The 144,179-nt window shown below is 41.9% G+C and overlaps 1 protein-coding gene across 1 annotated transcript; it reads left to right on the forward strand.

The window, feature by feature from the left end:
• The first annotated feature begins 9,874 nt into the window (after window positions 1–9,874).
• Window positions 9,875–94,335, forward strand: LOC132869643 (uncharacterized). Its single transcript, XM_060902935.1, has 48 exons — window positions 9,875–10,130; window positions 29,281–29,589; window positions 31,275–31,583; window positions 31,777–32,085; window positions 32,315–32,623; window positions 32,799–32,861; window positions 33,362–33,610; window positions 33,725–34,039; window positions 34,124–34,444; window positions 34,633–34,962; window positions 35,183–35,488; window positions 35,688–35,753; window positions 36,214–36,516; window positions 36,732–36,819; window positions 36,890–37,023; window positions 37,186–37,284; window positions 41,240–41,302; window positions 41,605–41,670; window positions 41,771–41,848; window positions 42,053–42,115; window positions 42,215–42,277; window positions 42,648–42,710; window positions 50,197–50,276; window positions 62,110–62,172; window positions 64,042–64,578; window positions 65,521–65,662; window positions 69,841–69,885; window positions 70,017–70,325; window positions 74,295–74,357; window positions 74,645–74,947; window positions 75,189–75,494; window positions 77,343–77,648; window positions 77,887–78,195; window positions 81,638–81,700; window positions 82,471–82,773; window positions 82,936–83,253; window positions 83,368–83,682; window positions 85,627–85,952; window positions 86,096–86,420; window positions 86,643–86,954; window positions 87,678–87,980; window positions 88,200–88,259; window positions 88,366–88,503; window positions 88,655–88,753; window positions 92,867–92,929; window positions 93,688–93,750; window positions 93,850–93,912; window positions 94,086–94,335. The coding sequence occupies exons 1-48, from the start codon at window positions 9,875–9,877 to the stop codon at window positions 94,121–94,123; spliced, it is 9,414 nt and encodes a 3,137-aa protein (XP_060758918.1). The 3' UTR covers window positions 94,124–94,335.
• Window positions 94,336–144,179: the final 49,844 nt, after the last annotated feature.

Raw genomic sequence — 144,179 nt, forward strand, 5'->3', positions numbered from 1 at the left:
AAATGAATAAAATCTACATCAAAGAAACGTGTCCCCCCCCCCCACACACACACACCACCTTTCCGATCTCTCCATCTTCTCCCAAACATTTTGCTACGACCCGGCGATTCCCACATGTGCTGCTGACTCTAACACCTGTGGATTAAATCCTGGGAGGAGCCAAGACACTGCAGGTAAGACTGATGATGAAACTCAAAACTCAGGTAACAATTTTATGCAGTAACTACGTACTTACAATGTAGTGGTTCGGTAGATGTTACGTCATGTTTTTACATAGTTACTACATAAAATTCTGGACTACCAACAACGTTTTACTATGTCGTAAAGTTTTTACGTAAAGAAATTACATACCCACCACCTTCCCACCACCCTATGGGCACCTTCCCACTACCCTATGGGGACTTTCCCACTACCCTGTGGGGACCTTCCCACTACACTATGGATACTTTCACACTCAAATGGGCACATTCTCACCACCTTACATTTTCACATCCTTTCACATTTTCACTACCTTACAAAACCCGAGCAATATTATGCAGAAAACTTGGAAGAAGCAACAATATTTTGCATAGTCGGTGCATTTATTTCAACAAAAAAATAGCATAAAATTGCATAAAAACCTACAGAGACTGACTGCAATATTTACACACATGCCAACCATTATTTTTGTTCTGGCTGATATAATGGTGAACCAGTATTCAATCATAGAAATTCTAGCAGTGAAAGAGCTAACAGCTGTCCCTGGTCTGCGAATCAGATGAACGGTGGGTTGGTACAGTAGTTGTCTCCTTAGTTGTTGCAGCCACAGCAGCGCGAGCCTGCAAATATAATTATAATCAATGATAAATTGGGAAATCCTTGTTTACCATTATATGGTCAGATTAAGTGATGTATGTACACATGAAATATTTGCAAGAGGTACAGATAATTTTCTACACTGAACATGAGAGAATATTTTCTTATCCAATCAAAATTGAAGATCTTGAAGACTTATTACCCCATTTGCATTTTGCAATATCACTGAAAAATAGTAATGTTGAACTCGGAAGGGATTTCCATGATAATATCACAAAACTAAAGAAGAACCATGAGCATGTCATGTATTTTCTTGCATAATAATATACCAGTCAAGCATCATGTCATTGGAATCGAGACCCCAACCAAGTACTAACCTGAAAGAGGTATCCACCCCTCTTGCTTGGGGCATGCTTCAGTGTCTCCACCACTTGCAGCTCAGTGTTGTGGTCTTTACAGGTTGGGTGGATCTTTCTGCATGCTTCTGTTAGTATATATAACACACCTTGATTACAACCAGCCCCAATTAATTAAAGTACTCAAAGTGTTTAAATTGTCTCTATAATTATTTGTGTAATGTTTAATGAATTTATTTCTGAATTTATATATGCAGAATTCAGGTTTATTCTGCAGGTAAACTTAGTCAAGAATTTCTTAAATGTCTGCAATTTTGATTCATGTTGTCATTTTTAAACTGTTGCTAATCTTATCATCAGCATCGGACCTCGGACCATGCAGGGTCAAGTGGCCACTGGCCAGAGTTAGAGAACAGCTTCCCTTACAATGAAAAGTGTATATCAACCAATGCTTACCATCATCCTCATCTTTGTTATCCATCATTTCACCAAATTCTTCAAACTTTCAATCTTTTAAACCAGCTTATCAAATAACTTTATTCATTGAAACTCCTACCAACCATACATTTGTACATACAGTATAAGTTAGAGCATAATATAAGTGAGCCTCCATGACAGAGTGGTAGATTCACACCCGAGTCTGGGGATCGTTTCATCCTTCGTCTCATTATCCCAAGAAGTCTCCTGGGCCGCATGAGCCTTAGTTGCTAAAAGGTGGGAAAAAATCCCAATTCACCACCACTTAGAGTGCAAAAACTAACCGATATTGCTTGAGTGTTGTTCACCAGTTTAATTTCATACTTTTGGGTCTTTAGGCCTGAATTAATGTAATGTAAATATTATTTCCTGAGAATAAATGACTTCTGTGCATATACATACTATATATAACTCTGTTGAGTGGCAGGGCCTCAAATGACCGCTTCTTCTTCCTTCCTTTCATGTTGAACTGAGACCGCAGTTGGGAAGTTCCCAATTTTTTCATCATCCTTCGGATGGTGTCTCCCACATCATGCCCACCGATAGCACGCAATAAAGTCACCTACAAACAAAAACAAAATTCTTTCAGGACATTTTGTTAAGAAAATATATGCAGACTGAATGTTTTTATTTCATTAAAATCATATGAAAATTTGTTGATATAATAATATTGGTTATGTTTCACACTAATAGTTCCCTATCATATTTACTGCATTTGCTTTCATACAGTATAGTTAGAAGAACAGAGTTGAGGGTTATAATCACATATGGTGGATAGGCCAATACAGCAGTGATTTTTACTGATGTAACAAAGTGGCCTGTACTCTGTCATTGGCATCTCATCAATATAAATATATAATTACCAATTTCTTCCTTCGAGCTGGATCTGCCAGCTTTTCACAGAACCTGTCTAACTCTTCAGCTGATGTTAGAGGATCCTCCAACACGTCTTCAATAACATCAACATCAGGCCCTGCTGCTGAACCTTTTGCCAGGATTTGTTTCAAAAGATTCATCTGAACCTTCTGATTCTGCACAATTTCATCTAGGCGCATCAGAACCTTTCTCTGATAATCTATAAAAACACATAAAAAGGAAACCGTTAGTGTCATGGGTCACATAAAAATGAGTGAGCATTATGCATTTATGAATTAAAGACATAAATAAAAAAAATGGTTGGATTTTATGATAAAATTCCACACATCAATAAGTAATATTATTAGTACTGGATGTCACTACACAGAAATTCAGACTGACAGATCACAAATGTAAGTCATTTATTCAAGTAGTGTTTCTATCTTTTCATAAAATGTGTAGCCAGCATGTCTCTTTTGTAAGTAAGAATAGAACTCCCTGTCTGATCTGGTATTTTGCCGTGGATCTGCACTCCTCGGCCTGAACAGCTCTTCAAGGTCCTCTGTCTCGGAGACAAATTTGCAAACCAGTTAATATCTTGCAGAACGAATAGAATTAATTAAGCTAATGGTAAGATTTTACTGTTTGTTTTTAATGAATGTAATATGCAAACCTTGGAGATGAATGATATTCCCAAGAGATAAAAAGAAATTCCACCTAAGTGAATTTTTCTATAGATTGCATAATAAATGCATGTAACAGCAAAACAAACTGAAATAGTGTGGAACAGCGTTATGAAACATTCCAAATACCCCAATAAGTAGTCTACATATGTTGTTACAGAATACATTTTGTGAAACAATTTAGTTTTTAAATTTCACCAAACATTCATATTAGGATGCATGTTTATCAGTTTATATTGTAACAATATGAAATAACTGACCAAAGTCATCTTTTGATTGAAATCAGGAGGTAGTTAAACCTTCACAGCTTTAAACCATGGTTTAAAAAAGTGAATGAAATTCCCCATAAAGGATCCACACTAACATTCAGTAACAGGGTTGCCACTCAAGTAAGATTTCAAAATGGTGCCGCGGCGCGCTTTCCTGCGGTGGATACTCATACACTAAAATTAGTTAAAATAAACATTTAACGATAACATTTGCATCTAATATATCGTCAGACTTAATCACCTTACATACACATCTCCTATTCTTACCTTGAAAGATTCTGTCGATCAAAGCTCTCCGATTATAACGAAACACCTTCCCTTCACACGAATAAAAAAAACTGGGACGGAAGTCGATCCAACGGGTTTTGAAAGACCGACGCAATCCGGAGCCGCAAAGCATGATGGGATAGAGGTCAGCCCAAAGTTCGGGACATTCAGCATGCCCTTTTCCTGCCAAGTTAACAGGGTGAAGTGGGGTGGTGGAGGGGGTCACGGGATAGGGGCAGGTATTGGATTTGGAAAAAAAGTGGGGGGATATTGATAATTTCTATGAAAAGCATCGACGAATGGCCCAAAGGCAGCGCCCTGGAAAATGAAAATGTACATGTTCATTCAGTGAATTTGAGCATATTTTGAATATTTTTGCTTGCTTCAAGCTTTCTGTTGTGTTTACTCTTTTATCCCCCCCCCCCCCCCCCCCCCCCCCCCCCCCCGGTCACTGAAGGGGGGTGGGGGGTTACAGATCCGCCACTGGGGGATCACAAAAATTAAAATTCTCAATCACACATCACAGGAATAGAAACAGGCTCAAATCACGGGTCATGGAAATTGGCAATCATGGATCATGTGAAAGTCCTCCCCTTCAGTTAAAGTTTTGCGTGTACCGAACATGATTTTGGATTAAAAAAAATACCACTAATAGTTATATTCAAGGGTTACAATGCAGATAAACTGATAAGACAAACTGCAAAATCATGAATCTACTGTACAAACTTTTATTTCATTGAAATGGCCTCATTCAGCGCTATTTTAAACTTAAATAAACCACGATCAATTCATCAATAGACCAAGATCACATTGTTAATGTTATTCATAGAGACATACAACAAAATGTACGAAAGCAAATTATAAATATATCGACCATCAAATAGAAAATACACACAACATGTAGACTAGGACATACGTTACTGGATGGCCACTGGATAGTGTGTCCATTACATATTACCACTACGTTGTTGTTACGTATTACCACTATGTTGTCGTTACTACATTGTCGTTACATATTACCACTACATTGTCATTACTATGGTGTCGTTATGTATTACCACTACGTTGTCGTTACTGTGGTGTCGTTACGTATTACCATGACTGTTAGTTGTCGTTATGTATTACCACTACGTTGTCGTTACTATGGTGTCGTTATGTATTACCACTACTGTACGTTGTCGTTATGTATTACCACTACATTCTCGTTACTACGGTGTCATTATATATTTCCACTATGTTGTCATTACATATTGGCACGACATTTTATTAGGACGTGCCTACTACAAAACTACAACGTATTTCCCTGACATTACCAGACCACTACGTAACCACAACATTGTATATACGTATGAGTTTGCTGGGATGTAAAGAACCTGTTCACACTCTGGAAGAAGATTGCCACTGAAAACAAGATGCTGATAGTCACTGGCACTTTTCAAGTCAAGTGAACTTGATTGTAAATTCTGCCATATGTACAGGACAGACAGGATTGAAAGATCGTTTCTCCCACACCCTCGGTGTAAACTCAAATAAAGCAAGTATGCAAGTATGTCTGTGTATATATATATATATATATATATATATATATATATATATATATATATATATATATATGAGAGAGAGAGAGAGAGAGAGAGAGAGAGAGAGAGAGTTCTGTACAAAACTTTTAAGCATCCTATTTTTTAATGAAATCTTTGTGATAGATTTTTATTTTATGACTTCTGCATGGGGGCGGCACAGTGGTGTAGTGGTTAGTGCTGTCGCCTCACAGCAAGAAGGTCCGGGTTCAAGCCCCGTGGCCGGCGAGGGCCTTTCTGTGCGGAGTTTGCATGTTCTCCCCGTATCCGCGTGGGTTTCCTCTGGGTGCTCCGGTTTCCCCCACAGTCCAAAGACATGCAGGTTAGGTTAACTGGTGACTCTAAATTCACCGTAGGTGTGAATGTGAGTGTGAATGGTTGTCTGTGTCTATGTGTCAGCCCTGTGATGACCTGGCGACTTGTCCAGGGTGTACCCCGCCTTTCACCCGTAGTCAGCTGGGATAGGCTCCAATTGCCTGCGACCCTGTAGAACAGGATAAAGTGGCTACAGATAATGAGATGAGATGGGATAAGACTTCTGCATGATCCAGTCAGTACAACAACATTTTAGATTTCAAACATTAGTTTTCTGCCACAAAATTAAATGATTAAATGTTACAGAAGGGCGGCACGGTGGTGCCTCACAGCACACCTCACAGCAAGAAGGTTCTGGGTTCGAGCCCAGTGGCTGATGGGGGTCGTTCTGTGTGAAGTTTGCATGTTCTCCCCGTGTCTGTGTGGGTTTCCTCCGGGTGCTCCGGTTTCCCCCACAGTCCAAAGACATGCGGTTTGATTCACATGGAGCAGCCTTGGGCTGAAGAGCCCCTGAGCGAGGCCCCGGACCCCCAACTGCTCCCCGGGCGCTGTAGCATAGCTGACCACTGCTCTGTGTGTGTGTGTGTGTGTGTGTGTGTGTGTGTGTGTGTGTGTGTGTGTGTGTGTGTGTGTGTGTGTAGACTTCTGGTGACATCTAGAGCTGATTGTTACCAGTTGAACATGTTGGGGAAAAGGCATTATTTTACTTGTAATTTTACTGATTTCCCACCAGAAAAACAGAAAAAACAAACAAAAACAAAAAAACAAAACAAAAACCCAATAGTAGTCGCCCTGATGTGGGTGGAGTCCTGAAGCACGACAGGCAGAAGATGATGTTCACACACACTTTATTTTTAGGACTATCACTTTTCTGCTTCATTCATTCACTCACTCACAATTCACACACACACACACACACACACACACACACACACACACACACACACACACACACACACACACAAAAAAGACAATTTTTCCATCCACTAGATGGCAGAAAAGCAGTTTCAACCTGAGAATACTCATCTCATCTCATTATCTCTAGCCACTTTATCCTGTCCTACAGGGTCATGGGCTGGAGCCTATCCCAGCTGACTATGTACGAGAGGTGGGGTTCACCCTGGACGAGTCACCAGATCATCACAGGGCTGACACACAGAGACACACAACCATTCACACTCACATTCACACCTACGGTCAATTTAGAGTCACCAGTTAACCTAACCTGCATGTCTTTGGACTGTGGGGGAAACCGGAGCACCCGGAGTAAACCCACGCGGACACGGGGAGAACATGCAAACTCCGCACAGAAAGGCCCTCGCCGGCCACGGGGCTCAAACCCAGAACCTTCTTGCTGTGACGTGACAGTGATAACCACTATGCCACCGTTACGCCCAGGTAGGGAGATGGTACATGGTAATCTACATGAATGTGAGGACCCAAGGTTTCCAGGCAGAACATTGCCCAGAGCATCACACTGCCTCCTCCGGCTTGCCTTCTTCCCATCATGCATCCTGGTGCTATACTGTATCTTACCCAGGTAAGTGACACACACAGACACACACCTGGCCATCCACATGATATAAAAGAAAATGTGATTGATCAGACCAGGCCACCTTCTTCCTTTCCTCTTTGGTCCAGTTCTGATGCTCATGTCCCCGTTGGAGGTCTTTTGGCAGTGGACAGGGGTCAGCATGGGCACTCTGACTGGTCTGCAGCTACACAGCCCCAAACACAGCAAGCTGCAATGCACTGTGTGTTCTGACTCCTTTCTATCACAGCCAGCAGGAACTTTTTCAGCAGGTTGTGTTACAGGAGCTCTTCTGTGTGGTGGGACAAGATGGTCTAGCCTTCACTCCCCTCATGCATCAGCGAGCCTTGGGTGCCCATGACCCTCACACCAGTTCACCAGTTTCCTTCTTTGGACCCCTTTTGGGAGAGACTCACCACTGCATACTGGGAACACCCCACAAGACCTGCCATTGTGGAGATGATCTGACCCAGTCATCCAGTAATCATAATTTTTGTGGCAAAAAAAGAAAGAAAACAAACAAAAAAATGTTTTTTCTTCAAATTTTTTTCAAATAATTTTTGTTTTAGAAAACAAACAAACAAAAAATTAGTGGGTGGGGATTGATGGGGGGAGGGGTGTGTGTTTGCCCAGGGTGCAATATATAGCTCGCACTGCCACTGCCTAATATACCCCGCCCCTTTACAGTTGCCATTGTTACAAGATAATCAATGTTCTTCATTTCAGCTCTCATCATCATCATCATCATCCAGCAACATTCTAACAGCGCCCTCAGCAGGTCAGTTCAGAGAAAAATACATTTCATGAAACACAAGGTCATTTTGTAAGTGTTTTACTGCCATCTAGTGGATGGAAAATTATAATAAATAATCAAACTAAAATTTATTTTTATTATTCATAATATTAGTGTGTGTGTGTGTGTGTGTGTGTGTGTGTGTGTGTGCACTGTAAAAATAATATCTCATTGAAAATGAATGGATTTTTTTAATATGCAAATCTGTCGAATATGTGTAATAATGCTGATGGAAAAAAAATGTTAAACTTCAGTTTAAAGTCAAGAAATTGTTATAATCATGGAATAATAATGTTATAATAGTATAATACTTAAAATATTAAATATTCAAAGTTTAACATAATACCAGATTAAATTTTAGATGAGTGTGTGTGTGTGTGTGTGTGTGTGTGTGTGTGTGTGTGTGTGTGTGTGTGGCGGGGGGGTGTCATGGTCAGTTCCCACCCCCAGACAGGTCTCCTCTGTCACATGACAGCTACCAATCAGGGACAGCAAAGACTCTCATGCGTGTCTTCCAAGGAACGTGACACCAGCCGACTGCATCTTTTTGATGTGGCTGCTGATGTAACATTAGGGGGCGGAGTAACACACTCAGAGGAAAACAGTCTCTGCCCATGAGCACGAGCTCACAGATGCCCATGATTGGCTATCGTCACTGTAATAGACAGGGGTCAGAGAGTACACCACCCCTCCCTCCCTGAGAGCATGGAGCTCTTGGGCTTCCGGCCACGGATGGCTATGACAGCATCAGGATCTGAACTAGTGACCTCCAGATGATGGGGCAAATACTTTTCTGTTGTGGCCCTCAGGAGCCCAGTTAATTATAATTATTTGGAATGTCACCAAAAAGAGTCTTCCGCTGAAAGAGAAAAAAAGACCAAAATGTGGCCCTAAAAGATGAAATGGGCCAACAGTGACGTGTCAACTCTAATGAATAATGTTAATGGTGATGTGAATTAGAAAGGATTTATTTTTGCTGTTTTTGTGCCTGTGTTGTGCTGAATTCTGACTCCCTGCAGAATCTGACTCCCCTTCATGTGCACCTGCAGATGGACCTGATTTCTGCTATTTCTCTTCTCTTGGTAGATTGCAGTTCATTTTTAATTGTCCTCCACAGTAACCACCAGAATAATGCAAAACATCCCAACAAAGAGCCTCACAGTGAAACTAAATGCATCTAATGACCTGAAGACTTTGTGAGTGCGCTGTTCAGAATCCAACTTCCCTTCACATGCATGCAGGCCTCATAGTGTCCTTTTCCTCACATCGCATGTTCTCAACAGAAACTGGAGGAAATATGCAGCTTCACTATACAGATTTTGTAACACACATGAAGAGCAGTCTGATTCTGCTGGGAGTCTGAATTGGACACAACACTGGCAAGCGATTCCCAAGCTCATGAATCGGCCATTAGTTCAGGATGATTATATCGTTTATCTCCAGATTTTAAAATCTCAATCAAGGACAAGGAATAAATCAATATCGCACAAGCTGATACTGCACTATTGCCCTTTCACCTGCCCCTGACTACCTCTATAAGCTGCTGTACCATTCTACAGCCCACATTCTCATCATTATATACATCCATATTTTTATTTCTAATTCTGGAAATTTCAGGATTTTTTTTTTTACTGCAACCCAAATGTGACTGTACCTCTACGATAACAATAAAGATTCTATTCTCAGGAACACAAACATCATCAATCACTAGTTTATAAATGTGCATCATCAAATCTAGGCATGCCAACATAGTTTTATTTGTTATATATATATATATATATATATATATATATATATATATATATATATATATATATATATATATATAAAATAAATTAAAAAAACATATTATGTGTGTGTGTGTGTGTGTGTGTGTAGCTGATGTAGTTGCAGTGTGCTGCAGTGGTTTATCAGTGTGTGTATCTGCTCTGTGCAGCTGTCGGGAATTAATGTTGTATGAGAGCCGAGTGGTTCCTCTCTCTGAAATCAGTGTGTGATGTGGTCGACTTTCATCAGTCGCACAGCTCAGAGCCGGGAGGAGGAGCTCTGTTCATCAGTCACACAGCTCAGAGCCGGGAGGAGGAGCTCTGTTCATCAGTCACACACCTCAGAGCCGGGAGGAGGAGCTCTGTTCATCAGTCACATACCTCAGAGCCAGGAGGAGGAGCTCTGTTCATCAGTCACACTCCTCAGAGCCGGGAGGAGGAGCTCTGTTCATCAGCGCTGATGTTATTTTGATATATATGGAGAAAATGAAAGATGCCTCGTCTGATTTGTTCTTGAGGCTGTGTGATGATTTCCTCTCGTCTTTCTAATAAGGTAACAGTGAGTGTGATTGGTCTCTCTCTCTCTCTCTCTCTCTCTCTCTGTAGGGGCTGAGTGAGGGGACACATTTCTCTTCGTCTCTCTGGGTGAGTGGAGGTGAACACATCGTGTACAGCCAGGAGGGAGATGGAAATCTGTCTTAGTTTTATGATTCTCTCTTCCACAATCAGTCTTTCCACTGCAGGTAAGAACACACTGATTATTCACACTAAAACATCACACACTTCTCACTTTAACAGGAGGGATGATTTTTAATCATGAAATCTGAGAAAGTTTCCTGGAGCCATTGTAACTTTATAAACAGTGAAACTTTCATTGTTATAGAATTTAAAAAGCTGTAGATGAGCAAACACACATCATCCTCAGGGTTTTTTTCTGAGGCATCAGTTATAAAATCAGCTCCAGATTAATGTTTAGAGTTTACACATGATTTATTGTGAATAAAAACACCTGAACTAACACAAGGTTGTGTTCATGTGTGTGTGTGTGTGTGTGTGTGTGTGTGTGTGAGAGAGAGAGAGAGAGAGAGAGAGAGAGAGAGAGAGAGAGAGAGAGAATTTTGAATTTCCAAATTCCTTTATTCCCAAAAGTTTAAACATGACAGACATAAAAGAATCTCACTTTGTCATTTTGTTAAAAAAAGATGTTTTTTAATAAACAAATAAATCAGCAAGTAAGTAAATAAAGAAATAACAGAGGAAATGAAACATGAATCAGTCGGTACAGAAAACTCTAATAAGTTCTGAAATTGCACCTCATCTTCTATGACGATACACACAGCTCTTTCCTGACACCAGATATTCTTGAAGGTTTCAAGATCTTTCATTTCTTTATAGAAATGAAAATCTTTGAAAATCCTTGATTTTATCCGGGTTGTAAACACCATTACTCTGCTGTACCCTGAACTGTGCTCCACTTTGTTCCTCCTGCTAACATATACAGCCATCTTAGCCTGCCCAATGATGGAATTCATCAGCTGACACTTATACCGTCGTTTCTCTCAATATTTACAACCAAAGATCAAAGTTTCCATTGAGACATTTTCATTAAAAAGACCAATCAGTTTCCGTAAAATGGAAAATAAACGCTTCAGTCGTACACACCGCATGAAAGCATGAAACACAGTTTCCCTTAGTGTGCAAAAAGGGCCTTCCTGCCTCACATCACAATTTACAACATGAATAAAAGAATTAACAGCAACTGCACCATGTAAAATCCTCCACTGTAAATCCCCAACCTTTTTAATGAATGGTGACTTGTAGAAACTCCCCACTGGGGTTTGACCACAGCACGCCAAGGTGTGTCAGCTCTGTTGTCAAGACACTTCTTATTTAGAGATTTCACACAATTTGTAAAGAGCCTTTCCAGAGGCTAAATTGGGACCCACAAAAGCTAAATGCTCTTTCTTCAAAAACCACCAGAAACTTCTGAAGACACACTAACATTAGGTCCTGGATCTCACTCATTTGGATGGATTAGACCCCTTGAATAATGAACCAACATTCTTAAACCCCCTTCTGTCAAGCATGAACGCAATTCCAAAATGAACTTTGTGACCCCACAGATGGATCTCATCTTCAGGTGCTCAGCTACTACCTTAGTGTTCCCAAAGCCTGGTCCTGCTAACTTCAGGAGGTCCCCCAGAGTGATGAGTCCAGCCTAGGAAAACACTTCTGTAAGTGCAGGAAAATGCTTCTCTTGTATGAGATCCAAGATTGAACCATAGATCAGTGGCTCCCACAGGAGCCAATAGAGAGAACTTGTGTTCTGAGCTCTCGATCCTGTTAAAAGACTCCATACTTTAAAAACATTCTGATAAAACACATGGAGCTTGTTAAGGTTCATTAGAGTTGGATTCATCCAGAAAAGGGTCCTATCCTGACCCAAGCCCTCGAAAGTCCTTAGACTAGCACATGCCCCAGCTTTCCAGCTGGAGTCTACAGGTCCGTTCAAAAGACGAAAAGCTGCTGTCCTACTCTGCAGGTGAACCAGCCCCTGTCCACTTTCATCTTTGGGGAGGGAAAGGAGACTCTGTGGGACCCAGTGCAGACTGTCCCAAAAGAAGTTAACTCATGCTTCTTGTATTTTGAACAATGCATGTGCAGGAGGGTCCATACAGGCAATTCTGTGCCAAAGGGATGATGCCACCAGGTTATTGATTATAAGAACACGCCCCTTGTTGGATGCATTTTTAACAAAAAAAAACTCCATTTACCAAGATGGCCCTTAGCCTTCTAAACGATCTCTCAAAATTTTTCTGTATAAAATTCTCATCCCCAAGACAAACCCCCAAATATTTAAAACCCTCCCTGGACCAAATTAAACCACCTGGGAGGCTTGGTGTTCCATCGGACCAGTTTCCAACTAACAAAGCCACACTTTTTCCCCAGTTAAACTTAGCAGAGGATAAAAAATTAAAATCATTAAACACTTCCAACATGATGTCCACATTCCTTTGGCTTCCAATGAGTATGGCCACGTCATCCACGTAAGCTGATAACTTGAAAGAGGATTTACATTCTGGAAGAGTTACACCTTGCAATTTAGGTCTCAATCGCACTAAAAGAGGCTCAGTCACTAAGGAGTATAACATACCAGACAAGGGGCATCATTATCAAATCCCCCTAATAACCTTAAAGGGAGCACACAAATCACCATTCATTTTCAGAATACTCTCATTGTCATGGTACAGAGCTCTTATTTTATTTATAAAATCAGGATTAAAACCAAAAGCAGTCAAGACGCTCCAAAGATAACTCCACCCTGCAAATTTTTAAAAAGTTTCTGCTGTTTCATTTAAAACTAGCTCTCAAACCAAATTTGAGGGAGCTGATTTCAAAAATGCTTTCCAAAAATGTCCTGGACCTCAAGTTTTTAAGATAAAGGCATATTTAATATACCTGCTGTAATTCTAAATGTTAGCTTTCTACAATATGCAGAAAATTACAGATATTCCCTTATAAAGTAATATTTATTCAAATATTCATACAGAATATGAAATATTGATTAAAATAAGGCAGAACTTGGGTATAATAGCACAGTAAATAGTTAAATGGGAAATTACCTCCAAAAATATATGCAATATGAAAGACAAATCTGATACATGTCCTGTACATATATTTCATTAAATATTACGGCGCCCTGATCTTCACATCAGTGACATTAAACAATTAAGGGGTGAATTTCCTCTTCTTGGCCTTGCGTGAGTGGGTTGCACTGGGACAGTCTCTCTGCAGGTCTTGAGCTTCAGTAGATGATTATAATCAGGGTTCGGGTTAACCCTAACCCTACCCTTATATGCACAAGGCTTGGCTACACTATGACAGGTTAAGACTTTCTCATAGATCTCTCTTTATTGTGACTGTCACCTCGCTCGCTAAAAACGCCTTTAAATCACTCACATAGAGAACACATTTTGTCACTAAATGTGACGTGCTAGAAACAAACTGACATTTTTCCTGAAATCAGCACCAAAAACGAGTGTAAAACACCCTTCTCCTTTTAGTTAGCAAAACTGATGCAGGGCAGAGTTATTATACTCAACCCTATCAAATGCCAGGTCTCCATGATCTAATGACCTTTAAATCTCCTTCTGAGGTAGCAAAGTCAAAACTGCTCTGTGAGACCTGAGTAGCAGCCGCCCCTTGGCTAAGCTGTCCCTCAACACAGCCAGTAGGTCTGCACCTGCTTCTGGCCAGAAAGACTCATAAAGTTAACCGGTAGACCATCTATCCCCGGTGCTTTGCCCCACTCCATGCTCTGGAGGGCCTTGTCCAACTCACCTAGGGTCAGCACCCTTCTGAGGTCTTTATTAGCTTTGCTAGAAACCTTGGGGAGATTCTCCAGAAAAGGAGTGTCAAGAACTGCTCATAGGAGATTTCACTCCTGTACAGTTCCTCACAGAAACCAACTGCTCTCTTATGAATTTCCCGATGATCAGTCAAGAGAGTTCCATCAAGACAACTGCTTGATTCATCCGGGCTTCAGAGAGAATTTTGTCAGCCAACAATCTCACCTACGGCCAAAGTCCACTCTTCAACACTGGTGGCAGATGTTACTTTAATAGCGTGACACTGTGTAAGAGAATCAAACTTCCCCATACCTGAGGCAGACAAACTCCCAGCTCAGGAGCAGATGCCCAGGTGAGTGAGAGAGAGAGAGAGAGAGAGAGAGAGAGAGAGAGAGAGAGAGAGAGCACACGACACATTCCACTAAACAAAACACAAGACCCTCGAAAATCAAAGCATACAAACGAAAAACAGTGAAAAAAGAGGTAGAAGAAGAAAACAAGCAAATTTTACACAGCGGCCGCATTCAAACAACGCTCACTCACAAACACTCTGGCTCCACCCACTCACTCAGTCCATACAGAGAGAGAGTGTGTGTGTGTGTGTGTGTGTGTGTGAGAGAGAGAGAGAGAGAGAGAGAGTGTGTGTGTGTGTGTGTGTGTGTGTGAGAGAGAGAGAGAGAGAGTGTGAGTGTGTGTGTGTGAGAGCGAGAGAGAGAGAATTTTGAATTTTAAAGTGACTTTATTGTACAACAACTGAGATAAAAAAAACATGCATTCACAAAAACAAAAACGGAACAGTTAGTTATTCAAAAAAGAAGCAAAAGAAAGTTCATCATCTGTGACAGAGCAAAAAGTACCAACACAATACCATTTCTCTTTGAACTCCTCCATTGCTCTCATTAGTTTGCAAAAATAAAAATCAATGGTTATTCTTGACGTGACTAAATTCTTAAAAACAGCGACAACATCGTCTCCAGCCTTTTGCTGCACCTGTTTTTTTCTGCTGAGGGAAATTGCAAGTTTGGCCTGACCAACAACGAAATTCATCAGTTCACACTTTGATTTTTGCTTTTGATTATAAAAAAAAAACAAAGAATAAAACCATGTTTGGTGAAAACAACTCCAAAAGAAGAAAACAAAAGACTTAACAAACAAAATAAAAAAGAAAGCCTGCAACAGTCCATAAAACAGTGAAAAAGTGTCTCCCTTTCGGCACAGAAGGGACACGCATCACTCATCGCAGGATTCAACACAGACAGCATGGCATTTACAGCAATAGCACCATGCAAGATCCTCCACTGAAGATCACCAGTTCTCTTAGTTAGTGGAGGCTTTTATAAAACTCTCCTCACAGGCTTAATCTGATCATCAATGCCGAGCTCATCCCTCCACACAGTGTCCATTCTCCCTTTCAGAACATCCTTATTCAACACCTTTACCAGGTTTTTGTACAGAACCTTCCCAGGAACTGAGTATAAAAGCATTCGGTCAGATTTCCTGAAAATTAACAGGGGACTAGCATGACCACATTCTTTCAAAGCAGGTGAGAGACAGATATTTGGCAGAGCACTTTTGTCACTGCGTTGAGTGCTGTTCTCGCCACACTCTTCCAGAAGTCTTTTCTCCTGGCAGCTTAAGACCCCAGTAAGCTTGTCAAGAAATTTCTCTACATATCTCTCAGACCTTACACCCAAGAAAGAGGCTACTGCCTGGGCATTTTGTAAATCGCAGCCAGCCTTAACAACAATTTGCCATAATTGCAATGCTCTTTTTGCACACAGCAAAGCTGTGAGGCCAGGCATGTCATTACCGGACACATCAAAACGTAAACCAAACACAATAGGCTCTTCAAGCATCCAGTAGGCAGAGGATAATTCTCCTGCCCACTGATGATTAAACAGTCCCCAGGCCCTAAAAAGGCTTTTGTAAAAGGGTGTCAGTCCATCATAAGCAAGTTTCTTTGCATCCATGTGGGCACACTCTGGGCAGGTGATTAAGAAAAGCACTGGACAGTGAGTCGTCAAGCAACAACTCACTGTCATACAACTTTGCATAAAACAATCATGTGTAACTGCGTATCTGTGCAGGCTCAGACAGCTCTTGACCTGTTTCAGACCTCAGAGTATGCATTATCCTGCTCTGGCCACTTCTCCTTTCCAAGTTAAAAAAAAAAAAAAAAACTTAGATGGAGGGTCCATTAAACTGACATTTTTGAAACAGGAGTGCACAAGTGCCCCCTGTGCCCTAACACCCAGCAAATCTTTCAATCTGTCCTTCTTCTCCTCAAAAAGTTGAACACGTTCCTTATTTCCTGCCAGTGTTATTGAATTGTGAAGATCTGCAATCTCGTTTTCCAAAACTTGTAATGAAGAAATAACATTTCAACACTTGGTAGCATTGCAAGTATACTGTTGACAGAATAACTTAATTTGAACCTTCCCATAGTCCCAAAAGCTGCGCAAGCAGACGCACAGCTTGTGAACAGGCAAGGCAGGCAACTGCTTGGGGCCCCCTGGCCCAGGGGCCCTCCGAGAGTCGGGGCCTGAGGGCTTATTTATTTTGTTTTTTATTGTTTTTATTGTTCTTTACCATTGTATTTTCACATTTGGAATTTAAAAAACTTTGGTTTCATACATTTTTCGTTGTCTCGTCTCGTCTTCTTCCGCTTTGTCCGGGGCTGGGTCACGGAGGCAGCAGTCTAAGCATGGAAGCCCAAACTTCCCTTTCCCCAGAAACCTCGGCCAGTTCCACGGGAAGAACACCAAGGCATTCCCAGGCCAGGTGAGAGACATAGCCCCTCCAGCGTGTCCTGGGTCTTCCCCGGGGCCTCCTCCCGGGGGGACATGCCTGGAACACCTCCCCAGGAAGGCATCCAGGAGACATCTGAAAAAGATGCCCGAGCCACCTCAGCTGATTCCTCTCAATGTGGAGGAGCAGCGGCTCTACTCCGAGCTCCTCCCGAGTGACTGTGCTTCTCACCCTATCTCTAAGGGAGCGCCCAGCCACCCTGCAAAGGAAACTCATTTCGGCCGCTTGTATCTGCGATCTTGTTCTTTCGGTCATTACCCAAAGCTCATGACCATAGGTGAGAGTTGGAACGTAGATCGACTGGTAAATTGAGAGCTTCGCCTTTTGGCTCAGCTCCTTCTTCACCACGACGGACCGGTAAAGCGACCGCATCACTGCGGAGGCTGCACCGATCCGCCTGTCGATCTCACACTCCATCCTTCCCTCACTCGTGAACAAGATCCCGAGATACTTAAACTCCTCCACTTGAGGCAGGACTTCTCCACCAACCTGGAGAGGGCAAGCCACCCTTTTCCGGTCGAGAACCATGGCCTCGGACTTGGAGGTGCTGATTCTCATTCCAGCCACTTCACACTCGACTGCAAACTGCCCCAGTGCATGCTGAAGGTCCTGGTTTGAAGAAGCCAACAGGACATCATCCGCAAAAAGCAGAGATGAAATCCTGTGGTTCCCAAACAGGATTCCTTACGGCCCCTGGCTGAGCCGAGAAATTCTGTCCATAAAAATTATGAACAGAACCGGTGAAAAGGGCAGCCCTGCCGGAGTCTAACATGCACTGGGAACAGGTCTGACTTACTGCTGGCAATGCGAACCAGACTCCTGCTCCGTTCGTACAGGGACCGGACAGCCCTTAGCAAAGAGCCCCGAACTCCATACTCCCGAAGCACCCCCCACAGAATACCACGTGGGACACGGTCGAATGCCTTCTCCAGATCCACAAAGCACATGTGGACTGGTTGGGCAAACTCCCATGAACCCTCGAGCACCCTATGAAAGGTATAGAGCTGGTCCAGTGTTCCGCGACCAGGACGAAAATCGCATTGTTCCTCCTGGATCTGAGGTTCAACTATTGGTCAAATTCTCCTCTCCAGTACCCTGGAGTAAACCTTCCCTGGGAGGCTGAGAAGTGTGATTCCCCTATAATTGGAGCACACTCTCCGGTCCCCTTTCTTAAAAAGAGGGACCACCACCCCAGTCTGCCACTCCAGAGGCACTGTCCCCGACGGCCACGTGATGTTGCAGAGGCATGTCAACCAAGACAGCCCCACAACATCCAGAGACTTGAGATACTCAGGGTGGATCTCATCCACCCCCAGTGCCTTGCCACTGAGGAGCTTGCAAACCACCTCAGTGACTTCGGCTTGGGTAATGGACGAGTCCACCTCTGAGTCATCAGCCTCAGTCTCCTCAATGGAAGACATGACTGTGGGATTGAGGAAATCCTCAAAGCATTCCTTCCACCACCCGACAATGTCCCCAGTCGAGGTCAATAGCTCCCCACCTGCACTGTAAACAGTGTTGGCAGAGTACTGCTTCCCCCTCCTGAGGCGCCGGATGGTTTGCCAGAATTTCTTCGAGGCCGACCGATAGTCCTTCTCCATGGCCTCCCTGAACTCCTCCCAGTTCCGAGTTTTTGCCTCCGCAACTGCCAGAGCTGTGGCACGCCTGGCCTGCCGATACCCATCAGCTGCCTCAGGAGTCCTGGAGGTCAACATGGCCTGATAGGACTCCTTCTTCAGCTTGACGGCATCCCTTACTTCTGGTGTCCACCACCAGGTTTGGGGATTGCCACCACGACAGGCACCAGAGACCTTGCGGCCACAGCTCCGAACAGCTGCATCCACAATGGAGGTAGAGAACATGGTCCACTCAGACTCAATGTCCATCGCCTCCCTCAGAAGCTGGGAAAAGCTCTCCCAGAGGTGGGAGTTAAAGACCCCCCTGACAGAATGCTCAGCCAGACGTTCCCAGCAGACCCTCACCATACGTTTGGACCTGCCAGATCTGTCCAGCTTCCTCCTCTGCCAGCGGATCCAACTCACCACCAGGTGGTGATCAGTTGACAGCTCAGCCCCTCTCTTCACCCAAGTGTCCAAGACATAGGGCCAGAGATCAGATGAAACAACAACAAAGTCTATCATCGACCTCCGACCTAAGGTGTCCTGGTGCCACGTGCACTTATGGACACCCCTATGCTCGAACATGGTGTTTGTTATGGACAAACCGTGACTAGCACAGAAGTCCAATAACAAAACACCACTCGGGTTCAGATCAGGGAGGCCGTTCCTCCCAACCACGCCCCTCCAGCTGTCACTGTCGTCGCCCACGTGAGCATTGAAGTCCCCCAGTAGCACAATGGAGTCCCCAGTCTGAGCACCCCTCAGTACCTCTCCCAGGGACTCCAAGAAGGCCAGATACTCTATACTGCTATTCGGCCCGTAGGCACACACAACAGCAAGAGCCCTCTCCCCAATCCAAAGGCGCAGAGAGGCGACCCTCTCGTTCACTGGGGTAAACTCCAACACATGGCGGCTGAGCTGGGGAGCTATAAGCAAGCCCACACCAGCCTGCTGCCACTCACCATGGGCGACTCCAGAGAAGTGGAGAGTCCAGCCCCGCTCAAGGAGCTGGGTTCCAGAGCCCAAGCTGTGCGTGGAGGTGAGCCCGACTATCTCTAGCCAGTACCTCTCAACCTCCCGCACAAGCTCAGGCTCTTTCCCCCCCAGCGAAGTGATATTCCATGTCCCAACAGCTAGCCGCTGTGTCCATGGATCAGGTCGTCGAGGCCCCTGCCTTCGACTGCCACCCAGTCCACACTGCACCAGTCCCCTACTGCTACCTCTGTGGGTGGTGAACCCACAGGAGTTCGGGCCCACGTCACCTCTTCGGGCTGAGCCTGGCCGGGCCCCATGGGCAAAGGCCCGGCCACCAAGCGCTCGCATATGAGCCCCAACCCCAGGCCTGGCTCCAGGGTGGGGCCCCGGCTGCACCATACTGGGCACCGTCATGGTCCTCGATTGTTTCTCCATAAGGGTTTTGGTGAACTGCTCTTGGTCTGGCCTGTCACCTAGGACCTGTCTGTCTTGGGAAACCCTGACAGGGGCATAATGCCCCTGACATCATAGCTCCTAGGATCATTCAAGCACACAAACCCCTCCACCACAATAAGGTGGCAGTTCTAGGAGGGGACATTTTTCGTTGGTGTCAGATTATTTATAACAGATTGGTGATGAACACTGGTCAGAAGGGCCCCATGGAAATTTTTGCTTGGGGCCACAACAGACTCTAGAATTGCCTCTGTGCACAAGAAGAAAAAAAAAACCCTTTTTTTGTCTAAAGGTCTCCCAAAAGAAAATAAAGGTGTCTTTGAAAAAAATATCCTCTAAGAGGGACATATTAAAACACCAATAAGCACTTCTAGACTTAAAGGGCTTAACACATACACTACAAGTAAGTGCGCAATGATCAGAGAAACCAGTTGGAATGATGTTCCACGACTTTAAGATGTTGAGATGATCCTTATGAATATAAAATCTATCCAATCTGGCAAGGGAAATATAATTCCCTCAACTGTGTGACCAGGTGTATTGTCTGACACCTTGATGCATGGTTCTCCATGAGTCTTGCAGATCATGGGTATTAATCAACTGGATAAGAGCATGCTGGGAGGGAGCATGTGGCTCTAGGTGATTCCTGTCCATCCTAGCATCCACAGTGCAATTGAAGTCACCCCCATGAACAAAAGAGGCTCAGAATTCAAATCTTTTAACACCTCAGTAACTTTGCTGAAAAACACCACTCTCTCAGCCCCACTCGTTGGTGCATAAACATTAACAAAAAACATGGTGCTTTTTCAAAACATGCCTTTACCATCAAAAGTCTACCCTTCACAAATTCCTGCACATGACAGGAGGGCGGAAGAGAGTCCTTAGAGAACAAAACTGCCACACTCCCACTTACGGAGGACCCATGACTGAAGAAGATTTGACCATTCCACTCTTTCCTCCAGTCTACTTCATTGGTTTGGTCACTGTGTGTTTCCTGTATCATAACATTTATTCGTTTTAAATTGATAAAATCGATCAATGTCAACCTTTTCATTGCGTCTCTGGCACTGTTTAAATTCAGAATACCAACATTAAGTGTATTCGCCATCAAAACATTATATGGGTGGGGGTGGGGACTCCTCTCGAACCTTTTTCCGAAGCCTAGTCAGAAATTTTCGAAGGTGAGCAGCCTCCTTCATGGTGAAAGCATGCTCTCTCAACAAGCAGGCGACATCATTGATAAACTGACACCGATCAGGAAAATAATGCTCCACCTCAACATGACACTGTCCTTTAGTCTCACATAGAAAGCGGCTTATTTCCTCAGCTTTATACTGGACTGGTGCTTCACCGCCAGGCGCACTGAGGTCTCCCAGCGAACTGTCTGACATGTTAGAGCACAGTGAGTCATCATCACTCTCATAGTCAACACAAACCTCACCAACTTTCTTCATTTTACTGGGGTTGCAATCAACACGCTCAACTTCTTTTCTTTTGAACAGAACCTTAAATCTATGCACCGTTTCTACTGTTTGTACATCAGAAGGATCTGTAATGTCATGCTCATTAACTGTTGTAGTGCGATTTAGAGCATCCAACTCTTTAGTGATCATGTCACTCACTGTTGTATTGATAATGTTGGGCTCTGCTAGATGAGAGCCGCCATCTGCAGCTACAGGACTCTCTGTGGAGAGATCCATCAGTTTGGCCTCAGACCAGCCAGTGCCACACTCAGACTCCTCTCCCCCGGCTCTGTGCGCCAACACATTCTCATCCACGGCCGGGGAGTCCGGTGGGGGCGCTGGTGGGGAAGCAGTTGCGGAGGGACCAGCTGTGGAGGTACCAGTTGCGGAGGGACCAGCTGTGGAGGTATTGGGCACATTTTCCTCAGCTGAGCCTTTAGGTGGCTGATCGGTGCTGTCTCATTGTTTTCGCAGGCAATCGCGAAAGACGTGACCCGACACACCACAGTGAAAGCACCGCAATACGGTGTCAGACATAGCAAAAACCACATAATCAAACCCCCCTACCTTAAACTTCATGGTCAAATTTAAGTCCTCCTCATCATTTTCCAGCACCATATTGTTAGGGTCACCCAGTTGGAAACTGTCAATCGGTCAACTTAACGGTCAGCTCAATTTCTCGGGACCCCCGCCCTCGTACCACCTGCAGAATTCTGGGACGGAACACCGCAAAAAAAACAGAGATCGGTTTCACTGCTGTTTAATTCACAGTATTCTCGCCAAAGATGAAAGATTACAAACACCTTTTATAACAAATCATGTGTGTGTGTGTGTGTGTGTGTGTGTGTGTGTGTGTGTGTGTCTATGGGAGGGTGTGAGTGAGTGACATCATTTTGATATCTGTGTCTATGTGTGTGTGTGAGCAGGTCACATTTTAATTACATCACTGTTCTGATGGAATGTTCAGATGTATGTGTGTGTGCTTGACTTGCGAGCAAGTGAGCAGCTTGATCTTGGGGCAGGTCAAATAATCATAACAAGGTCATTGCTTACGTACATACGGAATCTTTCAACAAAGATATGTTATAAGAAACCTAAACAAAGACAATTATCAGGGATTCTTGAGACAAGGGATAAAATGGGTTTTTAATTTCTAAAAATAAAATGTTGATTTTTTCCAAAATATATTTATATATTATAGTTGCCCCAGATGTTGGCCTTTTAATGCTGTCAAAATACAATCTCCCAGGTTTAACATTTTTAACATTTTTGTCATGATTGCTGGACAAGCATGGAATTTTGTCAACACCATAAGACACACAGAAACCTAGAAAATATGTATTTTGAATAAAATTATTGCAGTTCTTTTGAATATTGGAGATAATTTTAATCTGTGCTGATCTATCCACATTTTCAAACTACTATGATTACTTAAAATAAATAAATTATGGAGCTATCGCTTATTATTAGTGGGGAAATATACATTTTGACATTTAGTTTTTAATCTAAAAAACAGACAATGGTATTCAGCTATATAAAAATTACAAATTCATTTAGGAAATGCAGTGTTTTTATTGAGATAATCTGAGACAATATAATAAAATCTCCTTTTAAAAACCAAAATGAAAAGAAAACTCATCTTATGGAGTTGACGAGCTGTTGATGGAGTTGACACACATCTTACGGTGTTGACGGATTAGAAGAGAACAGGGTATAACTTCATTTACCATGACCATTGAACTTCAAAAACTCATTTTTTTTGCACTCACACCCACTTTAAAAACAGTAACTGGGCAGTAGACTTTTCTAATCTCTTGAACAGTCCATCTCATCAAATATGTGGATCATGGACAAAGAACATTCAGAACATTCAGTAATTCAGCCTTTGAATGTTGTATTTAGTGAAGAACACACACACACACACACACACACACACACACACACACACACACACACATATATATATGGAAAGTAAGTCAAGTACACACATGTATACATGTTTTGAGACTCTCTCTCTATATATACTATATATAGAGAGAGGGGGGAGAGAGAGAGAGAGAGACTCAAAACATGTACATGTATACATGTGTGTACTTGACTTACTTTCCTTATAATAGGCAGATTGAAATCAGCATAATAATAATTATACCATATTCAACAAATGACGCGGTACGCGGTGGTCCGGATCACCGTATTTTCCATACAAAACGAGGGCATTAATTAATTATTTTTCCTGGATTGTGGTCCGGTTCACCGTATGCTGTATTATATTACGATATAAATAAAAACTTACCAAAATCATACTGTGTTTGTCATTTAATACGAGTTTTTTTACAAAGTCGTACATCATTTGTTATTTTTTCTCAAACCGGAAGAGAAATGCATGCGTAAAACACACGCGCAATAAAAGATACCAGTTCTAACGCATGTAAAAAAGCGGGAGCTGCCACGAGGGAAGTGAAAAATAATTTTACCAACTTTCGTCATTACGTCTCAGGGTGGTTATGAAACCATGCAACATCACAGTAAGACTTTTTATTTGTCTTCTGAACTTGGTGGTCCGGACCACACCTGAAAACGGCGTGGTCCGGACCACAACGGTAGTCCGGACCACCGCGTACCGCGTCAAATATGATTGTTCAAATAATACAAAAGCTCTTCGTTATTTAAGCACCTTAAATGGAAAACATAACGTGTATTGTATTGTAACTTACTTATTTCTCACATAATGAACACACACACGCACGCACGTGCGCGCACACACACAGTACATACAGACTGAATTCAGTATTACAAAAGAAATAATTATCTTCTGTGTATTTCATATTGAATGAATGTATGTTATTAAAATATAAAATAATAAAACTACAATGTCAATGTATAAAATGTAATTAAATAGGTAAATAATACATTCAAGTCCCATTTGTCAACACCATAAGTTAAGTGGTCAACTCCATAAGACAAATTTTCTTATGGAGTTGACGTCTGATGGAGTCTTACGGAGTTGACGAAATCTTCAACTTTTCATCATAACATGTGTTTTCTTTGCAGGAGCCATCTTGTTTTTCACCAGCTGCTTAGGCCTCCAAAATAAAGTTAGATTAAACTTTTATTTCTGAATAAAATCACATAAACCTTGAATTTTATCGACCATGGTGTTGACACTCTATGGTTGTGACATAGGTGGTTTTGTAAAAGAAGATAATTTAAGACAAATATGTGAAATATTAACTTACCAGAGCAGAGCCCTCATGGCATGTCCACCACACAGGGAGCAGAAAAGGGATCCTTAGAATGTGAGTTGGCCACTATAATGCCTGATTTTTTGCGTTTTTAGAAAAATCTTATGGTGTTGACAGAAAGTCCGGACACGATTTCAATCCCGTAAAAAGTACATAAATATATATTTTTTAAATGGTTGGTTCCTACGCAGGTTGAATATTCATTTAAAATACATGATCACAGTAGCAATTTTGTTTGTTTTAATGTACTTTAAACAATTATTTAAGTATTGTGAAGTCATGAAACGTGCTTTCGGACATGGATATTTTTAGGTTCAGGCAGCACACTAGGCTATTTAAAATACAATATATGTGTAAAAAAACATTAATTAACATTTTGTAGTATATATATGTTGTTGTTTCATTGTTTAATCAAGTTATTTGACATTTTCTAAACACATTTTAATCATTACAATGAGTTTTATCTCCCGGACAGGTTTTGTCCCTTATCTCAAGAATCCCTGTTATACGAAAAACATCTCATATCAAAATAAACAAAATGTTCCCAAACAATGTCCAGCCGAGACAGAAGGTCATTTCAACTGAACCGAAATTAATCATTAATTTTGTCACCATTTTAATAACTTACTGCCTTCTTGGTCAAGAATAATACTTATATAAACCTAACACATATCCACCTGCCTCCTAAAGGAGACCACATGCCTCAGGAGCGGTGATTTACACCCCAGCGAGATCTTCCTTATAGAAGAGACCAGCCTGCCATACCGCTGTAGATTACTCTCTATCAGTTTATCACTAATAAAAGGGGGACGTTGGAGATGATAATTTTTCTGGAGGGAGAACTAAGTGGAAGAACAGGTGTGAGCATGTCATTAAGGACTACACCTGCTGCAATCACCTCTCTAGCTTTCTCAACCGCACCGAGAAAAACCACAACTGCGTTGTTCATGCGCGAGGTCGATTTAATAAACTCATGACCAAAAACTCTACCGATGGCCAAAACACACTCTTCAACACTCGCAGAACACTGAACTTTTACACCATATTGTCTTGTGAGACTCGAACTCCATTGCTCACATGGCAGCCACGCCTCCAGCCACGCCCCCAGCCCAGGCTGGTTACTGACTCCGCGGGAGAGCAATCTACACAAATAACATCAACAAAAAACAATCTACCGTGGCCCTGTACTACGAAGCGGGTTTTCTGGCTTACCAAGGTAACTTCGAGAGTAACTTGATCACGTGCAGCGTAACTTCCCGATTAACCCATACTACGAAAGTTGGCTATGTTCAAACCGAGGTATGCTGCCATGGCAACTTACGCTGCATCTCAAACCTGCCCGTCTCAGGTTATGTTCTTGGTTAACCCGAGGTTTCCGATTAACCACACCCTTTTTAAACACCACCTCTCCACCGACGTTTCCTCTAGAGACAATGCCAGCGTACCTGGATGACCCGTGCGATATCGGAGCGCAGATTAGAGATGGGATTTATGGCTCTTTATGGGATCCGCATCTTTGATCCGTTCTTTGAAAAGAGCCGTTCAAAAGACTGGCTCATTTGGCTCTTTTTAAATATTTATTCAGTTTTAAGAAGACAGCGTCTAAAGAAGCCAGATCCCTCTGCTTAGACAGTGACATCAATATTTCTGGACATACCTTTTATATAAACCAACCTAGACTTACATTATTGTAACCCCTAAACACTCATAAATAACCATTAAAAAACAATGAGGGCTTCAATGAATGTCCATGCAGAACGGCTTTTCTGTTAAAAAAAAACACCCACTCAAGAACATAGTTATCAAGAACGCAAGAATATTTTATAGAAAAACACTTGTTTTACAAAAATATTTAAGTCTGAGATACAAAATAGATACAACTACAATAAATATAACACAAGAACATTTTAATAGAAAAAAACAAACTATTAATGCAAAAAATATATTATTAGAAAAATAGATACAACTAGACAAACAGATAAATAAATAAAATACACAAAAATAGAACAAACAAAATGACGATAGAATAAATTAAATGAACGTCCGTGCAAAGTAGTTTTCCCAAAATATTATCATTAATATCACACAACAACATTATAAACTATATACAAAACAATTTGAACTATTAGGCAAACAGATAAAACTTGAAAAAATAAAAGGCAAATGAATGCTTGCTTGCTTGCATGCGCACACACACACCATTATGAATGATGTTTTTATATTTCATTTTCACCTGTTGCCAGGTGCGTTTGGTGCTGCTGTTGCCTCTGAAATGTTCACAGGACCGACACCAACTTAGTCAAAGGGACTGAACAGTCAGTCATCCTAATTCATGTGACTCTGTGCACATATCAGCTTAAGTAGGCTACTCCATGAATTTACCATACCAAATTTTATTCAGGATTTTTCGGACATTAAACAAGCTATATATGACTGGGGCCATGTCGAAGGACCATTTTCTGTGACTTGTGATTGATCATGAAGCTTTCTCTCATCCTATACTTCTGTTCTGGAACATGTAGAGGGGAGAATGTACTTGCGCATTTACCCGATCGGCAATTCGTTGCCAACATGCTTGCCGCTCCTTATTGGCAGCCGCTGTGTTAGATTTTGCTCTTAATGTTGTTTTGAACTCCTCGTAGCTTTGCATTATGACAGCGCATTCTTCCTCCGTGAAGTACGGCGACCGTGCCATTGTGAACAGTGGGGATTTGCGCTGATAACCTCCCCTTTAACGTGAACGCGCATTAACCCTGATTAGGTTAAACCAGGTTCAACAAATCAACTTCATAACTGGCGTCGTAGTACCCAGGCCCGGCGCCATGGGGGGGCGAAAGGGGGCGTCGCCACCTCGTGGCTACAGCCCCGCCCCCTCAACGGAGACTCAGATCACTTAATTGTTTTCTTATGAAAATATAATGTATTATAGACGTATTAATAATTTGCATTTTCAAATACGAAATATTAAGTGGTTGCACATTGCATAAAAATACATTTCACATAAATCACTACTAAAACTGGCACGGTAGAACAAATCTGACTGGTTGTTATGATTCTTACGTTGCAATCGTAGAATTGCACTGTATTAAGGTAGGATTATTTCAAAAAGCCTGAATTTAATATTAACCCTGTTTTAGACATATGTATCTATCCTAACTACTGGGGACTAGTTATTGTGGGTGTATGTGTGAAATGCTGACACAGCCGTGCACACCTGTGATAAGGACAGGGGGAGGGGTCGTGCGGGAGGGGGTTTTACATGCACACTTACAAGTGCACTGTCTCTGCAATATCCTGTAATATGCAGTCAAGTTTATGGGAGTAGTCTTTCCTCCTCCGAATTAAACGAATTCAATCACAATATTGTGAATCCATTTTCTTTCTTTGTCGGCTAAGTTTATCTCCGTTTATGTTGGTGTTTGTGTTCATATATGGTCCGCTTTGTGCGCAAATAGCGTAAGAATATGTGTCATTGACGTCACCCCCCATGCAGCGGGGGTGAAAATTCATCACTTCAGAGTGTTTAGTCCCCTACACGCCTAAACTGGGATCGCGGATTAAGTGGTTAGCGTTGACTCGGTGCGAGTCAGGAAGGCTATTACTGGTGCAGCCGCGGGGTCTGTTGATTTTTTTTAAATTATGATTTTGGCCGCCGAGCCAAGTACCTTAGACTTGCATTGATGGTTTGTTTTCATGCCGCGGAGCTATTTGTATGTATTTTAAATGTAAAGGACTTGCCTGTAGGTTTGTGTGTGTTGCTTTATGTTTGGCATCTTTCTAGTTGTAACGCGTGTCTGTGAGAAAATCGGAGGGGAGGGTTAACAGATGGGCACGGGGGCTGATAAAGCGCAACTGCCCTGGTAATATGTCACATGATTTTCCCGGACTAAAGCAACCTTCGGGGCTGTGGTTTTGTGGTTGGCGCAGTTAATTGTTTGAAACACGTTGTCAGACCGCCATCACTACTACACACTATATGAAAAATATTTGCCCCCTTGCGATTTCTAATTGCCCCCTTAGTTAACTGTTCCTGGCGCTGGGCCTGGTAGTACCGTTTAACCCCAAACAAGATAACCAGGTTTTGTCAACCCCGGTTTAGCGGGGGAACCCTGGGTTACTTCTGGGTAGGTTAACCTCCGTTCGTAGTACAGGGCCCGTGTCTGTAGAGTTTAACAACAAACAAACAAAAAAAAAAACAAGCCACCAAAACACATAAAAAGGACGTACAAAAGATAGAGAATTAAGAATATGCCAAAGAGGCTTCCTCTCACAACTCACAGGTCGCTCCAACACTCACTCCGCATATGCGCAAACGAGAGAGAGAGAGAGAGAGAGAGAGAGAGTGTGTGTGTGTGTGTGTGTGTGTGTGTGTGTGTGTGTGTGAGAGAGAGAGAGAATGACAGAGAGAAAGTGTGTGTTTGTGTGTGAGAAAGACAAAGTGTGTGTGCATGAGAGAGAGAGAGGTTTTATTTGATGGTATGGTTTATGAGGACTCTCACACACACACTCTCTCACACACACTCTCTCTCTCTCACACACACACACACACTCTCTCACACTCTCTCTCTCTCACACACACACACTCTCTCTCTCACACACTCTCTCTCTCACACACACTCTCTCTCTCACACACTCTCTCTCACACACACACACACTCTCTCTCTCTCTGTCTCTCTCTCTCTCTCAGGCAGTGTGAGGTTGGTGAATGGTGGAAGTCGCTGTGCTGGGAGAGTGGAGGTTCTTCATGATGGTCAGTGGGGAACAGTGTGTGGTGATGACTGGGATCTGGACGATGCTGCAGTGGTGTGTAGAGAGCTGCGCTGCGGAGAGCCTGTAAATGCACCACAATACGGTCACTTTGGCCCGGGATCAGGACCAATCTGGATGAGTGATGTGGTGTGTGGTGGATCAGAGTCGACACTGAAGAACTGTAGATCACGAGGGTGGGGTGTAAAAGACTGTGGTCATCATGAAGATGCTGGAGTCACCTGCTCAGGTAAATTCATTTATTTAGAAAATAGATTGCAACTAATTAAATAATGAACATGCTTAATTTCACCAATTTAATTGCATTATTACTTTAAGTTTAATTAAAGGACAAGGCAACTTTTGTACAAAATCACCACAAATAGATAGATAAATATATAAAGTAATCGATCATGGAATTTATAGAGAAAGAACAGACCGCATAACAGTATCTTTTAACTTTTAATAATATGGGCTTGCACTGAGCTCAGCTTAGATGCGTTCCGCCATATTGATCTACTGCGTGACGTCACGCAGCCCACCACTGACCACCTTTCATAAAAGATGGTGAGTGATAGCAATAGCGCGAGTTCGTGTGCAAGCGATACTGACACCGATTTTTTGGAGTTGGGTGGCTATATGTTCGAGCCTCGATGAAAACCTGGAGAGGAAGAGACGACAGTCAATGAAGAAAGCGATTTGGATGACGAAGTCGTATGGGTTCAGAAGATAGATGAAGACATTTCTTTCCGGCTGACAAGCACGGACTGGTGTGAGTGTGGCTTGTGTTCCACCACGACTTTGCAGCGACCAGAGGAATGTTTATGCTGCCATGAGAGACCTAGCACAAAATCCTCTGCAGCACCATCGGAAAATGCATCAGGTGAAAGACAGATCTCTTAAAAGTAGTATATGTGAACGTTGATTCAGATGGTTTCTTACAATAACGATTATTATTTGTACATGTAGCATTTTCAGTATGTTAGATTATGTTTCTAATACAGTTTCATGTATTCGGCCGTGTATCGTGTATCTAAGTCAACGATACCCGGCCGAATACATAGGGCTAGTGCTACATTCACTAGTAGATATAGTGTTAACAATTCGATGTTGTAATAATCCCCCATCATAACATCAGTATCTACATATAATAACAATAGATCGCTTAGATATATAATCAGTTATGGTAGCTCTAGTCATGCAGTTATAAGCCTACTGTTGGTGTGAGTAAACAAAGTGTCTTACTGACCATAAATGCTAGTGAGGCGAGATGTTCCGCGTACAGATTACGTTCATAACAACTCGGGAGAAAGTGTTTAGAACACACTCTAGAACTAGATGTTGGCTTGAAATTCTTCCTTCCGAGATTGTGCACTCACTGCTTCAATAATGGCGGTCGCTTGAGTGGAAAACCATGTAAAGAAACTCCATCCTCTTTCTGCCCGGAATTAACGTGGCAATCAAAAGCTGAGCACTGTGGCATCCTTCTCTTTCACGTGGTATTGTCCAAAGTCGAAAAATGTTTCTAGTACGCGCAAAAAGTTTAGATTTTAGAGATTGAATACAAGCCACCCGCCGGGACTCCTACAGTGATCTGTTTGTAAACACTGTTTTCATGGGCCCAGTGATGTCACATCAGAGGGAGGCACATTAACGAAAGATTCTGGTTGGTTTATAGTTGCCCACAATCTCAAAATGGCTGCCTCCTCCAACTTCGACTCCTCTTAAGCCCATATTATTAAAAGTTCAAAGATACTGTTATGCGGTCTGTTCTTTCTCTATAAATTCCATGATCGATTACTTTATATATTTATCTATCTATTTGTGGTGATTTTGTACAAAAGTTGCCTTATCCTTTAAATGTTGAGAGAGAGTCCTCATAAAACAAAATAAAAGATCTCTCTCTCTCTCTCTCTCTCTCTCTCTCTCTCTCAGACAGTGTGAGGTTGGTGAATGGTGGAAGTCGCTGTGCTGGGAGAGTGGAGGTTCTTCAGGAGGGTCAGTGGGGAACAGTGTGTGGTCGTGGCTGGGATCTGGATGATGCTGCAGTGGTGTGTGGAGAGCTGCGCTGTGGGGAGCCTGGAAGTGTGTGGGATGAGGCTCACTTTGGAGCGGGATCAGGACCAATCTGGATGAGTGATCTGGTGTGTAATGGATCAGAGTCGACACTGAAGAACTGTAGATCACAAGGGTGGGGTGTAAATGACTGTGGTCATCATGAAGATGCTGGAGTCACCTGCTCAGGTAAACTCATTTATTTAGAAAATAGAATGCAACTAATTACATTTTTAGCCTTATTAATTTCAATAATTTAATTACATAATTATTTTAAGTTTAATTAAATGTTGAGAGAGAGAGAGAGAGAGTCTTCATAAAACATAAAATAAAACCTCTCTCTCTCTCTCTCTCTCTCTCTCTCTCTCTCTATCTCTCTCAGGCAGTGTGAGGTTGGTGAATGGTGGAAGTCACTGTGTTGGGAGAGTGGAGGTTCTCCATAATGGTCAGTGGGGAAAAGTGTGTAGTGATGGCTGGGATCTGAATGATGCTGCAGTAGTGTGTAGAGAGCTGAGCTGTGGGGACGCTGTAGCTGTGTGGTCTGAGGGTCACTTTGGAGAAGGATCAGGACCAATCTGGATGGATGAAGTGGTGTGTAATGGATCAGAGTCGACACTGAAGAACTGTAGATCAGGAAGGTGGGGTGTAAATTACTGTGATCATAGTGAAGATGCTGGAGTCACCTGCTCAGGTAAACTCATTTATTTAGAAAATAGATTGCAACTAATTAAATTATTAACATGATTGATTTTATGAATTTAATTACATCATTACTGTAAGTTTAATTAAATGCTGAAAATGAGAGCGAGAGAGAGAGAGAGAGAGAGAGAGAGAGAAAGTCCTCATAAAACAAAATAAAACCTCTCTCTCACACACACTCTCTCTCTCACTCTCTCTCTCTCTCTCACTCTCTCTCTCAGACGGTGTGAGGTTGGTGAATGGTGGAAGTCGCTGTGCTGGGAGAGTGGAGGTTCTTCAGGATGGTCAGTGGGGAACAGTGTGTGGTGTTGGCTGGGATCTGGACGATGCTGCAGTGATGTGTAGAGAGCTGCGCTGTGGGGAGCCTGTAAATGCACCAACTGCTGCTCACTTTGGAGCGGGATCAGGACCAATCTGGATGAGTGATGTGGTGTGTAATGGATCAGAGTCGACACTGAAGAACTGTAGATCACGAGAAAGGGGGGAACATAACTGTAGTCATGGTGAAGACGCTGGAGTCACGTGCTCAGGTAAACTCATTGATTTAGAAAATAGATTGCAACTAATTAAATTATTAACATGATTAATTTCAATAATTTAATTACATCATTACAGTAAGTTTAATTAAATGCTGAGAGAGAGAGAGAGAGAGAGAGAGAGTCTTCATAAAACATAAAATAAAACCTCTCTCTCTCTCTCTCTCAGATGGTGTGAGGTTGGTGAATGGTGGAAGTCGCTGTGCTGGGAGAGTGGAGGTTCTTCATAATGGTCAGTGGGGAACAGTGTGTAGTGATGGCTAGGATCTGGACGATGCTACAGTGGTGTGTAGAGAGCTGGGCTGTGGGGAGCCTGTAAATGCACCACAATACAGTCACTTTGGCCCGGGATCAGGGCCAATCTGGATGGAGAATGTGGCTTGTAATGGATCAGAGTCGACACTGAAGAACTGTAGATCAGGAGGGTGGGGGAAACATAACTGTTATCATTTTCTTGATGCTGGAGTCACCTGCTCAGGTAAACTCACTGATTAAAAAAATAGATCACAACATGATTAATGGCACAAAACTTAATTACTTAATTATATTTTAATAAAATATATATTTAAATATAAAGCATTTTGTGACTATATGGGAATGATATATTTTTATTTTGTTTTGTTGAAAATGTGCACAATATTTACAAAATGAAATCAAACCCAGGTCACAGAATGCTGAGACTCTCTGCTGGTCCTCACCGGTGCGCTGGGAGAGTGGAGGTGTTTCATGGAGGTTCCTGGTCCACAGTGTGTGATGCTGACTTTGACCAGCAGGATGCAGAGGTTGTGTGCAGAGAGCTGGGCTGTGGGATTCCTGTGGAGGTGCTGGGATCAGCTGCTTTTGGCCGAGGGGAGGGTCAGGTGTGGACAGAGGAGCTTCAGTGTAGAGGAACCGAATCTGAGATGACCTTCTGTCCAACATCATCTTCACTCAAAAACTCAACCTGCTCCCATGACAACGATGTGGGATTAAAATGTTCTGGTTAAGTACCATGATTTAACTACTGTTTAAATAGAGACCACAAACCTGTCAATCAAACTTTAAGGTGCCTTTGTTAATTTTCCTCTTTCACTGAGCTCTCGGCTGTTTGTTCAGCTCACACAGGGGCACGGCTGGTGAACAGATCGGACTCCTGTTCCGGTCGAGTGGAGCTCCAGTACCTCAGTGAGTGGGGCACAGTTTGTGCTGTAAGCTGGGATATGAGAGCTGCAGATGTTCTCTGTGCACAGCTGGATTGTGGGAGTGCTGTGGCTGTGGTGGAGGTCGACTGGTTTGGGGAGGGGCGTGACCCCATCTGGGCTGATGTGTTTGATTGTCAGGGGAATGAGACACACCTCTCACAATGTGGCGTCTCATCATGGAGTCGAGCTGCATGCTCTCATCAACACGATGCTGGAGTCATCTGTAATGGTGAGATATTAACATCATGTACACCACGTTAGTGAATAAAGTCAGTGTTCATTAGAATATTTAAACTGTGTTCTTCTGCTTCAGGATCATCTGTGGCGTTTCATGAGGGGCGAGTGCGGTTGTCTGGAGGGAGCGAGTGTCAGGGGGAGGTGGATATTTATTTCAGGCAGGACTGGAGGAGAGTTCTCCTGGACTCGTGGAGTCTGTCTGAGGCGTCTGTGCTCTGCAGACAGCTGGGCTGTGGCTCCGTGCTGAACTACCGCTCCTCTCCATCCACCACTGAACACAAACACATGTGTGTAACGGGTTTCCGCTGCTCTGGGACTGAAGCTCATCTGGGGAACTGCAGCAGAGCACAAAATGTCAGCTGCAGCTCCGGGGAACAGCTGCACATCACCTGCTCAGGTAAGCAGCACATCACCGACCAATGAGCAGCAATTAACAACAGGAATAAATGTTTTATCATTCTAAAGTGTTCTATTAAATATACAGAATAATCACATAGTCTACAAAGGGATATTAGTATTAAGTAATTTATGAAATAAAGAAAAGTTAAATCTCTTGGTCTTTCCATATTTTGGGCCAAACTGCAGGTATCTTTGGCCCCGCCCACAGCTCCATCAGGCTGGTTGGTTCTGGTGGAGACTGTGCAGGAAGGCTGGAGGTTTTCCACAGCGGCTCGTGGGGGACAGTGTGTGATGACTCGTGGGATATTGAGGATGCGCAGGTGGTGTGCAGACAGCTGCAGTGTGGAGAGGCCCTCAGTACCTACATACCAGCCTGGTTTGGTCCTGGAACTGGGTCCATATGGCTGAATGAGGTGGAGTGTGAGGGGAACGAGACGTCCCTGTGGAACTGCAGATTTCAGCGGTGTGAAGAGGGTGAATGTGGACACCAGGAGGACGTAGGAGTCGTGTGCTCAGGTATAGTGTGATGAGTGAGATTAAACCTGTTAAATATGAACGTCTGTGTTGCAAAACTCAGCTCCAAAGTTCCTGAAATTCAACATGAGAGTAAGGAGCTGTTTATAAATGTCATCCATGTTGAATATCTTTTTACAGAAAGATAATATTACACATCTTTAACTGAGTCAATAAAACAGGGTTTTTACAAATGAAGTAGAAGTCGTTCTTCTTCCAGCAGAGTTTAAAGAGATCCGACTCACGGAGGGCTGTGAGGGGAATCTGGAAGTGTTCTACAATGGAACCTGGGGTAATGTGTGTCACAATCAGATGGATGATGAGACAGTAAACATGGTGTGTCGAGAGCTGAACTGTGGAAGACGTGGCAGTCTGTCAAACACTGCAGCGAGAGTAAAATCTGCTCCGAACTGGCTGGATTATCTGAAGTGTAGGAAACACGACTCTAATCTGTGGCAGTGTCCATCTTCACCCTGGGGACAGAACCGCTGTGATAATGATAATGAGGTGGTTCATATTGCCTGTACAGGTGGGTGGATTCAGACTTTTCTGCTTCTGTCCGTTGCCATAAACTGCAGTGTTTCATTGTGAATAGTGTATAACTAATGTTGCTGAAATATAAAGTGTATTTGGTAAAAAATCCTGTGAAAAGTCTGAGGAAAGTCTGCTCTGAGAGATAAACCTGCATGTGAAACCTTTTCATTAATGCATGGATTTTATTCCTGCAGATGATGGAAAGTCTCTCCATCCACGAGAAAAGTGCTCTTCATTTCCCTCTCAGAAACATTGCTCAAGTAAGGATGGATAAGGAAAAGCTTTTTGCACTGTTCTTCATTTGCATTTGTTCGTGACAGAAGATATTTCCTCATGTGTTTATAAAATTATTTTCTGAGGACTTGAATGGATTTCCTCATAGAACCATCCTGAGGGCATCAGTCTTCCCCACACATCATGAAAATTCAACCAACAGAGATCAAATCAGGAAACAGAACCCAAAGCTGATCTTACTGCTTTACATGATTTCATTCAGCAGCAATTCATTCCTTTATTTATGAATAACACATCAAAGTAAACACCTGGATATAGAGTTGGTATGAGATTCTTTTTCAGAAGACCTCAGAAAGTGTTTTTGGTAAACGAGCCCATGTTGAGTGTAATATAAGGTTGTATTATCATTGTGTTGTAGTGAGCTGTGTGACTGGAGCTGTTCTTCAGCGTGGGTGTGTTTCCTCATGTGTGATGTGTGTGATGTAGAGCGCTGGTCTCTCAGGCTGAGGGGAGATAAGGGAAGCTGCTTTGGGAGGTTGGAGGTGTATCATAACGCTACGTGGGGCTCCGTTTGTGATGATCAGTGGAACATCAGCGACGCTCAGGTGGTGTGCAGACAGCTGGGCTGTGGGTCGGCGCTGAGAGCTGAGAGGAATGTTCCTGGTTCTGGTGAAGGGACGATCTGGCTGAACAGAGTGAAGTGTCGAGGGGATGAGATTCACCTGTGGGACTGTCATCATTCCCTGAAGAAACACACTGACTGCTCTCATGCTGGAGTCACCTGTGCAGGTCAGAGGGGTGCACTAACTTTTCAGCATTCTGTCTCTGCTCATTACACTTTTCTCCCACTGTTAAAACTTGCTGACTTTTATTTATAATCTTCGATGGAATCTTGAAAGCTCAGATCTGAAACAGTAATTCACTCATCAGCATCTCATAAACCTTATTGAGTGAGAGTTTATTTTTATTGGAGGATAGAAATGTTTTTTTTTTTGTAAATACAGACATATCCACTGTGTCCACGGCGATACCCACCACCACCACCACATCAGGTCTGTATATTTGTTCCAGTACAATAATTGCTAGTGTTCAGTATTTTTCTAAATATTTATGATTGCAGTGTCGTATCGAGATCCTCTTCTGTGTTTCTGACTTCAGTAAGAGCCACTCAAACTCCTCCATCAGCTGGAGCTCCATCCAGCCCTCCACTGGTTCTCTTTGTGTTGGGAACGCTGCTCTTCCTGGCCTTAGTGCTTCTGCTGCTCCTGTTTTACCAGAACAGAGCGCTCAGGAGAGGTACGACACATTCACACATTTTCTTTTCTCTTCAACACCAACTCTATTATTGGATTATATTATTTACAATCGCACACTTTATTCAAAATTGGTATTCAGAATTATTCCCAAATACAAACTCATTATTATTGTTATTATTATTATTATTATTCTCCACTCCAGATGTCTCTAAGACGAGGCGTAAGACTCAGCCTGAGGCAGTCTATGAGGAGATCAACCACAGATCCATCACTAGAAGAAGCAGGAGCTCCACTCAAAGAGGTGAGTGAGATGTGAACTGATCTCCATCACACTGAGAGCCCGGTCCCACAACACCCATAACTATAACTCTACCTATAACTCCAACTCTGACTCTCCCTCTGCCTGAGTTTAGTTCCAGTCTGGAGCAGAAACACCACAACTATAATCCCCACTATAATATCGCTTGGTCCTGACCCTCAGGGAAATAAATATTCATGATTGTTGGTTTAAACAATGAGCTGATTGGTCAGATGTTTGATGGGATCAGGTCCAGGCCTGGAAACATCGCTCCAGAAGCAGCGATACGGATAAACCCAGGCCTGGGCTATAGGGATCCATATCGCTCTGGTGTGAGCACCGACCACATACACTGCAGGGGACCCAGTTATTTATAGTTAGAGTTAGAGTTATTGTGGGAGCGGCCCTTCAAACAATATTTTCCCCCAAATCCAGTGAGATTTATTTCTTTACAACAAATCAATAAAAATGAATAAAAATAAGTGTGTGTGAGAGGAAGTGTGCAGTTGGAGTCCATGTGGTGTCGAGACAGAATTCTGCTGATAAACATCTATTAAAGCTTCTGATTTGCTGCATTTGAACGTCAAGTCGAGTCAAATTTATTTATAAAGCAAATTTAAAAACAACAGTTGAGCAAAGTGCTGTACAATCATCACAACCCACACCATAAAACACCACAATAACACACAAACACCAAGTTAAGAGACAAATCACACCATCAAATAATAATAATAATAATAATAATAATAATCTGAAAATGTCACTGATAATGTCGAATCTTCATCTGTTTCAAACGTAAACTGACAATGTTAATGTTAACAGTCTCGCACCATTTGCTTCACACCGAGCGACATTCACCTCGCGGCTCACTCCAGACAGTTCCCCTTACACACACACACACACACACACACACACACACACAGACAGAGTTGTGTAATGTGACTCTTCTTACGATGCATTTACACTCCATCCAATCTACACTTTCACTGCACTGTTCACCAGTTACACTTTTTAAAAGCCTGACGATGATTTCTCTTCTTACACACTGACACACAAATCTCATCCACTTCTCTTTTTAAACACAACTTTCCTCTTCTGGATCATTTTATAGAAACTCCATCTGTTTGTGTTTTATTTCCATTACAATCTGCACTGAAGATTGTGTTTACTCCCTAAAGTATCTGTCCATGGAAACAGCTGACGCAATTAGTGCATTAAAAACTGAAAATCATCGACCCGACCTCGCAAAGGAGCTCAAAGGCCAAATCTGACAGTTGATTCAGGGAGAATGGGTGTATATTTGGGGTCGTTTACTGTCACATGTTCTCAGCCAAAAACTTTATTTCATGGTGAAAATGACATTTTTGTCTCTTTTGATAGTTTTTCAGACTTTAGAGCTGAAAATATCAGAGAAACCTGTGATTTGACAGAACGAACAGAAAGAGCAGATGTAAATTATACACAGTGAATAATACATTTCATTTATGTCGAGGTCAGAGTTTCGGGTAAAAGTGGAGAAAACGCCGACGCAAAGTTTTCAGTGATAACCATCACACTGGGGAATTTCTGTCATTTTTATCTCCAGCTTTTGATAAAATATATCAGTTTGTCAATAATCTACAAAAGAATCTGCACTAAAGAAAAAATACAAGGTCATTGTCTGTAAATATGAAACTATTTTTATGATATTTTGAAAATAGTACAGTCAGAAACAGAAAATGACCTTTTTGACCTCTCACAGTAGGTCAAAGGTCAGATTTGACACTTGATTCTGGTAGAACGGGTCGGTGTTTGGGGTCGTTTACTGGAACATATTAGAAGCCAAAATCAATATTTCATGGTGAAATGGCGATAGTGACCATTTTTGTGAGCGCCAAAATACATTAAATTCAATTTTTCAAAAACTGATAAAGAATTCTTGACCAAAGAAGAACCTGCACTGGTCCAGAGCAAATCATAACTTTTGGCACCATTGGTGTTGATGAACATGTTGTGGTTTTGGCTGTTGAGGAAACAAACCGTTTTCGACCGCAGTCCAGAACACGTCACTTTCCACTTGACTGGAGTCGAAGCTTTTTGCGCAGGAAATGAGCTCATCATTTATTTCCATAAAATCCAGGGGGAAATCCTGATATCTTTAGGAGATAGTGGAATAAATGAAATGACATTTTCAACAAAAAACACATAAAATGTGCTCAGTGACCTTGAAAAATAGGTCAAGGTCACTCATCTTGGGTCAGTGAGTTTCTGTTGTCTGTGGCTTCCAGCAGTTAAAATTTCATCCAAAACCAAAAACTTCTCATCTCATCTCATTATCTCTAGCCGCTTTATCCTGTTCTACAGGGTCGCAGGCAAGCCGGAGCCTATCCCAGCTGACTACGGGTGAAAGGCGGGGTACACCCTGGACAAGTCGCCAGGTCATCACAGGGCTGACACATAGACACAGACAACCATTCACACTCACATTCACACCTACGGTCAATTTAGAGTCACCAGTTAACCTAACCTGCATGTCTTTGGACTGTGGGGGAAACCGGAGCACCCGGAGGAAACCCACGCGGACACGGGGAGAACATGCAAACTCCGCACAGAAAGGCCCTCGCCGGCCACGGGGCTCGAACCCGGACCTTCTTGCTGTGAGGCGACAGCGCTAACCACTACACCACCGTGCCACCCACCAAAAACTTTTGGAAGAAAAAAATAAACATCACCAAAAATACCAATCCAACAGTAACAGTTTGGGGGCGACAACTGCAAAGGCACCATCTCCCCTGGGCTTCAACCTCGATTTTGGGACGCGACACCCAAAGCAACCGGTCAGTGACCTGAGTGACCTTGATGGGACGTGTGGTTGTAAAAGGTCAGAGAGAGAGGGCGGAGCTCGCCAATTTAATGAGTTGTTTTTGGAAAATAAAAATGGATCCTAAACCCTACAGGGAGTCGGTGAAGGAAGGCCAGTACAGGACAAGTAAGAGCTGAAGCCCTCCAGAGCAGGAGCTTTAATGCCCACACAATGCTCCAAGCAGGAGATGAGGATGCTGTGGTCTACTGTGTCGAATGCAGCTGTGAAATGGAAAAGCATCAGAACGGCAGAATCCCTGGAATCAGTAGCCAATAAAAGATGGTTCAAACTTTTAAAAGTGCAGATTCAGTGCTGTGAAGGACTTTAAAACCAGACTGGAACACCTCAAGAACGTCGTGTGTGTCTAAAAAAGAATGCAATTGTAAGAGCACAACTTTCTCCAGAATTTTTGAAAGCGAGTTTAGAAATTGGTGTAAAATCGGAGAGGACTGCGGAGTCCAGATGAGGTTTTGTGATCAGTGGTTGCACTATTGCATGCTTCAAATGTACTGGAACAACACCTGAGGAGAGACTGCTGTTCATAACCATTTGGATGTTTGGGCCAATAGTTTCCAAAATCTCTTGAAAAAGGTGAGGGGGGACAACATCTGTGGGACAAGCTGAAGATTTCATCTGACCAATAATTTCCTTTCAGAGAGAAAGAGACACAGGCTCAAAGTGGGTAAAAGCAGCAGAGCGAGTGACAGTGATAGACGGCTCATAAGAAGGGGGTGAGATGATGCTCTAAGGCTCGCAATCTTGTCCACAAAGAAGTGGAGGAATTTTTCACAGGTTTCTGGGGAAACATCAGGACGAGCAGATTGGGGGGAATTAAGAACAGTGTTAATGGCACTAAAAAGAACGTGAGCTTTATGGCAGTTATTTCAAATAATATCAGAAAAATATTTTGTCTTTTCAGCTTTGACAATTTTCTGGTATCTGCACCAGCTGTCCTTTAAAATCTCAAAACACACCTGCAACTCGTCTTTTTTCCACCTGTGTTCAGCTCTCCTGTGAATGTTTTCCTGTACAGGTGCATCTCTCTCTCTCTCTCTCTCTCTCTCTGTGTGTGTGTGTGTGTGTGTCTCTCATGACCGTGCTGCTCTCCTCTAACAGGAAGTCTCCTCTCTGAAGAACAGCATTCTGGGTATGAGCATGTGGATGATGAGCTTCTCTCAGGTAAAAAAGCCCAGAGTGTGAGTTTGTCGAACTCCATGAACTGAAGGAGATTAGAATTGCAATTAAAAATCAGAAATGACTAAACGTGTCCTTTCTGAGACGTGATTATGATGTATTGTATCGAAGAATTACAGTAACTCCAGTGTTTTAATGCTGACACATGACATCTCACAATCAACCTGATCTTACTTTAAGCTTCTGAAATCCCTCTTATCAAATTGATCAAAGCTTCTTTGGATGAGGATTTTATTGAGTATAAATGTGTTTAAAAACCACAAACAAACAAATGGTTCTTTTCACAGTCAAGTCTGGGATTGGAGAAAAGGCGGAGTATTATGATGATGTCATCGACACCAGTGACTTCATAAGTGGGTGCAGTTGTTATAAATTTAGTGACTTGACATGAAACCATGAGGTCAGAATGTGATGGAGCTGTTTGTACAGACCCTCTGCTTTTATTTCATTTAGGTGATACAGGAAGAGTCGAGCCACCAGAGGACTACGATGATGCCGTCACTGCTGGACCGATCCCTGATAACGTGGAGGGTGTGGTTCTGTTTGGGGATTTGTTTTAGAAAGCAGTAGAAATTAAACACACACACTGCACATCAGTTTGTTTCTTGCTTTGTGTGTCGTGACATTTTTGACATGTATACGATGTCATTTTGCATTGTGTCATCAAATACACAGTGTACAAACTGCCACTTCAGTTAACTTTAACTCTCTTTAAATATCTGTGTTTTGGTGTAGAGGATGAAGCGGAGAATTATGATGACGCCATTCCAGCTGATCAGAAGTCAGTTATACTGACAGGTATGATAATAATGTGACAGTGTCGCATCCACAAGCATCCAAACCATCATTAATGACATTCATGTGGATTTAATAGCTTTTATCTCCACATTCTGACAGAGGACGTGTCCGAGAACTACGATGATGCGGTTACCACGGAAACAAACCCAAACGTCATCACAGGTCAGATTTAATCAAATAAACAAAATAAACAAAAAAAGAAAAGCTGCTGAGGGAACCACTGTTTATAGCTGCTGTGACATCAGTGAGCAAAGGAACAAACTTATTTTTCCAAAGATATACAACATTATCTGTAACTATAAATGGATGAAAAGTACAAGATCTAATTCTTTACTCAGTGAAAAACTGCAATTATTGGCAAATTCCCATGGTCTAAGAGGAATAAACCACTTGGGGACATGCTGTTGTAGGTAAATAATCAACGTTAGGGTGGTAGCAGTAACTCAGCTTCATCACACCACCCTGTAACTCAGTATTTTACTAGAACAGCAACACACACAGTGGTTTATTACTGATTCATTGATTTCTTCAGGAGACGGTCCAGAAGATTATGATGATGTCATCACTGAGGAACAGGATGGAGGAGAGACAGAAAGTGAGTGAGTTGTTTATTCTGGTAATGTACGTGAGTGCAAAGGCAGCAAAGTTAATGCGTGACTCTATTCTATACCATATATAATATAAATATCAGCTTTCTGTTCTGTAATCTCCATTCTGTCATTGAACAAGTGCCGTCATATTTATTCCACAGTTTAGATAAGACCTATATTTATGTCTCATTTACTTCCACATCTTATACACATGGCCTGTGTTCATATTAAGAAAGCTGAACTGATAAATCTCCTTTTTTCTCTTTTTTATTGATAGAATATTAAAGACATTCCCACATCGTGCATCACTGACTGTATTTTTAAGGTTTTACATCCCGATTAATACAATACACAGGATCTATTAAAGAGGTCGATGTATTTATTTTACAGAATATGATGACGTGGAGGAGAAATCTCAGAAAGACAGGGACCATGTGACTGAGACACGCCACCAAAGGCTTTTTCTCAGGAAATTACATTTCAACTTTTATAAACACAAAAAATGATTTTATTATCCTTCCAATAATGTCATGTTTCCTGAACTGTGTTCATTTTCCCCGAGTTATTAGCAAATAGAGGAGGAGAGTTAAATCACCTTTCATATTCCCTAATGCAATGTCTCCAGCTTTTCTTTTACAACACTTTTAATGCTATAAGTCAAATTCAATATCACTGACACACCACACCTCATTTATCTCACCAATTATTTCAGCTCAACTCATATAATATTCATCTTCATCTTTTACATTTATCAACCTGTTATTCACTCTTTTACAAATGTCTTAGTAACTATAAGCCACTTGGCAAAAGAACACAAATCTTTGGATTCCTTAAAACAATGTGTGTTTTTACATTTTTAAAGACACATTTACCTTTATGTTCAATGCTGTGCTTTTAACTGTAAAACATCTCATTGAGACGGATTCGAGAATTCCTTTATGAAATATTCAGACCATGATGTGCTCATTAGATCGCTTGCTATATTGCGTTTTTGCTGTCATTTTTATTCGGTAGCTGGCGATGTTACACGCCAGATATAGTCTATGCAAGTATCGTAAATATATATACAGGTTTCATTACGTATTCTCAGATTTTCATTTTTAATTCTCAGGTTTGTTTCCTTATTCTCAGGATTTTGTTTTATATTCTCAGTTTTCATTGAATATTCTCAGATGCTTGTTTTATAATCTCAGCTTTAATTCAATATTCTCACTTTTTAAATGAGTGATGGCCAGTTCATTTTAATATTACATCATCAACAATATACAAGTTAATGTGACTTTTTATCTTTCCACAATGAGAACAAGTCAATATTTTACATTCTGCAGAGTTTTATTGGCTCTTTTTCATATTGTGTAACAATCATCTATTTTTATCCATTCAATGAAATAAAAGTGCTTTGATTATCTCATTCTCATCTCATTATCTCTAGCCGCTTTATCCTTCTACAGGGTCGCAGGCAAGCTGGAGCCTATCCCAGCTGACTACGGGCAAAAGGCGGGGTACACCCTGGACAAGTCACCAGGTCATCACAGGGCTGACACATAGACACAGACAACCATTCACACTCACATTCACACCTACGGTCAATTTAGAGTCACCAGTTAACCTAACCTGCATATCTTTGGACTGTGGGGGAAACCGGAGCACCTGGAGGAAACCCACGCGGACATGGGGAGAACATGCAAACTCCGCACAGAAAGGCCCTCGCCGGCCACGGGGCTCGAACCCAGGACCTTCTTGCTGTGAGGCGACAGCGCTAACCACTACACCACCGTGCCGCCCTTATAGAACATCTCAGGCAGTAAAAAATAAAACAGTATTTATCGATTGATCAGAAGGTTGTGAGTTCAAATCCCAGCACCACCTTGAGCTCGACCCTTAACCCTCGGCATCTCCACTGTATCATAAAAGCTTCAGCTAAATGAATAAATGTAAACACACACACACGTTAGTCTTCCTGTCCTTCTGAGGACCTTCCACTGACATCATTATTAATGCACTTAATTAATGCTGTGACTGCAGCTGAACCGAACCACAACCTCAGGAATGAAAAGGACACGTTTTGCCTCTTTGATTTATTTATTGTTCAAACAACAACACTTTCCTTATGGGGACCATCGAGTTCTGATTTGACAGAAGTTGATGAAGTGCTGCTGTGGTTTGATTTGGACTGAAACCCGGCTGAAGCCCGTGATCCCCGATTTTATTTTTATTATGATCTTTTGTTTTCTATAATGTTTAGGGTTTGCCAATAATAATAATAATAATAATAATAATAATAATAATAATCCAGCAGCATCCTAACAGCGCCCTCAGCAGTTCAGTTCAGAGAAAAACACATTTCACTCCACAGTAATCTCAGGTTGGAAGCGCTTTACTGCCATCTAGTGGAGGGAAAAATTGTCCTTTGATTAATAATAACACAATTTATTTTTAGTTATTAATGTGTATGAATCTGAAACATGTATCGAGTCTCTGTGTGTGCTGTAAAAATATCTAATTTATTTCAAAGCATTTCAGAGTCTCAATTCTCTAATAGTAAAAATCATGATGTGAGCAAATAATAAATTAACAAGAAAAGCAAATGTAAATTAGTGTTTACTTGTAAGAAATATTATGAAAACAATTTAAACGAAATGAAGATTAGTATTCAAATCATAAATAATAATAATAATAATGATGTTGTAAAACTGTGATGACCTGGCCACTTGTCCAGGGTGTACCCTACCTTTCGCCCGTAGTCAGCTGGGATAGGCTCCAGCTTGCCTGTGACCCTGTAGAACAGGATAAAGCGGCTAGAGATAATGAGATGAGATCATCATCATGCATTAAACCTAAAAATATGACAGTATGCAAGGTGGCAGTATGTGGATAAATAACTGTACAGTATGTATAAATATGATCATTTAAAAAACAGTATATACAAAAATATTGTGTGGTGCAATTTGCTTCTGAGGGAGAAGGATCAAACGCAGCAGAGACGATATTTAAAGTGGTGTGTGTACAGAGGGGGTGGCTAATGCACCAGACAGGTTCGAGTGCATGTGAAGAAGGGGGAAGGGGCTGGAGGGGTGAGGAGAGGGACAAGGATGGCAGAGAGTTGAGGAGCTAAACCTCTCTGGGGACAAAGTTCGCTCGTCTCCTCTGTGTTCATCAGCTCAGACAAGGCAGCCGGCATCCTGAGGGGACGCACTCAAATGCAGGGAACTGGACATGTGAAGGGTCCTGAAGAATCCTGCTCACTGAGTTTACTGTCTGCTGCTCGCAGAGTGTTGAGAGTGACCTGGGGGGGGGCAATAATTTTAGAGCACACCTTGACTGTGCTGCAGGCAGTTTTTGTACTGAAGGCTAAGGGAGTGGAACCAACAGGTTATGGAAAACAACATTCTACTCTCAGTGAAGGAGTAGTAGAAAGTAGTCAGAATGTCCTTGCTGACCCCAAAGGACTTAAGCTTCCTCAGGAGGTACTGTCGCTGTTAGCACTTTCTGAGGATCTCCTCTGTGTTGGAGGCAAATCTGAGTTTATCATCAAAGATTGTGCCCAAGTACTTGTACTCCTCAATCATGTCCACCGCCTTCCCATGAATGCTGGTGATGACGGCAGCATTATACTCGATGCAGGCATTAATTGGCAGCTAGAGTCGCCTCTTCAAGACATTGGTGACGTCTTCACCATGTTGAGGTCATGCTACACCTCTGGCGGCTGAATTTAGGACACGTTGGAGTTTCTTGAGCTTGTACTCCAGCAGACTGTAAAGCAGGCTGTTACAGTAATCCAGCCTTGATGGAACAAAGGCATGGACCAACCTCTCAGCAGGTGGCTGATCCAGGCCCTTTTGAATCTTGCTAATTTGACTCAGAGCCAGAAAGGAGGACTTGCAGCAATTGTTGATCTGTTGAGTGAAGGACAAGTTGTGGTCAAACAATAAACAAAGATTATGAGCTTCAGGCATTGGTGAGATTTCTGAGCCTCCAAATCGTACTTTCGAGACTGCAGAAACAGACGGCAAGAACTTGGACTGGATCAGTCGCAGTTCGGTTTTGCCATTGTTTAGAACTAGTTTATTGTTTAGGCACCAGGTCTTTATATCATTCAAACAGTTCTGTAGCACATGAACAGTGTTATCGTGGCCACCCTTCTCAATGATGTACAATTGTGCATCATCCACATACGTCATGGCAGATAACCCATGAGTAGCCAGTACATCTTAAGTGGAGCAACATAAAGGCAAAAGAAGATAGGACCAAGGACAGAGCCTTGGTGGATGCCACAATCAAGTTTGTATGTAGATGAGGTCAAGTTCATAACATTGACAAACTGGTGTCGATCCTCAAAGTAAGATTGGATCCAAGCCAGTACGAGGCCAGAGAAGCCAAACCTTTCTTCAAGTCTTCACAGCAAAATGCCATGATCACTGGTGTCAAAGGCTGACAAAAAATCTAAAAGTACAAGCAAAGCCTCAAAACCCTTGTCTACAGCTCTGAGCAGATCATCATGGACACGATGCAGTGCAGTCTCGGGTCTGTGGTGTTGACAATATGGTTGATGGCATTTTAGGAAACAAGTTGTTTCCAGCAAAGTGGTGATATAACTGAGGTGCAACAGCACGTTTCAGAACTTTTGATAGGAAGCTGAGATTAGAGTCTGGTCTATAATGGTTCAGAACATCCAGATCTAAAGATGGATATTAAATGGTCCTATAAGGTTAACAGTTTTCAAATAAACACTCAGGAGGTCATCTGTACAGATGCGCTGTAACCACTTTTCTCGCCATTGTTTATCCTGTCTCTCAGCAGGAACAGAAGGGAAGCAGGAAACACTTTCTTTGTTCCGATTCAATCAATCTGAACGCCGTAAAGCACACACAAACGGACCATACTGCCAACTTAAACGCTTCTGATTAAACCGCAACTGTTTGTCCTCTTGACAACGGTTGTTAAGGAGCTGAAACCTCTCTGTATGCATTCAGCTATTTATTTAATATTAAGAACCAACTTTAGTTTACGTTAAGGTGAATAAATAAAACTAACTGTGTAAAACTCCCTGAAATCACCTCTACACACAAAATATATGAACTGAATTCACTCTTTATATTACACCTGTGTACACTAAAACCACATGAACTAAAATCCATAAGCTGATGCTGGGGCTGTTTTTATTAACCGCGGCTTTAATAAATCGCGTTTCTTTGACCCGGACAGGCGCCGTTTGGCCCCTCGCGGCTCCCGTCACTCTGTTTCCTTGGCAACACGTCAACTTTCCATAAAACTCTAAAGCGGATCCAGACGAATTAGAACCGACCAGGAAAATTCTCTCTCTTAAACAGCCTCTAGTGTAGATTTATTATTGTTAAAAGGGTTATAAATATGTATAATATGTGTTTTAATAATCTTGAGAGCTTTTATTTCGGCCAGCTGGGATTTCCGGCTTTAACGGAAGTGACGAAAAGAAAGATGGCGGCGCCTCAGAAGCGCTAAACACACGATTCGTTTTTTAATTAACCCTCATGATAAAACTCATCCCGTGTACCGACACAACCACAGAGTCAGGGAACTGATTTAATTATAAATTACAGAAACACCACACACTGGGCTAACCGCGAAGCTAACTGAGCCGCACGAGCTGTTGAGCTGAAGCTATTGTTAGCATTGTGTCCGCTGTGCTAAGCTAACGGCTTCTCCTCAGACCTTCACACGGCCTCCAGAATCCGGACCGAATTCAGCCATCCTCTTAAACACAGTCCCCACAGAGGGAACCCGTCCTCTTAAACATAGTCCCCACAGAGGGAACCCGGAACCCATCCTCTTAAACATAGTCCCCACAGAGGGAACCCGTCCTCTTAAACACAGTCCCCACAGAGGGAACCCATCCTCTTAAACACAGTCCCCACAGAGGGAACCCATCCTCTTAAACACAGTCCCCACAGAGGGAACCCATCCTCTTAAACACAGTCCCCACAGAGGGAACCCATCCTCTTAAACATAGTCCCCACAGAGGGAACCCGGATCAGTTTCCAGAGAAACAAGCCTGGGTTTAATAACTAATCCGGATTACAGTGTGAAGCTGCCATGAAGCGCAGCCGGAGAGTCGCATCAGCGGGAGGAGTGTGAAGTGTGCGATGATAAGAGTCCACACACACACACAGAGAGAGAGAATTAAAGTCTCAGTGTTCCTGACGCGATTTCGGAGTCAGAATCTTTATTCCATGAAATTTTAACAAAATAAAAAAGTTTCTAAATCTGCTGACACTGTAACTGAAAATAACATCACATGCCATTTGGTTGAAATTTATATTTATGGAATTTGGCAGAAGTGTTTATCCATCTGACAGTGAGTGTGGCCTGACTGGAGAAACATTTCCACAGGAATAACTTCATATTTTTATTGTATTTATCCTTTATTTAGTATCCGTAATCATACGGGGCCGAGTACAATCAAGAATTCATTTCATTAGTATCATTTTCCATAAAATAATCTGAAAACGTAGGACAAGTTTTGCTATTTCTAATAATTGAATTTAATCATTCCATGCACCTCGAATGTTCTCCTTATTCTTTTCTAATACGTTATTGGAGAAATCTTTCTTATATTTCTGAATAATATCAGTTAATTTATTTTATATCTTTTATATTTTATTTCTCTTTCTATTGTTCTATGCTTTACAAATTGTTTGTACAATATATTCTTTTTTTTTTTTTTTTTTTTTACAGGCATTCAACAAGCCCTTTGTAATCCAGGGTTTATCATAACTGATTATTTTCCTCCTGCTCTGTTTTATTGGACATGTTCTGTCAGATAAGGAAAGGAAAGTATCGAGAAAACAGCCATAAGCAGAGTCTACATCCACTGCTTTGCATACATTTCTCCAGTTCTGACATAACAGTTCACTTCTCAATGTTTTTATCGTACCTTCTGCTCTTCCTCTCCTCTGTCTTATTTCATTTTCAACTTTCAACATTTTATATTCACAATCATAATTAACAAACACGGGCAGGTGGTCGCTGATATCATTTATTAGTAATCCTCCAATTATGTTGTCTTCCAAGTTGTTAGTAAATCTATTATCTATAATTGTTGCTGATTGAGATGTTATTCTACTGGATATAGTGATGATCGGATAAAAGCTCATACTATACATTGCAGCACTAAATTCATCAATCAAGGCTTATTTATTAGGATTTAAGAGATCTATATTGAAATCACCACAAATGAAAGTGACCTTCTGCTCAGTGTTTATGAACATACAGTACATTCCATTACTTCTTTGAATTGTTCTATCCTGGAGCTGGGAGCTCTGCAAACACAGCTGGCAATAATATTTTTGTTGTTCTTCATGAAAATCTCTATAGAAATGCATTCATGTATATCATCAATAGCAGCAGTCATACTGTTAATAATCTTATATTTCAATCTTCTGTCTACATACAGAGCTGCCCCCCCCCCATTTTGTTAGCTCTATTTGTGTAATTTAATTCATACCCTTCTAGTTCAATATCACCCTTTTTCCCACTCTGAGCCAGGTTTCAGAGATGGCTATCGCACTAAAGGCTGTAGTGAACTGACCCAGGTAATCTTTTATATTTTGAAAGTTTGTGTATAAACTAATGCTATTAAAGTGAAGAATCGATACTCCATGTTTTATATTGAATTTGTTATTAAACTGATCTTCAGTATCGTAACAGCAATTTCTAATCACATTATTTAACAGATTGCTTTCTGGGTCTATATCTGATTCTATGTCCTGCATATTGACTAAAGAGTTTCTGACGACTATATATAAACACACAACTTCTATATATTTTACACTCCAAAAACAAAAATGGGCGTCTTCTGTCAAAAATAGTGCAAAACTGGGGCGGGAAACAACATGATCCCTGATATCCAAACCATACAGAGTAACTATTCATTTTGGAAAAGCAAAATTCCACAGTCCAACAGAAACATATAAGGAGAGAAGAGTGATTAAAACTCTCCATACGAAAAAAAGGACAAAAAATGCCTTTTATCATTTCAAAAAAGAAAAAAAAAAGGTTAATCCTACTACAGATAAACGGTGTCATTAATACTTGTTAGTTTTTTCTTTTTTATCAGACATCTAATTTTTTAGGTTTGTTTACTTGACATGTTTCGATGTACGACTGTCGTCTTCCTCAGAGTGTCACCGGATGTTATTGGTGACGCATCTTTTATCAGCTGATGTTTCCGAAGGCGTGGCCTTCCTGTCTGGATTGACAGGTCGGTCACGCCTTCTACTGTCAGTTCGTCCCCTGCAAGATGGCACTCCAGGTATGGGAGAGCATGTATGCTCCCTCATCCTGGTTGATGGTCCTCGGGCTTCGCTTACGGATCTCTATGGCCTCCCTGATCCAGCGCTGATGTTTATTATCTTCTGTGCGGATGACTCTGGCATTCCCCCAAGCCATAATATGATTTTCCCTTTTGCAATGATCTGTTATGGCTGACTTATAATTTTCCTGTTGTGCCTTTTGTTTTATTGTTCGGGTTTGTCTTGTAGCTGTCTCCTTTTCGCACTCTTTCTTATGTTCATTTTTTCTTGTGTTGAAACTCCTTCCTGTCTCCCCAATGTAAGTTTTATTGCATAATTGGCATGGAATCTCATATATGGTGTTGCATCTGTTTTCCGGATGTATTCTGTCTTTGGCATGAACCAGGATCTGACGGAGTGTTGTGTATGGTTTGACAGGTGTGTTAATGTTGTATTTCCTCATTGCTCTTTGAATGAGTTCCGTTATTCCTCTGATGTATGGTAATGTCACTACTCCCCTGTGTTCTTGTTTGTTGGTTTGTTTTTTCTCTTTCTTCTGTGTTTTATTGTTTTTGACCTGTTCTGCCCCTTTGGATATTGCCCATTGTGGATATTGACATGCCTTCAGTGCGTGTTGTATATGTTGTTCCTCCTGTTCTTTGTCCTGTGCATCTGTAATTATTGCTGCGCGTTCATGCAATGTTCTAACTACGGATATTTTGTGCATTATGGGGTGTTCGGAAGTCCAGTTTAAATATTGGTCGGTGTGTGTGGGTTTCCTGTGTACTTTTATTTTGATATCCCCCTCTTCTGTGTGATGTATTTTTAAGTCCAAAAATGCTATTGACTGCTCCGTTTCCTTTTCATGTGTAAATTTTATATTGCCGGTATTGTCTATAGTATTGAGATGGTCGGTAAGTTGTTGAATGTGTCCCCTCTTTACTTTTTCCAATATGTCGTCCACATACCGTTTCCAGAGTGTTGGTCTGTATTCCGCTGGTATTGTAGTGAGTGCTTTCTGCTCCAGGTCTTCCATGAAAAAGCCGCACATGATGGCTGATAGTGGGTCTCCCATGGCAAAACCTTCCTTTTGTCTGTAAATTGTGTTCCTGAACTGAAAGTATCTGGATGTGGCGATGAATTGAAGGAGCTGAGTGATGTCTTGTACCGTGAGGTTTGTGCGTTTCTTGAGCGTTCTATCTGTTTTTAATTTGTCTTGTACTATCTGTATGGTGGCTTCTGTGGGTGTTCTGGTGAAAAGGGATATGACATCGTGTGAAATGAAAACTTCGTCTTGTTGCATTTTTATGTTTTTTAGTTCTTCTGCCAGTTGTTTTGAGTTTTTGCAGTGTTGGTCTGTGAGTCCAATGCGTCACCAATAACATCCGGTGACACTCTGAGGAAGACGACAGTCGTACGTCGAAACATGTCAGGTAAACAAACCTAAAAAATTAGATGTCTGATAAAAAAGAAAAAACTAACAATATTCAATATAAGACATAATGAACGTAATCGAAAGATTAAGAATAAGTTATGGAGAGGAAAGCATCAAGGAGTTTCGCCGCCTTGAAAGATTGACACGGAAATGGGCACGCTACAGGAATCACCTGAGATTCAATCTGCGCTGCCGGGATGAAGAAGTCGTACCGGCCAGTCTGAACATCAAGAACCCGATTCCAACCAGAAACGCGGAAAAGATGATCAGGAAAGTGCAGATGACTCTGGTAAAAGAACAGATACGGTGCACAACTGACAAACTCAATAATATCAACAGCGAACTACATAGGGAGATGGAAACTTTCAAACGCCGGTTTCCCCAGAACAAGGAAATGGAAATAGCAATACACGGACACTTGGCAGACATACACGAGCAGGAATTCACAGAGACAAAAACCCGACAAATCCGAAAACTGGACAGACTCATTGCACAGAAAAAGAAGGCAGAACTGGAGCACGCACACATCAACGAAGAATGGATCCACAACATATCAAGGTACAAACTCTCACAAGCAGAATGCAGTATATTAGCAAAAGGACTCAACTACGCTGTCACACCGAACAACATACCGTACCACACGATGAATTCATTCTGGCAACTGAATTAGCATGTGAGAAAATACAGGATCAGGGACAAAAAGCAGCACTAAGAAACGCAATAGCTGGTATATTGAAAACGGCCAAACCACCACCCAGTAACATCACCAAACAGGAAGCCAAAGCCATGAGAACATTAGCAAAAAATAAAGACATCACAATCCTCCCAGCAGATAAAGGCAGAACAGTAGTTATCATGGACACCGAAGAATATGAACACAAAATGATGGACTTACTCAGTGACAATGCCTTCGAGATATTAAGAAAAGACCCAACAGAAGACAAGAAAAAGAAACTTAAAGCATTACTTAAACCACTACTCGATGAAAATAAAATAGATAAACAGGCATATAATCATTTAGTACCCACAGCCAATGTCATCCCCAGGATTTACGGCACACCAAAAATACACAAGCCAGGAACACCATTACGCCCCATAGTAGACAGCATTGGTTCAGTGACATACAACTTATCAAAAGCACTCACCGAAATAATTAAACCATTACTAGGACTCACAGACCAACACTGCAAAAACTCAAAACAACTGGCAGAAGAACTAAAAAACATAAAAATGCAACAAGACGAAGTTTTCATTTCACACGATGTCATATCCCTTTTCACCAGAACACCCACGGAAGCCACCATACAGATAGTACAAGACAGATTAAAAACAGATAGGACGCTCAAGAAACGCACAAACCTCACTGTACAAGACATTACGCAACTCCTTCAATTCATCGCCACATCCACATACTTTCAGTTCAGGAACACAATTTACAGACAAAAGGAAGGTTTTGCCATGGGAGACCCACTATCAGCCATCATGTGCGGCTTTTTCATGGAAGACCTGGAGCAGAAAGCACTCACTACAATACCAGCGGAATACAGACCAACACTCTGGAAACGGTATGTGGACGACATATTGGAAAAAGTAAAGAGGGGACACACTCAACAACTTACCGACCATCTCAATACTATAGACAATACCAGCAATATAAAATTTACACATGAAGAGGAAACGGAGCAGTCAATAGCATTTTTGGACTTAAAAATACATCACACAGAAGAGGGGGATATCAAAATTAAAGTACACAGGAAACCCACACACACCGACCAATATTTAAACTGGACTTCCGAACACCCCATCATGCACAAAATATCCGTAGTTAGAACATTGCATGAACGCGCAGCAATAATTACAGATGCACAGGACAAAGAACAGGAAGAATAACATATACAACACGCACTGAAGGCATGTCAATATCCACAATGGGCAATATCCAAAGGGGCGGAACAGGTCAAAAACAATAAAACACAGAAGAAAGAGAAAAAACAAACCAACAAACAAGAACACAAAGGAGTAGTGACATTACCATACATCAGAGGAATAACGGAACGCATTCAAAGAGCAATGAGGAAACACAACATTAACACACCTGTCAAACCACACACAACACTCCGTCAGATCCTGGTTCATCCCAAAGACAGAATACATCCGGACAACAGATGCAACACCATATATGAGATTCCATGCCAATTATGCAATAAAACTTACATTGGGGAGACAGGAAGGAGTTTCAACACAAGAAAAAATGAACATAAGAAAGAGTGCGAAAAGGAGACAGCTACAAGACAAACCCGAACAATAAAACAAAAGGCACAACAGGAAAATTATAAGTCAGCCATAACAGATCATTGCAAAAGGGAAAATCATATTATGGACTGGGGGAATGCCAGAGTCATCCGCACAGAAGATAATAAACATCAGCGCTGGATCAGGGAGGCCATAGAGATCCGTAAGCGAAGCCCGAGGACCATCAACCGAGATGAGGGAGCATACATGCTCTCCCATACCTGGAGTGCCATCTTGCAGGGGACAAACTGACAGTAGAAGGCGTGACCGACCTGTCAATCCAGACAGGAAGGCCACGCCTTCGGAAACATCAGCTGATAAAAGATGCATCACCAATAACATCCGGTGACACTCTGAGGAAGACGACAGTCGTACGTCGAAACATGTCAGGTAAACAAACCTAAAAAATTAGATGTCTGATAAAAAAGAAAAACTAACAATATTCAATATACAGTAAGACATAATGAACGTAATCGAAAGTCATTAATACTTGTCCAGTTCCTCCAAGCTTCTAACAACCAAAACTTTAGCTTGCTCTGGGGAACCCTTTAGTTTAATAAAGATTTTGCAGTTTGTAGACCCCGTAGACTGTATTTTCTTCTGCCTTCGCAGTGAGCGGGCTTTTCGAGCAATATCTCCATTCTTTATAGTCAAATGTTCATTCAAATATACATTGGTTCCTTTCAGCATTCGGCCTTGTTTTAGCAACTCCTTTTTGAACTTTCTGTTGACAAACCGTACAATCACAGCTGGTTTGTCCATATTTGTTCTCCGAGAAAGGAGATGGCATGCCTCGATGTTGTTGATGTCTAGCTTAATTCAGTGTGAATGGAAGAAAGTGGACACCTGTTGCTCCACCGAAATGGCTTCCATCTCAGTGAGTTCTTCTCCGTCTTGCCGCTTTACTGTGTGGGCATACGACTGGGGTTTAATCTCCAGCCCGGAGACTATGACATCATTTATCCTTGAATATTGTTCAGGATTTTTGACCTGGTTTTCCAGCAGCATGATCTTCTGGTCCTTCTCAACATTTTGGATCCTGAGGGATTTCACCTCGTCTACCAGATCCATTATTATTTTCTGCTGCTTGTGGACAGCAGAAACCTCTTCCGTAAGGAAATCGAGCAATTTTTTAAAATCCTCGATCTCATCCATTAAGTTATTTTTTGGCTGCATTTCTTGAATTTCTTTTCTTTTTCGCGTTAGGGCGTGGAATGGCGGCGACTTCTCCATCTACTGTAGCTTTCCTCCTCAGTTGATTCTCCACAGAGAGTTAGCTTTGCTAACACTGCTAGCACTGAGCAGCTTTGACTCTGGAGCAGCATCACTCCACACAACTCCAGCACAGAGCTTCTCCTCAGGAAAACGCCGCTCTGCCTCCACTCAGCTGCGCGACGCTCCGATATTGGCTAGTTTATTTTTCTCAGTGTTTTCATGAATCGTCTATCTTTTGTTTTCAAAACATTTTGCTATAAATCCCTAAAGTACACTGCAGTTTATAGGAATAAAAAGAATAATATACGTGTGAGTTTGGAGAAATGTATCTTCTCGTGATGAAATGGAAATTGAAACACATCAAAGTCCATCATCTGCTGCAGGTTTGTTTTTATTTGAATGGAAGCGCCGCTATTAGGGAGGATGGAGCTCATTTTATATTATAAAGCATTCATTCATATTCTCTCAGAGCACAGCTGGAAGCCATGGCGACTCCCCAAAGCATTCCCACCTCAGGCCTGTAGATGGCAGTAGGGTACTAAGATAGCAATCTGCCACTAAACTCAGCAGAAGAAGACACACCTCTTCACACTCGTGAGGCTGTTTCATTTAGGAAGGAGTCTTGCCTCTGAAGGACGCGTCCTACCAAAGCAACATCCTTCACCTTGAGAAGCTCCCAGAGTTTGACCTGTGGAGGAATTCTCTGAGCTCAGACAGGAAGTGACGTTTCCACACATCTCCCAATGGAGGAAAACAGTTGAGGTGGAATTTTGTGCACTGAGCTAAAGATAAAATATAAAACATAGTTCAACATCAGCATTATAAGTTGTGCTCCTATAAAAATAACCATAATTAGGATTTTTATATTTTAGAGTAATATCAAATGTAAAGGGGTTGTGTGGTATCTTTGGTACATGACTGATGTTTTTTTCCAGCTGCTATTAGTATTTTTCAAAATTTTTAAAACCTATTGATGTTATATATAATACACTGTGTGTGTGTGTGTGTAATATTGTGAAAGTTTGTGGTGATAAATAGTTTCAAAAACAGAATGAACTGGATGGTCATTTCCAGCTGCACTTTCTCAGCTCCACCAGCAGGAAACAACAGATCTTTGATAATACCGAAGTGAGGCAGGTGGAGAAATCAGTCCGCACAATGTTTTCTGCTGGTAATTATTCATTCTGTAAGTGTTTTCCAGCATTAACTCTTTTCACTCAGTGTTCCAGTCCCTTTTCTTACTTCCTGTGGACTGAGTGCACTTGGCAGCCATCTTAAGGGTGGTGTTATTCAGTTATTGACTGAAGTGTATTAAGACGAATTGCTTGTTTGTGTCTTTTTTTTTTACAGAGAACTATTAATTCTAGACATTGTCACAAAGCAGCTTTACAGAAGCCTGGGTGTATGTTTATGGGGAAGTTATGGCCTAATGGTTAGAGAAGCAGCTTTACAGAAGCCTGTGTGTATGTTTATGGGGAAGTCATGGCCTAATGGTTAGAGAAGCAGCTTTACAGAAGCCTGGGTATATGTTTATGGGGAAGTCATGGCCTAAGGAGGTAGTCACAGTGGTGTAGTGGTTAGCACTGTCGCCTCACGGCAACAAGCAGGGCTCTCAAGTCTCACGCCCTGAGTGTGACAGTCGCGCTTTTCGGTCTTTTGTCACACACTCCCGCCACACATTGTGTTTCTCACGCTGAAAAAAAATTATAATATAAATTTCTCTGGCGTGCCACTGTCACTATGGAAATGGCAGGAAACAAGCACGTCTCCCATGAGTCGAGCCTGCCCCTTACCAGCCAATCAAATAAAGGAAAAGGGCGGGTCTACACAATAGCCAATCAGAAACACTATTGTATCTGGGTCGATAACGCAACAACCAATGAAAAAAGCATTGTTATCCTGGGAATTGTTCACGTGATTCTGCTCCAACCACAGTGTTGCGAGATTGGGCAGTTTTGAATTCTACTTTGCGGGCAAAAATGGCTTAGGCTGGTTGACAAAAATTGGGCGGGTTTGACGTTAGTTCAGCGGGTTTTTATCAGATGTTTATAAATATTTTGCACTGTTCTGTGTGAGAATGCAGCCAGAGACACTTATCGCCTTAGAAGGACTTTGATGCAGAACATTCTATGTACTATCTACGTCCACTAGTCTACATCCAATCCATATTAAACACTTCTGTGACCCAATCAGAGATCATGGGCATCACACAACGCAGAGTGCAGTTAGTGAACGACGGCTAGTCAAGATGCCAGAGTGGGCAAAATACAAAAAAAAAGTACAGAAAGGAGTGGGAAAACGACCCAGATTTAAAGTTATGGATAGTATATTGGTATTTAGCTGCATATTTTTACTTTACAAGATAGGCATCAAGTACATTTTACATTTTGGGTGGTTTTAAGTGCATTTTGGTGGGTTTTGAACATATTTTGGGCTGGAAAATGTCAGCAGTATCTGGCAACACTGTCCAACCATCTTCTGAAAGTGTTGTTCAGTGGACACCATGAGGATGAGCTCCGAGCAGCATGGAGACCAGAGGAAGTCATATCCTGTTTTAATGTTACAACAAATTCACAATGTGTTTAACACAAGAAATGACAGTTTGCCTGCTGTGAGAGAATGTTGCCCAGATAATTGATATGGAGCTGTGTGTGGGCACGATGTGAGTGCAGGGGTAGAGCAGCCATGAATAGATGCAGTTTGGGGATGAAATCGAGTGCATGGGTAGAGCAGCCATGAAGAGATGCAGTTTGGGGATGAAATTGAGTGCATGGGTAGAGCAATAATGAATAGATGCAGTTTGGGGATGAAATCGAGTGCAGGGGTAGAGCAATCATGAATAGATGCAGTTTGGGGATGAAATTGAGTGCATGGGTAGAGCAGCCAGGAAGAGATGCAGTTTGGCAATGAAATCGAGTGCATGGGTAGAGCAATCATGAAGAGATGCAGTTTGGGGATGAAATCAAGTGTAGGGGTAGAGCAGCCATGAAGAGATGCAGTTTGGGGATGAAATCAAGTGTAGGGGTAGAGCAGCCATGAAGAGATGCAGTTTGGGGATGAAATCAAGTGCATGGGTAGAGCAATCATGAATAGATGCAGTTTGGGGATGAAATTGAGTGCATGGGTAGAGCAGCCAGGAAGAGATGCAGTTTGGCAATGAAATCGAGTGCATGGGTAGAGCAATCATGAATAGATGCAGTTTGGGGATGACATTGAGTGCATGGGTAGAGCAGCCATGAATAGATGCAGTTTGGGGATGAAATTGAGTGCATGGGTAGAGCAGCCAGGAAGAGATGCAGTTTGGGGATGAAATCGAGTGCATGGGTAGAGCAATCATGAATAGATGCAGTTTGGGGATGAAATTGAGTGCATGGGTAGAGCAGCCAGGAAGAGATGCAGTTTGGGGATGAAATCGAGTGCCCTTCCCACCTCACCCTAACGAAGATGGGCCCACACAACGACCCCGAGGCCTTCCTCGCTCTCTTTGAGCAGGCAGCAGAGGCGTGGGTTTGGCCGGTGGAACAGCGCGCGGCACGCCTCCTTCCCCTGCTCACGGGCGAGGAGCAGCTGGCCGCGCTACAGCTCCCCACCAACAGCTGGCTGGTCTACGCAGACCTCCGCAGGGCCGTCCTCCAGCATGTGGGTCGCACTCCGGAGCAGCAGCGGCAGCGCTTCCACGTGCTGCGCCTGGAGGAGGTCGGCCGGCCATTCGCGTTTGGCCAGCAACTCCGGGATGCCTGCCGCCGGTGGCTGAGGGCCGACAACCGAGACGCCGAGGAGATCATCGATCTGGTGGTGCTGGAGCAGTTCATCGCTCGACTTCCAGAAGGAACCGCGGAGTGGGTCCAGTGCCATCGCCCGGCATTGCTGGATCAGGCCATTAAGCTGGTGGAGGACCATATGGTGGCCATTCCAATGGCAGGACAGCGTGTCTCCCCTTCTCCCTTCCCCTCTCCCTCTCTCTCCCCTTCTGTTCCTCTCTCTCGCCCCATTCCCCCACCGTGGAGGCGGGGGCCGGCTCCACCCCAGCCGGCCCGCTGCACCCGCGGTGTCCTACCGTTTCCTACTTCCGTGTCTGTGTCTTCCCCCCCCTCAGGTGAGTGATATCCGGAACACCGGTGCAGAGAGAGAGCCTGGGCCGGTGTGCTGGCACTGCGGGGAGCCGGGGCACCTCCAGCCTCAGTGCTCAGCGATGGAGGTGGGCGCAGTGGTCCAGATCCCCGATGCGCCAGGAACCACCCTCGATCGGGCCGGAGCGTATCGCATACCGGTCAGTATCCAAGGGGATATGTATCAGGCTTTGATGGACTCCAGCTGTAATCAGACCTCAATCCACCAAAGCCTGGTGCAAAATGAGGCATTGGGGAGAGCACAATTGGTGAAGGTGTTGTGTGTGCACGGGGATGTTCACAACTACCCTTTAGTGTCGGTCCACATTCTGTTTCGAGGGGAGAAATTTAGAGTTCAGGTGGCGGTTAATCCAGGCCACCTTCTTCCTTTCCACTTTGGTCCAGTTCTGATGCTTATGTCCCAGTTGTAGGTCTTTTGGCAGTGGACAGGGGTCAGTATGGGCACTCTGACCAGTCTGCAGCTACACAGCCCCAAACACAGCAAGCTGCAATGCACTGTGTGTTCTGACTCCATTCTATCACAGCCAGCAGGAACTTTTTCAGCAGGTTGTGTTACAGGAGCTCTTCTGTGTGATGGGACTAGACGGTCTAGCCTTCGCTCCCCTCGTGCATCAGTGAGCCTTGGGTGCCCATGACCCTCTCACCAGTTCACCAGTTTTCCTTCTTTGGACCCCTTTTGGGAGAGACTCACCATTGCATACTGGGAACACCCCACAAGACCTGCCATTGTGGAGATGATCTGACCCAGTCATCTAGCAATCACAATTTTTGTGGCAAAAAAAAGAAAGAAAACAAACAAACAAAAAAGCATTTGGATGATTTTTTAAAATTTGTTTTTCAAATAATTTTTGTTTTAGAAAAAAAAAACAATTAGTGGGTGGGGATTGATGGGGGGAGGGGTGTGTGTTTGCCAGGGTGCCGTATGTAGCTCGCACTGCCACTGCCTAATATACCCCACCCCTTTACAGTTGCCATTGTTACAAGATAATCAATGTTCTTCATTTCACCTCTCATCATCATCATCCAGCAACATTCTAACAGCGCCCTCAGCAGGTCAGTTCAGAGAAAAATGCATTTCATGAAACACAATGTCAGTTTGGAAGTGTTTTACTGCCATCTAGTGGATGGAAAATTGTAATAAATAATCAAACTAAAATCGATTTTTATTATTCATAATATTAATCAGTGTGTGTGTGTGTGTGTGTGCGCGCACTGTAAAAATTATATCTCAGTGAAAATAAAGGGATTTTTTAATATGCAAATCTGTCTGTGTAATAATGCTCAGGAAAAAAAAATTAAACTTCAGTAAAATGTCTAGAAATTGTTGAAATCATGTAATAATAATGTTATAATAGTGTAATACTTAAAATACTAAATATTTAATGTTTAACATAATACCTGATTAAATATTAGATGTGTGTGTGTGTGTGTGTGTGTGTGTTCAGATTATGTAGTGGGGGGGGGGGTCATGGTCAATTCCCACCCACCAGACAGGTCTCCTCTATCACATGACAGCTACCAATCAGGGACAGCAAAGACTCTCATGCGTATCCTCCAAGGAACGTGACACCAGCCGACTGCATTTTTTTTTTATGTGGCTGCTGATGTAACATTAGGGGGCGGAGTAACACGCTCAGAGGAAAACAGTCTCCGCCCATGAGCACGAGCTCACAGTTGCCCATGATTAGCTATTGTCACTGTAATAGACAGGGGTCAGAGAGTACACCACCCCACCCTCCCTGAGAGCACGGAGCTCTTGGGCTTCCGGCCACGGATGGCTATGACATCATCAGGATCTGAACTAGTGACCTCCAGATGATGGGGCAAACACTTTTCTGTTGTGGCCCTCAGGAGCCCAGTTAATTATAATTATTTTGAATGTAACCAAAAAGAGTCTTCAGCTGAAAGAGAAAAAAAGACCAAAATGTGGCACTAAAAGATGAAATGGGCCGACAGTGACATGTCAAATCTAATGAATAATGTTAATGGTGATGTGAATTAGAAAGGGATTTATTTTTGCTGTTTTTGTGCCTGTGTTGTGCTGAATTCTGACTCCCTGCAGAATCTGACTCCCCTTCATGTGCACATGCAGATGGACCTGATTTCTGCTGTTTCTCTTCTCTTGGTAGATTGCAGTTCATTTTTAATTGTCCTCCACAGTAACCACCAGAATAACGCAAAACATCCCAACAAAGAGCCTCACAGTGAAACTAAATGCATCTAATGACCTGAAGACTTTGTGAGTGCGCTGTTCAGAATCCAACTTCCCTTCACATGCATGCAGGCCTCATAGTGTCCTTTTCCTCACATCGCATGTTCTCAACAGAAACTGGAGGAAATATGCAGCTTCACTATACGGATTCTGTAACACACATGAAGAGCAGTCTGATTCTGCCGGGAGTCTGAATTGGACACGACACCGGCAAGCGATTCCCAAGCTCATGAATTGGGCCATCAGTTCAGGATGATTATATCGTTTATCTCCAGATTTTAAAATCTCAATCATGGACAAGGAATAAATCAATATCGCACAAGCTGATACTGCACTATTGCCCTTTTACCTGCCCCTGACTACCTCTATAAGCTGCTGTACCATTCTACAGACCACATTCTCATCATTATATACATCCATATTTTTATTTCTAATTCTGGACACTTTAGGACTTTTTTTTTGTACTGCAACCCAAATGTGACTGTACCTGTACGCTAACAATAAAGATTCTATTCTCAGGAACACAAACATCATCAATCATGAGTTTATACACATACATCATGAAATTTACGCACGCCAACATAATTTTATTTGTTATATATAATAAAATATTAAATGAAAAAACATATATATTACATGTGTGTGTGTGTGTGTGTTTAGCTGATGTAGTTGTAATGTGCTGCAGTGGTTTATCAGTGTGTGTATCTGCTCTGTGCAGCTGTCAGGAATTAATGCTGTATGAGAGCCGAGTGCTTCTCGGCTTCTTGTTACAAGATAATCAATGTTCTTCATTTCACCTCTCATCATCATCATCATCATCCAGCAACATTCTAACAGCGCCCTCAGCAGGTCAGTTCAGAGAAAAATTCATTTCATGAAACACAATGTCAGTTTGGAAGTGTTTTACTGCCATCTAGTGGATGGAAAATTGTAATAAATAATCAAACTAAAATCGATTTTTATTATTCATAATATTAATCTGTGTGTGTGTGTGTGTGTGTGTGTGTGTGCGCACTGTAAAAATTATATCTCAGTGAAAATAAAGGGATTTTTTAATATGCAAATCTGTCTATGTGTAATAATGCTCAGGAAAAAAAAATTAAACTTGAGTAAAATGTCTAGAAATTGTTGAAATCATGTAATAATAATGTTATAATAGTGTAATACTTAAAATACTAAATATTTAATGTTTAACATAATACCTGATTAAATATTAGATGTGTGTGTGTGTGTGTGTGTGTGTGTGTGTGTGTGTGATATATCAGTGATATATATATCAGTGATATAACAGTGATATAAATCAATATCGCACAAGCTGATACTGCACTATTGCCCTTTCACCTGCCCCTGACTACCTCTATAAGCTGCTGTACCGTTCTACAGACCACATTCTCATCATTATATACATCCATATTTTTATTTCTAATTCTGGACACTTTAGGACTTTTTTTTTGTACTGCAACCCAAATGTGACTGTACCTGTATGATAACAATAAAAATTCTATTCTCAGGAACACAAACATCATCAATCATGAGTTTATACACGTACATCATCAAATTTACGCATGCCAACATAATTTTATTTGTTATATATAATAAAATATTAAATGAAAAAACATATATTACGTGTGTGTGTGTGTTTAGCTGATGTAGTTGTAATGTGCTGCAGTGGTTTATCAGTGTGTGTATCTGCTCTGTGCAGCTGTCAGGAATTAATGCTGTATGAGAGCCGAGTGCTTCCTCTCTCTGAAATCAGTGTGTGATGTGGTTGACTCTCATCAGTCACACAGCTCAGAGCCAGGAGGAGTTCTGTTCATCAGTCACACCCCTCAGAGCCGGGAGGAGGAGCTCTGTTCATCAGTCACACAGCTCAGAGCCGGGAGGAGGAGCTCTGTTCATCAGTCACACACTTCAGAGCCGGGAGGAGGAGCTCTGTTCATCAGTCACACACCTCAGAGCCGGGAGGAGGAGCTCTGTTCATCAGTCACACACCTCAGAGTCGGGAGGAGGAGCTCTGTTCATCAGTCACACACCTCAGAGCTGGGAGGAGGAGCTCTGTTCATCAGTCACACACCTCAGAGTCGGGAGGAGGAGCTCTGTTCATCAGTCACAGACCTCAGAGCCGGGAGGAGGAGCTCTGTTCATCAGTCACACACCTCAGAGCTGGGAGAAGGAGCTCTGTTCATCAGTCACACAGCTCAGAGCCGGGAGGAGGAGCTCTGTTCATCAGTCACACACCTCAGAGCCGGGAGGAGGAGCTCTGTTCATCAGTCACACACCTCAGAGCTGGGAGGAGGAGCTCTGTTCATCAGCGCTGATGTTATTTTGATATATATGGAGAAAGTGAAAGATTCCTCGTCTGATTTGTTCTTGAGGCTGTGTGATGATTTCCTCTCATCTTTCTAATAAGGTAACAGTGAGTGTGATTGGTCTCTCTCTCTCTCTCTCTCTCTGTAGGGGCTGAGTGAGGGGACACACTTCTCTCAATCTCTCTGGGTGAGTGGAGGTGAACACATCGTGTACAGCGAGGAGGGAGATGGAAATCTGTCTGAGTTTTATGATTCTCTCTTCCACATTCTTTCTCTCTTCTGCAGGTAAGAACAGACTGATTATTCACACTAAAACATCACACACTTCTCACTTTAACAGGAGGGATGATTTTTAATCATGAAATCTGAGAAAGTCTTATGGATCCATCATAACTTTATAAACAGTGAAACTTTCATTGTTATAGAATTTAAAAAGCTGTAGATGAGCAAACACACACCATCCTCAGGGTTTTTTCTGAGGCATCAGTTATAAAATCAGCTCCAGATTAATGTTTAGAGTTTACACATGATTTATTGTGAGTAAAAACACCTGAAATAACACAGGGCTGTGTTCGTGTGTGTGTGTGTGTGTGTGTGTGTGTGTGTGTGTGTGTGTGTGTGTGTGTGTGTGTTTGAGAGAGAGAGAGAGAAACTGGGAGAGAATTCTCATAAACCACAATATAAACTGAAATCTCTCTCTCTCTCGCTCTCTTTTCCCACTGTAATGCTTTATTGTATAAAATACATAATAATCGCACAGTAATATTGTAAATCAATAATATGAAAGTTAAATAATGAAGGAAAATGTTTCATTGAAACTGTAACATTTACTAAACTAACTAATTTATACTAAATACTGTATTTCATAAACAAAGTCTTCATCCTTCTCTCTTGTCTCTCTTTGTCGTATATTATCCCGGTTTCTCTGGCTGCAGAATTTCACTGTGATCAGGGATATCATCTCTACGGGGATTACTGCTATCACTTCAACAGTGAATCAGATAAAACGTGGCAGGATGCTGAAAACTATTGCAGCTCCCAGAACGGACACCTGGCCAGCGTCCACAACCAGGAGACAGTCAGATTCATAACAGGTGAGTGACAGACAGCTGCTTATGCTGGGTGGCACAGTGGTGTAGTGGTTAGCACTGTCACCTCACAGCAAGAAGATTCTGGGTTCGAGCCCAGTGGCTGACGGGGTCTTTCTGTGTGGAGTTTGCATGTTCTCCCCGTGTCTGTGTGGGTTTCCTCCGGGTGCTCCAGTTTCTCCCACAGTCCAAAGACATGTGGTTTGGTTAACATGGGAGCAGCCTTGGGCTGAAGAGCCCTTTAGCAAGGCCCCTAAACCCCCAACTGCTCCCCGGGTGCTGTAGTATAGATGCCCACTGCTGCAGGCCCGGCGCCATGGGGGGCCGAAAGGGGGCGTCGCCCCCTCGTGGCTACAGCCCCGCCCCCTCAACGGAGACTCAGATAACTTAATTGTCTCATCTCATCTCATTATCTCTAGCCGCTTTATCCTGTTCTACAGGGTCGCAGGCAAGCTGGAGCCTATCCCAGCTGACTACGGGCGAAAGGCGGGGTACACCCTGGACAAGTCGCCAGGTCATCACAGGGCTTAACTTAATTGTTTTCTTATGAAAATATAATGTATTATAGACGTATTAATAATTTGCATTTTCAAATACGAAATATTAAGTGGTTGCGCATTGCACAAAAATACATTTCACATAAATCACTACTAAAACTGGCACGGTAGAACAAATCTGATTGCTTGTTATGATTCTTATGTTGCAACCGTAGAATTCAACTGTATTAAGGTAGGATTATTTCAAAAAGCCTGAATTTAATATTAACCCTGTTTTAGACATATGTATCAATCCTAACTACTGGGGACTAGTTATTGTGGGTGTATGTGTGAAATGCTGACACAGCCGCGCACACACAGACCTGTGATAAGGACAGGGGGAGGGGTCATGCGGGCGGGGGTTTTACATGTACACTTACAAGTGCACTGTCTCTGCAATATCCTGCAATATGCAGTCAGTTTACGGGAGTAGTCTTTCCCCCGCCGAATTAAACGAATTCAATCACAATATTGTGAATCCATTTTCTTTCTTTGTAGGCTAAGTTTATCTCCGTTTATGTTGGTGTATGTGTTCATATATGGTCCGCTTTGTGCGCAAATAGTGTAAGAATATGTGTCGTTGACGTCACTCCCCATGCAGCGGGGGTGAAAATTCATCACTTCAGAGTGTTTTGTCCCCTACACGCCTAAACTGGGATCGCGGATTAAGTGGTTAGCGTTGACTCGGTGCAAGTCAGGAAGGCTATTACTGGTGCAGCCGCGGGGTCTGTTGATTTTTTTTAAATTATGATTTTGGCCGCCGAGCCAAGTACGTTAGACTTGCATTGACGTTTTGTTTTCATGCCGCGGAGCTATTTGTATGTATTTTAAATTTAAAGGACTTGCCTGTAGGTTTGTGTGTGTTGTTTTATGTTTGGCATCTTTCCGGTTGTAACGCGTGTCTGTGAGAAAATCGGAGGGGAGGGGTAACAGGTGGGCACGGGGGCTGATAAAGCGCAACTGCCCTGGTAATATGCCACATGATTTTCCCGGACTAAAGCAACCTTCGGGGCCGTGGTTTTGTGGTTGGCACAGTTAATTGTTTGAAACACGTTGTCAGGCCGCCATCACTACTACACACTATATGAAAAAATATTTGCCCCCTTGCGATTTCTAATTGCCCCCTTAGTAAACTGTTCCTGGCGCCAGGCCTGCACTGCTGCATGTGTGTGTGTGCTCATTGCTGTGTGTGTGTGTGTTTTCACTGCTTCAGAGGGTTAAATTCAGAGGAGACATTTTACTGTGCTAGAGTGTGCATGTGACAAATAAAGGCTTCTTCTTCTCATTTCTCACTCAGTCATGTTATTCATCATTAATCAGATTATTCTCTGAGGCAAGCGTGAGTCTTGGGAATGAACTGGTTTTCATGAACGTGTTCGCTCTTTACGGACATCTCTTAGTAGCTTCATGTAGTAGGTGGGATTTGAATATGACTGTGTTTATGGTTTTGTTTTGTTTTGTTTTCTTCCTCAAGCTTACATTCCCAGAGCTTCCTGGATTGGACTTAATGACCGACTACATGAGGGAAACTTTGTCTGGTCTGATGGAACGCCTTCCGTATGTAACACTCCCTCAATATCCTTCAACATGGACTTGAAGTAAAGGCTCTCATTTTAACCCTAAAGCATCATTTTAAAATGACTTTAAATAGTTTATGTCCATGTTCAGTTTTTGGTTTGTTTACAAAAACATATTTTTAACCACTTTTTATTGTATATCTCTTTTCTATACAACATTTATTCTGTTGAAATAAAATCTTAAGACATCTTCAATAAATTCTCCGACACCACAGCGCTGATGGATTCTCGATTCTCATTGGTCAGAAGGTGTTGATTAATTTTCTATAACAGCAACTAAAACAAAAGTGTAGCTCTAATTCACAGGTTTATATTAATGATCTCGTTCTTCGGCGTTGTTTCGATAGCAACAGCTCATTCAGAGGGACTTTTACAGTCGATGCTCCAGATAAGCAAATGAAAAATAATTATTTTCTCCAGGGTCAGGAGATGTTTATTTAACATTTATGGAAGGAGTCTCCAGTGTCAGTGCTTTGTAGTAGTCAAAGGGAAAACTGAACCCAGATGGCTGGAGGATGTTGCGTTTCATGCATTACAGTTTGTACTGTATTAACTCCATGAGAAAGTGAGGGAACGACCGATTATAGCTGCTATAACATAAAAGATAACAGGAACTTACTTGTTCTGCAGATGTTCCACAGCATTGACTGGAACTTTAAGTGAAAAAAAGTATGACATATGTTTGTTTTATTTATTTATTTATTTATTTATTTTTTTACTGAATTCAAATTTAAATCTCTGGCACATTGTTGTGGTATAAGAGGAATAAAACACATCAGGACATATTTTTACAGGATAATAATCAACTTTAGTGTGGTGAGATTAACTCTGCTTCATCACTCCACCCTGTAATTGATTATCTAACAATAACAGTATGTCCTGTCATATTGTCATTATTTTCTTTCATGATTTCTGGTTTGCTGTCCCCAGGACTTCTTGCCGTGGGCCCCGGGTCAGCCGGATAACTGGAAGGATGATGAGCACTGCGTACAAATCCACGGCATGGAGGACAATTATAGGGGAAAATTCAGTGATCAAAACTGCTCGAGCTACGAACCGTTCATCTGCCAGAAAGGTGAAACCTGAGCTCGGTTCTGAGGTGGAAAGTTGTGCTCAGGCCATGTGTAAACATTATTTGATGATCAGAGCATCTCCATCAGTCAGAGGCGATGACCTTCGACCTTATAGTCTGTTTCTTTCTGCTGTAATCTTTATAGCCTCTTTTCAAAAGGATGATGTTCATTTATCTGTATTTTATTAATTATAAAAATGTATCTGTATTTACAAATTTAAGTAAAGAGTGGAAATATATGATGATTTGCAGAACTTTCAGCTTTCTGTGCGAGTTTTATTATATTATTAAATATCAGTTTTATAATATTCAGATTAATGTGATGTTTTGATGTCTTCAGGAAAAAATGTTGGTCCTCCACCAGTTCCACCCACCGCCGTACCAGGTATCAGTTCTCTCTCTCTCTCTCTCTCTCTCTCTCTCTCTCTCTCTCTCTCTCTCTCTTCCCTTTATTAAGCTTTATTTTATATAAAATATATAATAATCACACAGTAATATTGTAGACCAATAATGTGAAAGTTAAAGAATAAAGGAAAATGCTTCAATGAAACTGGAACATTTACTAACTGTGTAAACTTTATTTGATGATCAGAGCATCTCCATCAGTCAGAGGCAATGACCTTCGACCTTATAGTCTGCTTCTTTCTGCTATAATCCTCTTTTCAAAAGGATGAGATTCATTTATCTTTCTTTTTTAATTCAACAAAATTACCTGTATTTACAAATGTAAGTCAAGAGTATTAATTATATTAAATTTCATTCAGTATATTTTGATCTGAGGCCTGTGATGACCTGGTGACGTGTCCAGGGTGAACCCCGCCTCTCACCCATAGTCAGCTGGGATAGGCTCCAGCCCGTGACCCTGTACAGGATAAGCGGCTACAGATAATGGACGGATATTTTGATCTGCATTACTTTCAGTTTCTGGGAGAGTTTTATAATCTTATTAAATATATGTTTTATAATATTTAGATTAATGTGATGTTTTGATGTATTCAGGTCAAAGTGTTGGTCCTCCACCAGTTCCACCCTCCGCCGTACCAGGTATCAGTTTCTCTCTCTCTCACTCTCACACTCTCTCTCTCTCTCTCTCTCTCTCTCTCTCTCTCTCTCTCACACACACACACACACACACACACACAATCTCTCTCTCTCTCTCTCTCTCTCTCTCTCAGGCAGTGTGAGGCTGGTGAATGGTGGAAGTCGCTGTGCTGGGAGAGTGGAGGTTCTTCATGATGGTCAGTGGGGAACAGTGTGTGATGATGACTGGGATATGAGAGATGCTGCAGTGGTGTGTAGAGAACTGCGCTGTGGGGAGCCTGTAAATGTTCGGTATGAAGCTCACTTTGGGCGAGGATCCGGACCAATCTGGATGGTTGATGTGAACTGCAGAGGATCAGAGTCGACACTGAAGAACTGTACATCAGCAGAGTTGGGGGAACGTTACTGTGATCATGGTGAAGATGCTGGAGTCACCTGCTCAGGTAAATTGGTTTTAATCTTAATGTTTAAAATATATGCTCAAAAATATATTTATTACCACAATCGATATTTAAGTTCTATAAAATAAATGTTGATCATAATAGACTGCGCTATCGGGGTCCGGTGTAAAGTCCATTTTGATGAACATGACAGTGTGTTGGACGCAGCGTCACTGCAATCTTCTGTAAAATCAGCTTTAGAGGAATTACACACTGTATGATCATTTTACTACTACTGATAATAATAATAATAATAATAATAATAATAATAATAATAATAATAATATTGGGATATTAGATGCAGATGACCTAACACACAGTGGCGTGAGAAAGGCAATATCTAATGAGTAGTTGAGAAGGATATGAAGGATACTGAAGTCAGAACTGAATGGTGGAAATGTGATGAAGGCGATCAATTTAAGGGCAGTTTCAGTGGGAAGATCTGGTGCAGGAATTATCAATTGGGCCAAAGAAGGGCTCAGGAAATTGGACCAGAAAACGAGAAAGTTGTTCACCATTAACAGAACACTTCACCCACAGGGGGATGCTGATAGATTTTATGTGAAATGATAAGTGGTGGATGAGGTTTATTAAGTGTAGAGGACCGTGTAAACATTGAAGTAGGTCGTTTATACAAGTTTGTTGAAGCAACTACCAAAAGGTTACTTCATTTAGTAGCAGATGAAAAATTTTTGGATGAGGGGGTGAGAAAGCAAAGTATAGCTGAAGAAAGAATGAGCAGATACAGAAACAAGACACTGCATGGACAATTTATGAAGGGACCGGAGGAAGTGAGAGATTAGGCTTTGTGGAACTGGTTAAATAGACGTACCATAAAGAAAGAAATGGAACGACTCTTAACTGCTGCACAAGATCAAGCATTCTCAACCAACAGCATCAAGAACAGAGTTGACAAGGAGAATGTGTCCCTGATGTGCCAATTTTGTGGAGAAAGATAAAAGACAATTCGTCATCTAACAGCAGAATGAAATAAACTCACACAAACAGAAAACAACATGTGGAGACAAGATAAGGTTGGACAAGTCATTCACTGAAAGCTCTGTCAGAAGTTCAGTGGTATAAGTGGTATGACCACACTCCGGAAGGGCTCATGGAAAATGGTGAAGTGAAAATACGGTGGGACCTCAGGGTTCAAACAGGCCATCATCTTCAACATAACAGACCTGATATGGTCATATTGGAGAACGAGGAGAAAACGTGAAATGTAATTGACATAGCATGCCCCTTTGACACGCGAGTGTTTGAAAAGGAACATGAGAAAATTAAAAATATCAAGACCTTAAAAGAGCGATTGGGAAGATCTGGAAGTGCAGGAGAGTAAATGTAGTACCAGTTGTTATTGGAGCACTTGGGAAAATCACTAAGAACTTCAAGGCATCGATAAACAAAATTGGACTGAATGACAGCACTGCGTTGCTTCAGAAAGCTCACTTGTTGGGAACAGCAAAGATTTTAAGAAAGTCACTTGACACCTAAGGATATAGGCTAAAGCTCAATGTCTAGATTACAAAAAAACACATTATCAGCTTACCGTTTGAATTGCTGAAATAATAATAATAATAATAATAATAATAATAATAATAATAATAATATCTCAGGTGACCTCTGGTGGGATCACAACCCTGAGGGTAATAAGCTCTGCCTCAAACATTCACACTCTGCTTTTCTTTGATTTCGATGAAACAACAGGGAACTCTGATTATGTTTTGTGATTATTACATTACATTCTGCTCAGTGAGATTCTGTTCAGTTTCTTTGACAAATTAGAAGACATTTTAAATTATATTTAAATCTCCACATCAGTATTCAGACCTGCGATGTAACAACTGACTTATTTTCAGGGCGGAGTTTATCTAAAACACAGGCATGTCTCAGTTGCGTGCGTTTCTGATGTTGAACTTAAACACTTGTTTCTTGCGTGATATCAGCCTGAGTGAGGAGCAGTGTTAACTCCAGCGCCACCATCTGACAGTTTGCTGGAACAACAATGCCACGCTGACATTTATATTCATGCTGTAAATTCACTCAAACACACGATGGAGCGTCATTCAAGGACAATATTCAAGACATAAATGTGATGGTATTAATTGATCAACAATATTCACACTTATAGTGCACAAAAAGGTTGTTTCACATGGAGGATGTTGGAGGAGACAAATGTGAATAAGAAATATTGCTTATCTGGAGGAGTGAAGGTTTTATAGCCAAAATTATAAATGAACTTAAAGTGTCTCTGTAAGTGTATCAGACGAGCGCTCGGTCAGATTATCCTTCACACCGTGATGATGTTTTCTGACCAGGAGAGCAGATGGAATTAACACAGACATCATGTTTTATTCATTTGAAGAATTAACATTCCAATCTAAAGCATGAAAAAATTGACTACAATAGAACATGATGTTCTGGATCAGGGCCTATTTTATAAGCTGGAGAACAACGAGTGTGGAAGCCATATAATTAAATTAATAGAACTATTCAGGCATCAAAATCTTATAAATATGATCGACTCAGTGCTCGCCATCTCATTCCTATATCATCATATTAGTCTTTTTATTTTTAAACTGTTTCGTGCTTTTATGTTCCATCGTGTTACATTTGACAGGAAATGTAAAAAGTGCGATTTTCAGTCCCAAATATTTTGTGAATTTAATGAATGAATGAATGAATGAATTAATTAATTTTTTTATTTCGAACATGTATAAAAAATGTATGTAACTATTTGTACATACAAAAGAAAGAAAACGAGAAATAAAAAAAATAAAATAAAATAACATAAAGAGCTAAGACATTAGAAAACACCGCACATTGTTCAAAAAAGGAGTGGGAAGAAGTACAATACTTTTTTAATTTCCCACCCCTTTTTAACTACCCCGAAATCCAAACTACATTAATACACCTATAAAAATATATACCATATATACACTTCAGCCCTGTGATGACCTGGCGAAGTGTCCAGGGTGTACCCCGCCTTTCGCCCATAGTCAGCTGCGATAGGCTCCAGCTTGCCTGCGACCCTGTAGAAGGATAAAGCGGCTAGAGATAATGAGATGAGATGAGATATACACTTCATGAATATCTATATAAATATATAATTACAAAATAAATATATACTACATACTATATATATATATATATATATATATATATATATATATATATATATACTTCATAAATATCTATATAAATATATAACTACAAAAAATATATATACTATATACCATATATACACTTCATAAATATCTATATAAATATATAATTACAAAAATAAATATCTATTACATACATATCCCTGTAAATATGAATATATAAACTATCCCCATGAATAAATATATACCATATATACCAAATACTAAGTTAGTTCTAATATAACAATCAACCCTATTTTATTTATCCCTCATCATCCTCCGTTAACATACTTCCTCTTCTATATACTTGTTTAAAAATATTTTTTGCACCTTTATTTAAACAGATTTATATTTGCATTTGTTTTATTTCTGTCTCCAGTCTGTTCCATAAAGTCACCCCACAGCTCGATACGCACATGCTTTTCATATTAGTTCAAACCTTTGTTTTTTTTTAAATTTAGGTCTCCCCTTAGATTATATCCCCCTCTCTCTCACTAAACATTCCTTATATATTTTTTGGCAATAGATTATTTCTCGCTTTGTACATTATTTGTGCTGTTCTGAATTTGAATAATGATGAGTGTTAATAAAATGATGATATTAAATGTGAATAATATAAAGGAAGAACACATCAAACTGCCTGAAGCAGCTGTGTAACCCGACTCTGAATATGAGGAACTCTCCCTGCTGACATTCTGATGGGACTTTTGGACTTCACTGGTTCTGAATCTGGCCCACTGGGATTGTTGTGACTCTTCAACACTATTTCTGTCACTTTAATGTTCATTCTGACTTCATCACTTTAAATATCTGTGTGTCACTGTAGGAAATGATCCTGAGAACGATAATGACGCTGTTCCAGCTGATCAGAGGACAGTTATAGTGGCAGGTATGATAATAATGTGACAGTTTTGTAATCTCCATAATGAGCACAGTCATAAACAACATCAAAGTGGAAAACTGCCATTGATTTAATTAAATTTGACAGAGAAAATACCAGAGTCCTGTGATACTGCTGTTACCAATAGTACACAAGGATTATATCACAGAAAGAAAGAAAGAAAGAAAGAAAGAAAGAAAGAAAGAAAGAAAGAAAGAAAGAAGTTTCACTTTTCTATCTGTGGGTCTTTCTTCAGTTTTTTGCATACTGACTCCATTCCTCTGTCCACCTCTCAGACGGTGTGAGGTTGGTGAATGGTGAAAGTCGCTGTGCTGGGAGAGTGGAGGTTCTTCAGGATGGTCAGTGGGGAACAGTGTGTGGTTCTGCTTGGGATGTGAAAGATGCTGCAGTGGTGTGTAGAGAGCTGCGCTGTGGGGAGCCTGTAGACCTGCGGTATTGGGCTGAGTTTGGACGAGGATCAGGACCAATCTGGATACACGATTTGTACTGCAGAGGGTCAGAGTCAACACTGAACAACTGTAGCTCACAAGGGGGACATGCCTGTGATCATGGTTATGATGCTGGAGTCGTCTGTTCAGGTAAACTGCTGTATTTGAAAAAAATAAATAAATAAATTCATAATATGAATACAATAATGTGAGTACATTTTATGTAAATATAAAGCATTTTGCTCCAGTGTAATGATTTGTTGATATTCTGACTGAAAATGTGTGTGTGAGAGAGAGAGAGAGAGAGAGAGAGAATTTTTATTTGACGGTATGGTTTATATGGGGTCTCTCTCTCTCTCTCTCTCTCTCTCTCTCTCTCTCTCTCTCTCAGGCAGTGTGAGGTTGGTGAATGGTGGAAGTCGCTGTGCTGGAAGAGTGGAGGTTCTTCAGGATGGTCAGTGGGGAACAGTGTGTGGTGATGACTGGGATCTGGACGATGCTGCAGTGGTGTGTGGAGAGCTGGGCTGTGGGGAGCCTGTAAATGCAACACAAAACAGTGACTTTGGAGCGGGATCAGGACCAATCTGGCTGGTTGGTGTGCAGTGTAGAGGATCAGAGTCGACACTGAAGAACTGTCGATCAGATGGGAGGGGGGATTACTGTGGTCACGGTCGGGATGCTGGAGTCACCTGTTCAGGTAAACTGCTGTATTTCGGAAAAAGTATTCCAAATAGTAAAATTATTGTGTTGATCTATTTGACTAAATTTTGCTCCTCCACTGTCATGATTTATTGATATTCTGACTAAAAATGTGTGTGTGTGTGTGTGTGTGTGTGTGTGTGTGTGTGTGTGTGTGTGTGAGAGAGAGAGAGAGAACATGATGTTACAGTGGTGCTTGAAAGTTTGTGAACCCTTTAGAATTTTCTATATTTCTGCATAAATATGACCTAAAACATCATCAGATTTTCACACAAGTCCTAAAAGTAGATAAAGAGAACCCAGTGAAACAAATGAGACACAAATATTATAATTGGTCATTTATTTACTGAGGAAAATGATCCAATATTACATATCTGTGAGTTTCAAAAGTATGTGAACCTTTGCTTTCAGTATCTGGTGTGACCCCCTTGTGCAGCAATAACTGCAACTAAACATTTCCAGTAACTGTTGATCAGTCCTGCACACCAGCTTGGAGGAATTTTAGCCCATTCTGCCATACAGAACAGCTTCAACTCTGGGATGTTGGTGGGTTTCCTCACATGAACTGCTCGCTTCAGGTCCTTCCACAACATTTCCATTGGATTAAGGTCAGGACTTTTACTTGGCCATTCCAAAACATTAACTTTATTCTTCTTTAACCATTATTTGGTAGAACGACTTGTGTGCTTAGGGTCGTTGTCTTGCTGCATGACCCACCTTCTCTTGAGATTCAGTTCATGGACAGATGTCCTGACATTTTCCTTTAGAATTCGCTGGTATAATTCAGAATTCATTGTTCCATCGATAATGGCAAGCCATCCTGGCCCAAATACAGCAAAACAGGCCCAAACCATGATACTACAACCACCATGTTTCACACATGGGATAAGGTGCTTATGCTGAAATGCAGTGTTGTCCCTTCTCCAAACATTACACTTCTCATTTAAACCAAAAAGTTCTATGTTGGTCTCATCCATCCACAAAACATTTTTCCAATAGCCTTCTGGCTTGTCCCCGTGATCTTTAGCAAACGGCAGATGAGCAGCAATGTTCTTTTTGGAGAGCAGTGGCTTTCTCCTTGCAAGCCTGCCATGCACACCATTGTTGTTCAGTGTTCTCCTGATGATAGACTCATGAACATTAACATTAGCCAATGTGAGAGAGGCCTTCAGTTGCTTAGAAGTTACCCTGGGGTCCTTTGTGACTTCGCTGACTATTACACGCCTTGCTCTTGGAGTGATCTTTGTTGGTCGACCACTCCTGGGGAGGGTAACAATGGTCTTGAATTTCCTCCATTTGTACACAGTCTGTCTGACTGTGGGTTGGTGGAGTCCAAACTCTAGAGATGGTTTTGTAACCTTTTCTAGCCTGATGAGCATCAACAACGCTTTTTCTGAGGTCCTCAGAAATTTCCTTTGTTCTTGCCATGATACACTTCCACAAACATGTGTTGTGAAGATCAGACTTTGATAGATCCCTGTTCTTTAAATAAAACAGGGTGCCCACTCACACCTGATTGTCATCCCATTGATTGAAAACACTTGACTCAAATTTCACCTTCAAATTAACTGCTAACCTAGAGGTTTACATACTTTTGCCACTCACAGATATGTAATATTGGATCATTTTCCTCAATAAATAAATGACCAAGTCTAATATTTTTGTCTCATTTGTTTAACTGGGTTCTCTTTATCGACTTTTAGGACTTGTGTGAAAATCTGATGATGTTTTAGGTCATATTTATGCAGAAATATAGAAAATTCTAAAGGGTTCAGAAACTTTCAAGCACCACTGTATGTTTTTTGGATTTTCTCTCTCTCTCACACACACACTGTCTCTCTCTCAGATGGTGTGAGGTTGGTGAATGGTGGAAGTCGCTGTGCTGGGAGAGTGGAGGTTCTTCAGGATGGCCAGTGGGGAACAGTGTGTGGTGATGACTGGGATCTGGACGATGCTGCAGTGGTGTGTGGAGAGCTGGGCTGTGGGGGGCCTGGAGATGCACCACAAAACAGTGACTTTGGAGCGGGATCAGGACCAATCTGGCTGGTTGGTGTGCAGTGTAGCGGATCAGAGTTGACACTGAAGAACTGTAGATCAGATGGTAGGGGGGATGACTGTGGTCACGGTCGTGACGCTGGAGTCACCTGTTCAGGTAAACTGCTGTATTTCGGAAAAAAATATTCCAAAGAGTAAAATTATTGTTTTGATCGATTTGACGAGATTTTGCTCCTCCATTGGAATGATTTATTGATATTCTGACTAAAAATGTGTGTGTGTGTGAAAAAGTGTGTGTGTGTGTGAAAAAGAGAAGTTTTATTTGATTGTCTGGTTTATGTGGATTCTCTCTCTCTCTCTCTCTCTCTCTCTCTCTCTCTCTCTCTCTCTCTCAGGCAGTGTGAGGTTGCTGAATGGTGGAAGTCGCTGTGCTGGGAGAGTGGAGGTTCTTCATGATGGTCAGTGGGGAACAGTGTGTCATAATAGCTGGGATATGAGAGAAGCTGCAGTGGTGTGTAGAGAGCTGCGCTGTGGGGAGCCTGTAAATGTTCGGTATGAGGCTCACTTTGGACGAGGATCCGGACCAATCTGGATGAATTTTGTGACCTGTAGAGGATCAGAGTCGACACTGAAGAACTGTACATCAGCAGAGTTGGGGAAAAATAACTGTCATCATGGTCAAGATGCTGGAGTCACCTGCTCAGGTAAACTGGTTTTAATCTTAACTTTTAAAATATATGCTCAAAAATATATTTACAGTATTACCACAATCGATATTTAAGTTCAATAAAATAAATGTTGATCATAATAGACTGCGCTGTCGGGGTCCGGTGTAAAGTCCACGTTGATGAACATGACAGTGTGTTGGATGCAGCGTCACTGCAATCTGCTGTAAAATCAGCTTTAGAGGAATTACACACTGTATGATCATTTTACTTCAACTGATAATAATAATAATCAGTTCAGTTTCAGTTCAGTTCAGTTATGGTCCGCATCTAGGAAGATGATCTGGGACCCTTCTCACGACGTCATCAATGCCTCGCTGCTGCTCGTTCCATGAGCTGATGCTCTGACAGGGTTCGACCAAGCTTCACCTGGGCACGCCATGCCGTTCTGTCAGCCGCCACCTCAAACCAATTGTTGCCGAAGCCGAAGATTTTCAGGTCTTCTTTCGCGCAGTCTTTCCATCTTTTAAGGGGACGGCCTCTCGGTCGGGTGCCATGCGAAAGTTCGCAGAAGAGGAACTGCTTTGGGATCCTGTTGTCACCCATCCTACAGACGTGACCCAGCCAGCGGAGTCTATTAGCTCGAATTATAGTTTCCATTGTAGTTGAGTTGGCACGTGACAGGACCTCTGTGTTCGTGATGTGATGCCACCATTTATCTCTGAGGAGTTTCCGCAAGGATCGTTGATGCAAACTTTCTAGCATTTGCAGTTGCTTTGAGAGAGTTGGCCATGTCTCACTGCCGTAGAGCAGAATCGGTAGTATAATGGCTCTGTACACTATCAACTTGGTGGTGCTGGACAGTCCATTTCTGTCCCAACATCTCGTAGCTAGACTGCGGAATGAGTGAGCTGCTCGGCTAATTCTCTTCTTGACCTCGGCTTGAAGGCTCCCATCGTCGCTGAGGTTGCTACCCAGGTACACAAAATTGTGTGCCCGCTTAAGTTTGAAGCCATCTAGGAGGATCGGTGGTGGTTCTGGGCACTGAATGTGCATTACCTCGGTCTTGGGTTTGCTGATGGTGAGGCCATAGTCATTACATGTGTTGTTAAGGGCTGTTGTAACATTCTGTAGAGAGTTAAGGTCTGCAGTGGCTAAGGCTGCATCGTCGGCATACAGGAAGTCGCTCAGTCTCGTTTTGGATGCTGATTTAGACTTGAGGCGGTGAAGTTGGAAAAGCTTGCCATCCAACTTGTGTCGTATCTCAACTCCCCAGTCTTGCATTTCCTTATGTGCATGGCGAAGCATGAAGGAAAAGAAAAGGATAAACAGGGTGGGTGCGAGAACACAACCTTGCCGTAGTCCAGAGGAGACTTCGAATGCTTCAGTGAGTTCGCCTTTGATAGAGACTTTGGCCTGCATGCTGTCATGGAAGCTGCTGATGATAGCCACCAGCTTAGGGGGGATTCCAATCTTGCGCAGGATATCCCAAGTGAGAGACCTATCCACTGTGTCAAATGCTTTGACAAGGTCAATGAAGATGATATGGAGCTGCTGGTTCTGCTCGCGGCTCTTCTCAATCAATTGGCGCAGGGCAAAGATCATGTCATAATAATGATAGTAATAATAATAATAATAATCCTGGGATATTAGAGGCAGATGACATAAAACGCAGCGACATGAGAAAGGCATTATCTAATGAATAGTTGAGAAGGATATGAAGGATACTGAAGTCAGAACTGAATGGTGGAAACGTGATGAAGGCGATCAATTTAAGGGCAGTTTCAGTGGGAAGGTCTGGTGCAGGAATTATCAATTGGACCAAAGAAGAGCTCATTAAATTCGACTAGAAAATGAGAAAGTTGTTCACCATTAACAGAACACTTCACCCACAGGGGGATGACGATAGATTTTATGTGAAAGGATAAGTGCTGGATGAGGTTTATTAAGTGTCGAGGACTGTGTAAACATTGAAGTAGGTTGTTTATACAAGTTTGTTGAAGCAACTATCGAAAGGTTACTTCGTTTTGTAGCAGATGAAAAAATTTTGGATGAGGGGGTGAGAAAGCAAAGTATAGCCGAAGAAAGAATGAGCAGATATAGAAACAAGACACTGCATGGACAATTTATGAAGGGACCGGAGGAAGTGAGAGATTAGGATTTGTGGAACTGGTTAAGTAGACATACCATAAAGAAAGAAACGGAAGGACTCTTAACTGCTGCACAAGATCAAGCATTCCGAACCAACAGCATCAAGAACAGAGTCGACAAGGAGAATGTGTCCCTGATGTGCCGATTTTGTGGAGAAAGAGAAAAGACAATTAGTCATCTAACAGCAGAATGAAAGAAACTCACGCTAACAGAAAACAAAATGTGGAAACATTGTAAGGTCGGACAAGTCATTCACTTGAAGCTCTGTCAGAAGTTCAGTGGTATAAGTGGTATGACCACACTCCGGAAGGGCTCATGGAAAATGATGAAGTGAAAATCCTGTGGGACCTCAGGGTTCAAACAGGCCATCATCTTCAACATAACAGACCTGATATGGTCGTATTGGAGAAGGAGGAGAGAATATGAAATGTAATTGACATAGCATGCCCCTTTGACACGCGAGTGTTGGAAAAGGAACATGAGAAAATTAAAAATATCAGGACCTTAAAAGAGCGACTGGGAAGATCTGGAAGTGCAGGAGAGTAAATGTAGTACCAGTTATAACAACTGGTACTACATTTACTCTGCTGCACTTCCAGATCTTCCCAGTCGGAAAATGGGAAAAACACTAAGAACTTCAAGGCATCGAAAAACAAAATTAGACTGAATGACAGCACTGCGTTGCTTCAGAAAGCTCACTTGTTGGGAACAGCAAAGATTTTAAGAAAGTCACTAGACACCTAAGGATATAGGCTAAAGCTCGATGTCTAGATTACATAAACCGCTTTATCAGCTTACTGTGCGAATTGCTGGAAAAAAAATATATCTCAGGTGACCTCTGGTGCAATCACAACCCTAAAGGTACTAAGCTCTGCCTCAAACATTCACACTTTGTTTTTCTTTGATTTTGATGAAAATCTTATCAATATGATCGACTCAGTGCTCGCCATCTCATTCCTATATCATCATATTAGTCTTTTTATTTTTAAACTGTTTCTTGCTTTTATGTTCATCGTGTTACATTTGACGGGAAATGCAAAAAGTGCGATTTTCAGTCCCAGATATTTTGTGAATTTAATGATGAGTGTTAATAAAATGATGATATTAAATGTGAATAATATAAAGGAAGAACACATCAAACTGCCTGAAGCAGCTGTGTAACCCGACTCTGAATATGAGGAACTCTCCCTGCTGAAATTCTGATGGGACTTTTGGACTTCACTGGTTCTGAATCTGGCCCACTGGGATTGTTGTGACTCTTCAACACTATTTCTGTCACTTTAATGTTCATTCTGACTTCATCACTTTAAATATCTGTGTGTTACTGTAGGAAATGATCCTGAGAACGATGATGACGCTGTTCCAGCTGATCAGAGGACAGTTATAGTGACAGGTCTGATAATAATGTTAGATGAGATTTATTTTTGTATAATTTGTTTGGTGAATTATCGAATTTTCCTCTTAATGAAAGAGTTAGTATAATTTCATTCATGGTAATTACAGCACATACTGCATACTGTACATGTGGAAGTTGTCCTTCATTTAGATCAGGAACTCGATAATACGGTACACCTTGCCTATAAGGTTAGAGATGGTTCCGGTTAGCGGAGTGATACGGTGTAAGGTCAGGAGGTCATGTGTCACGTAGTTGAGTTGTCGGTTGTCCTACAGTTGTGGCAGACATTAAAGTGAATTAATGAGCAGACAAGCTCTCCCTGTGTTTTCTCAAAAGCAGTCTCGAAAAAGCCACATTACAATAATAACGTGACAGTTTTTATACTGACAGGTATGAGAATAATGTAACAGTTTTGTAATCTCTATCATCAACACAGTCATAAATAATATCAAAGTGTATTTACTATCATTGATTTAATTAATTTTGACAGAGAAAATACCAGAGTCCTGTGATGCTGCCGTTACCAATAGTACACAAGGATTATATCACAGAAAGAAAGAAAGAAAGAAAGAAAGAAAGAAAGAAAGAAAGAAAGAAAGAAAGATGTTTCACTTTTACATCTGTGGGTCTGGATAGAATCTTTTGAGTGAAACAGGGTAAAAATATTTTGAAATTATGTTCTGTCTCAAACATAGAGCATCATAGACCCTGATCGTTGTGTTTTTTTTTTTTTTCAAACTGACTGCATTGTTCTGTCCACCTCTCAGACGGTGTGAGGTTGGTGAATGGTGAAAGTCGCTGTGCTGGGAGAGTGGAGGTTCTTCAGGATGGTCAGTGGGGAACAGTGTGTAGTACTGCGTGGGATGTGAAAGATGCTGCAGTGGTGTGTAGAGAGCTGAGCTGTGGGGAGCCTGAAGCTCTGGGGTTTTGGGCTGATTTTGGAGAAGGATCAGGAGCAATCTGGAAACAGGATTTGTACTGCAGAGGATCAGAGTCAACACTGAACAACTGTAGCTCACAAGGGGGACATGTCTGTTATACTAATACTAATGCTGGAGTGATCTGTTCAGGTAAACTGATGTACTGAGAAAAAAATGTGTCAAAACAATAATATTTGTACATTTTAGATTTTATGTAAATCTAAAGCATTTTGCAGCTACACTGTAATGATTTGTTGATATTCTGACACATTGAAAATGTGTACAATATTTACACAATGAAATAAAACCCAGGTCACAGAAGACCGAGACTCTCTGCTGGTCCTCACCGGTGCTCTGGGAGAGTGGAGGTGTTCCATGGACGTTCCTGGTCCACAGTGTGTGATGCTGACTTTGACCAGCAGGATGCAGAGGTTGTGTGCAGAGAGCTGGGCTGTGGGATTCCTGTGGAGGTGCTGGGATCAGCTGCTTTTGGCCGAGGGGAGGGTCAGGTGTGGACAGAGGAGCTTCAGTGTAGAGGAAACGAATCTGAAATTTACTTCTGTCCAACATCATCTTCACTCAAACACTCAACCTGCTCCCATGACAACGATGTGGGATTAATATGTTCTGGTTAAGTATCATTATTTAACTTCTGTTTAAATAGAGACCACAAACCTGTCAATCAAACTTTATGGTGCCTTTGTTAATTTTCCTCTTTCACCGAGCTCTTGGCTGTTTGTTCAGCTCACACAGGGGCGCGGCTGGTGAACGGACCGGACTCCTGTTCCGGTCGAGTGGAGCTCCAGTACCTCAGTGAGTGGGGCACAGTTTGTGCTGTAAGCTGGGATACGAGAGCTGCAGATGTTCTCTGTGCACAGCTGGATTGTGGTACTGCTGTGGCTATGGTGGAGGTCGACTGGTTTGGGGAGGGGCGTGACCCCATCTGGGCTGATGTGTTTGATTGTCAGGGGAATGAGACACACCTCTCACAATGTGATGTCTCATCATGGAGTCGAGCTGCATGCTCTCATCAAAACGATGCTGGAGTCATCTGTAATGGTGAGATATTAACGTCACATACACCACATTAGTGAATAAAGTCAGTGTTCATTAGAACAGGGGTTTTCAAACTGTGGGAGAGTCAGCCCCCCCTCGGAGAGCAAATAAACAACCGCGCCCCCCCCCCTTACAATTTTTGTTGTTGCTATACTTAATGTTCCATTCATATTTTTAAAAAATGGTTGTTGTACACATTTTTTTCTTTTTCACATTTTAAACAACTGTGCTTTTTAAAACATCTTGTTTTACACATTTTAAACATCTCATAGCATCGTTAGCTAGCACCTCTTGGCAGACAACACACTGTGGCAGTGGAGCATCTTCAGATCCAGTCCATGAAAATCCAAACTTTAAATAATTGTGGTCATACTTCCTTCTTTTTCCAGTCCCCCAGGATTTCGCGGGCCTTTTTTGTGATTGTTGCGGGCTAAAATGTCTGATGTTGCGGGGGATTTCCAAAAAAAATTGCGATGAAAGTTGCGGTGTTTTTAGGTTTTTGTTGCGATTACACTGCGGGAGGAAGTGAAAGTTGCGAGAAATTGTTGCGATTTTCTCTTTTTGTGATTAAAATTGAGTGATATGTTAAATATTAAGTTATTACTGAAAAACTATTGATTAAAAAAACAAAGACACTGAGAAGTGGTCCTATAAGCAACTTTACCAATATAAAAGATTACCAGGACTACAAAAATGCAGAAAAATAGGCTTTACTTATCCAAATGCACCTGTTGGTTCTGAAGTTAAAGTGCAGAGAACCTACAACATGAAGTTACCTTAAAATATAATATAAATGCCTCAGCTTTCATATAAGAAAAAAACTATTAATACTAGTACTGTGTACAGTCAGTCTCTCCTGAAGACTAAATTAAACAATAATTATAAACTAGGCGGCATGGTGGTGTAGTGGTTAGCGCTGTCGCCTCACAACAAGAAGGTCCGGGTTCGAGCCTCGTGGCCGGCGAGGGCCTTTCTGTGCGGAGTTTGCATGTTCTCCCCGTGTCCGCGTGGGTTTCCTCCGGGTGCTCCGGTTTCTCCCACAGTCCAAAGACATGCAGGTTAGGTTAACTGGTGACTCTAAATTGACCGTAGGTGTGAATGTGAGTGTGAATGGTTGTCTGTGTCTATGTGTCAGCCCTGTGATGACCTGACGACTTGTCCAGGGTGTACCTCGACTTTCGCCCGTAGTCAGCTGGGATAGGCTCCAGCTTGCCTGCGACCCTGTAGAAGGATAAAGCGGCTAGAGATAATGAGATGAGATGAGATTATAAACTAATTAAATAAATGGCTCAGGCTTCATAGACGAAAAAAAAAAAACAATTTGAACAGAATCTCACAGTATGATGCTGAAGCTGCCTAAACAATGGAAAATAAAATACCATTTTGGCAAAAATGTTGGCATCCATTAATTTCTTGTATTAAGTAAAAAAAAATAAAGTGCACACAGTCCTTTACTGTAAACATAACACACTTTCAGTGTTGCCAGATACTGCTGACGTTTTCCAGTCCAAAATATGTTCAAAACCCGCCAAAATACACTTGAAACCTCCCAATCTGGCAACACTGCACGCATGCTGCTTCTCTTGAACACACGGAAGTAAGGCGGAAGGTAGTTTGTCGACATCACCTCAAGACGACGCCAATGATTGGTCAAATTTGCGGGAAAGTTGCGGTGATTGGATATAATTGCAACACCGCCCTGAATTCACGGGGATTGGTTGAATTTGCGCTGAAGTTGCAAATCGCAGCATCCTGGAGGCTCTGTTTTTTTTGCTTGGCCCAGACTTTGTCTCCTCACTCACTGTAGCTTTAGGTACTAAAAATCGATCCATTTTGTCTCTCACGTTGCGCCCCCCCCGAAGAACTCTGGCGCCCCCCAGGGGGGGCGCGCCCCACACTTTGAAAAGCCCTGCATTAGAATATTTAAACCATGTTCTTCTGCTTCAGGATCATCCATGGCACTTCATGAGGGGCGAGTGCGGTTGTCTGGAGGGAGCGAGTGTCAGGGGGAGGTGGAGATTTATTTCAGGCAGGACTGGAGGAGAGTTCTCCTGGACTCGTGGAGTCTGTCTGAGGCGTCTGTGCTCTGCAGACAGCTGGGCTGTGGCTCCGTGCTGAACTACCGCTCCTCTCCATCCACCACTGAACACAAACACATGTGTGTAGCGGGTTTCAGCTGCTCTGGGACTGAAGCTCATCTGGGGAACTGCAGCAGAGCACAAAATGTCAGCTGCAGCTCCGGGGAACAGCTGTACATCACCTGCTCAGGTAAGCAGCACAACACCGACCAATGAGCAGCGATTAACAACAGGAATAAATGTTTTATAATTCTAAAGTGTTCCATTAAATATACAGAATAATCACATAGTCTACAAAGGGATATTAGTTTTATATACTTTATTAAATTAAATAAATCTTTAACTCAGACCCCAGGTCCATCAGGCTGGTTGGTTCTGGTGGAGACTGTGCAGGAAGGCTGGAGGTTTTCCACAGCGGCTCGTGGGGGACAGTGTGTGATGACTCGTGGGATATTGAGGATGCGCAGGTGGTGTGCAGACAGCTGCAGTGTGGAGAGGCCCTCAGTACCCACATACCAGCCTGGTTTGGTCCTGGAACTGGGTCCATATGGCTGAATGAGGTGGAGTGTGAGGGGAACGAGACGTCCCTGTGGAACTGCAGATTTCAGCGGTGTGAAGAGGGTGAATGTGGACACCAGGAGGACGTAGGAGTCGTGTGCTCAGGTACAGTGTGATGACTGAGATTAAACCTGTTAAATATGGACATGTCTGTGTTTCAAAACACAGCTCCAAATTTCCTGAAATTCAACATGAGAGTAAGGAGCTGTTTATAAATGTCATCCATGTTGAATATCTTTTTACAGAAAGATAATATTACACATCTTTAACTGAGTCAATAAAACAGGGTTTTTACAAATGAAGTCGAAGTCGTTCTTCTTCCAGCAGAGATTAAAGAGATCCGACTCACGGAGGGCTGTGAGGGGAATCTGGAAGTGTTCTACAATGGAACCTGGGGTAATGTGTGTCACAATCAGATGGAGCAGGAGGTAGAAACAGCAGGCATGGTGTGTCAAGAGCTGAACTGTGGAAGACGTGGCAGTCCGTCAAACACTGCAGCGAGAGTAAAATCTGCTGCAAACTGGCTGGATCATCTGAAGTGTCGGAAACACGACTCTAATCTGTGGCAGTGTCCATCTTCACCCTGGGGACAGAACAGCTGTGATAATGGTGATGAGGTGGTTCATATTACCTGTACAGGTGGGTGGATTCAGACTTTTCTGCTTCTGTCTGTTGCCATAAACTGCAGTGTTCCACTGTGAATAGTGTATAACTAATGTTGCTGAAATATAAAGTGTATTTGGTAAAAAATCCTGTGAAAAGTCTGAGGAAAGTCTGCTCTGAGAGATAAACCTGCATGTGAAACCTTTTCATTAATGCATGGATTTTATTCCTGCAGACGATGGAAAGTCTCTCCATCCACGAGAAAAGTGCTCTTCATTTCCCTCTCAGAAACATTGCTCAAGTAAGGATGGATAAGGAAAAGCTTTTTGTACTGTTCTTCATTTGCATTTGTTCATGACAGAAGATATTTCCTCGTGTTTATAAAATCATTTTCTGCGGACTTGAATGGATTTCCTCATAGAACCATCCTGAGGGCATCAGTCTTCCTCACACTTCATGAAAATTCAACCAACAGAAATCAAATCAGGAAACAGAACCCAAAGCTGATCTTACTGCTTTACATGATTTCATTCAGCAGCAATTCATTCCTTTATTTATGAATAACACATCAAAGTAAACACCTGGATATGGAGTTGGTATGAGATTCTTTTTCAGAAGACCTCAGAAAGTGTTTTTGGTAAACGAGCCCATGCTGAGTGTAATATAAGGTTGTATTATCATTGTGTTGTAGTGAGCTGTGTGACTGGAGCTGTTCTTCAGCGTGGGTGTGTTTCCTCATGTGTGATGTGTGTGATGTAGAGCGCTGGTCTCTCAGGCTGAGGGGAGATAACGGAAGCTGCTCTGGGAGGTTGGAGGTGTATCATAACGCTACGTGGGGCTCCGTTTGTGATGATCAGTGGAACATCAGGAACGCTCAGGTGGTGTGCAGACAGCTGGGCTGTGGGTTGGCGCTGAGAGCTGAGAGGAATGTTACTGGTTCTGGTGAAGGGACGATCTGGCTGAACAGAGTGAAGTGTCGAGGGGATGAGATTCACCTGTGGGACTGTCATCATTCCCTGAAGAACCACACTGACTGCTCTCATGCTGGAGTCACCTGTGCAGGTCAGAGGGGTGCACTAACTTTTCAGCTTTCTGTCTCTGCTCATTACACTTTTCTCCCAGTGTTAAAACTTGCTGACTTTTATTTATAATCTTCGATGGAATCTTGAAAGCTCAGATCTGAAACAGTAATTCACTCATCAGCATCTCATAAACCTTATTGAGTGAGAGTTTATTTTTATTGGATGATAGAAATGTTTTTTTTTCTTTTTGTAAATACAGACATATCCACTGTGTCCACGAGGATACCCACCACCTCCACCACCACCACCACCACATCAGGTCTGTATATTTGTTCCAGTACAATAATTGCTACTGTTCAGTATTTTTATAAATATTTATGATTACAGTGTCGTATCGAGATCCTCTTCTGTGTTTCTGACTTCAGTAAGAGCCACTCAAACTCCTCCATCAGCTGGAGCTCCATCCAGCCCTCCACTGGTTCTCTTTGTGTTGGGAACGCTGCTCTTCCTGGCCTTAGTGCTTCTGCTGCTCCTGTTTTACCAGAACAGAGCGCTCAGGAGAGGTACGGCACATTCACACATTTTCTTTTCTCTACAACACCAACTCTATTATTGGATTATATAATTTACAGTCTCACACTTTATTCAAAATTGGTATTCAGAATTATTCACAAATACAAACTCTATTATTATTATTATTATTATCCACTCCAGATGTCTCTACGACGAGGCGTAAGAGTCAGCCTGAGGCAGTCTATGAGGAGATCAACCACAGATCCATCACTAGAAGAAGCAGGAACTCCACTCAAAGCGGTGAGTGAGAAGTGAACTGATCTCCATCACACTGAGGGCCCGGTCCCACAACACCCATAACTATAACTCTACCTATAACTCCAACTCTGACTCTCCCTCTGCCTGAGTTTAGTTCCAGTCTGGAGCAGAAACACCACAACTATAATCCCCACTATAATATCGGTTGGTCCTGACCCTCAGGGAAATAAATATTCATGATTGTTGGTTTAAACAATGAGCTGATTGGTCAGATGTTTGATGGGATCAGGTCCAGCCCTGGAAACATCACTCCAGAAGCAGCGATATGGATAAACCCAGGCCTGGGCTATAGGGATCCATATCGCTCTGGTGTGAGCACCGACCACATACACTGCAGGGGACCCAGTTATTTAGAGTTAGAGTTAGAGTTATTGTGGGAGCGGGCCTTCAAAAAATATTTTCCCCCAAATCCAATGAGATTCATTTCTTTACAACAAATCAATAAAAATGAATAAAAATAAGTGTGTGTGAGAGGAAGTGTGCAGTTGGAGTCCATGTGGTGTCGAGACAGAATTCTGCTGATAAACGTCTATTAAAGCTTCTGATTTAGTGCAAGTGTGTGTGTGAACTTTCCTGTAACCCCCCCCCCCCCCCCCCCCCCCCCGTGTCTCCCTGTACAGGTGCATTACTCTCTCCCTCCGTGTGTGTGTGTGTGTGTGTGTGATTTACCAAAAATGAATAAAAATGTGTGTGAGAGGAAGTGTGCAGTTGGAGTCCATGTGGTGTCATGACAGAATTCTGCTGATAAACATCTATTAAAGCTTCTGATTTGCTGCATTTGAACGTCAAGTCAAGTCAAATTTATTTATAAAGCAAATTTAAGAACAACAGCAGTTGAGCAAAGTGCTGTACAATCATCAGAACACACACCATAAAACACCACAATAACACACAAACACCAAGTTAAGAGACAAATCACACCATCAAATAATAATAATAATAATAATAATAATAATCTGAAAATGTCACTGATAATTTCGAATCTTCATCTGTTTCAAACGTAAACTGACAATGTTAATGTTAACAGTCTCGCACCATTTGCTTCACACCGAGCGACATTCACCTCGCGTCTCACTCCAGACAGTTCCCCCTACACACACACACACACACACACACACAGAGTCGTGTAATGTGACTCTTCTTATGATGCATTTACACTCCATCCAATCTACACTTTCACTGCACAGTTCACCAGTTACACTTTTTAAAAGCCTGACGATGATTTCTCTTCTTACACACTGACACACAAATCTCATCCACTTCTCTTTTTAAACACAACTTTCCTCTTCTGGATCATTTTATAGAAACTCCATCTGTTTGTGTTTTATTTCCATTACAATCTGCACTGAAGATTGTGTTTACTCCCTAAAGTATCTGTCCATGGAAACAGCTGACGCAATTAGTGCATTAAAAACTGAAAATCACCGACCCGACCTCGCAAAGGAGCTCAAAGGTCAAATCTGACAGTTGATTCAGGGAGAATGGGTGCATATTTGGGGTCGTTTACTGTCACATGTTCTCAGCCAAAAACTTTATTTCATGGTGAAAATGACATTTTTGTCTCTTTTGAAAGTTTTTCAGACTTTAGATCTGAAAATATCAGAGAAACCTGTGATTTGACAGAACGAACAGAAAGAGCAGATGTAAATTATACACAGTGAATAATCTCATCTCATCATCTCTAGCTGCTTTATCCTGTTCTACAGGGTCGCAGGCAAGCTGGAGCCTATCCCAGCTGACTACGGGCGAAAGGCGGGGTACACCCTGGACAAGTCGCCAGGTCATCACAGGGCTGACCCATAGACACAGACAACCATTCACACTCACATTCACACCTACGGTCAATTTAGAGTCACCAGTTAACCTAACCTGCATGTCTTTGGACTGTGGGGGAATCCGGAGCACCCAGAGGAAACCCACGCGGACACGGGGAGAACATGCAAACTCCGCACAGAAAGGCCCTCGCCGTCCATGGGGCTCGAACCCGGACCTTCTTGCTGTGAGGCTACAGCGCTAACCACTACACCACCGTGCCGCCCGCCAACGCAAAGTTTTCAGTGATAACATCACACTGGGGAATTTCTGTCATTTTTATCTCCAGCTTTTGATAAAATATATCAGTTTGTCAATAATCTACAAAAGAATATGCACTAAAGAAAAAATACAAGGTCATTGTCTGTAAATCTGAAACTATTTTTATGATTTTTTGAAAATAGTACAGTCAGAAACAGAAAATGACCTTTTTGACCTCTCACAGTAGGTCAAAGGTCAGATTAGACACTTGATTCTGGTAGAACGGGTCGGTGTTTGGGGTCGTTTACTGGAACATATTAGAAGCCAAAATCAATATTTCATGGTGAAATGGTGAAAGTGACCATTTTTGCGAGTGCCAAAATACATTAAAATCAATTTTTCAAAAACTGATAAAGAATTCTTGACCAAAGAAGAACCTTCACTGGTCCAGAGCAAATCATAACTTTTGCCACCATTGGTGTTTATGAACATGTTGTGGTTTTGGCTGTTTTGGAAACAAACCGTTTTCAACTGCAGGCCAGAACGCGTCACTTTCTACTTGACTGGCATCGAAGCTTTTTGCACAGGAAATGAGCTCATCATTTATTTCCAGAAAATCCAGGGGGAAATCCTGATATCTTTAGGAGATAGTGGAATAAATGAAATGACATTTTCAACAAAAAAAACATAAAATGTGCTCTGTGACCTTGAAAAATAGATCAAGGTCACTCATCTTGGCTCAGTGAGTTTCCGTTGTCTGTGGCTATCAGCAGTTAAAATTTCATCCAAAACCAAAAACTTTTGGAAGAAAACAATAAATGTCACCAAAAAAAAAACAATCCAACAGAAACAGTTTGGGGGCGACAACTGCAAAGGCACCATCTCCCCTGGGCTTCAACCTCGATTTTGGGACACGACACCCAAAGCAACCGGTCAGTGACCTGAGTGACCTTGATGGGACGTGTGGTTGTAAAAGGTCAGAGATAGAGGGTGGAGCTCGCCCATTTAATGAGTTGTTTTTGGAAAATAAAAATGGATCCTAAACCCTACAGGGAGTCGGTGAAGGAAGGCCAGTACAGGACAAGTAAGAGCTGAAGCCCTCCAGAGCAGGAGCTTTAATGCCCACACAATGCTCCAGGCAGGAGATGAGGATGCTGTGGTCTACTGTGTCGAATGCAGCTGTGAGATGGAAAAGCATCAGAACGGCAGAATCCCTGGAGTCAGTAGCCAATAAAAGATGGTTCAAACTTTTAAAAGTGCAGATTCAGTGCTGTGAAGGACTTTAAAACCAGACTGGAACACCTCAAGAACGCCGTGTGTGTCTAAAAAAGATTGCAATTGTAAGAGCACAACTTTCTCCAGAATTTTTGAAAGCGAGTTTAGAAATTGGTGTAAAATCGCAGAGGACTGCAGAGTCCAGATGAGGTTTTGTGATCAGTGGTTGCACTACTGCAGGCTTCAAATGTACTGGAACAACACCTGAGGAGAGACTGCTGTTCATAACCATTTGGATGTTTGGGCCAATAGTTTCCAAAATCTCTTGAAAAAGGTGAAGGGGGACAACATCTGTGGGACAAGCTGAAGATTTCATCTGACCAATAATTTCCTTTCAGAGAGAAAGAGACACAGGCTCAAAGTGGGTAAAAGCAGCAGAGCGAGTGACAGTGATAGACAGCTCATAAGAAGGGGGTGAGATGATGCTCTAAGGCTCGCAAGCTTGTCCACAAAGAAGTGGAGGAATTTTTCACAGGTTTCTGGGGAAACATCAGGACGAGCAGATTGGGGGGAATTAAGAACAGTGTTAATGGCACTAAAAAGAACGTGAGCTTTATGACAGTTATTTCAAATAATAACAGAAAAATATTTTGTCTTTTCAACTTTGACAATTTTCTGGTATCTGCACCCGCTGTCCTTTAAAATCTCAAAACACACCTGCAACTCGTCTTTTTTCCGCCTGTGTTCAGCTCTCCTGTGAATGTTTTCCTGTACAGGTGCATTTCTCTCTCTCTCTCTCTCTCTCTCTCTGTGTGTGTGTGTGTGTGTGTGTGTGTGTCTCATGACCGTGCTGCTCTCCTCTAACAGGAAGTCTCCTCTCTGAAGAACAGCATTCTGGGTATGAGCATGTGGATGATGAGCTTCTCTCAGGTAAAAAAGCCCAGAGTGTGAGTTTGTCGAACTCCATGAACTGAAAGAGATTAGAATTGCAATTAAAAATCAGAAATGACTAAACGTGTCCTTTCTGAGACGTGATTATGATGTATTGTATCGAAGAATTACAGTAACTCCAGTGTTTTAATGCTGACACATGACATCTCACAATCAACCTGATCTTACTTTAAGCTTCTGAAATCCCTCTTATCAAATTGATCAAAGCTTCTTTGGATGAGGATTTTATTGAGTATAAATGTGTTTAAAAACCCCAAACAAACAAATGGTTCTTTTTACAGTCAAGTCTGGGATTGAACAAAAGGCGGAGTATTATGATGATGTCATCGACACCAGTGACTTCATAAGTGGGTGCAGTTGTGAACTGATCCCATAAATTTAGTGACTTGACATGAAACCATGAGGTCAGAATGTGATGGAGCTGTTTGTACAGACCCTCTGCTTTTATTTCATTTAGGTGATACAGGAAGAGTCGAGCCACCAGATGACTACGATGATGCCATCACTGCTGGACCGATCCCTGATAACGTGGAGGGTGTGGTTCTGTTTGGGGATTTGTTTTAGAAAGCAGTAGAAATTAAACACACACACTGCACATCAGTTTGTTTCTTGCTTTGTGTGTCGTGACATTTTTGACATGTATACGATGTCATTTTGCATTGTGTCATCAAATACACAGTGTACAAACTGCCACTTCAGTAAACTTTAACTCTCTTTAAATATGTGTTTTGGTGTAGAGGATGAAGCGGAGAATTATGATGACGCCATTCCAGCTGATCAGAAGTCAGTTATACTGACAGGTATGATAATAATGTGACAGTGTCGCATCCACAAGCATCCAAACCATCATTAATGACATTCATGTGGATTTAATAGCTTTTATCTCCACATTCTGACAGAGGATGTGTCCGAGAACTACGATGATGCGGTTACCATGGAAACATACCCAAACGTCATCACAGGTCAGATTTAATCAAATAAACAAAATAAACAAAAAAAGAAAAGCTGCTGAGGGAACCACTGTTTATAGCTGCTATGATATCAGTGAGCAAAGGAACAAACTTATTTTTCCAAAGATATACATTATCTGTAGCTATAAATGGATGAAAAGTACAAGATCTAATTCTTTACTCAGTGAAAAACTGCAATTATTGGCAAATTCCCATGGTCTAAGAGGAATAAACCACTTGGGGACATGCTGTTGCAGGTAAATGATCAACGTGAGGGTGGTAGCAGTAACTCAGCTTCATCACACCACCCTGTAACTCAGTATTTTACTAGAACAGCAACACACACAGTGGTTTATTACTGATTCATTGATTTCTTCAGGAGACGGTCCAGAAGATTATGATGATGTCATCACTGAGGAACAGCATGGAGGAGAGACAGAAAATGAGTGAGTTGTTTATTCTGGTAATGTACGTGAGTGCAAAGGCAGCAAAGTTAAAGCGTGACTCTATTCTATACCATATATAATATAAATATCAGCTTTCTGTTCTGTAATCTCCATTCTGTCATTGAACAAGTGCCGTCATATTTATTCCACAGTTTAGATAAGACCTATATTTATGTCTCATTTACTTCCACATCTTATACACATGGCCTGTGTTCATATTAAGAAAGCTGAACTGATAAATCTCCTTTTTTCTCTTTTTTATTGATAGAATATTAAAGACATTCCCACATCGTGCATCACTGACTGTATTTTTAAGGGTTTACATCCCAATTAATACAATACACAGGATCTATTAAAGAGGTCAATGTATTTATTTTACAGAATATGATGACGTGGAGGAGAAATCTCAGAAAGACAGGGACCATGTGACTGAGACACGCCACCAGAGGCCTTTTCTCAGGAAATTACATTTCAACTTTTATAAACACAAAAAATGATTTTATTATCCTTCCAATAATGTCATGTTTCCTGAACTGTGTTCATTTTCCCCGAGTTATTAGCAAATAGAGGAGGAGAGTTAAATCACCTTTCATATTCCCTAATGCAATGTCTCCAGCTTTTCTTTTACAACACTTTTAATGCTAGAAGTCAGCTTCAATATCACTGACACACCACACCTCATTTATCTCACCAATTATTTCAGCTCAACTCATATAATATTCATCTTCATCTTTTACATTTATCAACCTGTTATTCACTCTTTTACAAATGTCTTAATAACTATAAGCCACTTGGCAAAAGAACACAAATCTTTGGATTCCTTAAAACAATGTGTGTTTTTACATTTTTAAAGACACATTTACCTTTATGTTCAATGCTGTGCTTTTAACTGTAAAACATCTCATTGAGACGGATTCGAGAATTCCTTTATGAAATATTCAGACCATGACGTGCTAATTAGATTGCTTGCTATATTGCGTTTTTATTTTCATTTTTATTCGGTAGCTGGCGATGTTACAAGCCAGATATAGTCTATGCAAGTATCATAAATATATATACAGGTTTCATTACATATTCTCAGATTTTCATTTTAAATTCTCAGGTTTGTTTCCTTATTCTCAGGATTTTGTTTTATATTCTCAGTTTTCATTGAATATTCTCAGATGTTTGTTTTATAATCTCAGCTTTAATTCAATATTCTCACTTTTTAAATGAGTGATGGCCAGTTCATTTTAATATTACATCTTCATCAACAATGTACAAGTTAATGTGACTTTTTATCTTTCCACAATGAGAACAAGTCAATATTTTACATTCTGCAGAGTTTTATTGGCTCTTTTTCATATTGTGTAACAATCATCTATTTTTATCCATTCAATGAAATAAAAGTGCTTTGATTATTTTGAGTATAATGTGATGTGTGTTGGAGTTGAGTGAGCGGCTCTTGTAGTGATGAATCTGTGGTTGATGCCCTTATAGAACATCTCAGGCAGTAAAAAATAAAACAGTATTTATCAACTGATCAGAAGGTTGTGAGTTCAAATCCCAGCACCACCTTGAGCTCGACCCTTAACCCTCGGCATCTCCACTGTATCATAAAAGCTTCAGCTAAATGAATAAATGTAAACACACACATGTTAGTCTTCCTGTCCTTCTGAGGACCTTCCACTGACATCATTATTAATGCACTTAATTAATGCTGTGTGTAACGGCCAAGGTGGAGTTCATATAGATGTGAATTACAATTTATGTTACATGGTATATATAATTTCATTTGAGTGTATAATTTCATATAAGTAGTTTATGTCATGATTAAGATGATGAATAATATGTGACAAGGTTAAAAGAATTAGAATCAGAATTCATATGTTAAGAATTAGAACTGTCTCACGCTTCTTAAGAATTCATATGTGAAGAATTAGAACAAGAATTAGAACTGTCTCACACTTCTCAAGAATTAGAATTAGAAGTCATTCAGCTATATAAGAACGGTCTCGCGCTTCTCAGGGTAGATCTCGAGAAGCCGTGGAAGCGAACAGTTTTTCTTACCGGACACTCTGACACTCTGACTCTCTGATATTGACTCACCGACTCTCTGCATCTTAGAACCTTTGTAATAGTTAAACGAGGATTAAAGTTCAACTTTCACGACGTTTCCAGTGGATTTATTGCAAGGCACAGGGACACTGAGAGTGGAAACAGTTACTTTGGGACAGAGACTTCGTCAGCGTAAGCTATAGCACTTTTCTCAAGGTCTCACTACGAACGAGCCTCTACATTAGTAAGAAAAACTCGCTTGACATCGGATTACAAAACGCTGGAGAGGTTCGCTGAAACTGGAAAGAAGATTCATCGAGGGATTTACCGAGGGACTTCTGAACTTTCGCGATCGCGCGCTACACTCGTGGCTGGTGATTGACAAGTGGACATGGCTGCAACGTGACTGTTGCAAGTGGAATCGGAACGAAAAACCGGACCGACGTTCAAAGCAACCATGACGGATGAAGAAGAAAAGACGGTAAGCCTTCCGAGGGAAAAACCTCAGCGTAAACCAACACAACGGTCATTGGAAAATAGTCTGCAGACAAGAATTGACTCCAGAAGAGCAAAGCTTAAGAAACTGACTGAGAAAAAAAATGAATTGTGTGAGTTAATGTATGATGATGCAAACGTGGAAAATATAACAAAGGAATTGTTAACCGAGTATGAAGAGCTGATAGAAGAATTCAGTAAAATAAATGCTGATGTCAAAGACCTGTACAGTCAACTTGGATACATAGAGAATATGAATACAGATCAAAGTGATTGGTTTCAGCCAAGATATGATAAGCAATGCAATTTTGTGCAAGAGGTTAGATCATGGATACAGGATGCAACGCATCGCAAAGAAGAGTCTGAAAGAGTGAACAATGAGGTAAATCCTGAAGATAGCATTTCAGTTACAGCCAGAAAGAGTAAAAAGACCAAGTCTGTCTCTTCTGCTTCTGTAGCATCATCGGTTCGCTCTGAGCGCTTAAAAGTTGAAATGGAGAAAGCTGCTTTGTTAACCAAGACAGCCACATTGAAACAGAAAAGGGCTTTGGAAGAGCAGGAGCTACGGCTCAAAGCTGAAAAGGAAAAACAGAAAAGGGCTTTGGAAGAGCAGGAGCTACGGCTCAAAGCTAAAAAAGAAGAGTTGGAGTTACAAGCAGAGCTCGCTGCATCAGATGCAAGATTAGCAGTGTTAAGAAAATATGGAGGCTCAGATGTGTCAAGCGGCTCTAAAGGCAGTAGGGTGGATTCACTGAGGGCTACTCGGAGACAACATGTCAGCTGCAATAGGAGCAGTGGGGCTAGTAATGTATCTCAGCATAGCCATAGTAGTGGAATAGCTGCCGATGCAACGCCTGTTGTGCGACAAGAGCCTGTTACTTCAAAGGGCAATTCTGCAAACACAGACAACCTGGCTTCTGTCATGCAACGCCAAAATGAGATAACTGAGAGTCTAATAAAGCAACAAAAGCTATCTACATTGCCTTCGCCGAATATTCCAGTTTTTAAAGGAGATCCAATGGAATACCATCTATTCATGAGAGCTTTCGAGCATCGCATAGAAAGCAAGACTGAAAACAGCAAAGATCGGCTTTATTATTTGGAACAGCACACATGTGGTCAGCCTAATGACTTAGTGCGCAGCTGTCTTCATATGGACCCTGAACGGGGCTACCCTCAAGCCAAGAAATTATTAAAGGAGCGCTTTGGTGACAAATATAAGATCTCGATGGCATACCTGGACAAGGCTTTAAATTGGCCTACTATCAAGTCAGATGACGCTAAGGCACTTGAAGCATATGCTCTGTTTCTGATCAACTGTAACAATGCAATGTCGGATCTAGAGTACTTGGATGAGATGGAGAATGCTGCGAACATGCGCACAGTCATCTCCAAGCTCCCATACAGGCTGAGGGAGAAATTCAGGAGCGTCGCCATTGACATTCAGAAGAAAGATCGGCGAACAAAGTTCCAAGACGTGGTGTCATTTGTAACCAAACAGGCTGAAATGGCAGCACACCCTGTGTTTGGTGAAATCTCAGGTCAAACAAAGCGCCAACCTGAAAAACCAGCTGGCAAGAAAACCATCATAACGCTGGCCACTGAAGCTAAAGAGCAGAGGGTAGTGAAAGATGTTGCTGGTGCCGAGAACAAGAAAGCTAAAGAGAAGAAACCAAACATGAACATGGCTTTCGTGAAACCATGCATCTTCTGTCAGGGAGAGCATACCATGGAACAGTGCAAGAAACTTCAAAAAAAAACTGCACAAAGAAAAATTGGAATTCCTTAAGAGTAAAGGACTCTGCTACAGCTGTCTTATAGGAGGACACATGAGCAGTGCCTGTGAAGAAAAGAAGAGCTGTGAGATGTGTTCAGCTAAACACCCTACACTGTTACACATAAAGCAGAAACCTAAAAACATAACAAAAGAAGACACTTCAAGGGAGGAACCAAAAAAGGAGTCTTTACAGGAAGAACAAACTGTGGTCAGTGGATTCGTGGATGCAGGGGAAACTTGCTCTCAGATGGGGGCCGGGGGTGCAGGAACCGTCCTCGCCATTGTTCCGGTGAGAGTGAAGGCAAAGAAAGGCAACAAGGTGCTGACCTGTTATGCGTTCCTGGATCCAGGGAGCAATGCCTCCTTTTGCACTAACAAGCTAGCCAACAACCTTAACCTGCAAGGAAAAAATGTGAACATCCTAATTACTACTATGGGAGACCAAAAGACCGTCTCGTGCAAGGTGTTGCCAGACCTAGAAGTCAGCAGTCTGGAGGGGGATGACTTTGTTGGGCTCACTGGTGTGTTTACACAAAGGGCCATACCTGCTAGTCAGGAGAATATCCCAACCCAAGAGGATGTGGATAGGTGGCCACACTTACGAGGTGTATGAATTCCATTGATCAAGGCAGATATCGATCTTCTTATTGGGACTGATGTCGCAAAGGCTTTAGAGCCAAAAGAGGTAATCTGCAGCGTGAAAGATGGACCGTATGCAGTACGTACAGTCTTGGGATGGACAGTGAACGGGCCGCTGCGTGAGAACATCGGAAGCTGGTCAAAGGACGGATACCCACAGATCCAAATTAATCGGATATCGGTGGCTCGACTTGAAGAATTGTGGACCCAGCAATTCAAATATGATTTTCCCGAGAATGCTCAAGGAGAGCAGCTTGAGATGTCAAAGGAAGATCAACTGTTTATGGACAGAGTCACCACATCCACAAAACTGGTTGACGGTCACTACTCTATCGGATTGCCATTGAAGAACAAAGATGTGAAAATGCCTAACAATAGAGCAATGACGGAGCAACGAGCGCTCAACATGAAAAAGAAGCTTCAGAGAAACCAGACGTTCCGAGAGGAATACATCAGCTTCATGAACCAGGTCATAGCCAAGGGATACGCCGTCAAGGTCCCAGACGAAGAGCTTAACAGGAGTGATGGAAAGGTGTGGTTTATTCCACATCATGCTGTCTACCACCACAAGAAGCATAAACTTCGAGTGGTATTCGACTGCGGTGCTTCATATCAGGGAACCACACTTAACGAGCAACTACTGCAAGGGCCTGACATGACAAGCAGTCTGGTTGGAGTCTTAACACGATTTCGTCAGGAGCCAATCGCAGTTATGGCAGATGTGGAGGCCATGTTCCACCAGGTCAAGGTCCCATCTGAAGACGCAGACCTTCTCAGGTTTTTATGGTGGCCTGACGGGGATATCTCAAAGGAGCTGCAGGAGTACAGAATGGAGGTACACTTGTTCGGAGCCACCTCTTCACCCAGCTGTGCGAACTATGTGCTGAGAAGATGTGCCGAGGACAACAGGAGTACTTTTGATGCAGCAGCTGTGGAGACAGTGTTGAACAATTTTTACGTCGACGATTGTCTAAAATCAGTTAACTCAGAACAGGAAGCGATCAAGCTACTCCACGACTTGACGGCCATTTGTCAAACAGGAGGCTTTAGACTGACAAAATGGACGACCAACAGTCGAAACGTGCTGTTAACCATTCCGCTTGAGGACCGAGCAACAGAAGTCAAAGATCTTGATCTCGACCAGGACTCACTCGCTATCAAGAGAGCCTTGGGAGTACAATGGTGCATCCGGTCAGATCATTTCAAGTTTCAGGTGAACATCGAGCAGAAGCCTTTTACCAGGAGAGGAATCCTGTCTACAATGAGCTCTGTCTATGATCCACTAGGAATGTTGTCACCAGTCATACTACCTGCTAGAAACATCTTGCAAGAATTGTGTAGACTAAGAACAGCCTGGGATGACACTGTGCCAGAACACCTCGCACAACAATGGACCAAGTGGACTGAAGAACTCCAACAGCTCACTGACTTTCGAGTAACACGATGCTTTAAGCCACCTGGATTTGGCAAAACTGTGCAAGCTCAACTGCATCATTTTTGTGACGCATGTGAAATAGGCTATGGTACTGTCACGTACTTAGTCCAGAAGAATAGCAGCAACCAAGTACACTGTTCATTCGTCTTGGGGAAGGCGAGGGTCGCCCCTCTGAAACCAACTACCATCCCGCGGTTGGAGCTGACGGCGGCTGCCTTAGCTGTGAAGGTGGATGTCATGCTGAAGAAAGAGCTTCAGTTGCCGCTATCAGATTCCAAGTTTTGGACAGACAGTACTGCCGTACTCAAGTACATAGCCAATGAGAACATCAGATTTAAAACATTTGTGGCAAACAGGATCGCCACAATTCTGCAAGCATCAAAGGTGCATCAATGGAGCTATGTCAACACTCAGTTGAATCCTGCCGATTATGCCTCGAGGGGTCAAAGGGTGAACGCCTTCATGAGGAATGACGTCTGGATTGCTGGTCCCAGCTTCCTCAGTAAACCAGAAAGGGAGTGGCCAGACGAACCCAATCACCTAGAAGAGCTCACGGCTGAGGACCCTGAGGTGAAGAAAGGCGTGCTGGTTAACGCTACCACGGTAGAAAGCACTGACGCAATGCAGCAGCTAATCCAATACTACTCTTCATGGATATGTCTCAAGAAAGCTGTGGCGTGGTTCACGCAACTCAAGCGAACCCTGGTGAACCTGTCTAGGAAGAGAAAAGAGTTGAAAGGATTGTGCAGGGATGAACAACAGCTGAACAAAGAGATGTTGAGCTACAAAAAGGGTCTCAAACATACGTACTTGACTGTGGATGACCTGCAAAAAGCAGAGATCGCTATTATTAGCCATTGTCAAAACGATAACTTCCAAGAGGAAATATCTGCTCTTCGGAGAAAGGACTCCATTAAGAAGAGTAGTCGAATCTTCAGACTCAGTCCGCAACTGGAAGAGGGAATCCTTCGCATTGGAGGGAGGCTCAGTCGAGCATCCATGCCAGCAGAAGCCAAGCATCCAATGATCATCCCTAAGAACCATCACGTGGCGGACTTGATTCTCCGGGATGCGCATGAGCGTTTAGGACACAGTGGACGTAATCATGTCTTGTCTCACACACACCAAAGGTACTGGATCATTGACGCTCCCTCATCAATCAGAAGAATGCTGTCTCGGTGTATTACCTGTCGAAAACAACATGGTGCATCAGGCACACAAATGATGGCAGACCTACCAAGAAACAGAGTTCTACCAAATGAACCACCCTTTACCAGAACTGGTGTGGATCTATTCGGGCCATTCAGCGTCAAGTGGGGAAGAGTGTCTGTAAAAAGATATGGGGTGATATTCACCTGCCTTGCATGTCGTGCGGTCCACATAGAAATGGCAACATCATTGGAAACCGACTCCTTTATTCAAGCTCTGCGGCGCTTCATTGCGAGAAGGGGTCAAGTGAAGGAAATGAGATCCGACAAAGGGACCAACTTCGTTGGAGCCGACCACGAGCTGAGAAAGGCAATAAAGGCTTGGAATACTTCACAAATCGAGAACAGCTTGCTCCAACGTGACATCACTTGGTTATTCAATCCACCATCTGGATCCCACCACGGAGGGGTGTGGGAAAGAATCATCCGCTCCATCAGGAAGATCATGGATGCCACTTTGAGAGAACAAAGCTTGGACGAGGAAGGTCTTCAAACGTTCTTCTGTGAATGTGAAGCCATCTTGAATAGTAGGCCTATCACTACGCCTTCTAATGACATTAATGACTTGGAAGCCCTTACCCCGCAGCACTTACTCTTGCTCAAGACTAACCCCAACCTACCACCGGGTGTCTTTGATAAGGATGATACTTACGCACGCAAGAGATGGAGGCAAGTCCAATACATGAGTGATCTGTTCTGGAAACGCTGGACCAAAGAATATCTGCCTCAACTCCAGAAAAGACAGAAATGGAACAGTCCAGCGCGCAACTTCATCCCGGGAGATATAGTCTTGATCGTCGACGAATCAGCCCCTAGAGGATCATGGCTAATGGGAAGAATCGTGAAGACTGTGGAGGACGAACATGGAGTCGTCCGCAAGGTTCGAGTCAAGACGAAGATGAATGAACTTGAGCGGCCGATCACCAAACTCTGCCTGCTTCAAGAAGCAGAATGAAAAGGACTGTTAAGTACATTCAATGTTGTAATTGTTTCTAGGATAGAAAGCAATTAGGGGCCGGGTATGTAACGGCCAAGGTGGAGTTCATATAGATGTGAATTACAATTTATGTTACATGGTATATATAATTTCATTTGAGTGTGTAATTTCATATAAGTAGTTTATGTCATGATTAAGATGATGAATAATATGTGACAAGGTTAAAAGAATTAGAATCAGAATTCATATGTTAAGAATTAGAACTGTCTCACGCTTCTTAAGAATTCATATGTGAAGAATTAGAACAAGAATTAGAACTGTCTCACACTTCTCAAGAATTAGAATTAGAAGTCATTCAGCTATATAAGAACGGTCTCGCGCTTCTCAGGGTAGATCTCGAGAAGCCGTGGAAGCGAACAGTTTTTCTTACCGGACACTCTGACACTCTGACTCTCTGATATTGACTCACCGACTCTCTGCATCTTAGAACCTTTGTAATAGTTAAACGAGGATTAAAGTTCAACTTTCAAGACGTTTCCAGTGGATTTATTGCAAGGCACAGGGACACTGAGAGTGGAAACAGTTACTTTGGGACAGAGACTTCGTCAGCGTAAGCTATAGCACTTTTCTCAAGGTCTCACTACGAACGAGCCTCTACACTGTGACTGCAGCTGAACCGAACCCCAACCTGAACCTCAGGAATGAAAAGGACACATTTTGCCTCTTTGATTTATTTATTGTTCAAACAACAACAACACTTTCCTTATGGGGACCATCGAGTTCTGATTTGACAGAAGTTGATGAAGTGCTGCTGTGGTTTGATTTGGACTGAAACCCGGCTGAAGCCCATGATCCCCGATTTTATTTTTATTATGATCTTTTGTTTTCTATAATATTTGGGTTTTGCCAATAATAATAATAATAATAAGAATAATCCAGCAGCAAACAGTGCCCTCAGCAGGTCAGTCCAGAGAAAAACCCATTTCACGCAACAGTAATCTCAGGTTGGAAGCGTTTTAGTCCCATCTAGTGGAGGGAAAAATTGTCCTGTTATTAATAATAACACTAATAATTTATTTTTAGTTATTAATGTGTATGAATCTGAAACATATAGTGATTGTGTGCGATAATAATAATAATAATAATAATAATAATAATAATTGTTTCTTTGAAAGCATTTTACAGTCTCAGTGGTCTAACAATAAAAATCATTATGATATGAACAAATAAATTATAAGAATAAAAGCATATGTATATTAGTATTTACATGTATTAAAATATGAAAATAATTTAATCAAAATGAAGATTAGAATTTAAATCATAAGAACTTAATAATAATAATAATAATAATAATAATAATAATAATAATAATAATTTTTATTTAAAATAGATGTAAGAAGGTGATCATATAAAATATTCAAAAGATATCGAGTAGAGTGGGGGAAAAAGCCCCCCTTAAGGAAAATTAAGTTTTTCTCCAGGTTGAAATGAACCATGTGTTTAGTTTTAATCATAGTTTTTGACAACAGTGACATGAACAATAATGCCACCTCAAGTTAATACTTAATTTTTTTTTTTTCACAAAAACAAACATTGTGCCAAGGGGGCCTTTTATCCCCCCAGTGGGGTAAAAGGCCCCCTGAGGTGGGGCAATAGGCCCCCTCACTCAAAAAAAGCTGTTTGGATAGCAAAAGTGTTTACTTAAGCCTATAATGTGAAAGAAACAAGAAAATATCCCTGAATTAATGAATAGAAGCATTATTTTATTATATTTCGCATTTTAATTTCAATTTTTTTTAAATTTCAATTATTTTTAATATTAAGTTCAAATTACTTGCTTTACTCAACCAGGTAAGCGAGATGTTATTTAAAACTATGTATCTGCTATTCAGAAATGTATGAAATGCAGTAATTATGATAAAAGGAAACGATGTCCCCTGGGGGCCATTTACCCCGCCATTAAGGGGGCGTTTTACCCCACAGACTACACTTTTATAAAACAAGGGTCTTACTTTCAAAATGTGATTCAACTTTTTATACCTAATGTATTTTTTTAACGTACTGACTTGTCTACTCATACCACATACACAGCTGTGATATCTGACGAAATAGCAGCTATCTAAATACAGTTTTACTGATATCTGAAAATTATATCACTTACTATGAAATTTGATTTCTCTCCGCTGCGTTGCTGATATGTGATCCACAGTGGATATTTGTATATCCCCGTTGTCAAGCCAGTCCATAGCAACAATAGAAATGTAACTTTGCACCATCTGGTGGTTATTTTGGGTAAAACAGGCTGGGGGTGTATTACCCCATGGGGGCGTATTACCCCAATCTACTCTAGTGTTGCACATTTAAGATGAGAACAACAAATTATTCCTCAATTAGTTTAAAACATAAAAAATAAAAAAATTCCAAAACCTCGGCTCTGGCAGAAAGTAATCTAAAATCGTCCACAGTTTCACTGGTTGTTTTCCGAAATAGTGTTCTTGATCCTCTAATACATAAATGTACTAATTTCATAGCAGAGCTCTGAGTGGAGCACCATACCTAAGAAAAAACCCATCGAGTCGATTTTGTGTGGTTTGTCCGTGTATGTGTACCACCGGTCATACACACTGCCTAGTGGTCAGTGTTAGTAATTACCACTCATACACACCGCCTAGTGGCCAGTGTTAGTAATTGCCAGTCATACACCCCACCTAGTGGTCAGTGTTAGTAATTACCAGTCATACACACCGCCTAGTGGCCAGTGTTAGTAATTACCAGTCATACACACCACCTAGTGGTCAGTGTTAGTAATTACCAGTCATACACACCACCTAGTGGCCAGTGTTAGTAATTACCAGTCATACACAATGCCTAGTGGCCAGTGTTAGTAATTACCAGTCATACACGCCGCCTAGTGGCCAGTGTTAGTAATTAACAGTCATACACACCACCTAGTGGCCAGTGTTAAGACTGCCTAGCTCAAGGCAACCTCAACATAAAGGGATACCACACCGTAGCGTCAATTAGACCAAACATTTATTTACATACATACAAAATGTCAGTAATGAATAAAAGTGTAATGCGCGTGTGCAAAAGTATGCCAAATATTAAAAATAGATCATAAAAAGTCTTCTCAGGAGGGAGGGATAAGCCTGGCGCCACAAGTCGAGACCGAGAGAGAAGGGAAGACACCCAGTATCTTTATACTGGCCTCAATCAGGAAAAATGCACCACACCTGTCTCACACACTCTGAAAAGAAACAAGCACAAACAGGAGGGGGCATGGCCCAAACAAGCATTAGTGCAGCCGACCATAACACCAGTGTTAGTAATTACCAGTCATACACACCGCCTCGTGGTCAGTGTTAGTAATTACCAGTCATACACACCGCCAAGTGGCCAGTGTTAGTAATTACCAGTCATACACACCTCCGAGAGCGGTACGGTGGTGTAGTGGTTAGCACTGTCGCCTCACAGCAAGAAGGTCCGGGTTCGAGCCCCATGGCCAGCGAGGGCCTTTCTGTGCAGAGTTTGCATGTTCTCCCTGTGTCCGCGTGGGTTTCCTCCGGGTGCTCCGGTTTCCCCCACAGTCCAAAGACATACGGGTTAGGTTAACTGGTGACTCTAAATTGACCGTAGGTGTGAGTGTGAATGTTTGTCTGTGTCTATGTGTCAGCCCTGTGATGACCTGGCGACTTGTTCAGGGTGTACCCCGCCTTTCACCCATAGTCAGCTGGGATAGGCTCCAGCTTGCCTGCGACCCTGTAGAACAGGATAAAGCGGCTACAGATAATGAGATGAGATGAGATGACATGCTGCCTAGTGGTCAGTGTTAGTAATTACCAGTCATACACATCGCCTAGTGGCCAGTGTTAGTAATTGCCAGTCATACACACCGCCTAGTGGCCAGTGTTAGTAATTACCAGTCATACACACTGCCTCGTGGTCAGTGTTCGCAATTACCAGTCATACACACTGCCTAGTGGACAGTGTTAGTAATTACCAGTCATACACACCTCCGAGAGCGGTACGGTGGTGTAGTGATTAGCACTGTCGCCTCACAGCAAGAAGGTCCGGGTTCGAGCCCCATGGCCAGTGAGGGCCTTTCTGTGTGGAGTTTGCATGTTCTCCCCGTGTCCGTGTGGGTTTCCTCCGGGTGCTCCGGTTTCCCCCACAGTCCAAAGACATGCAGGTTAGGTTAACTGGTGACTCTAAATTGAGCGTAGGTGTGAATGTGAGTGTGAATGGTTGTCTGTGTCTATGTGTCAGCCCTGTGATGACCTGGCGCCTTGTCCTGGGTGTACCCCGCCTTTCACCCGTAGTCAGCTGGGATAGGCTCCAGCTTGCCTGCGACCCTGTAGAACAGGATAAAGCGACTAGAGATAATGAGATGAGATGAGATATTTACTCACAAGTTGGAAGACAATGTAATTGGAGGATTACTAATAAATGATATCAACAGAGGTGGGTAGTAACACGCTACATTTACTCTGTTACATTTACTTGAGTAACTTTTTGGATGAATTGTACTTGTAAGAGTAGTTTTAATGCAGCATACTTTTTACTTGAGTATATTTGTGAAGAAGAAGCGGTACTTTTACTCTGTTACATTGGGCTATATTCTGCTCATTACTCGCTACTTTAATTTTATTTATCTGTGCGATGCGTGGTCTGTTTGTTTATGTTTTGTCGAGACTTTCAGCAGAGGCTCTGTCACATGACCGCGTCTCACCGATCACATGTAGCAGCCAGAGCCATAGTGGGAGGAGCTATGGTTTAACTCCGTTTCGCCAATCAAACAGAGCCAAGCCGCCGCGTGCGCCTGCACACAAAATTCCTGCGGTAAGACCAGTCCAGGTGGAAAAGAGCACGGAAGCAGAAGAAAAATGGCAGAGACAGCAGCCAGCGTTTCTCATCAAGCTGAAGAGGCACACCCCTGGCCACACATACAAACCATGTTCACTCTCCAAACAACAAAAAATAATAGTTATGTTATGCGGTGTCACATGTGTCTCCCCAAACCAGTGGCCGTTTCAGCTTATAAAAACTCAACGTCGAATTTGAGGAAACACATTGCGGTAAGAAGGCTATGTGCTTTTGGCTGTCTTCGTAGGCAGACGTTAGCCCTGTTGTAACATCATAAATAACTGTAAAATACATTGTTTTGTGGAAATGTATTGACGCACTGTGGCCTCAGACGGCAAGATAACACACACACACCAGAGAACCAAGAAATAAAACTACAAAAAATCTTCCTAACAATCACTTTTTATTGATGTGAAACCAAAAAATGCTCATGAAAATAAGGTTGCTCGCCTAATGTCAGCTCCTCAATAGCGTTACAGTTGTACACGGCTCTGGTCAAAAACTGGGAATGGAAGACTGGTGGAAACTTACTAAATAACAAAACGCGTAACATATCATTTGTGAAATCTCCATTTTTCAAGCTACTGTATTTGTTGTGGATTAGAGGGATTTGTGAAGACTTTAGGTGTTTTTTTTCTGTGAGATTTGTTTTATTATTTGTCTACAAGTGCTTGTTCACAAAAGGAAGGGCATTAGCTTGTTAGCTTGACCGCTTGCTAGCAATCCCCACCACCACCCAGCCAAGCTGGGCACTGGCAGCTAGTTAGCAACCTTTTTGCTTGTTACTTCCACTTGCTAACTCCTCTGCGAGATGGATCCGGTAAACAACTTTTTGGGAGATGAAAGGATTAACATCGTTGATCGCATCTTACAGGATTATTTCCAGTCTTTTTCATACGAGGAGATATTACGTGTGATGTTCAGCTGCTGTTAAAGCTGAACAGTCACTTCACGGAGTGAACATACACGCGCACACACACACACACACACACACACACACACACACACACACACACAGTGTTATGGTTAATATTTAATTTATTATTGTTTTCACCTGTTCACAGCTGAAAGGTCACAGCTTCACAGTGCAAAATTGAGAGCCAGCTGCTGTTAAAGCTGAACAGTCACTTCATGGAGCGAACGTGCACGCGCACACAGTGTTATGGTTTATGTGCAGACTGCCTTGAGCTTCTTGTTGTTATTATTAATACACAGAACTACACACACACAGTTTATGTGTGAAATTTATATGAAATCTCTGCCTGTTATGACGTCCTGATCAATAAACAAAAGTTACTCAGCAGTTACTCAGTACTTGAGTAGTTTTTTCACTTGGTACTTTTTACTCTTACTCAAGTAATTAATTGGGCGACTACTTTTTACTTTTACTTGAGTAATATTATTCTAAAGTAACAATACTCTTACTTAAGTACAATTTTTGGCTACTCTACCCACCTCTGGATATCAGTGACCACCTGCCCGTGTTTGTTAATTATGATTGTGAATATAAAATGTTGAAAGATGAAAATAAGGCAGAGGAGAGGAAGCACAGAACTTACCATAAAAACATTGAGAAGTGAACTGTTATGTCAGAACTGGAGAAATGCATACAAAGCAGTGGATGTCGACTCTGCTTATGGCTGTTTTCTGGATACTTTCCTTTCCTTATCTGACAGAACATGTCCAATAAAACAGAGCAGGAGGAAAATAATCAGTTATGATAAACCCTGGATTACAAAGGGCTTGTTGAATGCCTGTAAAAAAAAAAAAAAAAGAATATATTGTACAAACAATTTATAAAGCATAGAACTATAGAAAGAGAAATAAAATATAAAAGATATAAAAATAAATTAACTGATATTATTCGGAAATGTAAGAAAGATTTCTCCCATAACGTATTAGAAAAGAATAAGGATAACATTAGAGGTGCATGGAATGATTAAATTCAATTATTAGAAATAGGAAAACTTGTCCTACATTTTCAGATTATTTTATGGAAAACGATAAGACAATCACTGATAAGAAGGATGTGGTGGAGGGTTTCAACAGGTTCTTTGTGAATGTTGGACAGAAACTTGCAAAGGATATAAACCCTCCACAAGGGGGAGCTGTTGAAAAATATTACGGAGAAAGAAATCCATCCACTATATTTTTGAGAGACAGATAAAAATGAAATTATTGATGTTCGCAAGTTTAAGAACAAAACATCGTTGGATTGGAATGGTATAGATATGACTTTAATAAAACAAGTAATTGATACTATTGTGAACCCTCTAACATACAGCTGTAACTTATCGTTGAAGCGGCTGCTTTCCCAGCAAAATGAAAATTGCCAAAGTGATTCCACTATATAAAGCTGGAGAAAAAAATATGTTTAACAATTACAGGCCAATTTCACTACTCTCCCAGTTTTCTAAAATACTCGAGAAACTTTTTGTTGCAAGGTCGGACAGCTTCATTGATAAACATGAATTGCTTAATGACAGTCAGTATGGTTTTAGAACAAGCAGATCATCAGTAATGGCTTTAACGTAGCTAGTAGAAGAGTTAACAACTGCAATAGACAACAAGAAGAATGCATTGGGTATTTTTATAGATTTGAAGAAAGTGTTTGATACAATTGATCATGAAATTTTACTACAAAAATTGGAAAGGTATGGGATTAGAGGGGTAGGGCTAAATTGGTTAAAAAGCTACATTGAAAATAGACAGCAATTTGTTCAGATGGGTGCTATAAGTCTACTCTCTTAGACATCACATGTGGTGTACCACAAGGGTCAATTCTTGGACCAAAATTATTTACATTGTATATCAATGACATAGGTAATGTTTCAAAAATATTGAGATGTTATATTTGCGGATGACACAAACGTATTCTGTGTTGGGGAGAGCCTTCAGCAGCTACTGGAGGTAGTCTCGGAAGAACTAGGAAAGCTCAAGCTGTGGTTTGATGTAAATAAATTAAGTATAAAAAAACACAATTTATGGTTTTTGGCAAACAAAATAAACATCTGGACACACCGGTGGAAATAATGATTGATAGTGTAAAGCTGGAAAGAGTATATGAGAATATATTCCTCGGGGTAATAATCGACCACAACTTTAGCTGGAAACCCCATATTAAATATGTCAGGTCCAAGTTAGCATGTACAGTGGGGATTCTTTGTAAAATAAGGCACATTCTGAACTATAAATCATTGCACATATTGTATTGTACTCTCTTTTTACCATATCTGACTTATTGTGTGGAAATTTGGGGCAACGCCTATTAAAGTACCCTGCAGTCAATATACATTATGCAAAAGAAGGTAATAAGAATAGTGAATAATGTAGAATACCATGAACATACCAATGCACTGTGTCTAAAGTCAAAAATACTGAAATTTAGAGATTTAGTTGATTTCAAAACTTCACAATTTCTGTATAAAGTAAGACATAATTTACTTTCTGGCAATATTCAAAAATGTTTATAGATAGAGAAGGGGGTATCACTTAAGAGGAAGAGGGAACTTAAAACAGCCAATAGTTCATACCGCGCTGAAAAGTACGCGTATATCTGTATGTGGGGTGAAGCTGTGGAAAAGTTTACCTGTTGAAATTAAAGAGAGTAAAAGTGTTGCACATTTCAAGATAAAGCTTAAAAACATTATACTTGAGAAGTATAAAGAGAAATGTATGGATGGTTAAAGGATTAAATACATGTAGATTAATCACTTTTCTTTCTTCAATCTTTTTTTTTTGTTATTTATTTATTTATTTATTTTTTGGTTATTGTATTTTGTTTGTATGGCCCTTTGGACCATCCTGTAGGTCAGTGGTTCTCAAACTTTTTTCACCAAATACCACCTCAGAAAATACTTGGCTCTCCAAGAACCACCATAATGACCAACATTAAAATACAGTAGCGTAGTAGGCCTAAGTATTCATTAAAAACAAGGCAGAGGTTTTATTTAAAAAGTATATTTAATATTGTTGGCCACTGTAACATTACACACAGTACTTTGAACAGTAACACTGTGTTTAAATATAGGAAAATAAAACACTGTACTTAAATAATGAATCAAATAAATTGGCCAAATCTGCAACATCTGTAGTCTCATCAAGCTGTATGGTAAAATATCTACTGTTCTTAATGCACTCAATCAGTGTCTTTTTAACATTGTCAGCCATGTCATTTATTCTCCTTGACACGGTGTCATTTGAAAGTGGCACCAAGTTTAACTCTCTGGGAGCTTTCTCTCCACACATGATACGTGTCATCTCTTTGGCTAATGGTAAACACAGCAGTTCCCCGATTGTGTGCGGCTTACCGGCTCTGGCCATCAGGAGGCTGGCACGATATGAAGCTTCCTGTGCTTTGGCTATGGGTGTACCATAGGAGAGAATGGTGGACTTGGACTGCTTCAGTTCATCACGTTTTCGTAAAAAAAAAATCCATTGGTTTGTCCTTTAGTGCTGTGTGTTTGGTTGTAAGATGCCGTTTGAGATGCGATGTTTTCATGGACTCATTGCTCAGAACGTCCCCGCATACAACACACTGCGGCCTGGGCAGCTCCTCTGTCCCACTCCAAATGAATCCCAGTTTTATGTATTTTTCTTCATACTTCCTCCTTACTGGTTTCTGCCGTTTGCTAGCAGTTCTGGGGCTGGTTTTGCCACTGTCGTTAGCATCCGCGCTCGGCTCACACACGTCCTCTTCAGTTCTCCCTCTCTCCTGATCCACGCTCCCATTCGCGGATTTAAGCCACGACAGTAATTTTGTCATACTCGTCATAATTAGCTAAGCCACCTCCACCTTTTCCCATCACAGCCTAGTCTACCAATGGCAGATAACCGTCTGTTAGCGGAACCGGCGGGAATGCATACGTATGCTACGTATGGCTACCCAGAAGCACTTGCAAACTTTTTAAAATTATTAACTTAATTTGTATCTCCTTTCATTTTCTTGTCATCAGTTGATAAGATATTTTCATCCATTCGGATATTATGGATAGTATTTCACGTTTTATTTTATTTTTTTAAATTTTATTTATATTTAATTAAGTGATTCTTTGGCGTACCACTAGAATGGAGCCCGCATACCACTAGTGGTACGCATACCACAGTTTGAGAATCACTGCTGTAGGGCAAGTGATTTGTGGTTAGGCACTTATAAGCTTTGCTTCAGCCGAAACCCTTTTCGGTCGGCCACAGAACTGTTGCGTTTGTGGTGACGAAATTGGCTTGTATTGTACATATACTGCTGATGTTGTTGACCGAAATAAATAAATTCATTCATTCAGGTCAACGTGTCAGATCCCGAAGGATTTCGCAGTGATTTCAAAATCAACATCACTATTTAGAATTAAATTCCTACAACTCATCATTTATATTCATTCATTTTTTACCCGTTTTCTTTATCTTTCAGCTTGTGGCTTTTCTTGTGAAAGATTTCTTCACCTTTCTCTCGCTCTTTCACCGCTTCTTTCCTTTTCTTCCTCTGGCAAAACTTTCTTTCTCTTCCCGGGTTTGGCTTCATCTTTCTGTCCTTGGTGAACTTGTTGACATCTTTTTAAAGTTTATATTAAAGTGTGTACAAATTATGATTGTGTTGCGCTGTTTGAGTTGTTCTCGGTGGAAAAAAACGATAAATATTAAATTATCTGCAGACAAAAATAAGTTATGTTTGCACGCTCGCGCTTCGAGTTCCTGCCAAAATCAAACAGCCAATCAGAATGGCGAGGGGCGGGGACGGACATACATGACTGGGATCCCTGTGTGTCCATGAAAAATCAACTCAATGGGTTACCAGATTTTCTTAAAGGACATGGGACATGTTTTTTTTTCTGGGTATAATTATGTATAAAGGACATAAGAAATGCCATCTAAATCACTGCAGGGCATCAAAAATGTGAAAATCATCACATTATTCAACTTTTTTATACATCAGCATAAAACAATGATTCGTTAATTAGCTAGGTGGTCACGTGACCCGTGACATCACAAAAAACTTTCCAAGGAGCCAGCGCTTGGGAATCTAATGTAAACAGGTTACCGAAATGGACACCATCGACAGTGACATTCCCGATGTTTCACAGAGATGTGAATTTAGACCCTATCAATTCGAACCGATAGCTGGAAATTCACATGAACATGGATCTTGTCTTTACTCTGACGGGTCAGATGATTCTGAGAGTGAGAGTTCATTCAGCCCTCATGAAACTGAAAGCGGTTGGCTCCATAACACTTCCTGGTAAGTTAGAAACAATTCTGCTCAAAGGCTAATGATCTGTTGAAAGAAGTATTATTTTTGTATCATACATTGAAAGTTCATCATAGATCTAGCTAAAGTCCGTTGCAAGCTAGGTTTTTTTTGCTGATATTTTTCGAGACTGATTGAGATACAATGCTTCCAGAGTCCGAGATGAAAACATTCAAAATGGCGAAACGCCATCACACAGCCAACAACACTACGCTATTTGGCAAAAGAGATGAAAATTAAGAAAAGTTAAACAAACTTACCAACATAACTTAACATTTATTTAAATGTCCATTAATGTTACAGGATTTCTTGACTGTCTCTACAGGTGTAGGAATGTTAGGCCCTGTATATTATGGTGCTATCACTGCCTCCATGAACCCGGCTATACGGCCTCTTAAATTTGGCTTGGCAATTAATATCGCTCAGTACCTGAGTATGAATGTTGAAAGAATGCTCAGTGAAATGGTCCGAACACAGTTTGTGGGAAACAGTAGGTGCAAAGTTTTTTTCTACGGCAGTAGTGAGCCCACACTTTCCTCAGCTTCGGGTCCTTGGGGAATGCAAAAAAAACTTACTCCAGGGCATTTCCCATTGGAATTATTGCAACCATAAGCAGCACAATACACCATGATGTTCAATGTACGTTAAAGACTATAAAAACAATTTTCTTGTCATTCACTTCTGCATTCATCTACCCGCTTGTGCTGTGCCCGAAAGTTTTTGTGACGTATGATCACGTGACAGCGGCTCTTCCGGTTGTAAAATATGCATATCGGAGCTCGAGCAGAAATGCCATGTAATCATCACGAATATAACGATTTTGCTGAATTTAATAGATGATTTTGTATTTGTTGATGCAATTAATTCATATTTTTAATGGAAAGGAACTGATATAGCGTGCATTTATGTTTCATGTCCTTTAAGTATGGAGCTCCACGATTAAAAGAGGTGGCATGGTGGTGTAGTGATTAGCACTGTTGCCTCACAGCAAGAAGGTTCTGGGTTCGAGCCCAGCGGCCGGCGAGGGCCTTTCTTTGTGGAGTTTGCATGTTCTCCCCGTGTCTGTGTGGGTTTCCTCCGGGTGCTCCGGTTTCCCCCACAGTCCAAAGACATGCAGGTAAGGGTAATTGGTGGCTCTAAAACTGTCCATGACCAAAAGCAGTGCAGCAGAGCAGTGGCTAGCCGGCTGTACTTACTTAGCCAAGAAACCCTAGGAAAGGGACCGAACCCAGAACACGCTGGACATATTAATCGGAACCCACGAGTGACTCGTATGTCCGCCCTGGACACAGTCGTGTTGGTGTGTGTCAGTGAAAAAGCCCCACCTTGTACATGTGCACAGGATTGTGGGTGATTTAAGAACACAGAGGGTCCACAGGTGCATCCCTGAAAAATTCCCTGAAAGAAGGACGCGGTCCGTGGGAGAATTTGAAGGCGCCTAGACCTCAGGGAGGATTCAATAGCGGGGCATCCTTGAAATAGAGCCTTTAAAGGACACATCCGTGAGAGCTAATCACCTGTGATGTTACTGTAACCCACCTGGCAGGTAAGTGACCACTGGACCAGAATTCTCTAGATTCACAGGGAGAAGTGATGATGGAGGATAGGATGTAAAACCAGTTGAGTAAGAAGAAACAAGCAGAGATAAGATTAAACAAGATCAATGTATTAATACACATAAAAAAAAAACACTTTTACAAATACAGCCGGCTTTCAGTTTGTTTTCTTTTAAAGTGTCTTAAATTTTTTATTTATTTTTTATTTTATTTTATTTATTTTGAGGATAACCCCTTGAGATGTGACATCTCATTTTCAAGGGGGTCCTAATAACAATACAAAAAAAGAAAAAAAAACAGAACTTAAATACACACACTAAACATATACACATAAATTGGGTGCACCCTTTAAAAAAAATAAAAAGTCTCTTCTTTTCCTAAAATAATAAAAAAAAAAGAATAGTTCCTCTCAATTTCTGTGAGTCTTTCTCGGTCCTACCACACCGACAGGACGACAGATGAAAGAGGAGAGGGTCCTCTTCAGCCCAGATGTTCACACGGCTGGCTCGCCATCCCCCTCGTCAGGGAGAGAATCCAGTTCCATCCAAAATCCAGGGTATCCAAAAAACCCACACTGTACAATAACAGGCTTAAATAAATCCACTCACTTCTTTTTTTGACTGTACAGTTTCTAACTATGATCTACATCAATGTATAAAACAACATTTAACTGTTAACTTAGAAAAGATAACTGCTGCATTAGTGACAGCATATGAAATATCAGCCTCACAGTTTCTTATAATGAAAATAAAATCATTAACTGACTGATAAACAATCAGAAACCCATCTGTAAATGATTATAAACCCACTGACAGTTCAGCAGTAATCACTCACACTGGATTAAGGTCAGTAAAATAGTGTGATATGAGTTTGCTGTGAGTTTGTTTCCCAGCCCTGATAACAGCACAGCGCTCCACAGAAGAATGAAGCATCTCACAGCCCGACACTCATCTTAATGATGCCTCTCTCTACTCACACACTGTAAACAACATGCGCACACACACTCTTTAACACACACACACACACACACACACACACACGGTTTTCTCTCCTATCACAAGAAGATTACCACAACACTGTGAGTTTGTGCTGCAGCTCGGAGGCTAACACACCCCGAGGTGATGCTAACTCGCGGGGCTAACTCCTTATGCTCCACAGGCCTCACCGAGAAAAGAAAAGAATAAACACAGCTCAGGTTCCCAGGGTCGCTTCTCCGCGCTTCACCGGACACTCACGGATGAGCTCGAACAGTTCCTTCCTCTTGTTTTGAACAGTTTGCACAATACCGAGTGTTTGCGCGAGTTTTGCGCTGCAGCTCCCTGTTTCTGCTCCTCCTGCTGCCGCTCTGTGCCGCTCTCACAACGCGCCTCACTAACCTGCGCCAAGGAGGCGGGACATGAGCTGTGTTCACCAATAGCAATTCAGCTCCACCACGATGAACCAATGAAATCACTTTTTCCTCACAGAGCCGCTGCTGAGGTGGGAACAGACCTCTGGGATAAAATGAATTCATAAATTAAATGCAGAATACTACGGAGCCGTAGAGGGGACATGGTGAATAAAAAAATAACAAAGCGTGGGAACGACTTATAAGGCGTGTGCACGAGATATTAATGCGCGCGCACGAGTTATAACCCGTGCGCACGCTTTGCGTTAAGGCGTGCGCTCGGGTAGTTAAAAGTGAGGGGACGAGTTACAAATCGTTCCCTCGCTTTCATTAAGGCGTGTGCACGAGGTATTAAATCGTTCCCTCGCTTTCATTAAGGCGTGAGCACGAGATATTAATACGTGCGCTCGAGTTATAAAGGCGTGCGCACGGGTTATTAAAAAGTGAGGGAACGTCTTAAAACGCGTTCCCTCGGTTTATATCCAAGGCGTGGGAATGATATCCTATGTCGTTCCCTCGACTTATTAAAATATTCCCACAATGTCCTTGTTTTCGTTGATCTCGTTGCCTACACACACACACGTACACACAGGCTGTAGGTCACCATGGTAGCTCCGGAAATACTAGACGCTATTTTATTATATTTTAATACTGGACTCAGATACACAGAAATCCTCGATGCACTTGCATCCCAATATGGCTTTATTATCAGAGGTGTCAAGTAACGAAGTACAAATACTTCGTTACTTTACTTAAGTAGAAATTTTGGTACTTTCTACTTTACTGGAGTAATAATTTTCAACCTACTTTTTATCTCTACTCGTTACATTTTCAAGCATTTACTTTTACTTCGTTACGTTTATAATAGTCTCGTTACTTGCATTTCATTGCGCCAATCTTTATATTACTTATATTACTTTGTCCACCTAATAAACTGCCACTCAGGGCGCTCCAAGCACACAGCAATCAGAGCTCTGACTTCAACACCGTTAGTAAATTGCGGGCTCTCGTTCGTTTGTCAGGAGTGGAATCCCCACGACGCCCCCCCCCCCCCCTCCCCCACGAACCATGCGGCATTCTCTTTTCTGAGTCAGGTTAAGTTTACAAACGCAGTTATGGTATCTTGGTGGGGGTTAGTGAGTAAAGTGACAGGTCTTAGCTTAGTAAACGTTATATGAGCTTGTAGTGTGTCGGCATTCCAGCGGCCGCCCTTTCTCTCCTCGCCTGTGTTCAGCCTCGCATTGCTGGAACACAAACATTCTGTTGACTTCTCTCGGTGAGCCAGTAACTAGTAGGGATGAGAAAGTGTTTTTCTTGCATTTTAACTGGAACCTGCTGCCTCTACTGCACGTCCCATATGAAAAAGAAAAAAACTGTAATTTTACAGTAGTGTTAGTGTAGTATTCATTCATTCATTCATTCATTCATTCATAGCATTCAAATACTGTATTATTACTGCCGTTTAGACAGTGAATGCAATGCAACTTTGGACACAAAATGATTGCCAGCATACTGCAAAAATATTGCGTTATACAATATTTTGGACATTACAATGCTGCAATCTTTTCAAATAAATCGTATTACTTTAGTTGTTTTTTCCATCTGTGTGGATCAGTAGGATGGGGTGATGTGGTCGAGACATGTTGGTGTGTGTGTGTGTGTGTGTGTGTGTGTGTGTGTGTGTGTGTGTGTGTGTTAATATATACATTTTCAATAAAAATGTATTGATAACTTACTTCTGAGGTATGAAGTTTTACACCATTACAACACTTACAGACAACAAGTCATTATTACTTGTGCTCCATGAAACACATTTTAATGGGTCAGGACAGGAGAATGGACTGTATGTGGACTTCTAGGCTGCGCCTTTGTCCTTAAAAGCATTTTTTCCTCTTTCATTACTTTTACTTTTGTACTTTAAAGTAGTTTAGAAATCAGTATACTTTTTACTTTTACTTGAGTAAAAAGCTTCAGCTGATACTTTTACTTCATGAAAAGTATTTCTAAACCATAGTATCTATACTTCTATTTGAGTAATAAATGGTAATACTTTTGACACCTCTGTTTATTATAAGTCTGAGACACCTCAAGAGAGTTCTGAGAGAGAACGGGCTTCGCCGTCGTAGTTTTTCTGACCTAGGAACGACTATAGATTTCATCATCAGCCAACTAAATAGCCCAGGTCGCCTCCACGGGTACCGCTGGATGCACGCAAAGTGCCTGGAACATGGCATTCAGGAAAAAACAGAGGATGTACGGATTATCCTTCAACTACTGGACCCAGAGAGTGTTGCGCTACGCCGTCGTCGTACACTTCAGCGCAGACAGTACTTTTCCAAAGGACCCAATTTCATTTGGCATGTCGATTCTTCTGACAAACTAAAACCGTTCGGAATCTGCATAAACGGATGCACAGACGGGTTTTCCCGTAGGATCGTCTGGCTGAAAGCCGCACACACAAGTAGTAACCCGCGAGTGATTGGCAGTTACTATGTGGATGCAGTGGAGAGGTTAGGTGGATGCCCGAGAATCGTACGAACTTTTTGGAACTGAGAATGTGACTGTGCGAGACATCCAGAAGTTCTTCAGCTCTCCGAAGAACTCGATCCAGTATTCAGCCCCTTGTCTACGCAGCTGGCCCCACCAAGATTCAATACGCTGATCTGCAGTGCTGGCCCCGGAGATGTAGCTTCGGTCCCCTGCCCTGTCGTCTTCTCCGTCACGCCTGAAGAACTTCTGGATGTCTCGCACAGTCACATTCTCAGTTCCAAAATCAGTTCGTACGATTCTCGGGCATCCACCTAACCTCTCCACTGCATCCACATAGTAACTGCCAATCACTCGCGGGTTACTACTTGTGTGTGCGGCTTTCAGCCAGACGATCCTACGGGAAAACCCGTCTATGCATCCGTTTATGCAGATTCCGAACGGTTTTAGTTTGTCAGAAGAATCGACATGCCAAATGAAATTGGGTCCTTTGGAAAAGTACTGTCTGCGCTGAAGTGTACGACGACGGCGTAGCGCAACACTCTCTGGGTCCAGTAGTTGAAGGATAATCCGTACATCCTCTGTTTTTTCCTGAATGCCATGTTCCAGGCACTTTGCGTGCATCCAGCGGTACCCGTGGAGGCGACCTGGGCTATCTATAGTCGTTCCTAGGTCAGAAAAACTACGACGGCGAAGCCCATTCTCTCTCAGAACTCTCTTGAGGTGTCTCAGACTTATAATAAAGCCATATTGGGATGCAAGTGCATCGAGGATTTCTGTGTATCTGAGTCCAGTATTAAAATATAATAAAATAGCGTCTAGTATTTCCGGAGCTACCATGGTGACCTACAGCCTGTGTGTACGTGTGTGTGTGTGTGTGTGTGTGTAGGCAACGAGATCAACGAAAACAAGGATATTGTGGGAATATTTTAATAAGTCGAGGGAACGACATAGGATATCATTCCCACGCCTTGGATATAAACCGAGGGAACGCGTTTTAAGACGTTCCCTCACTTTTTAATAACCCGTGCGCACGCCTTTATAACTCGAGCGCACGCCTTAATGAAAGCGAGGGAACGATTTAATATCTCGTGCACACGCCTTAATGAAAGCGAGGGAACGATTTGTAACTCGTCCCCTCACTTTTAACTACCCGAGCGCACGCCTTAACGCAAAGCGTGCGCACGGGTTATAACTCGTGCGCGCGCATTAATATCTCGTGCACACGCCTTATAAGTCGTTCCCACGCTTTGTTATTTTTTTATTCACCATGTCCCCTCTACGGCTCCGTACGAATCAAATAAAGACTGTGATTAGGAATTAAATGAAAATAATGCTCGATGAAAGAAAAATATTTCTAAATGTTGTAACACTCTTTTTTTCCTTCTCAACAGGTTACAGAACTAATTTAACAGTTAGGTTTCTCTTCCCTTTTTCCCAGCAGGTTACACACCACATGCTTGTCTGTATTTGTATAATGATGATTTGTTTTGTAGAATGTTCTTTCATGTTGCCTGCGACCCTGTAGAAGGATAAAGCGGCGAGAGATAATGAGATGAGATGAGATGAGATGAGATGAGATAATAATCCAGCAGCATCCTAACAGCGCCCTCAGCAGGTCAGTTCAGAGAAAAACACATTTCACTCCACAGTAATCTCAGGTTGGAAGCGCTTTACTGCCATCTAGCGGAGAGAAAATTGTCCTGTTATTAATAATAACACTAATAATTTATTTTTAGTTATTAATGTGTATGAATCTGAAACATGTATCGAGCCTCTGTGTGTGCTGCAAAAAATCTAATAATTTATTTCAAAGCATTTCAGTCTCAATTCTCTAACAGTAAAAATCATGAAGTGAACAAATAAATTATAACAGTAAAAGCAAATGTAAATTCATGTTTACATGTATTAAATATTATGAAACCAGATAGAACTCGACGCCAATAGCGTCTATGGGGATGCCTCCGCCCGGTAGACTACACGCCTTATTAAGTTGTGATTTGGGGATGGACATTTGACCTCACAGTAATCTTGACCTGGTGAAATTACTTGTATCAGCCTTGGAGATATTGTGTTCACAAGGTTTTCAGACAGACATTTGACCTCACAGTGACCTTGACCTTAGACCTTTTGATCTCAAAATCTAATCAGTTCATGTTTGCCCCAAAGCACACAAATGGTGAAAGTTTGGTGAAATTCCTTTCATTAGCCTTTGAGATATTGTGTTCACAATGTTTCGGGACAGACGGACGCACGCATGCACGGATGCATGCACGGACGAACGCACGGACAGATGGACAACCCAAAAACATAATGCATCCTGCACCTTACGGTGGCGGAGGCATAAAAAATTTATAACGGAAATGAAGATTAGTATTCAAATCTTAAGTAATAATAATAATAATAATAATAATAATGTTCTAAAAGTAATGTCTCTAGATCAGTCTTGAAGGTTTCATATGAATCAGCTTTATGAAGGAACTACAGGAGCTTATTCCACAGTCTTGGTCCAGCTGATGAAAATGCTCTATCACCGTAACTTTTGGTGTTGGTCCTTGGAGCAGCCAGGAGCTTCTTCCCATTCGACCTCAGTATGTGAGGTTTGGAATCTACACACAACAGTTCCTCTCAGTATGTCAGAGTGAGTCCATGTAATGATTTGTAGACCAGCATCAATAACTTAATTCAGTTCAATTAAATTCAAAACACTTTATTTGTCCCCGAGGGGCAAATTAAAGGCTCACAGAGAAGTACAGTTAAACACATAAATAATAATAATAATAATAATAATAATAATAATAATAATCATGCATTAAACAAAAATATGACAGTATGCAAGGTGGCAGTATGTGGATAAATAACTGTACAGTATGTATAAATATGATCATTTAAAAAACAGTATCTACAAAAATATGGTGTGGTGCAATTTGCTTCTGAGGGAGAAGGATCAATCGCAGCAGAGATGATATTTAAAGGAGTACGCCACCCCCAAATGAAATTGAGTCAGTCCCTGCAGTCCCTAGAGTTGGATGAGTGAGCCAAAGGATTTTGTAGCCGACCCAGCCATTGCCCTGATCTGGAAACGTCCCGGTTAGCTTTAGCTTAGCATAGTCGCTGTAATCCGGCGTGTCCAGATAGCATTGTCATTGCAAAAGTGAATCAAATAACTCAAGATTTTTTATAATTATTTCTCATGACCTGTACATTCACATCGAGTACACATATCAATGCAAATTAACACAAAGGGATTTACTAGACCAGTGTGCGAAATACCCATCGATATTCGGGGGGGTCCCCATCTCCGAATTTTTGAGCAAAAAATTTTTTCTTCAATGCAAAGTTGTAGGCCTATATTACAGTGCAGACGCAATAACAAATGCTACCTATCTGGCGCGTTTACAAAAGCGACTGAATAAATGATAAAGGTTTCGTCACGCAACCGGTGCACTTGAAAGCCTGCAGTGTGACCAATTGTATGACACTATTTAACCATCCATTTAGCGATTACGATCATTTAGAAAGATATGTCTTTGTGCAAATACAAACTCAAGGTGAAAAAAAAACACCACAGTGGATGCTACAGACAGCCTACAACAAGACACAGCACCACGGCGGGTGCGCTCTTTCTCTCTCCTCTCTCTCTCTCTCTCTCTCACACACACACACACACACACACTCACACACACACACAGGCCAACGCACACACATAGGCCTTAAAGTCAAGCCAAGAGTTACGGTCTTTCCACTCTTCCACCTGTTTCATTGTCCAACCAGTCGGCAGGTCACTTGTGCTAGCAGCACTGACTGACATTACCTCAGCACCTGCTGCTTCTTCGGAACACTCGGCTAGAGAAACGATCACGGACTCAGCCTCATCTTGTTCTTGACAGGGAGGGAGATTAGGCTCTTCTGTTGGCTCTTCTCTTCTACCAGGGAGTGTGCCCACTGCAGCAGCAGCTTCATCTCTCAGTGCCACCTTTTTAGATGTGATGAGCCCAAAGTGTGCTAGTGATACACTCTGTAGCTTTCGCTTGCTAGCCATTTTCAATACGGTACTCAACTCAACTCTATTACCTTTATCGTCTGTTTGGCGCATGCACCTCAGCGCATGGCTAATTTACATACGGGCACTAGACAGCTGGCTCGCTTGGCCAGTGATTGAATTCTGAATAGGCCTATGGCATTGTGAGCTTAGAAAACATTTTAATGACCATTAGTAACAATAATATGTACTATTATAATTTTATTTTATTTATTTTAACGAAATTTGAGACCCCCCCACAATTTAGCATTTGAGGCTTTCAGGGGGTCTCATGGGTTAATCGGGAGGGTCGGACCCCCCCGCACCCCCCCATATTTCGCACTCTGTACTAGACCAATTTATATCTGGAACTATTTTTAGCCACAGCACAGGCAAAGCACCGCTGCAGGCACAAAGACACCACGCAGCACCTGAAAACCCTGGTTTCCCTGGTAACACTGGTGTATTGACGGAAGTTGTGGTGCTGCGTGGTGTCTTTGCGCCTGCAGCGGTGCTTTGCCTGTGCTGTGGTCGAAAATAGTTCCATATATAAATCGGTCTAGTAAATCCCTTTGTGTTAATTTGCATTGATATGTGTACTCGATGTGAATGTACAGGTCATGAGAAATAATTATAAAAAATCTTGAGTTATTTGATTCACTTTTGCAATGACAATGCTATCTGGACACGCCGGATTACAGCGACTACGCTAAGCTAAAGCTAACCGGGACGTTTCCAGATCAGGACAATGGCTGGGTTGGCTACAAAACGCTTTGGCTCACTCATCCAACTCTAGGGACAGCAGGGACTGACTCAATTTCACTTGGGTGTGGCGTATTCCTTTAAAGTGGTGTGTGTACAGAGGGGGTGGTTAATGCACCAGACCGGTTTGAGTGCATGTGAAGAAGGGGGAAGGGGCTGGAGGGGTGAGGAGAGGGGCAAGGATGGCAGAGAGTTGAGGAGCTGAACCTCTCTGGGGACAAAGTTCGCTCTTCTCCTCTGTGTTCATCAGCTCAGACAACGCAGCCGGCATCCTGAGGGGACCCACTCAAATGCAGGGAACTGGACATGTGAAGGGTCCTGAAGAATCCTGCTCACTGATGGGCCTTTTCCACTACCCTTTTTCAGCTCACTTCAGCTCACTTCAGCCCAACACAGCTCGCAATTAAACTACCTCAGAGCAGCACGACTGAGCTCACTTCAGCCTTACCCAAAACTCGCATGGTTTTGGAGTGAGGCTGAAGTGAGCCAAACCAAGCCGAGTGGGGCTAGGGGTGTGAGGAAACACCTCCCTGTGCACTGATTGGTGAGGAGGAGTGTCCTCACATGCCCACACATGCCCCGTGAGCACGCTGGGAACCACCATCTGTAAACACTGTAAACCAGGAAGAAGAAGAATTATGACAAATTACGCGCCTCGCCTCATCTATACGCTCTTGCCAGTATCTATTGGCATTGTCGGTGACAACAAGCCACAGCACCAAGACCAGCAACACTAACGACTCCATGTCCTCCAAGTTTATTGTTTACTATCCGGGTCGTGAGACTACCGCTTAAAAGGTCACTGATGTCACTGTTTGCGCCACCTAACGACATCACGTGACATCCACCCACTTTCGCTAACTCCACCCAATGTGTCCACCCACTTCCAGCCAGCATGGTTCAGCGTGGTTGTAGTCGAAATGCAACTCCAATAGCCCCACTCAGCTCGACTCAGCCCAACTCAGCACCGCACGGCTCAGCCCAACTCAGCCGCATTGGTAGTGGAAAAGCCCCATGAGTTTACTGTCTGCTGCTCACACAGTGTTGAGAGTGACCTGGGGGGGGGAATAATTTTAGAGCACACCTTGACTGTGCTCTGCAGGCAGTTTTTGTACTGAAGGCTAAGGGAGTGGAACCAGCAGGTTATGGAAAACAACATTCTACTCTCAGTGAAGGAGTAGTAGAAAGTAGTCAGAATGTCCTTGCTGACCCCAAAGGACTTTAGCTTCCTCAGGAGGTACTGTCGCTGTTGGCACTTTCTGAGGATCTCCTCTGTGTTGGAGGCAAATCTGAGTTTATCATCAAAGATTGTGCCCAAGTACTTGTACTCCTCAACCATCTCCACCGCCTTCCCATGAATGTTGGTGATGATGGCAGCATTCTACTCGATGCAGGCATTCTACTCGATGCAGGCATTCTACTCGATGCAGGCATTAATCGGCAGCCAGTGTCGCCTCTTCAAGGACATTGGTGATGTCTTCACCATGTTGAGGTCATGCTACACCTCTGGCAGCTGAATTTAGGACATGTTGGAGTTTCTTGAGCTTGGACTCCAGCAGACTGTAAACCAGGCTGTTACAGTAATCCAGCCTTGATGTGACAAAGGCATGGACCGACCTCTCAGCAGGTGGCTAATCCAGGCCCTTTTGAATCTTGCTAATTTGGCCAGCTCTGCTATGGGGCACTCGCTACGACGGTATTCCTATCCACCCCAACAGCCTTGTACGACTCGATCAAATTCTTGCCTCTTTGGTAATGTTGCAAGGCCTTCTGGTAGCTCTTGACCACCTGGTGTGGATTTACTGCTATCATGGAAAAGACAAAACAAAGATAAATGAAATGTATACAACAGCTATTTCCAACCATGCATTGATATCGGCCAAGGTACATTCTAAGCTGTGCCAATATGATTTAAATAATCCACAGAGGTACAAAAGAAATTATTTGTTGCACAACTCTTTTGGAATTAACTGGAAAGTCAGTTGATGGGAACATAGGATAGCATCTGTGAATCTCTGACTCCACTGTCTTCTCTGCCTGAATTCATATTTTGCCCATGTGCTGGCAGGGGTCCCAGACAGATGATGACAGGGCAGATTATTTAATGTTACTATTAGGGCTGAATAAAGGCCACATTTGTGATAGCTAGTGACACATTTTGATTACTTTATTTGGGAGGACCAATACCTCTTAAAAAAGCAACACAGCACCCAAATATTTACAAAGAGCATCTTGTGACTCCCACATCAATACAAGTACTGTGCTGGCGTGCAACCACATATAGATGTTAAGTATATCAAGGATACAGGTTACATTGCCTTCTCCATATATGCAAACTGCCTATAATTGCTGACACAGAGTGATATTTTGCTAACTGCTTTGAGTTCTTCTTGTTTAGGCCAGCTATTTGCAGCCCTCTAACACAGTCTATGGACGTGTCCAAGGCTACAATAAATGAGACCCACCAGATTTGTACTATAGCCACCTACTCTAAGAGTGTCCACTAATGGCTGGTATTTTATCATTTTCTCAGAAAAACACAAGTCCATATCTGCATCAAAACAGCATCCCACTTCCAAAATCACAATAGTTTTTAAAATCTCATCAACAACACCTATGTCAGGGGAGTTAGCGGAGTCTTTTATAACATTTTTCAGAGCAACATTGTTCATCAAATTTGAAAACCAGCTCAACTGTATTTTTCTGTTTGTGTGTATTACAGATTGTCCATATACTTTCCGCAGCTCTGTCGCAGTTATATTAACAATGCGATCATGACGAGCGATGTTCAGGCCTTTAAATGCTGGACAACCATTCATTATATGCGCTGTTGTTTCTATTGTTTTATCATTGTGCAACAAGCAGCATGGTTTATGACGCCTCGGAAAACACAAAGAGAGGTTATACTGAGCTGGAAGGGCTTGCAGTTTAGCTTTGGTGACAAATTTTAGAATGCCTTCGTTGACAGCTGGATTGTGCAGCGCTACATGAGAAGCAGTGTGATCAGCGCACTGAAGGCATGTGAGTTTGCCTTGAAGACACAAGTTCACCCAGGGAGCACGTTGTTGTGAGTGAAAATACTGGAGAATCTCATACCTGCACACCCGGCCATTAAGCTTTTTACTGATTCCGTCATGATGCAGAGTTGCCTCCGCATGCACATTTAAGTCCATGATTAGCTCCTCACTGACGTTCACCTGAGCTCTGCTTGTACCGGTATGTATCCAGCTCAACTCTATGTTGTTACGACTGCACAGGTCGTTCAAATCCAGCTGTAGCGTGTATCGAGTGTGGGTGGAGCACAGAGGACGGCAGGACAGCGTTTGGAGGCAGACAAGGTGATTTATTTTTATAACTTTTCAGTCTAATAATCCTATTCATTCACATTCACATACACACACACACTCGTCTGGTCCCGGGTTGCGCTCCCTCTCCTCTCTCTCTGCCTCCTTAAATAGGGAGCGGTTACTGGGCAAAAACACACACAAACAGGTTAATTATCCTCAGGTGTCGCGATTCTGCCACTCACCTTCCCCGGCTCCACCCTCCTGTCACAGACCGGCGCTTGACCACGCCCCCGCTGCCACATACCCCCACCGCCCGACTCAGTCCGGGTGCTTGTCCAGCCCGCAGCCGACTCCCCCCCCCCTTGACGGGAGAGGAAGTCCGCCACGACCGTCTGCGCCCCCGGCCTGTGGACCACCTTGAAGTTGAAGGGTTGGAGTGCCAGATACCAACGGGTGATCCGCGCGTTGCCATCCTTCATGCGGTGGAGCCACTGGAGGTGCACGTGGTCCGAACAGAGAGTGAAAGAGCGCCCCAGCAGGTAGTAACGGAGGGCGAGGACCGCCCACTTAATCGCCAGGCACTCTTTTTCAATTGTGCTGTAGCGCCCCTCACGCACTGACAGCTTCCGGCTGATGTACAGGACCGGGCGGTCCTCCCCCTCCACCTGCTGGGACAAAACGGCCCCCAGCCCTCTGTCCGACGCATTGGTCTGCAACACAAAAGGGAGAGAGAAGTCAGGGGAGTGTAAAAGTGGCCCCCCACACAGTGCAGCCTTTACCTCAGAGAAAGCCCGCTGGCACTGCTCTGTCCACTGGACCGGATCTGGCGCCCCCTTTTTAGTGAGGTCAGTCAGCGGGCTGGTGATGTCCGAATAATTAGGTATAAACCTACGATAGTAGCCAGCCAGCCCCAGGAACTGCCTCACCCCCTTTTTGGTCTTGGGCCTCGGGCAGGCCGCAATCGCTGCTGTCTTATTAATTTGGGGACGCACCTGCCCGTTGCCCAAGTGGAAGCCCAGATACCGTACTTCCACCTGCCCAATCGCACACTTCTTCGGGCTGGCAGTGAGTCCCGCCCGCCTCAGCGACCTAAGGACAGCCCTCAGGTGTTGTAGGTGCCGCTGCCAATCATTACTATAAATGATGATATCATCTAGGTACGCGGCCGCATAGGTGGCGTGGGGCCGGAGGACCCGGTTCATCAGCCGCTGAAACGTAGCGGGAGCCCCAAACAGCCCAAAAGGAAGTGTGACGAACTGGTGTAAGCCGAACGGTGTGGAAAAGGCCGTTTTTTCCCGGGATAATGGAGTCAAGGGGATCTGCCAATATCCCTTCGTCAAATCCAGTGTCGAGTAAAAGCGAGCCGTGCCTAGTCGATCAAGCAGCTCATCAATACGAGGCATTGGGTACGCGTCAAATTTAGATACCGCGTTGACTTTCCTATAGTCCACACAGAACCGGACCGAGCCGTCGGCCTTGGGAACCAAGACCACCGGGCTGCTCCAGTCACTGTGGGACTCCTCGACGATGCCCATTTCGAGCATGGCCTGAAGTTCTTCCCGAACCACCTTTTTTTTGTGTTCGGGTAATCTATAAGGACGGCTCCACACTACCACCCCCGGGGGCGTCTCTATGTGGTGTTCTATGAGGTTAGTGCGACCGGGCAGGGGTGAGAACACATCCGAAAACTCAGCCTGCAACTGGGCGACCTCCGTGAGTTGGGTCGCGTGGTCCGAACAGAGAGTGAAAGAGTGCCCCAGCAGGTAGTAACGGAGGGCGAGGACCGCCCACTTAATCGCCAGGCACTCTTTTTCAAGGGAAACAAAACAACCGCTTCACAGGTGCATGGCTCAACACAGGAGAGCCAGTTCCTCAGGCCAGGACTCTGCTGTCTATCTTCATCTTAACAACAAAGGACACTCATTTCAGGATTGCAACGTACACATTTTAGCCAGAGAGGATCGTTGGTATGAGCGAGGAGTTAAAGAAGCCATTTTTGTCAACCTGGAATGGCCATCACTGAACAGGGGTGGTGGTGTAAGACACCATTTATCAGCCACCTACGTACAATGCAGTCCTTGGCACACTTCCCAGATAACTGAATGCACACCAAAACCCAGCTGTTTTCAGGGACTCACAGGAGGACAGAGAGAACCAACAAACCATTGATCACCCCAATGACTCTCTAGGCCATTCACACCCAGCCCCCAGTGACCCACACCAACAGGATGACTCAACGACACCTTAGGATTGCTTTTCATCCATGAGAGGATAAATACCTGATACTGCCTATTAGTCAGACAGAACTGAAGAAGCCTTTTGGATGAGAGGTGAAACGACTTCAAGACTCTTCAACCAAGTCCAGTTGCTCTCTTTTACCACCCACAGTTGTTTGTACTATTTCTTTACAAATGAGGGCGTTTCTTTGTGGGTGGACGAGTAATGTAATGAGGTTTATATTACAGTAGCAAAACCACTGTGTAGAAATTTACCAGTAAAAGTACAAGTCATTTTTTTATTTCTCAAAATAAGCAATAAGTGACTCCAGCTACCAAATAAATGTACTGGAGTAAAAATTACAGGTGCAATTACAGTGCTATTAAATAAAGCAAAGTAAAAGTATAAATAAACTAATGAAGTAAAGTAATTCAGAAAAGATTTTTGCCGTCTTTTTCTTTTCTAATATGCTGTTTTGCATTGTTAGTCTGTTTCTTTAGGTGGTATTGGTTTGCACCCCTTTGGCCTTTTGGAATAAAAAATTAAAAGTTTACTGTATTTAAGTAAATATACATTCCTCCACTGATTTTTAATCACTAATAATCCACTAAGATCCACATATTTCTTTAAATCAGGTGTGGTGGAGCAGGAAAACATTGAAAACATGCAGGTCAGGGGAAAACCAGTGCCTTATGGCACATACCATATTACTCTTTCTTCAAAAAAAACCCATCTATTTTTCTAAATTGTGGAAGGAAATTCTGAAATTAGATACACTGGGCAACAATGAAGAGATTGAAATAAAACGAAAAATAAATAAATGAATAAAATCTACATCAAAGAAACGTGCCCCCCCCCCCCCCCCCCACACACACACACACACCACCTTTCTGACCTCCCCATCTTCTCCCAAACATTTTGCTACGACCCGGCGATTCCCACATGTGCTGCTGACTCTAACACCTGTGGATTAAATCCTGGGAGGAGCCAAGACACTGCAGGTAAGACTGATGATGAAACTCAAAACTCAGGAAACAATTTTACGCAGTAACTACGTACTTACAATGTAGTGGTTCGGTAGATGTTACGTCATGTTTTTACATAGTTACTACATAAAATTCTGGACTACCAACAACATTTTACTATGTCGTAAAGTTTTTACGTAAATAAATTACATACCCACCACCTTCCCACTACCCTATGGGCACCTTCCCACTACCCTATGGGGACTTTCCCACTACCCTGTGGGGACCTTCCCACTACACTATGGATACTTTCACACTCAAATGGGCACATTCTCACCACCTTACATTTTCACTTCCTTTCACATTTTCACTACCTTACAAAACCCGAGTAATATTATGCAGAAAACTTGGAAGAAGCAACAATATTTTGCATAGTCGGTGCATTTATTTCAACAAAAAAATAGCATAAAATGGCATAAAAACCTACAGAGACTGACTGCAATATTTACACACATGCCAACCATTATTTTTGTTCTGGCTCTAGAAAATATTTAATGGTGAACCAGTATTCAATCATAGAAATTCTAGCAGTGAAAGAGCTAACAGCTGTCCCTGGTCTCCGAATCAGATGAATGGTGGGTTGGTACAGTAGTTGTCTCCTTAGTTGTTGCAGCCACAGCAGTGCGAGCCTGCAAATATAATTATAATCAGTGATAAATTGGGAAATCCTTGTTTACCATTATATGGTCAGATTAAGTGATGTATGTACACATGAAATATTTGCAAGAGGTACAGATAATTTTCCTCACTGAACGTGAGAAAATACTCTCTTATCCAATCAATATTGAAGATCTTGAAGACTTATTAGCCCATTTGCATTTTGCAATATCACTGAAAAAATAGTAATGTTGAACTCGGAAGAGATTTCCATTATAATATCACAAAACTAAAGAAGAACCATGAGCATGTCATGTACTTTATTATATAATAATATACCAGTCAAACATCATGTTATTGGAATCGAGACCCCAGCCAAATATTAACCTGAAAGAAGTATCCACCCCTCTTGCTTGGGGCATGCTTCAGTGTCTCCGCCACTTGCAGCTCAGTGTTGTGGTCTTTACAGGTTGGGTGGATCTTTCTGCATGCTTCTGTTAGTATATATAACACACCTTGATTACAACCGGCCCCAATTAATTAAAGTACTCAAAGTGCTTAAATTGTCTCTATAATTATTTGTGTAATGTTTAATGAATTTATTTCTGAATTTATATATGCAGAATTCAGGTTTATTCTGCAGGTAAACTTAGTCAAGAATTTCTTAAATGTCTGCAATTTTGATTCATGTTGTCATTTTTAAACTGTTGCTAATCTTATCATCAGCATCAGACCTAGGACCATGCAGGGTCAAGTGGCCACTGGCCAGAGTTAGAGAACAGCTTCCCTTACAATGAAAAGTGTATATCAACCAATGCTTACCATCATCCTCATCTTTGTTATCCATCATTTCACCAAATTCTTCAAACTTTCAATCTTTTAAACCAGCTTATCAAAATAAATTTATTCATTGAAACTCCTACCAACCATACATTTGTACATATGAGTTAGAGCATAATATAAGTGAGCCTCCATGACAGAGTGGTAGATTCACACCCGAGTCTGGGGATCGTTTCATCCTTCATCTCATTATCCCAGGAGGTCTCTTGGGCAGCATGAGCCTTAGTTGCTAAAAGGTGGGCAAAAATCCCAATTCACCACCACCTAGAGTGCAAAAACTAACCGATATTGCTTGAGTGTTGGTCACCAATTTAATTTCATACTTTTGGGTCTTTGGGCCTGAATTAATGTAATGTAAATATTATTTCCTGAGAATAAATTATTTCTGTGCATATACATACTATATATAACTCTGTTGAGTGGCAGGGCCTCAAATGACCGCTTCTTCTTCCTTCCTTTCATGTTGAACTGAGAGGGAAGTGGAGAAGTTCCCAACTTTTTCATCATCCTTCAGATGGTGTCTCCCACATCATGCCCACCGATAGCACTCAATAAAGTCACCTACAAACAAAAACGAAATTCTTTCAGGACATTTTGTTAAGAAAATATATGCAGACTGAATGTTTTTATTTCATTAAAATCATATGAAAATGTGTTGATATAATAATATTGGTTATGTTTCATACTAATAGTTCCCTACCATATTTACTGCATTTGCTTTCATACAGTATAGTTAGAAGAACAGAGTTGAGGGTTATAATCACATATGGTGGATAGGCCAATGCAGCAGTGACTTTTACTGATGTAACAAAGTGGCCTGTACTCTGTCATTGGCATCTCATCAATATAAATATATAATTACCAATTTCCTCCTTTGAGCTGGATCTGCCAGCTTTTCACAGAACCTGTCTAACTCTTCAGTTGATGTTAGAGGATCCTCCAACATGTTTTCAATAACATCAACATCAGGCCCTGCTGCTGAACCTTTTGCCAGGATTTGTTTCAAAAGATTCATCTGAACCTTCTGATTCTGCACAATTTCATCTAGGCTCATCAGAACCTTTCTCTGATAATCTATAAAAACACATACAAAGGAAACGGTTAGTGTCACGGGCCACATAAAAACGAGTGAGCATTATGCATTTCTGAATTAAAGACATACATTTTAAAAAATGGTTGGATTTTATGATAAAATGCCACACATCAATAAGTAATATTATTAGTACTGGATGTCACTACACAGATATTCAGACTGACAGATCACAAATGTAAGTCATTTATTCAAGTAGTGTTTCTATCTTTTCATAAAATGTGTACGCTAGCATGTCTCTTTTGTAAGTAAGAATAGAACTCCCTGCCTGATCTGATATTTTGCCGTGGATCTGCACTCCTTGGCCTAAACAGCTCTTCAAGGTCCTCTGTATCGGAGACAAATTTGCAAACCAGTTAATATCTTGCAGAACGAATAGAATTAATTAAGCTAATGGTAAGATTTTATTGTTTGATTTTAATGAATGTAATATGCAAACCTTGGAGATGAATGATATTCCCAAGTGATAAAAAGAAATTCCACCTAAGTGAATTTTTCTATAGATTGTATAATAAATGCAAGTAACAGTAAAACAAAATGGAAAAGTGTGGAACGGCTTTATGAAACATTCCAAATACCCCAAAAAGTAGTCTACATATGTTGCTACAGAATACATTTTGTGAAACAATTTAGTTTTTAAATTTCACCAAACATTCATATTAGGATGCATGTTTATCATTTTATATTGTAACAATACGAAATAACTGACCAAAGTCATCTTTTGATTGAAATCAGTCGGTAGTTAAATCTTCACAGCTTTAAACCATGGTTTAAAAAAGTGAATGAAATTCCCCATAAAGGATCCACACTAACATTCAGTAACAGGGTTGCCACTCAAGTAAGATTTCAAAATGGCGCCGTGGCGCGCTTTCCTGCGGTGGATACTCATACAGTAAAATTCATTTAAATAAACATTTAACAATAACATTTACATCTAATATATCATCAGACTTAATCACCTTACATTCACATCTACTATTCTTACCTTGAAAGATTCTGTCGATCAAAGCTCTCCAATTATAAGGAAACACCTTCCCTTCGCACAAATAAAAAAAACTGGGATGGAAGTCGATCCAATGGGTTTTGAAAGACCTACACGATCCAGAGCCGCAAAGCATGATGGGATAGAGGTCAGCCCAAAGTTCGGGACATTCAGCATGCCCTTTTCCCGCCAAGTTAACAGGGTGAAGTGGGGTGGTGGAGGGGGTCACGGGATAGGGGCGGGTATTGGATTTTGAAAAAAAGTGGGAGGATATTGATCATTTCTACGAAAAGGGTCAACGAATGGCCCGAAGGCATGCACCCTGGAAAATGAAAATGTACATGTTCATTCAGTGAATTTGAGCATATTTTGAATAATTTTGCTTGCTTCAAGCTTTCTGTTGTGTTTACTCTTTTATACCTCCCCCCCTCCCCTGGTCGCTGAAGGGGGGTGGGGGGTTACGGATCCGCCACTGGGGGATCACAAAAATAAAAATTCTCAATCACACATCACAGGAATAGAAACAGGCTCAAATCACGGGTCACGAGAATTGGCAATCATGGATCATGTGAAAGTCCTCCCCTTCAATTAAAGTTTTGCATGTACTGAACATGATTTTGGATTAAAAAAAAATAACACTAATAGTTATATTCGAGGGTTACAATGCAGATAAACTGATAAGACAAACTGCAAAATCATGAATCTACAAACTTTTATTTCATTGAAATGGCCTCATTCAGCACTATTTTAAAGTTAAATAAACCACAATCAATTCATCAATAGACCAAGATCACATTGTTAATGTTATTCATAGAGACATACAACAAAATGTACGAAAGCAAATTATTAATACATCGATCATCAAATAGAAAATACACACAACATGTAGACTAGGACATACGTTACTGGATGGTCGCTGGATAGCATGTCCATTACGTATTACCATTACGTTGTCATTACACATTACCACTATGTTGTCATTACTACGTTGTCGTTACGTATTTTCACTATGATGTCGTTACGTATTGGCATGACGTTGTATTAGGACGTGCCTACTATGTAACTATGACGTATTTCCCTGACATTACCAGACCACTACCTAACCGCTACGTCGTATATACGTACGTATGTGTTTGTTGGGATGTCAAGAACCTGTTCACACTCTGGAAGAAGATTGCCACTGAAAACAAAATGCTGATAGTCACTGCCACTTTTCAAGTCAAGTCAAGTTAACTTGATTGTAAATTCTGCCATATGTACAGGACAGACAGGATTGAAATATTGTTTCTCCCAGACCCTCAGTGTAAACACAAATAAAGCAAGTATGTCTGTGTGTGTGTACATATATACACAGAGAGAGAGAGAGAGAGAGAGAGAGAGAGAGATAGTTCTGTACAAAACTTTTAGGCATCCTATTTTTTAATGAAATCTTTGTGATGCATTTTTATTTTAGGACTTCTGCATGATCCATTCAGTACAAAAATATTTTAGATTTCAAACATTAGTTTTCTGCCACAAAATTAAATGATTAAATGTTACAGAAGGGCGGCACGGTGGTGCCTCACAGCACACCTCACAGCAAGAAGGTTCTGGGCTCGAGCCCAGTGGCTGATGGGGGTCATTCTGTGTGGAGTTTGCATGTTCTCCCCATGTCTATGTGGGTTTCCTCCGGGTGCTCCGGTTTCCCCCAAAATCCAAAGACATGCAGTTTGGTTCACATGGAGCAGCCTTGAGCAGAGCCCCTGAACAAGGCCCCGGACCCCCAACTGCTCCCCGGGCGCTGTAGCATAGCTGCCCACTGCTCTGGGTGTAAGTGTGTGTGCTCATTGCTCACGTGTCTGTGTGTGTGTGTTCACTGCTTCAGATGGGTTAAATGCAGAGAGGAAGTTCACTGTGCTTGAGTGTACGTGTGATAAAGTTGTTGCTGTTCTTCATCTTAAAAAAATGATTGAATATCAGTAAAGAAAGCAGCAGATTACAGAAAAGATAATTTTCAGGAAAAAAAAAGAAGGCTGCTGAGTTTTCTGCAAAAATAAGGAACAAGTGTGACAGTAAAAACCTCCAGAAGAACTGTGGCTGGTTCTGCAAGACTTTCACTAAAACTTATCTTTGAAGGTGTCTTTGTTCTACAGCATTTCTTTACGCATCCCCAAGAGTTTTGCACAGTAGTGTGTGTGTGTGTGTGTGTGTGTGTGTGTGTGTGTGTGTGTGTGTGTGTGTGTGTACACTTCTGGTGACATCTAGAGCTGATTGTTACCAGTTGAACATGTTGGGGAAAAGGCAATATTTTACTTGTAATTTTACTGATTTCCCACCAGAAAAACAGAAAAAAAAACCCAAAACAAAACAAAAACCCAATCGTAGTTCACCCTGATGTGGGTGGCATCAGGAAGCACGACAGACAGGAGATGATGTTCAAACACACTTTATTTTGAAGACTATCACTTTTCAGCTTCATTCATTCTGTCATTCACAATTCACACACACACACACACACACACACACACACACACACACACACACACCATGACAAATTTTCCATCCACTAGATGGCAGTAAAACGCTTCCAACCCGAAATTGCTGTTGAGTGAAATGTGTTTTTTTTTTTCTTAACTGACCTGCTGAGGGCGCTGTTAGGATGCTGCTGGATTATTCTTATTATCCATCCATCCATTATCTGTAGGTGCTTATCCTGTCCTACAGGGTCACAGGCAAGCTGGAGCTTATCCCAGCTGACTATGCGTGAGAGGTGGGGTTCACCCTGGACAAGTCACCAGATCATCACAGGGCAACACACAGAGACACACAACCATTCACACTCACATTCACACCTACGGTCAATTTAGAGTCACCAGTTAACCTAACCTGCATGTCTTTGGACTGTGGGGGAAACCGGAGCACCCGGAGGAAACCCTCGCGGACACAAGGAGAACATGCAAACTCCACACAGAAAGGCCCCTGTCAGCCACTGGGCTCAAACCCAGAACCTTCTTGCTGTGAGGTGACAGTGATAACCACTACACCACTGTGATGCCCAGGTATGGAGATGGTACATGGTAATCTACATGAATGTGAGGACCCAAGGTTTCCCAGCAGAACATTGCCCAGAGCATCACACTGCCTCCTCCCGCTTGCCTTCTTCCAATAGTGCATCCTGGTGCCATCTCTTCCCGAGGTAAACAACACACACACACCTGGCCATCCACATGATATAAAAGAAAATGTGATTGATCAGACCAGGCCACCTTCTTCCTTTCCTCTTTGGTCCAGTTCTGATGCTCATGTCCCCATTGTAGGTCTTTTGGCAGTGGACAGGGGTCAGCATGGGCACTCTGACTGCTCTGCAGCTACACAACCCCAAACACAGCACGTTACAATGCACTGTGTGTTCTGACTCCTTTCTATCACAGCCAGCAGGAACTTTTTCAGCAGGTTGTGTTACAGGAGCTCTTCTGTGTGGTGGGACAAGATGGTCTAGCCTTCGCTCCCCTCGTGCATCAGTGAGCCTTGGGTGCCCATCACCCTCTCACCAGTTCACCAGTTTTACTTCTTTGGATGCCTTTTGGGAGAAAATCACCACTGCATACTGGGAACACCCCACCAGACCTGCCATTGTGGAGAAGATCTGGCCCAGTCATCTAGCAATCACAATTTTTGTGGGAAAAAAAAGAAAGAAAACAAAGAAACAAACAAACAAAAAAAAAAAACACGTGGCTGAATTAAAAAAAATAATTAAAAAATAATAATTTTTGTTTTAGCCCTGTGATGACCTGGCGACTTGTCCAGGGTGTACCCCGCCTTTCGCCCATAGTCAGCTGGGATAGGCTCCAGCTTGCCTGCGACCCTGTAGAAGGATAAAGCGGCTACAGATAATGAGATGAGATGAGATAATTTTTGTTTTAGAAAAAAAAACAATCAGTGGGTGGAGATTGATGGGGGGAGGGATGTGTGTTTGCCCAGGGTGCCATATATAGCTCACACTGCCACTGCCTAATATACCCCACCCCTTTTCAGTTGCCATTGTTACAAGATAATGTTCTTCATTTCACCTCTCATCATCATCGTCATCATCAACCAGCAACATTCTAACAGCGCCCTCAGCAGGTCAGTTCAGAGAAAAATACATTTCATGAAACACAATGTCAGTTTGGAAGTGTTTTACTGCCATCTTGTGGATGGAAAATTATAATAAATAATCAAACTGAAATTGAATTATTATTATTATTATTATTATTATTATTATTAGGGGCAGCATGGTGGTGTAGTGGTTAGTGCTGTCGCCTCACAGCAAGAAGGTCCGGGTTCGAGCCCCATGGCCGGCGAGGGCCTTTCTGTGTGGAGTTTGTATGTTCTCCTCGTGTGCGCATGGGTTTCCTCCGGGTGCTCCGGTTTCCCCCACAGTCCAAAGACATGCAGGTTAGGTTAACTGGTGACTCTAAATTGACCGTAGGTGTGAATGTGAGTGTGAATGGTTGTCTGTGTCTGTGTGTCAGCCCTGTGATGACCTGGCGACTTGTCCAGGGTGCACCCCGCCTTTCGCCCGTAGTCAGCTGGGATAGGCTCCAGCTTGCCTGCGACCCTGTAGAAAGATAAAGTGGCTAGAGATAATGAGATAAGATTATTATTATTATTATTATAGTGTAATACTTAAGTTATTAAACATTTAATGTTTAACATAATACCAGATTAAATATTACGTGAGTGTGTGTGTGTTCAGATGATGTAGTGGGGGTGTCATGGTCAGTTCCCATGCACCAGACAGGTCTCCTCTATCACATGACAGCTACCAATCAGGGACAGCAAAGAATTTCATGCATGTCCTCCAAGGAATGTGACACCAGCCGACTGCATCTTTTTGATGCAGCTGCTGATGTAACATTAGGGGGCAGAGTAACACACTCAGAGGAAAACGGTCTCTGCCCATGAGCACGAGCTCACAGATGCCCATGATTGGCTATCGTCACTGTAATAGACACGAGTCAAAGAGTACACCACCCCTCCCTCCCTGAGAGCACAGATCTCTTGGGCTTCTGGCCATGGATGGCTATGACATCATCAGGATCTGAACTAGTGACCACCAGATGATGGGGCAAATACTTTTCTGTTGTGGCCCTCAGGAGCCCAGTTAATTATAATTATTTGGAATGTCACCAAAAAGAGTCTTCAGCTGAAAGAGAAAAAAAGACCAAAATGTGGCCCTAAAAGATGAAATGGGCCGACAGTGACGTGTCAGATCTAATGAATAATGTTAATGGTGATGTGATTTAGAAAGGGATTTATTTTTGCTGTTTTTGTGCCTGTGTTGTGCTGAATTCTGACTCCCTGCAGAATCTGACTCCCTTTCATGTGCACATGCAGATGGACCTGATTTCTGCTGTTTCTCTTCTCTTGGTAGATTGCAGTTCATTTTTAATTGTCCTCCACAGTTAAAGTTAAGTTAAAGTCCTTCCCGCGCCATGGTGGCGCATCGGGCGGCGCCGATCTCCGTTTCCATAGCCCTCGGCCTCTCACCTATTACATAGCTAGGGTTACAGTGGGGGGGGCTAGTCCTCTGGTAACCACGAGAGTTTAACTCCCCATGCGCATCTGTATTGCAGCTAGTGGCCTAGTGGTAGCGTGTCTGCCTCTCGATCGGGAGATTGTGAGTTCTATTCACGGTCAGGTCATACCAAAGACCATCATAAAAATGGTACCTACTACCATCTGTCCTCCACAGTAACCACCAGAATAACTCAAAACATCCCAACAAAGAGCCTCACAGTGAAACTAAATGCATCTAATGACCTGAAGACTTTGTGAGTGTGCTGTTCAGAATCCAACTTCCCTTCGCATGCAGGCCTCATAGTGTCCTTTTCCTCACATCGCATGTTCTCAACAGAAACTGGAGGAAATGTGCAGCTTCACTATACGGATTCTGTAACACACATGAAGAGCAGTCTGATTCTGCTGGGAGTCTGAATTGGACACGACACCGGCAAGTGATTCCCAAGCTCATGAATCGGCCATCAGTTCAGGATGATTATATCATTTATCTCCAGATTTTAAAATCTCAATCATGGACAAGGAATAAATCAATATCGCACAAGCTGATACTGCACTATTGCCCTTTCACCTGGCCCTGACTACCTCTATAAGCTGCTGTACCGTTCTACAGCCCACATTCTCATCATTATATACATCCATATTTTTATTTCTAATTCTGGAAATTTTAGGATTTTTTTTTTACTGCAACCCAAATGTGACTGTACCTGTATGATAACAATAAAGATTCTATTCTCAGGAACACAAACATCATCAATCATGAGTTTATACACGTACATCATCTAATTTTGCCACACCCACATAGTTTTATTTGTTTTATATCTATCTATCTATCTATCTATCTATCTATCTATCTATCTATCTATCTATCTATCTATCTATCTATCTATCTATCTATCTATCTATCTATAAAATGTGTGTGTGTGTGGGGGGGGCTGATGTAGTTGCATTATGCTGCAGTGGTTTATCAGTGTGTGTGTGTGTGTGTATCTGCTCTGTGCAGCTGTCAGGAATTAATACTGTATGAGAGCTGAGTGCTTCCTCTCTCTGAAATCAGTGTGTGATGTGGCCGACTCTCATCAGTCTCACACCTCAGAGCCGGGAGGAGGAGCTCTGTTCATCAGTCACACACCTCAGAGCCGGGAGGAGGAGCTCTGTTCATCAGCACTGATGTTATTTTGATATATATGGAGAAAGTGAAAGATGCCTCCTCTGATTTGTTCTTGAGGCTGTGTGATGATTTCCTCTCATCTTTCTTATAAGGTAATAGTGAGTGTGATTGGTCTCTCTCTCTCTCTCTCTCTCTGTAGGGGCTGAGTGAGGGGACACACTTCTCTCAGTCTCTCTGGATGAGTGGAGGTGAACACATCGTGTACAGCAAGGAGGGAGATGGAAATCTGTCTGAGTTTTATTCTTCTCTCTTCCACATTCTCTCTCTCCGCTGCAGGTAAGAACACACTGATTATTCACACTAAAACATCACACACGTCTCACTTTAACAGGAGGGATGATTTTTAACCATGAAATCTGAGAAACTCTCATGGCTCCATCGTAACTTTATAAACAGTGAAACTTTCATTGTTATAGAATTTAAAAAGCTGTAGATGAGCAAACACACACCATCCTCAGGGTTTTTTTCTGAGGCATCAGTTATAAAATCAGCTCCAGATTAATCTTTAGAGTTTACACATGATTTATTGTGAGTAAAAACACCTGAACTAACACAAGGCTGTTTTCATATGTGTGTGTGTGTGTGTGTGTGTGTGTGTGTGTGTGTGTGTGTGTGTGAGAGAGAGAGAGAGAGAGAGAGAGAGAGAGAGAGAGAATTCTCAAAAACCACAATATAAACTGAAATATCTCTCTCTTCTCTTTGTAATGCTTTATTGTATAAAATATATAATAATCATGCAGTAATATTGTAAACCAATAATATGAAAGTTAAATAATAAAGGAAAATGCTTCAATGAAACTGTAACATTTACTAAACGAAGTAATTTATACCAAATACTGTATTTCGCAAATAAAGTTTTCATCCTTCTCTCTTGCCTCTCTTTGTCATATATTATCCCAATTTCTCTGGCTGCAGAATATCACTGTGATCAGGGATATCATCTCTACGGGGATTACTGCTATCACTTCAATAGTGAATCAGATAAAACATGGCAGGATGCTGAAAACTATTGCAGCTCCCAGAACGGACACCTGGCCAGTGTCCACAACCAGGAGACAGTCAGATTCATAACAGGTGAGTGACAGACAACTGCTCATGCTGGGCGGCATGGTGGTGTAGTGGAGAGCACTGTCACCTCACAGCAAGAAGGTTCTGGGTTCAAGCCCAGTGGATGACAGGGGTCTTTCTGTGTGGAGTTTGCATGTTCTCCCCATATCAGTGTGGGTTTCCTCTGGGTGCTCCGGTTTCTCCCACAGTCCAAAGACATGCAGTTTGGTTAACATGGGGGCAGCCTTGGGCTGAAGAGCCCTTTAGCAAGGCCCCTAACCCCCAACTGCCCCAGGTGCTGTAGTATAGCTGCCCACTGCTCTGTGTGTGTGTGCTCATTGCTGACTTGTGTGTGTGTTCACTGCTTCAGAGGGTTAAATTCAGAGGAGGCATTTTCCCTTGCTTGAGTCTGCATGTGACAAATAAAGGCTTCTTCTTCTTCTTCTTCTTCTTCTTCTTCTTCTTCTTCTTCTTCTTCTTCTTCTCCTTCTTCTTCTTCTTCTTCTCATTTCTCACTCAGACATGTTATTCATCATTAATCAGATTATTCTCTGAGGCAAGCATGAGTCTTGGGAATGAACTGGTTTTCATGAGCATGTGTTCACTCTTTACATCTCTTAGTAGCCTCATGTAGTACTGTAGGTGGGATTTGAATATGACTGTGTTTATGTTTTTTCTTTCTCAAGCTTACATTCCCAGAGCTTCCTGGATTGGACTTAATGACCGACTACATGAGGGAAACTTTGTCTGGTCTGATGGAACACCTTCCGTATGTAACACTCCCTCAATATCCTTCAGCATGTACTTGAAGTAAAGGCTCTCATTTTAACCCTAAAGCATCATTTTAAAATGACTTTAAATAGTTTATGTCCATGTTCAGTTGTTGGTATCTTTACAGAAATATGTATTTGAACCACTTATTATTGTATATCTCTTTTCTATACAATATTTATTCTGATGAAATAAAATATTAAGACATCTTCAATAAATTCTCCAACACCACAGCGCTGATGGATTCTCAATTCTGATTGGTCAGAAGGTGTTGATTAATTTTCTATAACAGCAACTAAAACAAAAGTGTAGCTCTAAATCACAGGTTTATATTAATGCTCTCGTTCTTATACATTGTTTCGAAAGCAACAGCTCATTCAGAGGGTCTTTTACAGTCGATGGTCCAGATAAGCAAATGAAAAATAATTATTTTCTCCAGGGTCAAGAGATGTTTATTTAACATTTATGGAAGGAGTCTCCAGTGTCAGTGCTTTGGAATAGTCAAAGGGAAAACTAAAACTTTTTCCCAGACAGCTGCAGGATGTTGCATTTCATGCATTACAGTTTTTATTAACTCCATGAGAAAGTGAGGGAACGACCAATTATATCTGCTGTAACGTAAAAGATAACAGGAACTTACTTGTTCTGCAGATGTTCCACAACATTGACTATAACTTTAAGTGAATAAAAGTAGTACACGTTTGTTTTTGTTCTTGTTGTTGTTTTGCTTTTTTATTGAATACAAATTTAAATATTTGTCACACTGTTGTGGTCTAAGTGGAAAAAAACACATCAGGACATATTTTTACAGGATAATAATCAACTTTAGTGTGGTGAGATTAACTCTGCTTCATCACTCCATCCTGTAATTGATTATCTAACAATAACAGTATGTCCTGTCATATTGTCATTATTTTCTTTCATGATTTCTGGTTTGCTGTCTCCAGGACTTCTTGCCGTGGGGTTGGGGTCAGCCAGATAACTGGAACAACAATGAGCACTGCGTACAAATCCTCACCATGGAGGACTATTACACAGGAAAATTCAGTGATCTCAACTGCTCGAGCTACGAACCATTCATCTGCCAAAAAGGTGAAACCTGAGCTCGGTTCTGAGGTGGAAAGTTGTGCTCAGGTCATGTGTAAACATTATTTTATGATCAGAGCATCTCCATCAGTCAGAGGCGATGACCTTTGACCTTATAGTCTGCTTCTTTCTGCTGTAATCTTTATATCCTCTTTTCAAAAGGATGATGTTCCTTTCTAATTTTTTTCTAATGATACAAATTTATCTGGATTTACAAATTTAAGTAAAGAGTGGAAATATATTATGATTTGCAGAACTTTCAGCTTTCTGGTAGAGTTTTATTCTATTATTAAATATCAGTTTGATAATATTCAGATAAATGTGATGTTTTGAT

Source organism: Neoarius graeffei, chromosome 21, assembly GCF_027579695.1.
Source record: "Neoarius graeffei isolate fNeoGra1 chromosome 21, fNeoGra1.pri, whole genome shotgun sequence".
NCBI classification, from domain to species: Eukaryota; Metazoa; Chordata; class Actinopteri; order Siluriformes; family Ariidae; genus Neoarius; species Neoarius graeffei.

Coding starts and splice junctions, on each gene's coding strand:
- LOC132869643 (XM_060902935.1), top strand. CDS start 9,875: ATGAGAGCCGAGTGGTTCCTCTCTCTGAAATCAGTGTGTGATGTGGTC. Junction 32,862..33,361: donor AGTGGAGGTTCTTCATAATG/GTCAGTGGGGAA, acceptor TGTTTCATGGAG/GTTCCTGGTCCACAGTGTGT. Junction 77,649..77,886: donor CGCTGGAGTCACCTGTTCAG/GTAAACTGCTGT, acceptor TCTCTCTCTCAG/GCAGTGTGAGGTTGCTGAAT.